Below are 144,179 nucleotides of genomic sequence, written 5' to 3' on the forward strand. Positions count from 1 at the left end.
AAGAACTTTAAATTCCTCCACAAGTGCTTCTATTCTACGCAGGATGACGGCCAGCCTCTCGTTACTTTGTGCATCACCTTTTCTACTTCTCCCACTGATGATAAATTTCGATTTTTTTTTTTTCTATTGTTTTTCAAATCGCTGTTTTATCAGTGAGGGCGCTGCCCACATTCAATATGGCCGTCACTGCCTCTGATGACGTCAGGACGAGGCCGTTCCTATTGGTAGAGGAATTATTGTGGCAGCGGACCTAATGGGTTACAGATGGCCTCAGATAATTGTTGCCATGGCAGCGAGCACAGCAGGCTTATGGAGGCTGTACAGACAGACTAGAGGCCTCCGAGGCGGCGACAACTCTCCGTAACCCTCCCGTGTGTATTCCTCTGTACCATGCTAGCTAGTGTGTGCCCCTCACCTGTATTTATTATCCCGACACCCTGCTAGCTACTGTGTGCCCCTCACCTCCCTGCATACACTCACCATTATCACCGAGCTCTCCCAGTCACCTCTACTGTATAGCAGTGCCACAGGCGGCGGCTCTCCTCCTCCCACCCCGGCTGCTGTGCGCTACCAGGCCCTGAGCCTATACTCTGCCTCCCCCACCCCCCGTCTGTCTAACAACATTACATATGGAGTAACTAACTCTCGTCCTTCTATGTTATACCTCATTCTTACCACTGTTTCTTTATTTGTCTCCACTTTTGCTCTGCTCCTGTCTCCTTGGTTACACCTCACTCTTGCCCCTGTCTCATTGGTTAAGTCTCACTTTTGCCCAGCCTCCTTGATTATGCCTCACTCTTGCCTGGGCCTCTTTGGTTATGTCTCACTCTTGCCCCTGCCTCCTTGGTTACATCTCTTGCACCTGCCTCTTTTAGTTACTCCTCACTCTTGCCTCTTTTAGTTATGCCTCACTCTTGCCCCTGCCTCCTTGATTATGCCTCACTCTTGCCTGGGCCTCTTTGGTTATGTCTCACTCTTGCCCCTGCCTCCTTGGTTACATCTCTTGCACCTGCCTCTTTTAGTTACTCCTCACTCTTGCCTCTTTTAGTTATGCCTCACTCTTGCCCCTGCCTCCTTGGTTACGCCTCACTCTTGCCCCTGCCTCCTTGGTTAACGCCTCACTCTTGCCCCTTGGTTACGCCTCACTCTTGCCCCTGCCTCCTTGGTTAACGCCTCACTCTTGCCCCTGCCTCCTTGGTTACGCCTCACTCTTGCTCCTGCCTCCTTGATTATGCCTCACTCTTGCCTGGGCCTCCTTGGTTATGTCTCACTCTTGCCCCTGCCTCCTTGGTTACATCTCTTGCCCCTGCCTCCTTGGTTACATCTCTTGCCCTTGCCTCCTTGGTTACATTTCTTGCCCCTGCCTCTTTTAGTTACGCCTCACTCTTCCCCCTGCCTCTTTTAGTTATGCCTCACTCTTGCCCCTGCCTTTTTGGCTATGCCTCACTTTTGCCCCTGCCTCTTTTTATCTACGCCTCACTCTTGCCCCTGCCTCTTTATAGGTACGCCTAACTCTTGCCCCTGCCTCTCTTTATCTATGCCTCACTCTTGCCCCTGCCTCTTTTTATCTATGCCTCACTCTTGCCCCTGCCTCTTTTTATCTGCGCCTCACTCTTGCCCCTGCCTCTTTATAGTACGCCTCACTCTTGCCCCTGCCTCTTTATAGCTATGCCTCACTCTTGCCCCTGCCTCTTTATAGCTATGCCTCACTCTTGCCCCTGCCTCTTTATAGCTACGCCTCACTCTTGCCCCTGCCTCTTTATAGCTACGCCTCTTGCCCCTGCCTCTTTATAGCTACGCCTCACTCTTGCCCCTGCCTCTTTATAGCTACGCCTCACTCTTGCCCCTGCCTCCTTGTTTATACCTCACTCTTGCCTGGGCCTCTTTGGTTACATCTCTTGCCCCTGCCTCTTTTAGTTACTCCTCACTCTTGCCCTTACCTCTTTTAGTTATGCCTCACTCTTGCCCCTGCCTCCTTGGTTACGCCTCACTCTTGCCCCTGCCTCCTTGGTTACGCCTCACTCTTGCCCCTGCCTCCTTGGTTATGCCTCACTCTTGCCCCTGCCTCCTTGGTTATGCCTCACTCTTGCCCCTACCTCCTTGATTATGCCTCACTCTTGCCTGGGCCTCTTTGGTTATGTCTCACTCTTGCCCCTGCCTCCTTGGTTACATCTCTTGCACCTGCCTCTTTTAGTTACTCCTCACTCTTGCCCTTGCCTCTTTTAGTTATGCCTCACTCTTGCCCCTACCTCCTTGGTTACGCCTCACTCTTGCCCCTGCCTCCTTGGTTAACGCCTCACTCTTGCCCCTGCCTCCTTGGTTAACGCCTCACTCTTGCCCCTGCCTCCTTGGTTAACGCCTCACTCTTGCCCCTGCCTCCTTGGTTACGCCTCACTCTTGCCCCTGCCTCCTTGATTATGCCTCACTCTTGCCTGGGCCTCCTTGGTTATGTCTCACTCTTGCCCCTGCCTCCTTGGTTACATCTCTTGCCCCTGCCTCCTTGGTTACATCTCTTGCCCCTGCCTCCTTGGTTACATCTCTTGCCCTTGCCTCCTTGGTTACATTTCTTGCCCCTGCCTCTTTTAGTTACGCCTCACTCTTGCCCCTGCCTCTTTTTATCTACGCCTCACTCTTGCCCCTGCCTCTTTATAGGTACGCCTCACTCTTGCCCCTGCATCTTTTTATCTACGCCTCACTCTTGCCCCTGCCTCTTTTTATCTATGCCTCACTCTTGCCCCTGCCTCTTTTTATCTGCGCCTCACTCTTGCCTCTTTATAGCTACACCTCACTCTTGCCCCTGCCTCTTTATAGTACGCCTCACTCTTGCCCCTGCCTCTTTATAGCTATGCCTCACTCTTGCCCCTGCCTCTTTATAGCTATGCCTCACTCTTGCCCCTGCCTCTTTATAGCTATGCCTCACTCTTGCCCCTGCCTCTTTATAGCTACGCCTCTTGCCCCTGCCTCTTTATAGCTACGCCTCACTCTTGCCCCTGCCTCTTTATAGCTACGCCTCACTCTTGCCCCTGCCTCCTTGATTATGCCTCACTCTTGCCTGGGCCTCTTTGGTTACATCTCTTGCCCCTGCCTCTCTCTTGCCCTTACCTCTTTTAGTTATGCCTCACTCTTGCCCCTGCCTCCTTGGTTACGCCTCACTCTTGCCCCTGCCTCCTTGGTTACGCCTCACTCTTGCCCCTGCCTCCTTGGTTACGCCCCACTCTTACCCCTGCCTCCTTGGTTATGCCTCACTCTTGCCCCTGCCTCCTTGATTATGCCTGGGCCTCTTTGGTTATGTCTCACTCTTGCCCCTGCCTCCTTGGTTACATTTCTTGCCCCTGCCTCTTTTAGTTACGCCTCACTCTTGCCCCTGCCTCTTTTAGTTATGCCTCACTCTTGCCCCTGCCTCTTTTAGTTAGTACGCCTCACTCTTGCCCCTGCCTCCTTGGTTACGCCTCACTCTTGCCCCTGCCTCCTTGGTTACGCCCCACTCTTGCCCCTGCCTACTTGATTATGCCTCACTCTTGCCCCTGCCTCCTTGATTATGCCTCACTCTTGCCCCTGCCTCCTTGATTATGCCTCACTCTTGCCCCTGCCTCCTTGATTATGCCTCACTCTTGCCTGGGCCTCCTTGGTTACATCTCTTGCCCCTGCCTCCTTGGTTACATCTCTTGCCCTTGCCTCCTTGGTTACATTTCTTGCCCCTGCCTCTTTTAGTTATGCCTCACTCTTGCCCCTGCCTCTTTTAGTTATGCCTCACTCTTGCCCCTGCCTCTTTTAGTTACGCCTCACTCTTGCCCCTGACTTTTTGGCTATGCCTCACTTTTGCCCCTGCCTCTTTTTATCTACGCCTCACTCTTGCCCCTGCCTCTTTATAGGTACGCCTCACTCTTGCCCCTGCCTCTTTTTATCTACGCCTCACTCTTGCCCCTGCCTCTTTTTATCTATGCCTCACTCTTGCCCCTGCCTCTTTTTATCTGCGCCTCACTCTTGCCTCTTTATAGCTACACCTCACTCTTGCCCCTGCCTCTTTATAGTATGCCTCACTCTTGCCCCTGCCTCTTTATAGCTACACCTCACTCTTGCCCCTGCCTCTTTATAGCTATGCCTCACTCTTGCCCCTGCCTCTTTATAGCTATGCCTCACTCTTGCCCCTGCCTCTTTATAGCTATGCCTCACTCTTGCCCCTGCCTCTTTATAGCTATGCCTCACTCTTGCCCCTGCCTCTTTATAGCTATGCCTCACTCTTGCCCCTGCCTCTTTATAGCTACGCCTCACTCTTGCCCCTGCCTCCTTGATTATGCCTCACTCTTGCCTGGGCCTCTTTGGTTACATCTCTTGCCCCTGCCTCTTTTAGTTACTCCTCACTCTTGCCCTTACCTCTTTTAGTTATGCCTCACTCTTGCCCCTGCCTCCTTGGTTACGCCTCACTCTTGCCCCTGCCTCCTTGGTTACACCTCACTCTTGCCCCTGCCTCCTTGGTTACGCCTCACTCTTGCCCCTACCTCCTTGGTTATGCCTCACTCTTGCCCCTGCCTCCTTGATTATGCCTCACTCTTGCCTGGGCCTCTTTGGTTATGTCTCACTCTTGCCCCTGCCTCCTTGGTTACATTTCTTGCCCCTGCCTCTTTTAGTTACGCCTACACTCTTGCCCCTGCCTCTTTTAGTTATGCCTCACTCTTGCCCCTGCCTCTTTTAGTTACGCCTCACTTTTGCCCCTGACTTTTTGGCTAAGCCTCACTTTTGCCCCTGCCTCTTTTTATCTACGCCTCACTTTTGCCTCTGCCTCTTTATAGGTACGCCTCACTCTTGCCCCTGCCTCTTTTTATCTACGCCTCACTCTTGCCCCTGCCTCTTTTTATCTACGCCTCACTCTTGCCCCTGCCTCTTTTAGTTACGCCTCACTCTTGCCCCTGACTTTTTGGCTATGCCTCACTTTTGCCCCTGCCTCTTTTTATCTACGCCTCACTCTTGCCCCTGCCTCTTTATAGGTACGCCTCACTCTTGCCCCTGCCTCTTTTTATCTACGCCTCACTCTTGCCCCTGCCTCTTTTTATCTGCGCCTCACTCTTGCCTCTTTATAGCTACACCTCACTCTTGCCCCTGCCTCTTTATAGTACGCCTCACTCTTGCCCCTGCCTCTTTATAGCTACGCCTCACTCTTGCCCCTGCCTCTTTATAGCTACGCCTCACTCTTGCCCCTGCCTCTTTATAGCTACGCCTCACTCTTGCCCCTGCCTCCTTGATTATGCCTCACTCTTGCCTGGGCCTCTTTGGTTACATCTCTTGCCCCTGCCTCTTTTAGTTACGCCTCACTCTTGCCCTTACCTCCTTGGTTACGCCTCACTCTTGCCCCTGCCTCCTTGGTTACGCCTCACTCTTGCCCCTGCCTCCTTGGTTATGCCTCACTCTTGCCCGGGCCTCCTTGGTTATGTCTCACTCTTGCCCCTGCCTCCTTGGTTATGTCTCACTCTTGCCCCTGCCTCCTTGGTTACATTTCTTGCCCCCGCCTCTTTTAGCTATGCCTCACTCTTGCCCCTGCCTCTTTTAGTTATGCCTCACTCTTGCCTCTGCCTCTTTTAGTTATGCCTCACTCTTGCCCCTGACCTTTTTTTTTTTTTTTTTTTTTCATAGCTACGCCTCACTCTTGCCTCTTTATAGTTACACCTCACTCTTGCCCCTGCCTCTTAATAGCTACGCCTCACTCTTGCCCCTGCCTCTTTATAGCTACGCCTCACTCTTGCCCCTGCCTCTTTATAGCTACGCCTCACTCTTGCCCCTGCCTCTTTATAGCTACGCCTCACTCTTGCCCCTGCCTCTTTATAGCTATGCCTCACTCTTGCCTCTGCCTCTATAGCTACGCCTCACTCTTGCCTCTGCCTCTTTATAGCTACGCCTCACTCTTGCCCCTGCCTCTTTTAGTTATGCCTCACTCTTGCACCTGCCTCTTTTAGTTATGCCTCACTCTTGCCCCTGCCTCCTTGGTTACGCCTCACTCTTGCCCCTGCCTCCTTGGTTACGCCTCACTCTTGCCCCTGCCTCCTTGGTTACGCCTCACTCTTGCCCCTGCCTCCTTGGTTATGCCTCACTCTTGCCCCTGCCTCCTTGGTTACGCCTCCCTCTTGCCCCTGCCTCCTTGGTTATGTCTCACTCTTGCCCCTGCCTCCTTGGTTACATTTCTTGCCCCCGCCTCTTTTAGCTATGCCTCACTCTTGCCCCCGCCTCTTTTAGCTATGCCTCACTCTTGCCCCTGCCTCTTTTAGTTATGCCTCAGTCTTGCCCCTGCCTCTGTTAGTTATGCCTCACTCTTGCCCCTGCCTCTGTTAGTTATGCCTCACTCTTGCCCCTGCCTCTGTTAGTTATGCCTCACTCTTGCCCCTGCCTCTTTTAGTTATGCCTCACTCTTGCCTCTGCCTCTTTTAGTTATGCCTCACTCTTGCCCCTGACCTTTTTTTTTTTTTTTTTTTCATAGCTATGCCTCACTCTTGCCTCTGACTTTTTGGCTATGCCTCACTTTTGCCCCTGCCTCTTTTTTTCTGCGCCTCACTCTTGCCTCTTTATAGCTACACCTCACTCTTGCCCCTGCCTCTTTATAGCTACACCTCACTCTTGCCCCTGCCTCTTTATAGCTACACCTCACTCTTGCCCCTGCCTCTTTATAGGTACGCCTCACTCTTGCCCCTGCCTCTTTATAGGTACGCCTCACTCTTGCCCCTGCCTCTTTATAGCTACGCCTCACTCTTGCCCCTGCCTCTTTATAGGTACGCCTCACTCTTGCCCCTGCCTCTTTATAGCTACGCCTCACTCTTGCCCCTGCCTCTTTATAGCTACGCCTCACTCTTGCCCCTGGCTCTTTATAGCTACGCCTCACTCTTGCCCCTGCCTCTTTATAGCTACGCCTCACTCTTGCCCCTGCCTCTTTATAGCTACGCCTCACTCACTTTTCCTGTCACCTGTTTTGCTTTTATTGCCTCATGTATAATGACCACTACAGTATGTATTTGTCTCCATCTGCAGGTCAGTATCAGTAGAGGATGCTGCAGCCTGGTAACTACAGCCTGGTGCTTTCTCTACAGTTCCTGCTGCTGATATATGACTTATTTGTGAATTCATTCTCTGAGCTGTTGCGATCAGCTCCAGTTATTCAGCTAGTGCTTTTCATGTAAGTAACTCTTCTTCACTCTTATCCATAAATGTCATTTTAAAATAATCTCTAGGGACACCTTGTTGCTGAGCAGATACATCTAAGCAGATCATTATCTTAGCAGGCTTTTATGTACTAGAATTCCCAGCATATTTTACTGACCATTGTGTAAATTCCATGTTTAGAATTGTAAAATATTCAATAAATATTAAATTCTAAATATCAGAGAATAATAATAGTGACATTTGCATTCAATATGTGGAAATATATTCCCATTTTGGTCATTGTAAATAAACAGGTATTACCAGATCCCTGGAAATCTGGCACAGCTGCTTATGTCAATGTGAATTTTCTTCATGAAAACAGTGTTTTTTCTTAACCACCATCAGTTAACGTATCACTACTAAAGATATTCCTAGTTCTTAGCTTTCCCCCTACAGATCATTATCTCCTTTTCAATACCTTTGTAGGGTACAAACAAATATGGCTGCCACAGCCTTTCTGCATGTCATGTGATGGCAAAGGAGTTAAGATGTCAGTGCACATACACAATACACATCATTGTCTGGCTGCCAGAGACAGGTAGAATTTCAGCATGTCATGTGAAGGTAGGGGAGGGAGGTTGTCACAGGGAAAATAGAGCTGAGAGGGATGTATCAAAGCCTCTCTGCTCATTACATCTTATGCCATGTGGTAGTGGTTGCTGTAGTAGTCACATAACTATGTAAAAAAAATAATCTGAGTTATCAATCATTAATAGCAGTCTTAAAAAATTAACCAAGGATAAAAGGCAAATGCTAACCTACTACTTATAGCCAGATATTTTCTTGTTTTCATTAATTGAAATAAATAAAACCCATATAGAAACAGACCTTTCTGTGTCTTCATTTGTTTGGCAATTTAGTACAGTGTGGCATAATAGTCCAGTGTTGAGTGTAAAAGATATTGGCCAATATTTAGCTTTAATAAAAATTTATTTAATGTACCTTGTTAATACCATTTTACACATGTTGCATATAATGAAAGCTGTATAGCACATGAACACATGAAAATACAGTAAGTAAGGGTCATGATCTATTCAAAGTCACATGGTAGACAGAGCAGTATCACTGGATCATAGATTTGGAGTGTCTGATAGTTTGCTAATATTCTCATTACATCTCATTGCCTCACGATACACTCTATCCTTCTCTAGTGTGAAGACAGATAATCATTCAGCAGTGTTTACTTCTGTTCCAGATTGCAGGATGTGGGCACGTTATTTGCAGCCATTGTCCTGTTCCTTATGCTGTTTAACACCTTCGTGTTCCAAGCCGGGCTCCTTGGCTTACTGTTCCATCGCTTTCAGGTCACCATTTTCCTCTGCGCTCTTCACTTGGCCCTCAGTGTGTCATTACATGTGTGGATCATGGTAAGACCATAGCCTGCAGTGTGTCATTACATATATGTATCATGCTAAGATCACTGCTGTTGCAGATCCCCTTCTATGTAATGACTCTCACATTGTTTCCCCCCCATAGAATCTTCGCTGGAAAAGTGGGAACGTTTTTATCTGGTCTGATGGATTGCAGGCATTGTTTGTCCTGCAGAGATTCGGTGAGTGTTTGCATGTACTGTAGGTGGTAGCAGCCTTGTATACATGTAAACTCTGATTGAATTAGCTTGCAGCATTGTAGGTGCTGGGAAAATATTCTCCCATCTATAGTAAGAAGTGACGTGACTTTTTTGCTCATTTCTTACATGAATAACTTATCAGTTTAGAAGTGCTTTTATTATTGTGCTATATGTAGTAACGTAAAACTAAACGTTTACTAAGCTATGGTTAATGCAAGAAGCCCTTTTTTTTTTTTTTCGGATTTGTATGTACTAATTAGTATTGATACCTGCTGGTCCACAGAAAAATGAATAAATAAATAAATAATCAAACTGCAAAGGTGGCTGGTGGCTTGTGTAGTGGAGCCCAGACCACTACACAAGCCACCAGCCACCTTTCATCAATAGAGCCAGAGGCCAGAAAGATTGCCGGAGGCACAGCGGAGATCGCTGTATGCTGAGCTGCAACCCCCGCTAACAGACTGGATACAGTCCTCTGACAGCAGAGTGGGAGCGAGTACAGCATCAAGCGGCACATGTTCACCAGCAACAAAGGACAACGCCGCTTTTAGGGTAAGATAGGGACAGTTACCCGTTTGCACTGCACCAAAGCAGCGGGCACCTATCATTCCCACAAAAGGAGTGTAAACATTTATGCTTAAATATCACTGGTACTTTATCAATTTCATTTAATTTTGCACTAGCCACATTTCGTTTTTGTTGTTTGATTTTATTTTTATTTTATTTCATCTTCATTTCTATTCAAAGTAACTCATCCTCTTTTCTTCTTTTTAATTTTATTTAAGTATTTACATACCTCCTTTTTATTTGTTCGTTTGGTTTGCAGTTTGATTATTTATTTATTTATTCATCTTTCTGTGGACCAGCAGGTATCAATAGTAATTAGTACATACAATTAAAAAAAAAAAAGCGCTTCTTGCATTAACCACTTTTTACACTTTTTTGAGTAGTGACAACAGAAGCAGCTATAAATTTCACAGGTGCGCTACTAGATTATCAACCAGGACAATTTATTAAGCTATGTTCATTCAATAGACACAACCACCTTTAATTGGCAACGTGCACCCTCAGTGTCATATACCTGATTTAAAGAGACAAGCTGATCTTCCTGGGACCTACAAAGCTAGCGGTATTGGTAGCATCAGACAGTGGATGTGCACTTTTCTCTCCTGTGCCCTGCAAATGGAGGGCTGTTGCCTCTGGCACCCAGGGAGGTGTAAAAGCAGACAGCATGAGTAATTCTGCAAGGGGCACGGAAACACGGCTTCTTCTGATCATGATGGTCAGGAGTCTTGGCAGCAGCTGGGAGTATATGGCTGAATACACAGCCGTAACTAGACTTTTGGGTGCCCTGTGCCAGAGAGAGCATTGGCGTGTCGTTACCCCCCCCCCCCCCATTTTTAAAAAAGGGACAGAGGGATAAGAGGGAAGAGACAGGAGGCCAGGAGATGCTGGGGATAAAAGAAGAGGAAACTACAAGTGAGAATGATAATAAACAGGAAAATTGACAGGCCCAAACACCGCCCTGTGCCATGGCACTGGTCACACTACCCTAGTTACGGCCCTGGCTGAACAGTGCATTCCAGCTCTCTGATGCCCTCTCTGGTTAGGTATGGGGTGTGTCCTGATGCTGTCAAGTCTTTTGACCAATCATAATACTTTTTTTTTTTTTTTTAATTCTCCCTGTGCTTCCTACTTAATCATCTTCATAGTGAGTCTGTTCTTTCTCTAACCCATATATATTCAGAAAAAAATGGTTATTGCAGACATTTACACCTACACATATTCCAGTGCTTTAACAGAAACTTCTAGCTTCGCCCTATTATCAAATCTCATCTTCAGCTTGTTCAGTAAATCTATGGACCCATTCAGTTTGTATATCATGGGTTTCAAACACCATTCACAAGTACTGGGGAATTTTGGTAAGTGGAATCCTAACATTACCTTTGTGACATTTGAAGGAAAAAGGTATAAATATGTCATATGCAGCTAGGTGCGTCAGCTCGATTGGATGCATGAACATACCAGTTTGTACATGTCACATATTGCTACTTAATTGTCAATTTCTAGTATATTAACCAGAGCCTGGAGAGTCTGCACCATGTAATTCTGCTCTTCTGTATACCAACAGTGGCTGTGTTGTATTTTTACTTCTACAAAAGGACCGCTCTAAATCTGGGAGATCCCTGCTACTACCGAGACTCTCTATGGCTACGCAATGAGTTTGCACGAGTACGAGGTTGACCTTTTAGGACACCTAGAAAAGAAACGTCTCTTAATACCACACACCATGGCTAAGACTCTAGGCACAGGTATTTAATTCTGCACCGTTATGGAGGAGACGTTACTTCTCTGTGGACGAAAGTGTCTCCTGAAGTCCTCAGCGAACGCAACAAACATTCCTGTTGTTGAACTGTTACATGAACTTGGTCAAGTCAGCAATTTTTCCTGAAGATTTTGCCTTAAAACCTCTCACGTTCCAAAGAACAGACCTCTAATTATTCAAAAATTCCAGTATTTTAAAAAAATATATATATATATATATATATATATATATATATTTGTAGATAATATTTTTAAAACTTTTAAATGGTAATTTAAATAACTGAAAATGTGCATTTGTCAATATTTGAATGTTTTGTGTGGTTTTTATTTTGTTTTTAGCATTTTACATTTGTAATTATTGCAGTTACATAGAATGTAGCTTTATTTGTTTTTGTTTATATAAAAAAAAAATGATAAAATAAAAATTTATTTACTAAATTAGAGAAATATGTGGTGTCAGTATTTTTTAATTTTAATAAGAACAGATTTTTTCTGTACAAACAAATGCCCACATGCAAATAATAAAATGTATCATCGTGTCTATTTTTCTTTTAATGTGTGCATTCAGCCCAGCACTGGGTGGGATAAAGGTATATGGAAGTTAGAAATCGGTCTCTGAATTCTCTCAGCCAGATATGATGAGGTACTCACTCACATTTTCTCCCTGAACTTAGAGCCTGATTCAGACCCGGACGCTAAGCTGTGCTCTCAGGCAGCCAAAAGGGGCCGGGTATGCAAATGCCGCGATCACACTGTCTGGTGTAAGGACGCCCTCTATGCCTTAGAGAGCGATGGTAGAGCGAACGTATGCTAGTATAAAGACGCCCACTTTTCTTAACACATGGCATCTCCAGGAAGTGTGTGATTAATCGCTGACATCGAGAGCCATCGGAGCTGCACGCAGCGCTTGAGGTAGACCCTACCCCACCGCAAGCACCGCGATCACTGCAGTCTAAAATATAACCAGGTGACATGTACATTGATGCTTCTTTGCTAATTATGCACACCCATAAAACGCAGTTTTGATGCGCCTGCGTTCGCAGCACCAATCCCTCCTTCACAAGCACCTTCCCCTGTTACCATCCACAAACGGCGCAATCTGTCATTCAAAATAGCGTCTAGTCTGTGTACTACGAGCGCACGATTCCCAGGCGCAGTGACTGGTTTGCGCATGCGTACTTTGAGGCATGTGCAAATGTGCGATACGCCCATAGCGTGCATACGCAGCATAACGGACGGGTCTGAATCGGGCCCTTAATTTTAGGGGTGAAGAAACTCTTTAAGCCCCTTTGTAGAGATACATCTTGTTACTGTCCTCATAATTGCCAGTTTTTAATTGGGAGAATAAGATTGTATTCCTATTGTTTGACCAAACAATTGCTAAACATGGGCTATGTCTGAATTATACCGGCTTGCAGAAGAGAAATACTTCTGTAACGTGGGACATTAAACCGTTTTTCCTTACTTTTTAAGGCAACACTGATCTAATCAGCCTAGTAAAACAAAACAAGTGACATATAACATAAGAAAGTCAGCTATAAGCTTGGAGGATAAGCTGAGTAATCATCAGGGCACGAGTCCTGACATATACCTAAACCACCCTGAGTCGTCATATACCCTTGTCTGGTTGCTCACCTCGAAGACTGTGTGGACAGTTTGGTTACATGTGTCCAGCCAGCTCCCATAAGACACATCGTGGTCATACTACGACTGCAGATGTGGTCATGGTCCCACTGAATAATACCAATGATTTTTATAGATGTCTATAAGATGTTGATTGGGCTCGGTAGTCTTTTGAGGAACTTATACCCCTTTTCCACCTAAATTCCGGGTCTGACCCGGAGTTGGAACAAAGTTCCTATCCGGATCAGACCCGGAATTTTGCCGGTGCCGACTCGGGATATTCCCGAGTCAGCGCCGCTCACACCGCAGTCGGGTCTGCATAGACCCGGCTTTTGCGGAGTGAAAGTGGTCGCTTGGAGATGACGTCATCTCCAAGCGCCACTGAAGCCGGACCAATCGGCCGGCTAGCAGCGCACTCCAGGTCATCGTGACCCGGAGTGCGCTGTTATCACAGCAGGGTTTCACGGGCTACGCCCGTGTTAAACCCTGCTAGTTACCTGGGTTGGATTGCTGGGTCACTCGACCCGGCGATCCAACTCTCTCCCCTTTTACACCAGGGAGCTGTCCGGGTTAACCCTTCAAAAACCCGGGTTTTAGCTCCGGTGTAAAAGGGGTATAAGTCTTCATTCTAGCACCCTGCACCTGTCAGAACCCGTGCAGTTCCTCTTTCCTGCCTGGAGTGTCGCTCTCTGCTCTGGTGCTTCTAGCACACTCAGCTGATGCAGCAAACTGCTGAGATACAGCAGTTTGTTTGCTAGAAGCACTAGAGCAGTGGTCTCCAACCTGTAGTTCCTATTGGTAGCTTGCAGTCTTAATTTTGGTAGCTCGTCTAGCTGCAGCACTGCTGTGTCAGGAGCCCACGCTGTGGGTGGAGCCACGGGGAAGCGGGTCAAGTGATTGCCATAGCCGCTACGATCACCTGACGTGCTTCTCTGTGGTTCCACCCACTGCGTCTACGCCACCGTGGAGTGGCACAATACGTGACAAACACCTCCAGTGACTCATGCCCAGCTCTCCCGCAAAATCACACAGCAGCCCTGCCTGTATCTTTTGCTCCTCTACTGCACTTACCTCCTTGGAGACGGTAATTAACAGTGAAATGTGCCTGTTCTTAAACTTTATTTACAAATTGCAACAATATCACTGTATTAATTAAATGCATTGTTGTTTTCTATGAAATTTCCATTAAATGACCTTCAATTGTTCGGTTATTAGCCAGATTTTTTTTTTCTATAATTTTAGTAGCTCTTCAGGAGGTATAATTTGTCTCGAGTAGCTCACACCCCAATTAAGGTTGGCGACCACTGCACTAGAGCAGAGAGCGACACCCCAGGCAGAAAAGAGGAACTGCACAGGTTGTAACAGGTGCAGGATGCTAGAATGAACGTTAGGAGCTGTACACCTTGCATTGCGTTTCACTTCCAATTATTTCTTATATGGTCTAATTCTTCTCCGAGCCTTATGCACTTTGACGCCATTAGTCCAAAACATAATTTAAGTGAATAAACTTGTAAACACACTTTATGGCAAATAGTTTTTTTGCTCTGTGTCAGTCACAAGTGGTAATGCTTTCTGAAGTGTAATAGGGTTTTATGGAAACATTTATTTAAGTACATAGTACACTATGATGCAGCAAAGCTTTGGGACTCATTACACTTTATGCTCTGTGAAAGCAATAACAAAATACAAGGTATTATCTACATGTTCTCAATTTTCCACCTTTGTGGGGTAGATTCAATTAGCGGTTTCTATCTCACGCGGTGTGCAACTGCGCATATTTGTGGTGGTTATGGCAGGAAAACCTTGATTATTTTCTGCTAGCACTTCTATGGGATACATGTACAACAAGCAGAGTTTTCTACCCCACGTAGTATTAGCTAATTGCATCTGCCCCTAGTGTAAGGGCGCTTAGCTTGCTGACACAGTATAGGTGGGTGATGTGATAATACAATAACAAAATGCAGGCTCTACCAACACCTACATATTGACATCTGTTTATATTTGTTACCAAATAGAGACCTCTAAACCCCTCACTGTCTCATGGCAACCTATGGGGCATATTCAATTGGGTGCGAGATTTTTGCGAGGAGAAATCCTCGCGCCCAATTTTGGATTATGTGCTCCCGATACCCACAGTATCCATGTTAAAAAAAAAGTCGCGGGGTTTTCAGCGCTGCGTAAAACTAAATTATACTTACCTGTCCGGTGGCCTCCCCTCCATATTCCTGGGGAGGAGCTGCAGGGAGGCACAAGGGCTGATGGGGGATGAAGTTCTCCCAGCGACCATTACGGGGGGCGGGGGAGGGACGACGACACTCACTCATAAACACACACACACTGACATACTCACCGCTGCTGCAGGAGACCGGGTCCTGACACTGGACGCAGAAGACAGCACTGACTAAGCTAATTGGAAACTTCCAATTGCTTAATTAGTCATTAGGATGGGAGCTACCGGGGTCCCAGAACACTTCCCGACTTTTTTTCCTAAAATTGTGGCTTTTAGGAAAAATTGGCTATGCTCTGGAGGTGCGCAAAAAAACCCTAAAATTAGGAAAAAACGCACACCTAATTGAATAGCAAAAATCCTGCACCTGAAGGAAAAACCTCACAGGTGCGAGATGTTTGCTATTCTCAGCCACAATTAAATATGCCCCTATGTGTGTCAGTCAGACGGTTTGGCAGGGAGGAGTGTGTGTTTGTTACCATTCGAGCACTTGTACAACTTTTGTTTTTGTTAAGGTTTTCAATTTGCCAAACAGAATTTTTTTTTTGGCTACATGAAAATAACTCACCCTGCTTCCCACCCCATTCTAAGTTCTCTATATAGTATTTTAAGTTAGGTGATTAAAAGTGCTTCTTTCTGTACCAAGCCAATGATTCTGCACCTTTATACGTCTGCCTGTGGCTTTGTGCGTGTCTCTATGGTACCAGAAATTTCTTATAATTTGTACCACGTTTATAATTTAGGGTGGGTACATACTAGACGACCGGAAACTTGGCCGATGGTCGGGGCGATTACCCTTTGCCCCAGATCATGCAAGATTGCTGGTACACACTAGGAAGATTTAAAGACCACGGAACGATCACTCATTCCGTCCTGCATTAAACTACCCGGCCCGCATGTGATATCGTGATTGGCTGTGCAGCATGGCTGATCACCAGGGGCCAGAGAGGGGGGGAGCGGGTACAAATTACCCGGACCCGGGCTTGCTGGAGGGGCCCGGGTATGGTACCGCTCCCCCCCGTCTTTCATCACAGCAGCCCAGCACACGCTGCTGTGTGCTGGGCTGCACTGGGAGACTGCTCGCGGCTGCTATGAAGTAGCCACAGCAGTCTCCTATGCCTGTGGCCTGGGGGAAGCGATCAAGCTGATCGCGCGCCCCCCCAAGCCAGCGCACAGCGCCGCTTTGTGGCCCTGCAAAACGTGGTTTGGTTTTTTTTCCTCGAAGGGGGTGTGGCCATGCCCCCTTGATTAGGCCACGCCCCACACAGCAACCCATGGGAGGGCGCAGTCGGGAATACACACTGCACCATATGCCTGATTTTCCCAATTCGGGCAAATAGCAGGCAAGTGTGTATCAGCCTCCTCATTCCTTATCTGCTGCCCCACTCTGTCAATCCATTCATTGGTTTCCTATAAACTTCAGAATCAAGTTGTTGATCCTCCTAATGTCTTAAGACAGACATCCCCTAGACGACAGGCAAAAGACTGCACGATTACGACATTGTAATTGTGCAGTCGTTTGTCTGTCTGTGATGTGCCTGCACTGTACGAGCAGTCATTCAGTGAAGACACATTAATCATCTGCAAACATGCTGAACCTGACAATATCGTCAGGTTGTACAGCATGTTTGCACGATGATAGATGTCTAAATGACCAGCGGGAGCGTGCATCGCTGGTCGTTTAAGACATTTTTGCAAACGATTTATGAACGATAACGTTATCATTCAATCGCTAAAATAAATCGTCTAGCGGATGTGCGCCTTTACCATTGTTAGGGAACTCTTATCTCTGCCTCTCATACTCCTCACCCTTCAAAATCTTTAAAAACTCCATGAATACTCACTGATCAATTTTACAAATCGAGCAAAGATAGAGGCTCTCTTTAATGAAAGAAACATATTCATCTTCCTATTCTCATCATTGTTCTCACTGTACACCAACTCTGCCTTCCAGATGCCACTCGCACTTTCCCCACCACCAGTTACAAATGTAATAACTTTACCTACCAACATTTAGACGTGCTATCAGGACTGTCCCTGATCTACCCAGATGCCATAAATGCCTACTTTTGGGGTAAGTCTCTTCCCTATTTGAAAGCTTTGAATCAGAACTGGCCTACAACAATTGGAACAGATGTGAGCAGAGTTGGCAAGACATTAGGCGGGCCCTGGTACTAGCGGGCATGCCCACATGTAAGGGGGTTATTTGTGCCATTTTGGCAGCGTGGGTACACCTCCTGGGCTTCCATAGGACAAGCCTAGGTACTTTTTAAATGACCCCCTGGTTGGGAGGTATGAGTATGGGTTCCCCATGTCCCTGGTTGAAGAATTGTAACAATCTGTGAAAACTCAGGGCCTGATTCAGAGCCGGACGCTCTGACCAGAGCGCTCGCTCTGAATCAGGGCCCTCCTCCATTAAAATGGAGCGTCGTCCTGGACGCTCGTATAGCTGTGGGTCACCACCCACAGCATATACGAGCGTCCAAAAAGATGGTCGCGATGGTCTTTCCCAGCCACAAGCCCTGGAGTGATTTTGGCTCTATCAGAGCCAAAATCACTCCCACTGACATCACTAGTGCCTCAGTCTCTTCTCTAGAGCCTTCCCTGCTCTCACCTATGCTACACCATTGCTGCTGCCGAATCTCTGTTCAGAGCCACACTCACTCTGCTATTTTGATACTGGATTATGCATCTCATAAGCAGGGCCCGTCTCAGCCTTTGTCTTCATGTCTGCAGTTATTTTATCTACATAGTATGTCCGTGTTTTATGTACGCATTGTTACTACTGTCCGGTGCTGTGCTGCCTCACAAATAAACCCCGATAACAACAGGCTCATTGGGCAGCGCTGTTTTCACCTGTTTCATGTCAGTATAGAAAACATACATATTTTATACATCTATAACGTACCTGCAAACCTGACTCCCTTTCCCAGTGATGTCATATACTATTCTGCTTTTCATACCAAAGTTGCAGTGTGGTTAACATGAAAACCAAGTGAGGTCATTGTGACTTTCTTCAGACTGGGGTTGTCCGTGTCTGAGCAGCTCTCCCTGTACATTAATATACCACTAATAATAGGGCTCAAATGCTGACTGATATATTAGCTATTAGAAGTGACATACAGCTGCACAGATACAGGCATAGGGAGGAATGGGTCGGCCCCCCTTGTTCTGACATGTAAAGAAACTGAAATTGATTAACTTTCTCTTCCCAGTCTCCACAACATTATGTCTCCTGCTCCCTGTGGCCTTGATGCAGCTTCCATGATTGCCACTCATACACAAATTAATGAATGTCTCCCAACATACATATCCTCTAAAACCTACAAAAAAGAAAACTTCCTCACCACCACTAAATCTCTCTCTCTCTATATATATATAACTTTGTCTCTGGGCCCTATGACCTTGTATACATATAAAGCGTATCCCTATACTTATGGTAAATTGCTGGTAAAATTGTGAGTTGCATTAGTTATCTTTTGTATTATTTTTTTTTTTTTGCTGTTTTTCCTCCAATGAGAAGCTACAATAACAGCCCCATACAGGGTGTACATCCCCCCCATACACACCTAAACCCTGGCAGTCTACTATTGTTCTGAATAGCTGAGGGGCGGGGCTACTGACTGTATCCAGGAAGTGACGTCACACGCGTCCTTAGAGCACCAAGATGGCGTCCAGAGGTGAGTAGCGGCGGAATAGCCGATGCATAACGTTATACCGTGATCGGAAAGCGACAGCATAGTAATAACGATCCGGTAACCGCTATCAGCCTCATACAGCACCCTGACACCTTATTATCCGTGTACTCCTCCCTGTAACCTCACCGTCTCACTGTGCTTTGTTTATCAGGGAGAAGACGCGGAGTTGTATCCTTCTCCATGACCTGCAGGGACGCGGAATATAGGCAGCCCGCACAGCATCACTGATCTGCAGCAGGCCGTACTGACAGGGCAAGCTGGGACTTGTGGTTACGCAGCAGAGGATGGGAAATGTATCAACCTTCTAAAGCGGACAAGTGGAGGTGTTGCCCATAGCAACCAATCAGAGTGTAGCTATCATTTGTCTAGCGCATGCTATAGAGTAGTAGTTAGGAGCTGATTAGTTGCTATGGGCAGCTCATCTTCTTATCCCCTTTTTTGATACACCTCCCCCATATGAGCCCGTTCATTATCGATCATGCATAATTAATGAGTGATTTTCTTTCATGGGATTACTGCTTTACCATGTACTAGGCGGTGTTGTTGACAGCTCTTAGCTATCTGTTTCAGTCTGCGATCCAGTACTGGTTTGTGTCCCACTAAACGGGTGCATGAATATGGGGGTTCATAAGGACAGTGAAGGTCTGTAGGTACCCCCCCCCTTTTAAAGATGTCAAGAACATGAATTTGAAATTATATGTGAACGTGAATGTATATATCTGAGACATATGATTTGTTTGGTTTTAGATATTATCGTGGTATGCGCAGTTTCAGTTACATTTCTTTTAATCTGTGTGTCTTAAAAAGGATTCGGGACAGTATACGTTTATGATGCCAGCGGTCACAATGCCGACCGCCAGCATCTAGACTACATAATCCCGGCGAGGGTTAACCAACCTACGCCGGGAGACCGGCGTCCGGCATCCCGATCGAAGGGATGCTGGGCAGATTAGCTGCCTTTTTTTAGATTAAAGCGAATTCTGATTACTCCTGTGAACATTGGTTACTCATGTTTATCTGCTATATATGTGGGAAATGCTAACTACAATTTAAAGGGATTTCCTTGACAAGATTAGCTCTCCTCTACCCCACTGGAAGTGCTCCTCTTCCTCAATGGCTGGTACTGCGCTTCCTACTTCCTCATCGAAACTCTCATATTTATATATAAAGGTGAGCAACAGTTATAGCTTCTTTATTGGTGTTGGGTATATTCGCATGTTAGATTTTAAGGTCATGTAATTGTGCAGCACAATTCTGAGTTATTTGCATGAGTGACTGCACTTTCCAATATCTGAATCAAGTTTTCACAGAAATTGGACAAAAGACATGACCTTACCTGATGTATAAAATCAGTGTTGCCCTGGACACTACTATTATAATAATAGTAAATACTGTATATATGCTATTCAAGGGACCTGGTCAAACCCGTTCCTGCTTAGGCCCGTCCCCATACTTACCCCATTCCTGGCTAGCAGTAGGAGCCATTGGATGGGTGGCGTGCCCCACAGCTCCCACTGTGCATGCATGTTGGAAATGGGACAGACCATAGCAAATTATTATATAGATCAATATGAGATCCTGTCCATGTAAAAAAAATCAATCCATTCACATTTCAACCATTTTAAACAATGAGCCATAATCTTACTTGGCAGAAACTCCATGGGCTGTATTTACAAAGCTGCCACGTCTCGGCGGGTTGGAGCTGAAAATTTAAAGCGGCAATAACTAGTGATCTGTAGAATTCCCTGGATGGCCCAATAAGGGTGTAGTAGTGTTTTAATTTTAAGGTGGTGCAAAATTATATATGTCAATGCTTAACTACAAAAGGAGTCTCCTAAACTGAAACATTTATACAATGTTTATTATATTGTTCTTATTTTGATGTTTTTCTATTGTTGCATTATATGTTCCATTTTGGGCTGTACAGCTGAATTGATCACCATCTGGTGTGATGGCTAATGCAGTACTATTTAGTAGAATCTTTCCTGCTTCACAATTGATTCTGTTTGCACTAGCGACAGACCATTAGATGTATATGACAATATGATAGCCATACATCACGGTGCAATTACTGGCACAGTATTACTGATTAACTTGCTTTTCCTCTGATGCTGTACATTTGTAAAGCAGAACAGGCACAATAATTGGATACATGTAAATGCAACAACCACACTAAAGGTACCCACACACACAGCGATATTTTACACGATTTGGCCGATTTCGACGAATCGTGACGACGAATCGGGTAAAAAAAGTACAAATCGTGAGTTTATACTCACGAGCACAATGCCGATGCGCGTCCCCGCGCGTCGTACATCGCATCTTCTGATCTGCCATGCTGTAGGGCAGATTAGCCAATCTGTGATACAATGCATTGGCTGCAAGATGGATCTTTAGTCAGATTGGACATTTTTAACTCCAAATCGTGATCACGACGGCAAGGGAGCTCCCGTGAAAGTTCATGAGGAAATTGGCCATAAAATCGTATCATGAGGACATCGTTATGTGTGGGCACCATAGAATATAAGTGAGACGTGTTGAGTTGATAAATCATCTTTTTTTGTTTCATGGTCATAGGTCTAATCTTACCTTACCCTACATCTAACATCATATTGGAAGCGGTGATGCTTTTCTTGTACCTTGGCATTGAAGTCACACGATTGTTTCTCGGTGAGTAGTTTGTGTAAATAGAGGGTTTCACCTTATTATATCTACATTGAGCAGTGCCAGAAAGTCCACAATGCTTTGAGTTTGCGTTGGGTCTTCAGAGCAGATTAGTTTATACACATTTTATACAATCATTGTCTTTTAATCGTACTTTATCAATAGAGTGTTATACAGTCTAAGATCACAGTTGCTGAACACTGACCGATGGAACTTTTTAAATACATTAGGTCATATATGAGGTTAATACTTGATGAGGCAGGGAAAGGTTACTATGCACTTGGCCGGGGCATTAACGAAGTGTGAACTGAACAACTTTCTGATGTGGACATTAAAAATGAATGTGTACTTATGTGACCTGATTCCACGATCAGTCCTACTAGATCTCTTCGTGAAAGTCTTAGCTCATCTCTAGTTAGGACACTGAAAGCCATTAATAATTTATTACACTTTCCACAGTGTCAGAAATACTATATTATGGCTTTGTTTGAGGATTCTTACTATGCTTATTTTCTACAACTCCTCATTACTAGTAAATGGATTAGATCCTCTTGGTGATGATAACCAGTTTATTTTTCTAAATGGAAAACTCCTAATATGTATGAACAATACCAATATAATGTTCATTACAGATAAATATACTAGTGCAGGCCTAGACAACTTGTGGCTCTCCAGCTGATTTTTTTTTAAACTACATTTCCCAGCATGCCCTGCCACAGTTTTAGCATTCCTTAATAGTACAACTGTGGCAGGGCATGCTGGAAGCTGTAGTTTCACACAGCTGGAGAGCCACAGGTTGGCCAGGCCTGTACTAGTGCATATGTTGGACTTCTCGCATGGAAATTTTAACAGTGTTTTACTGGCTGATTAGAGTAATTAAAGCACACAGACCGGGATGGGGCTAATGGTAGGAGGTTTGCAATAAACCCCTTATGAGGTGCTAATTACTTTGATGTTATTTCCTGTGCCCGATCAGCCAGTGCAATATTCTCTGGGAGTGCAATTCCCACGTAGGAGAACCTGCACAGTGTAGGCAGGCATTTTATGGCCTGAATCGACAATTATGAGAATACAGTCTATCCGTTCCCTAGGCAACAGTGACATCACACAGAAACTTTAATATGTAAGTCATGACTAGTCAGGCGATTTAAGAGCTGGGAGGCTCATGTGCAACCCCCCCCCCCCCCCAACACCATTACCACCATTCAGCGAGCCCCTTCCATACATGTTGCTGGTGCCGCCATCTTTCTGAGAATGTATTTAGAAGAGTGCCCAACGCGCAGAAGAGAGCAAAGACTGCACAGTGCCAGAGTCATTGCTAGCTCCTGTGCGTACCCATATTTCCAATCATGTCTCTAGAACACAGGTTCTCTAACTCGGTCCTCAGGACCCCACACAGGTCACGTTTTCCAGGTCACCCAGCAGGAGCACAGGTGTAATTATTTCTCACCGACACATTTTAAAAGATCCACAGGTGGAGCTAATTATTTCGCTTGTGATTCTGTGAGGAGACCTGAAAAACATGCACTGTTTGGGGTCCTGAGGACCGAGCTTGAGAACCCGTGCTCTAGAAAGATGGTGCAGCTGGGTGAGCAAAGAGGGGGGTGTGGGGGTGCTGCGCAGGAAGTGACAGTCTTCTGTCCTGGGTTGAGAGTGTGCAGCACGGTTCCCCACTGTACCCATTGGCCTGTGTGCAGCGCACACTCTGCTCTTATGATAAATATGCCCCTGTGACTAGTATTCATAAATACTGCCACTTGGAGAACGGATAAACTGCATTTTGATGAATATTAAATATAGTATACATTGGTTTAGTCAGCAACATTGCTGTTGCCCATTGTGTTGTTCAAACATATCTGCAGTGGTCAAGTTTATTTTTTTATCTCTGTTTGCTAGGATGCCGTGGTAACCAATGTGAGCGTAAGCTCCCTCTGGTGGTCAGTGTTGGTCTAACCATTCCATCTGCATTGCTTGCGCTTTACTTCCTGTTTCTTCAAACGTATGCATTACGGCTTGAGACCGTGTTGAGCTGCATCCTCCTTCTGTTCTACGGTTTGGAGACAATTCTGAGTTGTGCTGCTCTCATCACATTTTGCAGGTAATGCCTAATGCCATCTATTGAGTTTTTCTAGATGGGGTTTCTACGCCGTACCACCAGAAAGGACAGGATCCGCATGCATGGGACATAAATATAAGTTTAGCCATTGTTAGGTTGCTCTATGACCCATTCACATCCACTTCATAGAGACGGACAATTCCGCGTGCACCTCAGTTAGGTAAAGCAGCTCTCCCTTTATGAGCAGTATGTAGTGGGACATACACCTCAACTCTCTCAAAGTCCTGACAGTCGCCCAGAATCAGAACAGCTGGGAGACTATTGTGCTCTCTCCTCGCTCGCTTCTTGCAGCTTTCACTACCTGCTGCTGCTCCTGTTTTATGGATCCTGGGATGTTTCCTATTTGGAAAAAGAATAGGCACATGAAATATGGAAAGAATGGAAATTAATAAACCCTCTAGGCACCTCAAGACTCACCAACCAGCTCCGCTGTTAAAGCAATAGCACCCACATTTAATTATTATGCATTCCCCCTGCAGTCAGCCCTGTCACAAAAGAAATAGTAATCACATTTATTAAATAGACCTAGTTCTCCTCAAACAGGCCCATATTAAATAATTAGTATTTAAACTTAAGACCCCACTATTAATTTAATAGCCCCACAAATACATTATTACATCCCACTCACCATTAAATGATTAACCTCAGTCCATGCCCCAGTGGAGCTTACAATCTATATGCCCTACCACATGTACATACACACATCAGTCACTTCCCCAGTGGAGCTTACAATCTATATGCCCTACCACATGTACACACACACACATATCAGTCACTGCCCCAGTGGAGCTTACAATCTATATTAGATACCACATGTACATAAACACATCAGTCACTGCCCCAGTGGAGCTTACAATCTATATTAGATATCACATGTACACACACACACACATCAGTCACTGCCCCAGTGGAGCTTACAATCTATATTAGATATCACATGTACACACACACACACATCAGTCACTGCCCCAGTGGAGCTTACAATCTATATTAGATATCACATGTACACACACACACACACCAGTCACTGCCCCAGTGGAGCTTACAATCTATATTAGATATCACATGTACACACACACACCAGTCACTGCCCCAGTGGAGCTTACAATCTATATTAGATATCACATGTACACACACACACCAGTCACTGCCCCAGTGGAGCTTACAATCTATATTAGATATCACATGTACACACACACACACCAGTCACTGCCCCAGTGGAGCTTACAATCTATATTAGATACCACATGTACACACACACACACCAGTCACTGCCCCAGTGGAGCTTACAATCTATATTAGATATCACATGTACACACACACACACACATCAGTCACTGCCCCAGTGGAGCTTACAATCTATATTAGATATCACATGTACACACACACATCAGTCACTGCCCCAGTGGAGCTTACAATCTATATTAGATATCACATGTACACACACACACACACACACACAACAATCTATATGCCCTACCACATGTACACACACACAAACCAGTCACTGCCCCAGTGGAGCTTACAATCTATATTAGATATCACATGTACACACACACACATCAGTCACTGCCCCAGTGGAGCTTACAATCTATATGCCCTACCACATGTACACACACACACACACATCAGTCACTGCCCCAGTGGAGCTTACAATCTATATGCCCTACCACATGTACACACACACACATCAGTCACTGCCCCAGTGGAGCTTACAATCTATATGCCCTACCACGTGTATACACACGCACACACCAGTCACTGCCCCAGTGGAGCTTACAATCTATATTAGATATCACATGTCCACACACACACACACACACCAGTCACGCATGATTCCTTGCCCCAGTGGAGCTTACAATCGATATTCCCTACCACATGCTAACACACATACACACTAGGGTTCATTTTTTTTCTTGTTGGGAGCCAATTAACCTACCAGTATATATTTGGAGTGTGGTAGGAGGAGGAAACCCACGCAAACACAGGGAGAATATACAAACTCCACACAGTTAGGGCCTTAGTGGGAATCAAACCCACAACCTCAGTGCTGTTAGGTAGTAATGCTAACCATTACACCGTCTGTGCTGCCTTGCGAATATCTCTGCTAATTGAATACCCTCCATAGTGTTACCAGTCTCTAGTGTACAAGTCACCTGGATCTGATTGGCTGTAACACAGTGAGACTAAAGTTAAGTATATTATAATTATTCTTTAGTTGTGAATTTTCACCAATCAGCTGATATATTAGAAATAATGTTCTTCTATTTATTCCATGTATGCTGAAAATGTGGCCTCATGTAGGGTTGTGCAGATGGAGGCAGACATCAGCCCTAAGTGTATAACATTAACAACTGTACTTTCTTGTCCCTTTTTGTAGAGACCCAAGTTACTGAGTACTGCCAGACCCACACCAGGATGACTCCTACTTCCTGAATGTCCCATCTCTGTTTGCTGTGCAAATCGCAGGAGCGCTGGGCCTCTATCCAGGCTCTTATTCAGTGCTGTAAAGTGACTCCTCACTGCTGGAAAAAAACTTGATGCAATCACTGAATAGCAGCCTCTGTTCATGTGTGTTTGGGTGAGGTTGCGTGTGCGAGTGCGTGTGAATATTCTTTTGTGACTTAACAGGAATAAAAATTGATTTTTTTTAATTTTGTGAGCGTGATTGTTTAATCATATTAGACATATTTGTCACAGGTGTGGTATAAGAGATCAACAGGTATTAGGCAGACAACATATAGGGTGACACCAGCTGGTCAACAGGCAATACATCTACGGGGTCAAAAGGTTGATGATGACAAATGGTCAACACGCATACGGTCAACAAGAATGGTTGACACATTTTTATTTGTATTTCAAGCCTAATCCTAACCCCCCCCCCCCCCTTCCTTTTCACAGTGCCTAGTCCTAAACCCCCCCCTGGTGCCTAAACCTAACTGTAGGCTAAACCTATCCCTCACCCTAGTGCATAACCCTAACCGTCCCCTCCGGCAGCCTAACCCTAACCCTCCCCCAAGTGCCCAATCCTAAACTTAAAATGTTGAAAAAACAAAAAAGATCACATGTCGAGCATTTTTGTGTTGACCATTCATGTGTCCTCAATTTGTCCCTGTCGACATTTTGGCGTCGACCAATTCATCGTTGACCTGTTATCTAGATACCATTTGTGTACATGTACACAGTCAATAACAAAATTAATCTTTGTCAAGGATTTGTTTAACAGTTTAATTTCCAGCTACATGCATCATTGCAAAGGCCGAGTTCCTTTAAGTTGTCTTAATGTTTTCAGGTGAACTGAGAGTTCCTTAGTTGTTCTGGAGTTTATCACTTTTAGTGGCTCATTCCATATTTAGCCACTTAGCATTTTGTGTGTCTGCAGTAATGAGTTATCTAGGGGGGAAAAAAGGACATACATTTGGGTCATCAGCATAATTACCTGCAAGTACTTATCACAGGGTGTTTCAGGGGCTAAAGCATGTCCTAGAACAAAACAAACCCCAAAAACTAAACAGAACCCTTATAAATGAAAGACACTTTTCTAATTCTCCTGAAACGCCATACTTTTTATATAACATGTATGATACTGTACAAAATGAATACTACTTAAAGTGCAGGTACAGACCTCTGTAAATGGGCACACAGTGGCTAGGTGTATGGAGGCTTAGAGATAGCAACTTGTGCCTCTCCAGTTGTTGTGGAACTACAATTACCAGCAGGGAATGTTATAGGTTGCCTCTCCAGTTGTTGTGGAACTACAATTACCAGCAGGGAATGTTATAGGTTGCCTAAGTCTGACTTACAGTACAAAAAAATAAGAGCACTAAATACTTTTCAGGGCTAATGTGGACAGGATGCACTGATACTGGTTCCAGAGCTGCAGAGATTTACTAACTCTTCTCTATATTATTAGTATTATCTGGGCAGGGATTGAGTTGTTTACCCTGTATTGTCTCAGTCTTGTTGAGTTTCATGAGATGGTTCTAATGGTTTTATCCGCTGTGTAAAAAAATAACAAAGTGTAAGTAAAACAATCTGTCAGAATATACAACTAGTATGCATGAAATATACCTAATTGTAAGTGCTGGTGGTATTATAAAGTGTGTGTGTGTGTGTGTGTGTATATATATATATATATATATATATATATATATATTAGTATAGATATACACACACTATATATGAAAGCACATGAATTCCTAGGCGAATTACTAAATACCTGTTAAGGTGCGTACACACTAGACAATTAAAATGAGCGATTGAACAATTACAACATCGTTATCGTATCGTTCAATAATCGTGCATTATAATGTCAAAAACGACCAGCGATGCGCGCTCCTGCTGGTCGTTTTCATCAACAATAATCGTCTGAACATGCCGGTCAATCTGCCGATAACGACAGGTTGGGCATGTTCAGGGATGAGGGAGGTGCCTGCACTAAAGGACATATGGGAGTATGCGTTTATGATGCCGGCGGTCGCTATGCCGACCACCGGCATCTCCACTACAGAATCCCGGCGAGGGTTAATTAACCTACGCCGGGAGACCGGGGCCCGGCATCCCGATCGAAGGGACGCCGAGCGCGGACAGCCGCAGGGGGGAAGGTTAGGTTTTGGGTTCACGGGGGGGACTTAGTATTAGGCACCCCCCCCCACGGAGGTTAGGTTTAGGCTAGGGGGAGGGAGGGAGGGTTAGGGTTAGGCACCCCCCCGGGGGACTTAGGTTTAGGCGGCGGGGAAGGGTGGATTAGGTTTAGGCACTTAGAGGGGGGATTAGGGTTAGGCATGGGGGGAGGGGGGGTAGGGTTAGGCACCCCCCCAGGGGACTTAGGTTTAGGCGGCGGGGAAGGGTGGGTTAGGTTTAGGCACTTAGAGGGGGGATTAGGGTTAGGCACAGGGGGGGGGGGGGAGGTTAGGGTTAGGCACCCTAAAGGAGGGTTAGGGGGTAGATTAGGTTAGATAATACTTACCTTAAGCATGATCGGGATTTCCTTCCACGTCGGACTGGCGCTGCCGGCGGTGTAACATGTATTCCACATATCGTTCAGTATAGGCACATTATCCCACTGCACAGGAAGATGTACGATTACAATGTCGTAATCATACAGTCGTTCCTCTATCGTCTAGTGTGTACGCACCCTTAGATATAATAAGGACCAAGAGGTAGATTTACTAAGAAGCTGGATGTTAGATCATCACACAGCTTTGACTGATGGTTTTAAAACAGCAATAGAAAAAAAATGGTAAGCAGGCCTGATTCTGCATTTATTTCTATTGACGCTTTAAAACGATCGGTGGCTTTGACCTCCCGCCTCCTAGTACACTCACCCCCAAGAGCTTTTATACTGGTCATTTTTTATCCTTTCTACATTACAGTACATCATTCCATATAATACATAAACAGCATATAAAGTAAACCAAACCGCATATAAATGCATCTTCATGTGGCTGCCTTCACTGTTACCTAATGCTGTACTATACTTTAATGCTGCATGTTTAGTTGGCCAATAAAGTGAATCAGTCGTAAATACATAGCACCATATTGTCTTTAAAATATCGATTAGACCAGTTTATTGTATGGTAAATGCCCTCTCGGATACTAGAGTGCAGGCACAGTCTGGCTCCTCCCTCTCATTTACATAAAACACCACAGGCTTTATGGAGGGACTGCCTGCAAAGAGGATTAAGGCAGCAGATAAAATAGTAAATGATAAAGCACTTATATAGCAAAAATGACTTTATAGCTTTTGATATATTATTTATTACTGAAAACAAAATGGTGGCAGGTCCTTTTTTTTTTTTTTTTATTATAGCTAGGGGCTAAAAAAATCTGCTCACCATTAGCCTAACAAAGAGCTTCTCCCAGTTCCTGTAGTGTTGGGACTGAGCATCCCTTCTTACCTGAGGAGAGAAAAACAAGGTGATGTATCTGGAACATTGAATCTAAATTCTGCCTCTCAGGTCACTGCCCCCCTGTCTGATCATTACAGAGAAGCCCTGAAGATGTATAGGTTTGTACATAGTTTGCAGCCATAATTACCTGAGCCTCCAAATGTTGCACTCGGCGGAGAGACAAAGACAGGAGTCGATGGAGTCTGTTGGGGAATCACATGAAAACACATCTGGACAAGAAACACACGTACCCTGCAGCATTTGTCACAACTTACCAGCCCCATGCAATAGGTATACGTATCCTGCACACTATTACTTCTAGCTGACAATCTGCTGTTCAGGGCTACCTTGCGCCATGGATTTTTCTCCAGAGTGTCGCTTAGGCTTCCCTACCGTTTCCACTTGATATTTCTAATCATATTCACCATACAAAACCTCTGCACCCCACTTCCTGTCACCTTTCATGTTCTCCTTGAAGCTGTTCCAGAATTAGACGTTTCTGTTCCCACTGAGGTCCAAACAGACGGACCAAGCGTACAAGTTCTGTGCTGGGGACGTATAGATCCGTCAAGCTGAGGGACAATGGGTAAATGACAGAATTGCAAAAACAAATAAGATAATTAAATATGCATATTTGTGCAACACAAACACACAAGAATACTGTCCAACTGGTACTAGTCACCTTCTAAAAAGCCTTGAGGTGGAGAGAGAGAGCTGAGCCTGCACAGAGCTTGGCACATTCTGCAGAATCATCTCATCCTTCACATCCAGAACCTAGAGATGAGAAAATAACATGGCAGCTCCTGGACAGTAACTTCACACATGCCACTAATATTAACCTTCTGCACCTGTCTTACCATTAGGTGTTCTTACCTCAGATACACTGGTCTGTAGAAGGCATAGAGCTGACAGCATTCGCTCACAAAGACCCTCAAACACCTCTGGGTCCTGAAGGACAATAGGACCCCATTAGAATATGCAGTGTTTGCTGAGAGTTCTATTCTTTGTCTAAAACGAGGCAACTTACTTTAATTGCTGCTTCCGCAGGACTCTCAACTTCTAAGTAAGAGAACATATACAGTACATTATGGGCTGGAACATAACAGGCAAAACTAATCTGCTTCACAGTAAAATGACCATCAACCATAACACAATATGTTGTAATAACTTTCTAAGGTGTGTATGATTGCAATCAGAGAACCTTTATTGTTATCACTCTTCTTCTCCTGCTCCTCTGTATATCCCTGGTTATAGCCACTATGGGGCTAGGCTTATCATAAAAAATCACCATTGGTCATGAAAACCCTGATCCTACCAACAAGTGTCTGTGCTGGAGCATTTCTTGGATAGGATGTCACAATATTCACTGAGGACAATAATGAACCAGGCTTAGATAGTCATACTATCCTTAATACTGCTGCCTCGACACATGTCCTGCAGGATCCAAAACCAGTGCTCTCCAACATGTGCGTTCCTGATGGGCTCTGCTCTAGCCACTTTAAATGTGGCTTCCTTATTGCCTCCATTCACTTCCCCACATCATGACACCATCAAGGGGTGTAACTATAGAGGATGCAGGGGGTGCTGTTGCTATGGGGCCCATAAGCTTAGGAAGCCTGTCCACCCTGCACCCAGCACAGTGTCAAACGGCACTGTAAGAACAGGTGACACAGAGTTCAATACAGAAAAGAAGAGCTTACAAACTACTTGCCATGACACTAGCATGGTGAGTATTTTGTAGACTGTCCCTCTTTAGAAGCCCACTGCCTCACAGTAACTCACACGCAGCAGATTCAGCACAAGAGAAAGAAGAAAGGATATGATTTTGATGAGTGAGATAAGCAAGAACCCACTAATGTGTAGTGGAGGCACTACAATGCAGCAACATATGAACTGGGGGCACTACAATGCAGCAACATGTGAACTAGGGGCACTACAATGGATCAACATGTGACCTGGGGGCACTACAATGCATCAACATGTGACCTGGGGGCACTACAATGCATCAACATGTGAACTGGGGGCACTACAATGCAGCAACATGTGACCTGGGGGCACTATAAATGCAGCAACATGTGACCTGGAGGCACTACAATGCAGCAACATGTGAACTAGGGGCACTACAATGCAGCAACATGTGAACTATAGGGCACTACAATGCAGCAACATGTGAACTAGGGGAACTACAACGCAGCAACATGTGAACTAGGGGCACTACAATGTAGCAACATGTGAACTTGGGGCACTACAATGCAGCAACATGTGAACTTGGGGCACTACAATGCAGCAACATGTGAACTGGAGGCACTATAATGCAGCAACATGTGACCTTGGAGCACTACAATGCAGCAACATGTGAACTAGAGGCACTACAATGCAGCAACATGTGAACTAGAGGAACTACAATGCAGCAACATGTGAACTAGTGGTACTACAATGCAGCAACATGTGAACTGTGGGTACTACAATGCAGCAACATGGGAACTTAGGGCACTACAATGCAGCAACATGGGAACTTGGGGCACTACAATGCAGCAACATGTGCGCTGGGGGCACTACAATGCAGCAACATGCAAACTGGGGCACTACAATGCAGCAACATGCAAAATGGGGCACTACAATGCAGCAACATATGAACTGGGGGCTCTATAATGCAGCAACATGTGAACTAGGGACACTAAAATGCAGCAACGTAAACTGGAGGCACTATAATGCAGCAACATGTGAACTTTGGGGCACTACAATGCAGCAACACGTGAACTGGGGGCACTACAATGCTGCAATATGTGAACTGGGGGCATTAAATAAAGAGTGGTGCCCCTGGGGGCCCCTTCAAAATGCTATGGGTCTTCAAAGTTCTTGTTACACCCCATGTAGCTGTGCTTTTATTTTCCCAATCACACCAGTGATTAGGCCACTGCCTCCTACAAGATCATGTCTTCTGAAATGGTCTGGGGTGGTTTAAGAGAGGAGGGGGCCTACAAGAAGTCTGCACACAGGACTTGTTTTTGCTTCCATCACAGAGATGTGAGCCCAAAATAAAATAATCAAGTAACATTTCCCTACCGTAGTAATCCATTATATGCGCACATAATCGCAACCACGTACTTACCTGAGTCTGCCCCATGTGTAACCAGTTTTGGAGAATAAATATAAGAGGTTCTCTGGCCAAAAATAAACCATAATAAAATACTTATGATACTGTAAATGTCCACAACTATAGAATAAGAATAAAAAGCATGTTCAATATTTTTGGTAACTCTCAACCAATAATACATTAAACATAAATTCTGTCTGCTTTGTGGGCCTGATTCTGAGTTGAGAGCAAAGCAAGACAATGCAAGTAACTGTGCACCTAGTCAAACCACGTTGCATTGCAAGGGGTGCACATACATTTATTAGTTTTGCATGCAGGTTAAACAGTGGCTGAGTTTGCATGTACAGTAGCCCACAAATGCTGGACAGCTTCACTTTAAGCTGCAATTTTGATTTCAGTTTTGACAAAATCAGATTCTCTCTGCACGTTGTACATCTTACTTGCTTGTTTTTGCTGTGCCCCCAACTCAGAATTAGCCCCTATGAGGTGTATTATGTAAATGTGTATAACAAGCTCTCACCACAGACTTTAGACTGTAGTTGTCTTTTGTGATCAGAAACTGAAACTTTAACATTCCATACAAATGGAAATACACGTTGAATGCACCTGTGTTGCGTGTTCTGTCTCATTATTATATAATCATGATTATTTTTTCTAAAATATTATGACAAAGCATTATCTCATACCAGCATATTCTGGGATATATAGCTTTTCCTTTTTTACAAAGTTGACTTACTAATCGGTGCCACTTCCTAGCTCTAGGATATTACTGATCTAGCATTGTAGTATGTCCGCACAAAGGCGCTATGAGACTTTTCAATACAAAGGCGCCATGTGCCGCAGTGCTCTGTAACCCAGCAACCACTTTGTTTTGGTCATCTTCTATGTATCTTTTACAGGGGCGTATCTATAATGGGTGCTCACAGGTCCACACCCTGCTCCCATATTATGTAAAACTTACCTCTCCGAGGTCCCGCTTCAGGTGCCTCTGCGCTGCTGAAAACTGCAACCATTTTCTGGTGTTTTGCGCATGCCCAGTGAGGAAATCGCCATTTCCCCGGCAATCTGCGCATGCACACTCTAGTGCCCAGAGTCTACTGACGCTGCGATGGCCAGCCAGCCACGTCAGTCAGCTGCTGGAGAGAAAGCAGGGGGCCCCGGACGGGGAATGCACATGGGTCCTCTCCTAAGACAGAGCAAAATAGAAACTGCGCTCTAGAGTCTATGACGGGACATCAGTTCAACACATATAATGTAAAAAAACGTTTTATTGTATTAAGGCTAAAATGCCGAATTCAAGGAATTATGACATACACATATTACATACAAGAGAGTTGATCAGACTCTCAGTAATATAAAACAATAAATGTAAACACACAGATAACACAACTGAATATAATTAACCAATCTATATTGGATTGTAACAATATATAGAAACACTGATAGTAGTGATACTGGTGACCCTGGAGATCCTTGAAAAAGGATAATAATAATAATAAAGAGAGTCTCGTATAGATATAATGTGACCAGATAAGGTATATCCAACCTTCTGTAGAAAGTCTCGTGTAAAATTCAATATAGGGGGTATATCAAAATTGTAATAGAAATCCTTTCTCCTGAAGGCACCTTATCAGTAACTTAACGCTGCATATAATGACAGCTAATTAGGAACACACTTATAATTGAAATATCAACATTCAGCCTCCTCCAACATATGCGGCTGTGTCTCTGTAAGCACAGCAACAGCCGTGGGAATATAAAACTGGAGCCGTGGGCAACAGGAGTAGTTAATGTATAAAGCCAGGTATGTACCGTCAGCGTGAGGTGATGCCGGCTACCAGCCTACTCCAGAGTATACCAAATTAACTCGTTGCGGATTGTCAGTAGCCGGGGCACTGTAAGGTGAAAAACGTGAACGATGTTGTTCACCTGTGTATATTGGCCAGATGACAGCCGTCTCAGTGCGGCGGTGGTACAGACAATGCCAGACGGTGATGTCCCTCGGCTCTGGATAACAGCCAGGTGATAGTCGTGTCAGTGGAGTAGCGGTAATACAGTGAATACGGAGGTGAGCAGGAGGTGAGCGTCCCAGCGGCTCAATTAGTGGATATGATCTCCGCTACTTAGGCAGTAAGACTCCCGATGGACCGGAGGTTGGTCAGGGCAGCAGCCCTGCTACGAGGTAATTTGGTATACTCTGGAGTAGGCTGGTAGCCGGCACCACCTCACGCTGACGGTACATACCTGGCTTTATACATTAACTACTCCTGTTGCCCACGGCTCCAGTTTTATATTCCCACGGCTGTTGCTGTGCTTACAGAGATACAGCCGCATATGTTGGAGGAGGCTGAATGTTGATATTTCAATTATAAGTGTGTTCCTAATCAGCTGTCATTATATGCAGCGTTAAGTTACTGATAAGGTGCCTTCAGGAGAAAGGATTTCTATTACAATTTTGATATACCTCCTATATTGAATTTTACACAAGACTTTCTACAGAAGGTTGGATATACCTTATCTGGTCACATTATATCTATACGAGACTCTCTTTATTATTATTATTATCCTTTTTCAAGGATCTCCAGGGTCACCAGTATCACTACTATCAGTGTTTCTATATATTGTTACAATCCAATATAGATTGGTTAATTATATTCAGTTGTGTTATCTGTGTGTTTACATTTATTGTTTTATATTACTGAGAGTCTGATCAACTCTCTTGTATGTATTATGTGTATGTCATAATTCCTTGAATTCGGCATTTTAGCCTTAATACAATAAATTGTTTTTTTACATTATATGTGTTGAACTGATGTCCCGTCATAGACTCTAGAGCGCAGTTTCTATTTTGCTCTGTCCCATTTAATAAGGTTGACATAACCTTATCTGACTGCTGAACTATTGTCTGATTCCTGGTTTTTATTCTATTTTCCTCTCCTAAGACACCCCTGATCTTTTACATTTGGAAAATTGAAGTAAACGGATGGCTGGTATGTGCTTCAGTGCACATTGCACCATATAGTACATCCATACATTTTTCCCTTTTGTCCTTTAGTCCCTACGACAGGTCACAATGTGTAGAAGGACCTGAGATACAACAACAGGTACTTATCATCAGATCTGTTTCTCTCACCTGTTTGCTCTGTTTGGCTCTCAGTGTCTTCAACACATCTAAGGTCTTTCTTTATGGTCTTTTGCGTTTTTACTTTTTTGCCAGCACTCTTCATATCTCTGGTGCACTTGTCCCTGTACTACTGTACTGTATTTCTTAATCAACAAATCTGTTTCTAAGTAACAGGAAAAAAAATGTGTTACTGCCACCTGGTGTCCATAATGGGCACTGCAATTTATCATAATTCCTCATGTGAGAGAAGTGAAACAGGCAGAATTCAGTCGTTTTCAGGTTCTCAAGAAAGACATGTTTACTAAGGCAACACTTAGGCTACCAGAATGGCGGTAGGGCCACAGTTTCCAATTGCGCTTATAACAAGCGGAATTGGGCTTGTTATTCTTTAAAGTTACTATTTATTTGTTGGTAGCAGGGTTTTGGTCTTTTTCTTTTTTTTATAAGGTCGCAAGACGATTTGCGTGCCACTGGCGCCGGCCAGCGATGTTGATTAGTGATTCATGCATTCAACACAATTCACAACAATTAACTCTTCCAGCCAGCTCTGTAAGCACAAGACTTCTTAAAGGAACGAGGAGTCATTTATTAATTATGCCACTATCTTCTGATGCTGCCGAATGTGCACAGCTAATCCAATTTTAAAATGACAACATGCACGCCAGGCACCTCGCAGTGAAGCAGCCGGTATTGTGACTTTGTGATTGGTTCTCAAGTTCACAGACGTTTACTTATAAGGGGCCCATTTATCAATGATCACGTATTCAATGCCATCTGGGAGCGATTTTAGTGCCCATCATCGCACTGCAGTATGCAATCTTACGGCCAAATGTATTAAAGAGCACCCGCAGGGACAGGGGCTCAGAAGGGGGAATGTTCCTATGATCGGAGTTAAGTGACCCCTGTGCTGGGACTTCAGCGTACTTGCGATTTACAGACCACACATGAGCGGCGACCATTGCAGGGGGGGGGTGTTTCCTCTGGAGCCCTCTCTCTGTAATGTTTCTGATGTTTAGCCTATAGGCTACAACAGCACAATGTCATCTTTAGATAGCATTAGATTGCGGGGGCAAAGCTAGTAAATCTGACGGCATTGCACCCCTCATAAAAACCTATAGTTGTTGCGGCTGCCATTGGAAATGTAGGGACTACTGCGGTCCCTCCATAATACATATGTGGGATACTAAATATTTGCAGTTATGACCTGAACGGGTGTTTTTGGGGTATATGCCGCAAATAGTTAATGATAAATGGGCCCCTATGTGAGAAGCAACTTCAAGCCCGGTCACCAGCACTCTGTCATTTACTGTTAAGGCCGGTACCCACTAGACGATGTCTACTGTATACCAACCTCGTTACCGACGGGACCCGGCGGGGTGCAAGCATCGGCAAGTGCGTGCACACTTGCCAATGCCGGCAGCATGGCCCTCGTTAATGATGTCGCTTGACGGACCTGCATGGGCGATGGTGCTGACGACATGCGGTAGCGCTCACTGTCAGTGACATAACGGGTACACTAGACGATATGCCCGATATGTTGTCCCATCCGACAACATATGGTCTTGTGCAGGGGTCAGGGAACTTTTTTACCTTTTACCCCAAAATATATTTAGATACGCCGACATTACCCTCTTGATTTGAAAGGAAGGAAATCATATAGTAGTGTCCCCCTATAATGCCCCTGTAGTAGTGCTCCCATAGTTATGCCCCTGTAGTAGTGCCCCCATATAATGCCCCTTTAGTAGCGCCCCCATATAATGCCCCTGTAGTAGTGTCCCCCTATAATGCCCCTGTAGTGCCGCTTGTACAAAAAAAAAAACATAATCCCCGCTCCTGCATCCGCCGCCGTCCTGTCCGCCGGCTGCTCCTCGGAACTATGGGAGAGACGTTATGACGTCTCTCCCATAGTGCGCATGGAGAGAGGCGGAAGCTGGAGTTCAGAAGAGAACTCCAGCCTCCGGATAATGTGGCGCTGGAGGAAAGGAGCCGGGCGCCCGCTGGTAATAACATCTCAGCGAGCGTCCGGCTTACAGCTTCCCTGCTCTATAGAATGATTCATATGCATGCCCGGCTGTCCGTCCATTACCCCCAGGAATTTAATTTTTACCCCATGTGGGGTAATTTACCCCTGTTCCCTGACCACTGGTCTAGTGTGTACCCGGCGTTAGAATGCAGCACTACCACAAGAAATGGAGAGCCAGCCAGCATCAGAGATTACAGCGAGCAGCCAGCTACCAGTTACTTTATTTGGAGGTGTTTGTTTAAATTGCCCATCTGACTATTATATTCTAAAAATATTGAGAATGCCACCAACCAAATAGGCTAACTATGGCATAAAATACAACGCCAACTGGGAAAAGGGAAATGTCCTGAAGGATATGGTCAGGCCAGTGGTTATGATGATACAAAAGCAGCTGTTCGTGCCCATTATACGGACCCTGCGCAGCGTACAAACACCGACAAACCATGTATAAATATATACAGTGGGTAATGTTCATCTCCAATTCACACAACTTTGTCTAACAAATAAATGAGCTTGAAAATTCCAGTATACCTTAAAAGCCAATTTGTGCTAAGAGAGAGAATTCTAAGACAGATTGTAGAAATCTTTATTGGTATTTATTTAATGATAAACAATTAACTTTGTGGTTTTCATTACTATAACGCCCCCATCCCCACCACAACCCTAAATTGGGCTTTTTTGGCTTGGTTTAGGCATGAATTTCACTTATCGGTTGCTTGTCTTTCATTTCAGAGTTGGTACCCTGAAGAGTGTGCAATGCCAGATGGGAGCGGGAAATTCAAAAGTGAACAGCGTTGCAGTGTTGAGGGTGTGAAATGCAACAGTGCAGTAGAGACCCCTAAAGCCAGGTACACACTTTTGTGATCACTCGGCATTCTCGGGTAAACGCTCCTGATGTGCCGACCTAAGCGAATAGGAGGTCTGCAGAGCAGTCCATGCATGTGAGGCTATTTCCACCAACGGGGCTAGAAGGTGACCAAGGAACAGCAGAGAAAGGACCATCACGGTGCCAGGTAAGGCTCAGGTTTCAGGTGGGGAAAGCTGCCAAGTCAATCTCCGCAGGAACAGCAGCCCTGCAAGGCGCCAGAAGAGAGAAGGGGCCATGGGTAAGAGGTGCAGTCGGTCCCTGTGGAGGGCCATCTTAATGTATGGGCACACTGGGCAACTGCCTAGGGCTCCATGATTCTAGTGCCTTTGAGGATAGTCAGGCTTGGCCGGGGGGCATCTACTGGTAGTGTGCAGCAGCTCACTCTGTGCATAGAGCAGCCAGCTGAGGCAGACAGAGAAAGATGCTCCCCAGCCCCTCTGATTGTGAATTACATACAATCAGAGCAGCCAGATCGCATTCTCTACCTGCCTCCCAGCCTGCAGCCACAAAGCCATATTCGGGGAGCATACTTTAATTACAACTGCAGTGTAGAGCGGGAACTGCACTGTGAGCTGGAGAAGAGGGAGGCGGAGCCCATAATCATCACTTTATATATTTTTTCTCTGTTCAAACATTTTGTTGAAAGTACCAATAGATTGAAAGGTGTAATTTTATTGACTGTTCACATTTTTATTCCTGTGAACGAGTGGGTAGGAGCCCCCAATGCAGTGCTTTGCCAAGGACTTACAATGCTGTTAAGACGGCCCTGTCCCCGGGGATGGTGCAGTGGAAATCCAGTGCAGGGCTTCGAGGAGAGTGGCCATGCCCATCTCAATTCACGGATAGCAATGCGGCACAAGTGGTATTGGGAGCAAAGTGCTGTGGTGCCTCCACTCCATTTGCCAGATACTGTATGCCTGCCCACTGACACCAGCGCTGCAGACCCCGACTCTGTAATAGCCCTTGGGTGCTCCCTCAAGGTCTGGAGTCAGCTCAGAGCTCCGGGGGTCCAATGTGCGATGACCACTGAGGAATAAGGATCTGACACAGCGAATGCTGAGTCCTGGGTCCTAACTCCACTGCACCCAGGTCTGTAGCTGCTGCTGTTATATAGGGGGGGGGAGACTGTGCTCAGGCGTCTGTGTGTTGGGTGAGGCTGCACTCGGGGGTGAGTCTGTGTGTGTTGTGGAGGCTGCACTCAGGGGTCTGTCTGTTTGGAGGGGAAGCTGGACTCGGGTCTGTCTGTGTGTTGGGAGGGGAAGCTGCACTCAGGGGTGTATCTGTGTGTTGGGAGGGGAAGCTGCACTCGGGGGTCTGTCTGTGTGTTTGGAGGGGAAGCTGCACTTGGGGGTCTGTCTGTGTGTTGGGAGGGGAAGCTGCACTCAGAGGTGTATCTGTGTGTTGGGAGGGGAAGCTGCACTCGGGGGTCTGTCTGTGTGTTGGGAGGGGAAGCTGCACTCGGGGGTCTGTCTATGTGTTGGGAGGGGAAGCTGCACTCGGGGGTCTGTCTGTGTGTTGGGAGGGGAAGCTGCACTCGGGGGTCTGTCTATGTGTTGGGAGGGGAAGCTGCACTCAGGGGTGTATCTGTGTGTTGGGAGGGGAAGCTGCACTCAGGGGTGTATCTGTGTGTTGGGAGGGTAATCTGTACACGGGTCCGTGTGTTGGAAGGAGAAGCTGAACTCAGGGGTTTTTTTTTTGCTTCTCACTGTCACCCTCTCCCCATCACCCAACACCTCTACTTATCACCAACTGCCTCTCCGTCACCTTCTCCCCATCACCCTCTGCCTCTCCCTTTCACCCTCTGCATCTCTCCATCACCTGGGCAGTCTCTGGATGGGGGCTGCTGGCAGTGCTGTACCACCTGTCACTGGGTGTTGTGCTCCCTCCCCTTTCCTGCATCTAGCAGCAGTATGTCTACTCAGTGCCACCATCAGGGGGGACTGCCGGGCCTGGAGTCCCGCCCGCTCCGCCTGTCCACTACTTCCCATCTGCCAAACTAACATTCACTGATAGGCTTGGCTGGGGGTCCGCAGCAGCCCGCGCCCACTGCTATGTCCTCTAACTATCTCTCCAATCGCCCGCCGCTGCTGCCGTGTATATGGCTAGCTGTGGGAGGCAGGCAGAGTGGATGCTCCCAGCCTGCTCTGTGCTGCTAGCCTATAACAATCGAGCAGCCGGGAGCATCTTCTCTGCCTGCCTCCCACAGCCAGCCATATACACGGCAGCAGCGGCGGGCGATTGGAGAGATAGTTAGAGGACATAGCAGTGGGCGCGGGCGGCTGTGGACCCCCAGTCGTGCCTGTCAGTGAGAGGTAAGGAGGGGATATAGTATTGTGCGCGGGCATCTGCCCGCTGGTAGGAGCGGACCCCCGGGGCCAAGCCTGTCAGTGATTGTAAATTTGGCAGGGGGGAAGTAGTGGGCGGTGGGGGGGTTTGCTGTGAGGCTCTGTGTAATGGGGGCTGAGGGGCCCTGCCTATTTGGTCTGTCCCGGGCCCCAAAATTTCTGATGGCGGCCCTGTGTGGACCCCTGGATAGCTGCCTTCCCTTCGTCTGTGCCCAGTGGTGCCCCTGCGGTGTCCATCCCTCTGATGCTGGAGGAGGAAGAGGGCACTGCTAGATGAGCATGGATTCTGTGTGCTGCTGTTCAGGGGCTTTCTGTGAGTAGTGGCCCCCTGTCCGTATATTGTGACACTGCTCCTGTATATATCTCCCCATGTCTTACTGTCCGTAATGACCTGATCTATATAGCACTGGTGGGTATTTGATGATCTGAAGATTATACAGGGTCTGTTTATCACTGCCTCTCCCTGTCACCCTCTGCCTCTCCATGTCACCAACTGCATCTCCTTGTCACCAACTGCCTTTCCCTGTCACCAACTGCCTCTCCCTATCACCCTCTGCCTCTCCCTGTCACCAACTGCCTCTCCCTGTCACCCTCTGCCTCTCCATGTCACCAACTGCATCTCCTTGTCACCAACTGCCTTTCCCTGTCACCAACTGCCTCTCCCTGTCACCCTCTGCCTCTCCCTATCACCCTCTGCCTCTCCCTGTCACCAACTGCCTCTCCCTGTCACCCACTGCCTCTCCCTGTCACCAACTGCCTTTCCCTGTCACCCTCTGACTCTCCCTGTCACCAACTGCCTCTCCTTGTCACCCTCTGCCTCTCTATGTCACCCACTACCTCTCCCTGTCACACACTGCCTCTCCCTGTCACCCTCTGCCTCTCCGTCACCCTCTGCCTCTCCCTGTCACCCTCTGCCTCTCCCTGTCACACACTGCCTCTCCCTGTCACCCTCTACATCTCCTTGTCACCAACTGCCTCTCCCTGTCACCCTCTGCCTCTCCCTGTAACCTTTTCATCACCCACTGCCTCACCATCACCCTCTCCCCATCACTCTGTGCCTCTCCTTGTCACCAACTGCCTCTCCCATCACTCTCTCCCCGTTACCCTCTGCCTCTCCCTGTCACCCTCTCCCCAAAACCCTCGACCTCTACTTCACTATCTCCCCATCACCCTCTGCCTCTCCTTGTCACCAACTGCCTCTCCCCATCACTCTTTCCCCGTCATCCTCTGCCTCTCCCTGTCACCCTCTCCCCAAAACCCTCCACCTCAACTTCACTATCTCCCCATTACCCTCTGCCTCTCCATCACTCTCTCCCTGTCACCCTCTGCCTCTCCGTCACATTTTCCTCATCACCCTCTCCCTCTCCTTGTCACTAACTGCCTCTCCCCATCACTCTCTCCCCGTTACCCTCTGCCTCTCCCTGTAACCCTCTTCTTCTCCTCATAACCATCTACCTCTCCCACCACCCTCTTCTTGTCACTCTCTGCCTCCTTGTTACACACTGCTGTGTAACATATTATGAATTTGGGGTGGGGCAGAGGAGGGGGGGGGGGCACAAAACCAGAGCCATAAGGAGGGCAGTGACATCGAAACAGGCCATGTTCTTCCACTGTCAGCACCACCATAAAATCCATATTGCTGGCGCCTGCTGCAATGCATGTTACACATCGCTAATGATGCGCCGGCTCCTTCACTCCACCCCTGGCTCCTGCAATATGTTGGGTGACACGCCATGACATCTCCCTCAGTGCTGTGCGACGAACTGGGGGACCACATTCAGCCGCCCATTGCTTCCCCCGGCTCACGGGTCCTGTCAGACAGTCTAGCAATGTTAGTGGAGGCTGTAATACTGATTGGTCTGATTCTGGTTACACATGATAAATAAACAACACATATTTTAAATGAATAACGCAGTGGGCACCGCTGTGTATTTATCATGTGTAACCAGGATAGAAAGTAAAACGGGAAGATTCTGCACAGGGTAGAATAGTATAAGAGACTCTCCAGGGTGCTTAGGATTGAAATACATTTTTTCCACATCAGATAAACCCCAGATGTAACAATTAACCACAGATTCTGGCAACATTAGTGTACGCTCAGAAGGAGGTGAATGATTAATTCCTCATGCAATAATATAAGTGTGGGGGACTACATAAACAATATGTTCTCCTTATATAATATATAAAGAATTAGATGTATAAGTGAATTAGTACTCTTATACAACAAACAATATTGATTACGAATAAGAATTCATGTCAGCAAGCACTATAGGGAGATATACACTGCATGTATGTGTCCAAAGACAAAGAGTGACAAACAAATAAAGATATGGGTCTGAAAACGGTATATATAATTATTTAAAAAAAACAAGCATGTATCACTAATATATAAATAATAGTTGTATTATTGGGTCTTCAGATATAATGTAAGAACTGTATGCTAATTTACAATAGGGACAGCCAACTTGCTACTAAATTAAAACTTCTGCATTATGGGCCTGATCCAGAGCCGGACGCAATTAGCGCTCGCTCGTTCAGAAAAAGGAGGTGGCTATTCAAATGATCCGTTCGCTCTTTGCGGTCTGTTGACGCCTCCATGTCTGAACGAGCGAACAAAACTTGCGGAAGTTTATTTGAAAAATACGCCCCCTGGCCGCTCGCATCATACGTCATGTCTGCTATTTATTAGATTAATCGAGTACATCGAACAGCGTATGAACTGCTCGCTATTCTTGGGGTTGGTTTTTCCTACCACAATCTTGCGAGCAGTTTTGACTATAAAACAACCAGGTGACGTGGTCAATGACGCTGCTGTTGTAATTATGCACACCCATAAAACGCCCGTTTTGACCTTTAAGCACGCCTGCGTTCTTAATTCCACTCCCCGTTTTCAAGCACCTTCTCCTGTTACCACCCATATACGCCTCCTCCTGTCACTCAAAATAGCAGGCACTCGCTATATAGCGAACAAACGATTTTCGGCCGCACTGACAGGTTCGCGCATGTGTATTATAAACCGTACGCATGCGCAGAAGTGCGAACATCGCTCGGAATGAGCGTACTGCCGCTTACGAGAGGCTCTGAATCAGGCCCTATATTTTCTATGAATAAAAATGAATTGAAGTAACAACAAATAGTTCGTATATGGAAGATCTGTATACCCAGCCATTATATTCCATAAGAACTTATATGCCCAAATAAATGAGGTAAATAGGACATATAATAGTCAAATTTAGGGTCTGCAATATATTTGACCCAACAAGAATACATAAGAACCTACATACGACTCAGTTTGGTCTACAAATTCATCTTCTCAGAGAACGGTCTGTGCATATATTTCAGTGGAAATATCTACATATGAATAAATAGGACGACGGATTAGGCTAAATTGTAGCTAAACTCTCACGGAACGACATAGTGCATAATATATTTGACCCTCTCTACTACCACTATACTATGAAGTACATTTGACTATGATTTTTCACCAGTGGAGTATGTACTAACAGGTTACTTTATGAGAATAAATACATCATTATAAATAACCTTTATTATTGAGTAGATATAATACAGCTACATTAAGCAGACCCTGGCATGACACACTTTAGTGATATCATCCCATTGCTCTCACTCTTGAGCACTTTGGAAGAATACACACAAATGTAAATGAATCACAACGGGACACAGATTGGGTTTTAATTGCACTTTATTTTTATTTTTTTTTCTATTTAGTCACATATTTTATGTCATAATATTTTTGTATATTTTCTCTAATATTTTGCTTGTCCATTTTGTACATTTTATTGACATGTAAATAAAAGTGAAGTTTTAAATATTGCTGATTTTTTTGTGCGCCACAGAACAACATTTTTTTTAGCTTTCAAATAGTATCCAGGAAAAATTATTCAGTGCTCCAACGTGTTTCGTTTTAAGGGGGCATAAATACTGTATATATAAATGTGAGAGTCATTCATAGTGTAAGTAAGTATGCTTACTGTCCCACTCTAATTTCCACTATAAATATCTCCATGTTAAGATACTTTTATCCGCTGATTAAGTCTAATTAAGAAATAATGTGTCTCGTTGTTTTATTTTGTCTCAAGTCCCCTTCAGACAAAGGGCCTGATATGGAGATGGACGCAGTGCCGATAGTTACATAGCTGAGCGATGTGTTGGTACTGCGTGTGCACAAGCTCTAGAAAACCCTTACTGCGCACGTGTGAACCAATGTGTGCGATAATGGTCACAATTGCGTTCGGTACAGCTAACACTTGAGAAGGGGTTTGGGATCCCTGGGCCTATCAAGGTGGAGACTGGGAGGTGGCCTAAAGTGATTGCAGTAAGGGTCAGTTTACTCTATCGCAAATGCACAGACCACAGAGCCTCAAAAAGGGCGCCTCACCGCTCGTACACCCCATCGCACAGTGGAGCACAAAGAGAAGGCTGAGATTAGCATTTGCATATTCCCTCAAACACCTTTGCAAGAGCGGCTTCTTTAGGAACCATCTCTAAATAAGGCCCTAAGACCAGCCCTCCTGCTGGATTTAGTGCATAAAGCTGCCCCAATGTAGGCACTCTGAAGAGCAATATCTCTATTCTATCATTAATGATACTCTGAGTCCTGCAACATGAAGTTTCCTTTGCCCATAGAAGTAAATTAATTGCCCGAGACCTAATACACAAAAGTAATTCAAGGTACATAAGATATCTCAATGCTAGTTTAAGTAGCATGGCAGAATACATTTTGTAAGTTGCGCTTTTCAATGCAGCAGCATTTTTGGAAACTAGTTTTAATGAAGCAATGATATTAAATAGGAAACCAGGCTTGGTTTCTATTTTTATATTATTGTCCCTGTAGATCCAGAGGACAACACTGCCAAAGACACAGTGGCTTGAAAAGTGTCGCTTTGTAAATTTACCCCAGCTAGTTACAGATCACCAATGGAGATAAATGGGAGAAATGATCACTACAAATGTCCTGGAGACTCCCTCGGTAGCTGGCAGTTCTCTCAGAAGGGCACTTACATTGCTGCAAAGTGGGCGGGGATATGAGAGAATTATGTAAATTGTGTTTTATAGCACCATCCAGCTTATTAAACAGTGAGTGGGCAGGGGCAGAAGAATTGGTTAAAAGAGATACCCAAGGGCCAATTATTGCGCCTGAAAAGAAACTGTAGTGATAATAAAGAATTAATTGAATTAAGTGAGAAAATTAATAAAAAGATTTTGTATACAAGAATACGCTGAGACAGATCTGGATAAAGTAATAAGAGAAGCTTCAAATATGAAAAGAGGGGACCTTTTAAACCAAATGAAAAACAAGAATAATATAAACTATGATTTTGCCTTTATCTCTACATATAGTGCCAATCATAAAAAATTGGAATCTATAGTCACGAAACACTGGTATATCTTGAAAATGGATCCAGTGTTAAAGATTTGATTCCCCCTGTTGCAAAATGTATATATAGAAGGGCACCAAACTTAAAAACTCATCTGGTGAAGAGTGCCCTGTACCTTTTGACCATAACTATCCAGTAAGAACAGAAGGTTTCCATATGTGCGGCACATTCCATTTTTGTAAATTAGTACAGAGTAAAATATCTAAATTTAAAAATGTTGTTGTTAAAAATAAACAATATCAAATAAAAATGTTATCACCTGCCACACCAGCAACGTCATCTATCTGGTGGAATATTTTGTTGGACTTTTCTATGTAGGCCGCACAATTCGAGGGCCCTGAAAACCAGCATTATGGAACACGCAAATAATATAAAAAAGGGCCTAGAAACCCATAACTTAGCACTGCACTTTAAAACCACACATGGATGCAACAACAAAAATATCAAGCAATTTCTAGGTATCCAGACAGTTAAAGCCACATGCAAAGATAGAGATGTACTGTAGAGAGTATGTTGGCAAAAGCCGAGATGTCCTGGATCTTTAGATTGGACACGATTACACCATATGGTCTTAATAAAGACTTTGCGTTGAAGTGGTTTTTATAATTAATTTTCCTCTACTTACCAACTTCTTTGGATTACAAATTAGTTGTATATATATTTTTTTGTATTTTAGGTGTTTTGTTTCGGTCATAAAGTAAAGTACCTATATTAGATCTGTGTTCATGTTGTATCACTGTATAAAACAGAAATTAATTAAAATTGTAATATCTTGATAAACATTCTTCTAGTATACAGTGAAAATAGGGAGGACTATTAGAAAATAAGAAAACGTCTACTGAGTTTTAAATATGTATATTACTTTCATTGTTTTAGCTATTAGGGGTAAATTTACTAAAGTGAGAGTTTTTAGAAATGAGTTTTAAAAGTGATGTTGCCCATAGCAACCAATCAGATTCTAGCTATTATCTTCTAAAAGGTGCTAGTTAAATGTGAAGTAGAATCTGATTGGTTGCTATGGGCAACATCACTTTTAAAACTCACTTCTAAAAACTCTCACTTTAGTAAATTTACCCCTTATTCTTATATATGCAAGATTGGAACACACATTATTTATTATTCATGTTTTTAATATTGCAGCATTTTTGCAGTTTCTTTCATACAAAGTGTATTTTTATGTTAAAAGGATGTTTACATTTGTTTATTTCCGGTGGGGCTCCAGTTTATGTGCTTGTCTCATTGTAAATACTCATGGGGCATATGTTTATTGTAACACCTAATACTAAGATTGATAGTTCCCTTTTGGATAGACAATACACCTCCTCCTTCCGGTTTCAGATGGAGTCCGCCACGTCACCTCCGGACTGGACCGAATGTGGCATCCGGTCTGGCGGTAACTGTGCAGGACATGTAAGTCTGCACAGTAGTATTAATATGTTCCAATTTAAGTCCCCCAGCTACTAGGGAAAGTAGGCCATTGGTTTCACGCACAATGTAAATACGCGGGCATTAAAGGAGAAGTCCGTGATGCCACTTCCGCCGGAGGCCCAAATTTGCACAATTATATATAAGTAAATCTGAAATTATATACATATTGTTAGTTCATCAATTAACTCTCTGGGTTTGAACTTCCGGATCACAGGAACCTTAAATAGCAGACCAGCAGCAGATAAGCCCATATCACCCTGAGGAAGAGTTTTCTAACTCGAAACGCGTTGCTTTTATCTAATGGATTTATTGAACCTACTGTGGACATCCCCAGCAGCTTTCTGCCTGAAGGGAGGAGGGAAGTAATCCGCATACTTCCCAATATACTCTCTACGTGGCACCTGGCTATACACGGTACGGTTCCATCCTTATTGCATACCAGGATTATTATGAAAACTATACCACTTGTCTGCATTTCACTGTTATTTTATGTGTAAACAACTCAAATGACTTGGTTTTTATTATGAACCTATGAGTATTACACTAATTATAAATAAACGTTGATTTATCCATACGTATTGCACTATATATCTCTCCTTTATCTCTTTGACATTGATACAACTTGGAATATTGTGACATGATACATCTATACCCTTACCTATAATAAGAGACTGTTTTCTACACTGATCGCTAACCCCACTGGTTATGCGCTGGGCTGAGGGGACTCACTGCACCCCCCTTGTCAGTGCGCTTCAAAACTTTTTTTTTTACCTAAGGGGGGCATGGCCACGCAGCCGGCAATGAGACCACACCCCTTTTTACCCGGGCCCAGCGCGGCTCTTGGTGGGACTGCCCCTATACTGATACAACCAAAAGTCATCAGCCTTATATTTCACTAGATTTACTTATAAGTGGAAACCACAATGGCCACCATAACCTCAATTATTGCCTTCTTCTGCCCAGCAGGGTGGTCCTGGGGACCTGTCTTCTGTTGTGTTATCGTGGTGAATTAGTTACCATGCAGGTAACATAAACTAATGTACATTTTGACCTATGTTCCATTTCTGCTGTTATAAATAGATTTAAAAAAAACAACAACTTAGGAACATGTACATGGGATCATACATTAAAAAAACAATAATGTGAAAATGAACAAGTAATAAAGCAAGCTTCAGTAGATTACTGCTTTAACTCCTTGATTTTGAAACAATGTATCTCTGTAGTAAACACACTGAATCTAGGTTTACATAAACATTCTGTCTCGAATACACATCAAGGTATCTTTTCCTCAAATGGGTAGGAAACAAGAAGATATAAAAAATAGCAACACTTACATAAGCATTCTGTCCCGTATTCATATCTAGGTTTCTTTCATCTTGTTTGTTGTTATCACAGTCAGAGACAGATCCAAATGTAGGGAAAAGCTAATTTATTCACATAATATTGCATAAAAAAAAACAAAAGGCCGTATAGAGAATGAATACATAAAAAAGTAAAGGTCCTGAAACTACCGGAGGTGTTAAAACTTGTGCAGAGACCGCAAACAACACTTGCGCTGTGAAGCTGCAGTCCTCTAAGGGAGCAAGGAAAGGTCCGTGTAAGTTGAAACTAATACATACGCGATCTGCTTGTCAGCTTGTTACACGTGGGTCCCAGCCAATGAGCGGCTGCTACATGTAAAGCGGCCTCCAATTGGCTGGCGGGCCATTGGAATTCCCGAGGAGGCCCATCACCTGTCATTCGCGAAGTATTGCTATGTGTGACTACACACAAAGCAATACTTGTACTGGGATGCTACGGAGAGTAGCGCGAGGATAGAGGTGACTATAGGATCTTCTTTTCTGGTATCTATGGGACAAGGGGACAGAATATCTGGCAGCAGGTAAGTATGTGTGAATGGGATAGGTAGGTGTCCAATAAAGTTATTCTATATACGGTGTGTGTTCTGTCTTTTTTTTTCTATTTTACAGTGAGGGTACAGGTGTCAGACGCCTGCTGGCACTTGTAGTTCCACAAGTGTCAAAGAGCAGGCATGTTGGCACCGTAGTTCCACTGTAAAATACAATAGTTTACAAATATTTAACACATTATTACCCCCATACCCACCTCTCCAAGGGTACGGGGAAGAGCCCCAGGCTTCAGGCCAAGCCTGTGGTGCTCGGGAGGGAGGAGGGAACCCTTCTTGTGGGGGCCCCTACCTCCCCTGAGATCCCCGGCTTGGCCTGACTGGCTTGGGGTGTGAATGCTTTGGCCATGGAAACCCAGTAATAGGATCTCCTGGCTGTGGCATTACACACCGGTCGGTTTGGGTCTGATGCTGGTTTTAAATATAAGGGGACCCCTACGCATTTTTTTTCCCACTGTATTTAAAACCAGGACTGGCCCTGCAGGCAGGTGCTGGTTCCTAAATTATGATGGAACCCTACACATTTTGTTCCCCATAATTTTCGGAACCAGGACTGGCTGACCAGTCCGGGGCTGGTTATGCTTTTGTGGGGACATGGACAGGATTGATCAAATACACCATCAAACAAAACAATCTTGTCAAAAGCGTGAGCTTGGTAAATACCCCATTTTAAAAGTGAAAAAACATCCGTTGAAAAATGGGACACGTTGGGACCAAAACGAATCTTAGTAAACTTACCACAGATTGTTTATATAAAGGGGCCAATCCATTAGCAGATCCTTTCAAAAGATGAAAGACAAAAGATTTATCTTTTGAAAATTCCTTGGGCTGCTGTGACAGATATCTGTCATGTGTTTTCAAACGACGAACAACGAACGATATTGCATGACATCATTCTGGGAGTGGATTTTTTTTTATGTTTCTATTTGCATTAAAATATCGTTTGTCGTTTACCACGACAGATATTTCTAATATCTGTCAACAATAAACAATAATTGACCAACATGTTGGAGAGACAAAAGACCAAATTTGTCGGCCGCGGGAGTGCGCATTTTGATCATTCAGAGCCTATCCATTAGCAGATAAATTGAACGACTGAGCGATAAATCGTCCATCGTTCAAATTTATCTGCTAATGCATAGGCCCCTTAAGTCTCATTTCAGTGTTTACTACAGAGATACATTGTTCCAAACTCAAGGAGTCTCGTGTTAAAGCAGTAATCTACTAAAGCTTGCTTTATTAAGCGCTGGTTTTTTCATATTATTGTTTTTTTAATGTATGTATCAGTGGGGTAATTTAGGGTTTGCCCAGCTTACTTTTGAATTAACTAGCTGCTGCATAGAGGGCGCAGGTTTAACCATCTATTTTATTATATACATGGGATCAGCTTGAAATAATGCAAAAATAATGTGAAAATTACATTGACTTCATCTTCAAAGTACACTAAATAAAAGTTTATCCATCCACAAATTTCTCTACCCATCATACACAGATGGTCACTGATAGTATATACAGTATGTTACAGTGTTTATGAGAGAGCAGCAAGCTGGTCACATCACATGACTCCATGGCCTGACATCATGCACCTGTAGTCATGGCAACAGTTGTTTACTTTCATAGTTGTGAGCGGCAGTTAGATCCAATTGGACGTCTCTGCAGAAGATGGAGCCCATTGGGAAGAAGCAGCAGCCAGCGCAGAAGACTGAGACCATGGCCGGAAGGAAGAGGAGCAGGAAGATTCACCATAGAGAGACAACACCAGAGCGAGTAAAGAAGGGACCAACTGAGCCGGAAAAGAAGAAGCCACGCCCTGAAGACCATCAAGGGAAGAGGAGCAGGAAGAGGAGCAGGAAGACTCACCATAGAGAGACAACACCAGAGCGAGCAAAGAAGGGACCAATGGAGCCAAAAAAGAAGAAGTCGCGCCCTGAAGACCATCAAGGGAATAGGAGCAGGAAGAGGAGCAGAAGGACTCACCATAGTAGAGAGACAACACCAGAGCGAGCAAAGAAGGGACCAATGGAGCCGGAAAAGAAGAAGTCGCGCCCTGAACATCATCAAGGGAAGAGGAGCGGGAAAAGAAAATGGAGAGAAGAGGAATCCCAGGTGGAGAAGAAGAAGAAAGCGGAGAGCAATGTGAAAGAATCACACAGAGATCAGCAGAGACCAGGTAGAGAGGGGAAGGAGGTTACATCAGGCAAAACACACATTAGTATGGGGCAGGTGTAGGGCCCCAGCAGTATCAGAGGGACACACAATGTAGTTTACGTACACCCAATTTACTTCATCATTTTACATTGGCAAAGTTTTATGTTGAAAATGTTCCTATATATAGAGGATTTCTATAGTTATTCACATAAAGAGAGTTACAAAGAAAAAAAGAGAAAATCTTTCCCTAAATTTAAATGAAATACAGTTTGGAGTGTAATTAGGTTAGTGCGGAGCATGTGTACACACACACGTACACACATACATGTACGTACACACAGGCCCCTAGATTATTTTATTTTGTATTTAAGAATGAAGTAAAGAGTAAAAAGGCTTATAAAGACAAAATTTGGGAGCACTGTGTACATTGAAAGTACATTCATGAGCTGAAGGTTACTGTTATCATCATCTTACTGTGTCCTTATATCCTGTTAAAAAATGGTAAATAAATATTGCGCACCGGATAAAGGGTGATTGCTAGAGGTGAGCCGCACTTTCAGGATGGGTGCCTTTCCTCCTGAGTTAAATACAAAAACCTAATCTACAATAATAGATCAACAAAGTAGCGCTCAGAACCTGGCCACACATACCCACGGAGGAAGGAACCGAACACCGCAGCTATCCAGTACCCAACTACACGGCGCCCGACGAGGAATCCAGACGCGGCAGTACCTGACGAGAGAAACCTGAAGGAGAGAGGACGCGAATACAACACGCCGGCAAGGGGAAGAGCGGACTCTGCCGAGTCTCTGAGAGGTGAGTCCACAGTGGAGGCAGGGATTACGACGGTCGGCACACAGCACCAAAGCCGTTTCTCCCCCTCCTACTGCATACCAGGTTGCAGGCCGGCGGGACGCACCGTAGACCACCTAGCACTGGCGGGGGGTCTGCGGACGTATTCCGTGGTCACACACGGGTTTGGACACACACCTCTGTATACTTAGGCAAGGGTCCGTACTACTTACCCCGGGAACACGCAAGCAACAATATCAGCTGTCTACATCTATCAGCAGCCTTATCCACACTCTAAGTGCGGGACACCGCACCAACACTGACATTATTCAAAAGATCTGCCATTTAACTGCGAGCTTCATGGTCTCCGGTTCCTGCTTCCTCATCAATTAACTTTTAACCCTAGTGTTTGCTTTTATCTTTTTTCTTTTTCTAATGGTCACACACCAAATTCTATTTATATTTAGCAATTTTTAGCCCTTGATTACCTATTTCGGAAATAAAGCTTTAAAATACTAGATTCTCTTTGTACCTATCAGCTTTTATTACACCTACAAACAACGCATCCTATTTTTCAACAGGTTCTGAGCGCTACTTTGTTGATCTATTATTGTAGATTAGGTTTTTGTTTGCTTATATCCTGTTAAACAACAAATGAATAATCTGTGCCGTATCTTACTACACCAGGACCAAGCAGCACCGCACCAGCCTGCCCCGGGGACGCCTCTCATTACACAAAGAGGTTCAACATCAGACGTGAGATCGGCCGGGGCAGCTATGGAGTAGTAAGTTTCATAACTTTATTATGTGTATCTATTCTATCTTAATGCATACTGTAGAAAAATAATTCTGTATATCATAAAATGGCAAAATGGTAATGTTCTCCCAATCAGAAACCACCTGATCCTTCTACTAATATGTGATTATTGGACGGTTATGCCTTTAGTTGTACCATAAACAATAGTGCTCTATGGGCCTGATTCACAGTTGGAAATATAGAAAGAAATAGCTAGTAACTGTGTACCTGGACAAACCATGGTGCAATGCAAGGGGTGCAAATAAATCATTTTCTTTTGTATGTGGGGTAAATATTAGCTGCTTTTGCATGTAGCCCACAAATTCTGGGCAGCTTTATTTTTACACTGCAATACTGATGTCAGCTTGGACACACCCCTCCCAAATCTAATGCCGGCCATACACGGTGCGATTTTATGTTGGTAAGATGTGTTGTACGATTTCCCTTGAAATTCTCCATACGATGTGGTCAAATGGTGTACGATTGATCGTTACGATCATACGATAAGATGCATACATGTGTATCATATTGTACACAGTAGTTCGTAATCTTACGGATTTGTCCAAGATATCAGTTACTTGCTCTTTCTTACTCTATTCCTAACTCTGAATCAGGTCCTATGGCCGGTAATCAATTAGCAACGAAAATGTGAAATTTTTGCATGTGGAAACTTATCTAACTTCGCCCTAATATGTCACTTTTCGCATGTATGTGCGCTCCCGTTTATCGGGCTATCCTATTGCACAAGCGGAAAAGACGCATTTTTGTAGAGAAAATGGGGAAATCAGCCTGTACCCCATAAAAAGATAAACTAATATAGGCTAACATTATAAATGACAGCTATACTGCTTTTACACCTAAATCCTGGGTCTGACTCGAGATTTGGAACACAGGAGCTGATTCAGACTTGCTCGCACCATGCGTATGCAAATTCAGCCAAGTGACAGCAAGGCAGGCGATCGAACGGCAAGGCATAAGCACGCCCACTATGTCTTGGCGTGCGATCACTTTAGTATGCAGACGCCCCCCAGCCGGTCTTAAGACGCCCACTTGTGGACGTCATCTCCAGGAAGTGCATGAAACCATCGGTACATCAGGTACCATCGGATGCGATCGCATCGCTTGAGGTTGACTACATCCTACCGCAAGTACTACAATCACTTCAGTGTGAAATACAACCAGGTGACGTGTACTATGATGCTGCCTCTTAATTATGCATGCCTCTGAAACGGTGTTTAAACACTCAGGCACGCCTGCGTTCAGGGCCGGATTAACGGGGGGGCATTGGGGGCACATACCCCCGGGTCCCCCTCAGAGAGGGCCCCCCGCTACCAGCCGCAGATCAGATCCAATTTATCCCTCCGGGCCGCCACCGCGTTTAACAGCACAGGTGAAACGGCAGCCAGGCCAGCCCAGTAGCAGCCGGCCATTCACTGTTTAAACACCATCCTGACAGCCCCCGCCGGCGCCGCAGAGCAGCACTGGGTTGCCAGGCAGGAGATGGACCAATGACAAACTACGTTGTTGCAGCCTGTGCAGTAACTGGCTGGCGTCGCGCGTAGACTGCAGGGAAGAAGAGGGCAGGACTTGAAAGGGAGGTGCGGACGCTGTGCAGCTACAGCCGCATATGGATGCACAGGGGTGCGTGCAGGTGGAAAATGCAGCAGTTCAGCTGTTGAGGACAAGACCGGCTGTCAGCATCTCATCATAAAAGAAAAAAAGTAAGAGACAGTGTTGAACAGTTTTTTTTTTAAACCAAATAAAAATGAATTAAATAAAGGCACTGGGTCCATTGGTTTTAAATGTGTGTGTGTGTGTGTGTGTGTGTGTGTATGTATATATATATATATATATATATATATTAATAAATATATATATATATATATATTTATTTTATGTATGTGTATATGTAAATTTGGAATTCCGGCACTCACTGGTATGATGCAATGTATTATGTATACTTGCCAAGTGTGTGAGTGTGTGTGTGTATATATAAATATATATATATATATGTATGTGTGTGTATGTATATATATATATATATATATATATATATAGGTATATACAGTATAGAGATATATATATATATTATTAACATGCAAATGGTCCTGCACTCCAGGCAATAAGGATATTCCTGACCGGTGCCCTCATAGCAGAAAAGCGGCATATACGGATATAGGGTGCGGCACTCGGTACAATAATCAAGCAGAGACACAGTAATAGCAATCAACTTGTCCAACACTGAAACGTTGATTTCTATTACCGTGTCTCTGCTTGATTATTGTACTAAGTGCCGCACCCTATCTCCGTATATATATAATATATATATATATATAATATTAAATATCTATATATAAGCAGGTGAAAATAACGCATTATGCATCCATCTAGCCAATGTTTCAGGACACTCCGGTCCTTTTGTCAAGGGAATATATAAATAATTAAAAAAAAATATATATATATATATACATACATACATATTCTATCTGAGAAGGGGATGTTGTCAGGAAGCAAACGGTGTAAATGGCAACCGCCAGCTTCCTGACTCTCTAATCCCGGCAAGGTACTAAAGGCAGGCGTCGAAAACTCGACGCCTGTAATTAGACCTACGCCAGAAGACCGACGCTCGGCATACCGAATAGCCACGGAGGGGGAGGGTTAGGTTAGGGGCTCCCGGGGGGGGGACTTAGTGTTAGGCACACCCCCAGGAGGGTTAGGTTTAGGCTATGGGAAGGGGGAGTTAGGATTAGGCACCCCCGAGGGGAGGTTAGGGTTAGGCACCCCCCCGAGAGACTTAGGTTTAGGCTGTGGAGAAGGGGGGGTTAGGGTTAGGCACTTGGGGGGGGGGGTTAGGGTTAGGCACTTGGGGGGGGTTAGGGTTAGGCTTAGGGGGTAAAATTAGGTTAGTTAATACTTACCATTTGTAACGATCGGGATCTTCACCCCTGCCGGGTTGCCGTTGTCGGGAATTGAACCATCGGCCATGCGGCCGGCGGTAATACCTACTATACCCCTGACAAGAGACCACCTGTGCAATGTCAGCCACTACACATTGTGAGTCTCGAACAACATTTCAATAATTGCGGTACTGCCGCAATTATTATCGATCCAACTCGCAGGGGATATTTTAATTTTTAATTAAAATATCCTCGCTATGTACAACGGGGAACTCGCAGGGACAGCGTTGCACTAACCGCTATTCCTGCGAGTTATATCCCCGGCATTTAGGGGAAATCTGTCAAAGAAGGGAAAAAGATTGGGCAGTGTCAGCTTCGGTAGCCGGCCGGGGGCTGCAGGGGAGAGATAGAAAGATCTCTCTCCTGCCCCTGGAGGCTTACAGTAGTTTACACCATCTGAGAATGGTGTAAACTACTGGTGCTAAACTCCGAAAAGTTTTGCTTTTTGGAGTTTAGTACATACGGAGCAGGTTGTAGTTCCCATTGATAATAATGGAGACTACGATCTGAAGCGCTAATTAGCACATTGCTGGAGATTTCTGTGAAATCTCCTGCATTGTGCTTTTAGTACAAAGGTACACTACATAAAATTATGCTGAAACTAAGAAACTACAGTTTCTGCATAATTTTATGTAAAAAATGGCTTGATACTTAAGCCCCTATATATGTGAAGTTTGGCACTCTGGAAAAGAAACAGTATGCTGTAGTGCCCTCCTACTTTAGTAGAAGCAAATAGGTATCCTGTATAAAAAAAAGAAGCATCACTCCACAAACTTTTAAATTAGTGTAAATCTGTACCCTGAGGAAAAGACCCTTTGGGCTATTTCACACCTGCCAGTTTTGCCAGCTGTAAAATTTAATTAAACATGGAAGCGGGTGGGTACTTTCAGACAGCACGGTCGCCGTGTTACAACTGGGAATATCCACCGACAAGGACGGCTGCCGTGTCGTGTCCGTGCCATTCCTGCATGTAAGTAAGGCACAAATTACAATGTTGCCTTTCACACACACCGGCTTGTACCCGCCCACAACTCGATCTGCTGCTGCGCATGCCTACTGCATTAAAAAAACCAACCACACAGTAAAAATGGCTTAAAGCCCTTACATGTGAAAGGCACTGATTGCCTGAAAAAAAACGTCCAGCTTTGGACAGTTTTTTGTGCCGGCTGGGCAAAACCTGGTGAAATAGCCCTTAGAGGTCTTGAAATAACGTTAACTATTAATACAGATTTATACTATTTTATACAGACTAAAGTCTGTGGAGTGCAGCCTCTTCCTTTCTACAGGATACCTGTATGCTATATATAATATTTATGTTTGTGAGTGTAAATATAAATTATAGACGTGTGCTATGTTCAAAGTATGCTGATTCCTTGGTTACATACATTATATATTCCAAATCCAATATTCCAACCTCACATCCGGTATGGGACTGTATATGAGCACCAATGTCCTTCAGATACTGTATATGGTTTGAATCGTTTCCATGGAAAATAAGATAGTACTGTATAGTGGCAACGTGAATGTAATGTAAATGTGGGTGTACAGGAAAACTGTACAATATAGAAATTGAACTACAGTAGTTGTGTTAATGTTTATAGTACATTTCCAATATTAGTAGAGTTAGAATGTGGTCATTTGGCTTTTAATATAAGAATGAAATACTAAATAGGATTATTTTCCTTATAGCAGTTAATTATGGTCCTATATATCAGAATACATTTTAACTATCAACCTCTGAAAATATTTAAGTTTTGGAAGTGCAGAGAAGCCTTGTTTTACATGAAGGTGATGTGTTTAATTGTATTTTGACATATGTTACTGCTTTGTATATTAATGAGGTGCTAAGTAGTGACTGGTTGCTGGCGCCGATAAGAGATGGTGTACGTTATTCAAGCCAGCCCTCTTACAAAGCTCTTAAGGAAAAGCATTAGGGTGTGGCTTAGTGAAGTTGCGATTTTGCCCCGGATTTCTTCCCTGTACCTTTGATAAACATGGTCCTGGCATGCTGCAACTGTTACTGATAGTCAGCGCTGTGGTTTGTGTCCCTGGCTGGTGCAGGTGCAGCTATGTTGAGAGATCTCCAGTGTGGTATATTGAGCCATGTGGTATTAAGCTCACACTGTTCGTTTAATGGTACAAGCATAACTGTTAGCAGTCTGCTTTTTTAGAGATTTTATTATAAATAAAACTTGTATGCACTATGGAGCGCCCCCTGTGCTTCTTTTTGATCTCTCTCTCTCTCTCTCTCTCTCTCTCTCTCTCTCTCTCTCTCATATATCTATATCTCTCTCATATCTCTCTCTGGTCTCTAACTCTATCAGATTTCTCTCTCGCTCTCATATGTATCTATCTATCAATCTACAGTGCATCCGGAAAGTATTCACAGCGCATCACTTTTTTGTCCTCAAAATTCTACATACAATACCCCATAATGACAACGTGTAAAAAGTTTTTTTTAAGATTTTTGCAAATTTCATTTAAAACCCCCCCCACTAAGATATCACATTTACATAAGTATTCACGGCCTTTGTCATGAAGCTCAAAATTGAGCTCAGGTGCATCCTCTTTCCACTGATCATCTTTGAGATGTTCCTACAGCTTAATTGGAGTCCACCTATGGTAAATTCAGTCGATTGGACATGATTTTGAAAGGCTTACACCTGTCTATATAAGGTCCCACACTTGACAGTGCATGTCAGAGCACAAACCAAGCATGAAGTCCAAGGAATTGTCTGTAGACCTCCGAGACAGGATTGTCTCAAGGCACAAATCTGGTGAAGGTTACAGAAAAATATTTGCTGCTTAGAAGGTCCCAATGAGCACAGTGGCCTCCATCATCTGTAAATGGAAGACGTTCGGAACCACCAGGACTCTTCCTAGAGTTGGCCGTCCATCTAAACTGAGCGATCGGGGGAGAAGGGCCCTAGTCAGGGAGGTGACCAAGAACCCGATGGTCACTCTGTCAAAGCTACAGCATTCCTCTGTGGAGAGACGAGAACCTTCCAGAAGGACAACCATCTCTGCAGCAATCTACCAATCAGGCCTGTATGGTAGAGTGGCCAGATGGAAGCCACTCCTTAGTAAAAAGCACATGGCAGCCCACTTGGAATATGCCAAAATGCACCTGAAGGACTCTCAGACCATGAGAGGCAAAGATTGAACTCTTTGGCGTGAATGCCAGGCGTTCTAATTGGAGGAAACCAGGCATCGCTCATCACCAGGCCAATACCATCCCTACAGTGAAGCATGGTGGTGGCAGCATCATGCTGTGGGGATGTTTTTCAGCGGCAGGAACTGGGAGACAAGTCAGGATAGAGGGAAAGATGAATGCAGCAGTGTACAGAGACATCCTGGATGAAAACCTGCTCCAGAGCACTCTTGACCTCAGACTGGGCCGATGGTTAATCTTTTAGCAGGACAACGACCCTAAGCACACAGCCAGGATATCAAAGGAGTGGCTTCAGGACAACTCTGTGAATGTCCTTGAGTGGCTCAGCAAGAGCCCAGACTTGAATCCGATTGAACATCTCTGGAGAGATCTGAAAATGGCTGTGCACCGACGCTTCTCATCCAACCTGATGGACCTTGAGAGGTGCTGCAAAGAGGAATGGGCGAAACTGCCCAAATATAGGTGTACCAAGCTTGTGTCATCATATTCAAAAAGACTTGAGGCTGTAATTGCTGCCAAAAGTGCATCAACAAAGTATTGAGCAAAAGGCTGTGAATACTTATGTACATGTGATTTTTTTAAGTTGTTTTTTTTTTTAATTAAATTTGAACAAATCTCAAAAAAAACTTTTTACACGTTGTCATTATGGGGTATTTGGTGTAGAATTTTGAGGAGAAAAATGAATTTATTACATTTTGGAATAAGGCTGTAACATAACAAAATGTGGAAAAAGTTACGCGCTGTGAATACTTTCCGGATGCACTGTATATCTATCTATCTATCTATCTATCTATCTATCTATCTATCTATCTATCTATCTATCTAGCTATCGTTAATGCAGAAAAAGATATCGGCACTCCAAACATATTTGTTACATAAATTATTAGCAACATTTAGCCAGTGTTATACTGTAGTATATATGCATGTATAATAACTAGTATTTATTAGTCTTATAACTTTGTTATTCTTACACTAAAATGTAATTGTGTGAATGTTATAGAGTGTGGTTGTGTTTATACAGCAATACTTGTATGTAAATCCTTGAAGTTGTTGGTGCAAGGCAAATCTAGATATAATACATTAGACCCTGTCAGACACAATAATAGCACACAGTGTTTTAAAAAAGCAAAGGCCCTCATTCAGAGGCGCTCGCAAGAAGCGAGCGCTCGTTCTGAATGAGGGCGACCGCTTGTATTTTTTAGTGCGGCCTCCTGGTCGCTAGCTAAGCTGTGGGTTGCCACCCACAGCTTTAGCGACCGACCAGGATGATGTTCGCGATGGCCAAGACCATCGCGACCATCGGGGCTTGCGACGAGACCCTAAGGTTGGGTCTCGGCAACCGCAAGCTCCAGGGAGCTTCCTGCTCTGATCGAGCAGGAAGCTCCCCACTGACATCACTACTGATGTCAGTGCGGCCGCCCACAAAACGGCAGGCGTTCCGTCAGGAACGCCTCTGTGTGCGTAGCCACCCCCCCCGCCCCGCCCACAAAATGGGGCGAGCTGTCGATCAACATCGACAGCCGCCCCTTTTGTAGTGAGCTCCGGAGCGAGAGAATTTCTCTCTTGCTCCGGGGCTTGCGCACACGCAGTGCGGCCGCTGCGCGTGCGCAGGGCCTAAACATCGACCCAGTTGCGAGCGCTCAGCACTTGCGACCGGGTCTGAATGAGACCCAATATCTTTATTAGCAGAAATACATACCTAAAATAATATCAAGCTGCCTTGCTATATATCTATTTCTATCTATCTATCTATCTATCTATCTATCTAATTATTTTCCAGTTCTTCAAAATGCCAAAAAGACTTTTGGCATCAGGAGCTCAAAAGCGCAAACATGCAAAAGAGAAGAAACAAAGTACTAATGCAATCTTGGCAAAGATGCCTAAGTTAAATTATTTCTTCCAACCGAATATCTCTACTACCAGTCCAACCACATCAGAACTGCCCACCAGCCATTCAACAGAAATAACTGAACAACGTAATCTGAAGCGTACAGAGTCAAATATTTCAAAATCTGTTGAAGAAGGTGAAGACAGTGGACCTGAAAGTATTCACAGTACACATTCAACAGAAGCAAATGAACAATGTAATCAGAAAGGAACGGAGTCAATCCTTTCAAAATCTGTTGATGAAGAAGGTGAAGAAATAGAACCTAGTTCTTTTGAAGGCAATGATGATGAAAATCAGCAATTTACAGAACATGGTGTATCTTCAACGAGTAAAGGTAATGAAGACCAGAGTTATGCTCTAACTAGACTGAGTGAATGCCAATCAACAGATCCTGCAGAGTGGTTTCCAATCAACTCTGCAACAGTTGATTGTTGGCTAAAACAAGGATTAGAGACCTGTCAAAATAAATGTGAGTCTGACAAATATCACAAGTCCTCACGCTACTACAAACCTTCTCCGGCCAGACCAAAAGGACATTATCGTTTCTTTAAAAACACCATGTTTTATGGACGCCGGCCTAATGGTGTAGTCCATCACAGAAAATGGATGTCATATAGTTCTTCAAAGGGTTCAATTTACTGTACTTATTGTACACTGATGGAAAGTAGAAAAGACAAGTTCTCACTTGCTGATGGATTCTCTTACTGGAAAAAAGCACAAGAGAAAATAAAAATCCACGAAGATAGTGATGCACACCGAAACTGCATTTTGCAAGCCCGTGAACGTGGTGAAAAATCAAGTCATATTGACAGCTATATGGAACGACAGTTCATGGACAGAAAACAATACTGGTGTGAAGTACTACGCAGAGTTGTAGCAGTTGTAAAATTTTTAGCAGAGAGAGGGTTAGCGTTTCGAGGGAGTGATGAGACCATTGGTTCAAAATATAATGGTAATTTTCTAGGGATCATAGAATTGATAGCTCAATTTGACCCTTTTCTGGCAAAACATATCCAAGACTTTGGAAACAGTGGACGCGGTAATGCAGGCTATCTATCATCAACAATTGTTGAAGAGTTTATTGAAATTATAGCAAAGCAGGTGACAAATCATATTGTGAAGGAGATTTCACTTTCTAAATATTTCTCAGTGTCGGTTGATTCAACACCAGATGTAACCCATGCTGATCAGCTCAGTGTTACTGTACGATATGTGTTGAATGGCATACCAGTTGAGCGTTTTCTCACATTTTTAAGGATTCATAGTCATAAGGCTGCAGATCTCACAGAAGACTTGCTGGAATACTTGAAGTCCGAAAATATTGATATCATGGATTGCCGTGGACAGACCTAGGACAATGCAAGCAACATGGCTGGAAAATACTCTGGCATGCAAGCAAGGGTGAAGGAATCTAATCCTTTGGCTGTGTTTGTGCCATGCACGGCACATTCCTTAAACCTTGTTGGATCAAATGCTGTTGATTGCTGTGTAGAAGCTGTAAGCTTCTTTGGTTTTCTTTCAAATATTTACCAATTCTTTTCTGCCTCTACCCATCGTTGGTCTGTATTAATGAAACATCTGGGAAAGCAAGGACTCACAGTGAAGAATCTCTCAGAAACAAGATGGTCTGCTCGTGCAGATGCGACTGCTGCCTTAGCCAAAGGATACAAAAATATTCAAGATGCCCTTGATGAAATTGTTGATGATAAACAACAACCTGCTGCTACAAGACATGAAGCTGACACTTTGTCTCAGACGATGGATTTGCTAGAAATCGCATTCCTCTGTCACTTCTGGAACACTATTCTATCCAGATTTAATACAACAAGCAAAGCACTGCAATCCACAACTATTGATCTCAAGGTTGCTGTAGATTTACTAGAATCTCTTGGTTACTTTTTAGATTCACTACGTGAAAGTTTTGATACTTTGGAAAAGGAAGCACAAGCAGCATGTGGTATATCAGACTATAAAATAACTCGTACAAGAAGGAAAAAAAGGAATGTGGATTGCGTGGAGTCTGAAGAAACCGTATTTTCTGCAAGAGAGAAATTTCGTGTGGAGACATACTTGCACATACTTGATTGCCTCAAAATGGCATTGAATGATAGAATTGTTGCCTATTCTGTTATATACGATCGTTTCAAAGTTGTGCTAAGATCTTGCAACATGACAGATGGAGAAATAATTGTAGAGGCTACCAAATTGGCTGAACATTATCCACTAGATCTAGACAAAGAAGTGTATCCTCAAGAAATGGTCCAGTTTGTACAGTTTGCCAATGTTAGGAGCTGTCACACACCTTCATCTCAAGCAAAGTTGCTGTATGAACAAAAGATTGAGGATGTTTTTCCTAATGTAGCTGTCTCTCTGAGAATCTACCTTTGTTTAATGGTCACAAACTGCTCAGGAGAACGTTCATTTAGCAAATTAACACTTATAAAAAATAAACTGCGATCGACAATGCGGGATAAGCGCCTAAAAGCATTAACTCTTCTAAGCATTGAAAGTGAACTGATGCGAGGAATTTGCTTTGAAACCATTATTGAAAACTTTGCACATGTTAAAGCAAGAAAACATAAGTTTTAATCTAGTATTATCCTATGGTTGTTGCATTTGTGTTAAAATGCATTTCAATGTTATTCCCTACAAGCGTGAAGTAAAATACAGTACCAGGTCACTCATTTTATATCTGTTAACATTTTGCACATCCTTTTGACATGCTTTCTTATTTGCACTTTTTATTTATACTTTGTTTTGTTTAGCTGCTGTTATATAGTCAGCAACGTTTGAATTGTTACTTTTCAATACTATTAAAAAAAACTGATTAAAAAATTGTTTATATTTTTTGTGTGTAAAATATTAAATTGTAATAAAAATTCCTTTTAAGAAAGAATCTTTAATATTTACCACCTAATTGTGCTGTTTTTCTCACTCTAGTGATTGATGACTCTATGCTTTTAATTTTAGACTTTAGGGCCCCCCTGTCTTAAGTGCCCCGGGCCCTCCAAAGCCTTAATCCAGCTCTGCCTGCGTTCGCACCTCCACTCCCCCCGTTTCTACTGGCCTGCCCCTGTCACCACCCACAAACGGCCTCTCCGGTCACTCATTCAGCTGGGCTGTCTAAGACGGGCAAGCGAATGCTTCCCGATCTTTCGCAGTGGTTTGTGCATGCGCATTGCGATGCATACACATGCGTAGATTGAACATATCGGCCAGCTACAAGTGTTTGCATCCTAAAGAGTGGGTCTGAATCAGCTCCACAGTTCCAAAACGGGTCAGACCCAGGACAGACCTTTTCTACGGCTGCGCCGTTCCAGATTGTTCCCGGATCGGCGTCGTTCACACTGCACACGGGTGCTGTGGGACACTTCTCCCAGCGCTTGGAGAGGACATCATCTCCAAGAGCAGAGAAACCCAGAAGTCCCCATGCTGTAAACGGGAGCCGGGTCGAATGACACGGGGTACCCGTTTACACTGCAGGGTTTCACGGGTTGTTCCCATGTAAAGCCCTGCAAGTTACCTGGGTTGGATTGCCGGGTCACTCGATCCGGGAACCCAACCCTTGCCCCTTTTACACCGTAGGAGCTACCCGGGTTAACTCTGCAATAACCCGGGTTTTACCTCTGATGTAAAAGGGGTATTAGTGGCCATAATCAAGGGGTTTGGAGTTCTTAAACTGTGGTAAATGGCTGTTATATGAATTTTTCTTTAACAGTGAAAAAATTATACAGAGCAATAGTTTTTGCCCAAAATAAATTCTGTAATTAATTTAGGGGTACATAAAAATGGGTGTATGTATATTTTTGAGTCATTTTAGGGCACTTCCACAAAAAATTCAAAATACATCTGTCACTTGCACCTAATGTTCAAAACACCTGTCCCATCCATACAGCCCCCCAAATACCTGTAACACTACTCTAAACCCATTTTACAGCACTTTCTACTTTTTCACCCCAAAAATTATGTAATTATTGGCCCAAATAAGCTAATTAAAGATTATTTTTGCCTAATTAGTCATTAAGAGGAGTGTCCAAGGGGTTCTGGATCAAGTCCCAACATTTTTACCTTAAAATAGGGGTTTTGCACAACTTTTCACCTTTAATTACATACCATTTACACAACACAGTACTAATGTGCATTATAAAACAACTAGTCTACATTAGCAGGTGAATATCAGACACTTCCCTTCCCCAACTAGCAGAAACGTGGGGTCCCCTCCCCAGGACCACTGCCCTTTAGGAGATATTAGCCATCCGCTCAGTCCCCCTTGGTTGGTTGTTTTCCTCATAGGTAACAGTATGAATGTGGGCAGGGCTGAAAGCAGACTGTGTAACCAGCTCCCGTCACAACCTGCATTCACTTTTAGGAGCTCATTTTAATAACTAACTATATAGAATTATACATAGTGCAAATAATCCTTATTAATAATGTTCATAATTTTTCAATATATACATTACTAACAGCTAACATCTCCATTAAAGAGACAGTTCTTACAAGCAGCGCAGAGTCCGGCATCCGTCAGTGCGCAGGAACTTGTAAGAGGCCCTTTAAAGTAAAGAAAAACCAGAGTTAAATAGTTGCACTCACCAAATGAATCTAAAATGGAAGCATTAATAAAAAAAGGTTTTTAAGAACGTACAATGCCCTCACTTACTGGAACCAGGTGTGGAAAGACAGAGGGTGATATGCAGTTATTATTATTATTATTATTATTATTATTATTATTATTATTATTATTATCGTTTATTTATATGGCGCCACAAGTGTTCCGCAGCGCCTTACATAGTACATAAACAAATAGATTGATTTACAGTGACTTACAGTACAGTACAATATAATACATTACAGGACATGGATAATATACATTGCTACATTCACGACCATAACACCCAGATAAGCAACAATGCAAAGCAACCAAGTGTTAGAGAGTAAGAAGTAGATGAAGGTATAGTAAGGAGATGCACAAGAGGGTAGAGGGCCCTGCTCATAGGAGCTTACATTCTAAAGGGGAGGGACAGACAAACAGGGGTGAAACAGATGGGGTAGGCAGGCAGTTACTGAGGAACCGGTCTCCTGATGGGGAATGCACATGGTAGACCCCACTTATGAGCTCCACTGATGTCAGAAGCCGCTGTCACCCAGAGATATTATAACGTAATACAGCAAACGTTATTGGGAGGGATAACCAGGGTCCTGTATAAGAATAACATTTACAAGACAGCATATTAGCAAATCAGATTAGTGTCATAGTGCGTAGCGCTGATCCAGATTATTCCTTATGGCTCTTTCAGGATAGATTTCCTGACCCTATAACAGCTCTATGGGGAAATATAATAGCCTACGAGATGCAGGCATCACGAGATCCCAGCCAGTCTGCCATTTTTTGTTTTAAGCAGCAAAAATTTAAAGAGGCAAAACCAACCCGGTACTACATACATAGTGGCAGCCATTTGTGCTCCTGACCCTGTAACATCTCTGTATCACTGACACATACAGGTCCTGCTGGCGTACGATAACATCACCATGAACTAAGTAGCCATAAAGGTCCTGAACAACAGAGGGATGTCAGAGAGTGAGAAGGAGAAAGCTCTGGTGGAGAGGAGAGCTCTACAAGCCACATCTGGGAGCCCCTTCTTAGTACATAGTCTCCTGACATTCCAGACCCAGGTATGACCATGCATATTACACTCATCCTTGTGGTCCAGTGAATGCTCTGTACTGTTCTTATATTGTTGCATTAGGAAGGAGTCACATGTGTAATACTTCTATCCAGTAGCGGTTTTTACCTACGGGCTGCAGCCCCCTCCCAGTAACATCTGCCACCTTAGTGAGTGAGTTGCAGTCTGTGACTGACAGTGACTTCCCATTGGATGGGTTACCTGACAGTCACAAATAGGACAGGCAGTGCTAGGAGGAGGTGCTTTCTCCCTCTGGGACTGCCAGTCCGGGCTGCGATTAACAGGGAGCGTGATTCTAGTGGGAAGCTGCTACTCTGCATTTAGGGCAGTCCACCCCGGCATCCAGGGACTGCAGCCGATGCGATCCCTAGAATCCAGTGTTATGTGCACATGCGGCACCACCTGAGGGTCTAAATGGTCCAAAATTGATGAGGAAGTAAAGAAAGGTCAGCGCTATCTAGGCATACCAGCCAATTAATTGTATCTCTCTGGGATCGGTAACTGCAAGCTGTCAAAGTGAGGGAACATTCCCATTGACTTAAAGCGGGCCTGGTTGCTGCTAGGGCGCCCTTATTTGACTGTCCGTTTCTCCGCCACCTGAAGGTCTAAATGGAAAAGTCAGGGATATCCAGGCATTCCAGCCAATTAATTTTAGCCCCCTGGGATAGGTAACTGTTACTGCGCCTGCGTTACACAGAGTGTGAGTACAGAGACGCTGGTGAGATGGAGATGCCCAGTATTAGGAATGATGGGGAAAAGTGATGGGTGCTGGGGGAGGTGACTATAAAATAGGCTGCTCAGGGTGAGTACACAGCCGCAGGCATATGAGGCCATAGTCACATGGAGACACTGCACCTGCCATAAGGCTGATGGTGCCACCGATGGTGACGTATCAGGATACACCAATCGGTATTCCTGCTTCCCCAAGCGCTGTGAGTGGGTGTCTCAGTTCTTGCACATTCGGCCACATGGATGTACACCAGGGAAGGAGTCTGAATGCCATGTGCATAAACTCGCAGGCGGGCGACCGCCAATAGACGCTGCTGCGGGTACTATTGCGTGTGACTCAGAATCAGGCCCAGGTCTTGTATTGTATAATTACAATGGGGCCCATTTATCAAGGATCGTTTTTACAAAGCGATCAGGGCATGCCAGTAACACCCCTGATCGCTTTGCAAAAAGCGATCTCTTCGGCCGGATGCATCATCCAGGACATGCAGGGACACTGGCCCCGAAAGGAACCCGACCCTGCGATGTCTCCGGAGAGCGGCCGGCCACTGCAGGGGGTGGTGCGCATGTCCAGTCACATGGACTGCACATGCACATCCGCCATAGCCAGGGAGGGTTCCGACTGATCCCTCCGCTGGCTAATAGTGCGCGGTGTAGCCCATAGGCTACAGCGGCTAACGCCACCTGCAGATGGCGTTAGCTGCCGGGCCAATATCCGGAATGCATCGCATTCCGGATATTGGTACACTTGGCAGCATCGCTTCCCCCATAGATACCTATATGGGGAGGCGGCTCCCAGCAGCAATGCAGGGATTACAGCAGGTATCGAGATACCTACTGCGGCCCCTCCTTCAAACATAAGGGGGATACTTAGTACTTGAGGTAAACTCCTGGGATTGTACCTCAAATACACTTTGATAAATGGGCCCTTATAGGAGGTAACAAGCAGATTAGGAGGCTGCCATTGGGGAACAGTGATGTAATGAGGAGTGTGGGACATTAGCGGCTGTGCTTAGTCAGGACAGGCTTGTTTTATAGCTAACACATTCCAGGCCGGATCCGCAGAGACATCCCTCCCTCATATCATGTATTGTCCTGGCAAATGTCTGCAGTATGCGGGCTTACCCACATGTATGTGTACAGTGCACACGCAGGCCGGATCCGCAGAGACATGCCTCCCTCATATCATGTACTGTCTTGGCAAATGTCTGCAGTATGCGGGCTTACCCACATGTATGTGCACAGTGCACACGCAGGCCGGATGCGCAGAGACATCCCTCCATATATCATGTAATGTCCTGGGAAATGTATGCAGTATGCGGGCTTACCCACATGTATGTGCACAGTGCACACGCAGGCCGGATCCGCAGAGACATCCCTCCCTCATATCACGTGATATCCTGGGAAATATATGCAGTATGCGGGCTTACCCACATGTATGTGCACAGTGCACACGCAGGCAGGAGAGGAAACACATTCTGTGTTGTATTATTCATCATACATCACCCCCATTGTGTCCGTACACACAGTGTTATACTGTAGGACATGCGGATGACATGTACATTATCAGAGCTGGGTGTAAGATAAGTCACATATGTCAGCTCCGTCTATGTCACCAGGTTCCCCACAGTTACAATCAGATACAGTAACGGTCACTGTGTAACAGATGGTGGAGAGAGCGGTGCCTGCTGTAGGCTCTGAGCACCAGACCAGGTCACTGTAACAGTAAAGACTGTACTAATCTGTTCTGTCTGTGTCCTGTAACAGAACATCTGGGCCTTCGTCATGGGCTACGCCAGCGGTGGTGACCTATTCGATCTCCTTTCAAATACAGACCGTCTTGAGATCGAGGCTGCAATGTAAGATCTATCACTGAGCTGATGTATCACTCTGTGTAATTGTGTGTGATAGAGAATCTGAGACATAGGAGATTACAGTGTGGGGAATGAGGTACATTATAATCAGTGGCAGAACAGCTGTCACACCACTGCCTTCATTACACTTGTCCTACTGATTATACCAGTACCGGCCACCACTGGTTACAGAATATTATGTACACACCCTTATGCTGGGCATACACTATACAATTATCTGTCAGATATCTGTCCAATCTGGCTGGTTGGAATAAAGATCTGGTAATGTATTGGAGCAAATGATAATCGACCATTTGCTCATGAACACTGGAAAACAGACAAAAATGGTTGTTCAGACAAATTAGTTAAATCAAACATTTAACCAATTTGAACAATCGTTTTTGTCCATTTTCATGTGTTTGGGACCATATGGTAGAATGCAATTTGCTCTCATACATTACCAGGTTTTCATTCCAACCTGGACAGATAACTGACAGATAATTGTATAGTCAGTGTTCACTCTAGCTCCAGCGGCAGGCAGGGTGCCGAAGCTAGAGAGAAGGCGTGGCCATTGAAAAGGGGGCATGACCATAAGACACGTCCACTTTTCGTCACTCTTGGGGGCGCGCCCGGGACTTACGGACACGCCGGGGAGCCTCCAAGTGCTGCCGACAGGGAGAATAGATGCCGGGCGCATACGCCTGGCGTCTATTCTCCGGCTGTGACCGGGTCACCGCACATTTCCCCACCCGGGGGACACTGCGACCCGCAGGTGAAGACGGCACCCACAGGTTGTGAGGGTAGGGTGCCGCTCCCCGCTAAAACAGCCTAGCGGGAACGCTATATAGTGTATGCCAAGCATAAGGTGGATACAAAGAGGAAATAATTTCAGGCCACAAAACACACACAGCCAGACATATACACACATATACACACACAGTCAGACATATACACATATATATATATATACACAAACACATATACATGCACACAGCCAGACATATACACACACATATACATACACACAGCCAGACATTTACAGACATATACATACACACATCCAGACATATACACACATATACATACGTACAGCCAGACATATACACACATACACACAGCCAGACACACACATATACATACACACACAAACATATACATAAACACAGGCAGACATATACACACACATATACATACACAAAGCCAGACATATACACACACATATACATACACACAGCCAGACATTTACAGACATATACATACACACAGCCAGACATATACACACATAGCCAGACATATACACACTGTGATAGGATCACTGGTAAAGTGGTCTGTGGCAGGTACATTTGTCCCAGATTCCTGTCTTTTGTGTTTTAAACCCCCAGGAGAAAGTCTGCAGTGTAGCAGGCTTGAGTTTCGGCTTTTTGAAAAGCCGGTTTGGGACCTGGGGGTTGTGGGTGAGAGGAGAGGGAGGGCTCCACCCACGGCCACTCCAGGTTTTGGATCTCGCAGCCTGGTAACAGGATTGTTAGTTTTCCACCTGAGAGTGGTCAATATAAGCCTAGTTTGTTTAGGGCTGATTGTCTCACCTGGGAGAGCAGGCAGGGAGTTTGCTCAGAGACACTTGGAAAAATAACCGTGAGTGTTGTGCTGTGCTTTTGTTGCTGGCGAGGGCATTAGGCCCTGCCAGGTTCTGGTAGTGAGGGAACTACCTGTGAAGTTAGTGCCCCGACAGGGCTAGGATTTATATTTATGTTTTCTTTATGTTTCTGACATTGTACAATAAAGACTGGCGCCGACCAGCTTGTACTTGCATCCAGACTGGTGTGCTGCTTCCCTGCTGCTGTGTGTGTGTGTAAAGGAAGGAGTCCTCTACCCAGGAGAGGGACCCCCTAACCTAACTGTGTCACAATATGGTGGAGAATGCAGGCAACCACACACACTGAAGTTGCAGCAAGAGGAAAACTTTCCATTTAAAAATTAAAGGGACAGACACCCAATTTGTGAGTGTGGAAATAACACTGTGTCCTTGGAGTCCCATAGAGGAGGCGTCAGCCAATGCTCAGAGAGGCAAGGTTCAGCTTCCAACCTACACCCCAGGACAAAATGGAGGACATTATTAAGGCCTTGCTCCAAGCTACAGCAGCTCAGCAGGAATCTACCAGGGCTCAGCAGGAAGCTACCAGGGCTCAGCAGGAGACTAACAAACTTCAGCAGGAATCCGCCAGGCAACAACAGGTCGCCATTGAGGAAACCCGCCAGGCCTTAGCGGAAAACAGCCAGGCCATAAGAGAAGTTCCCCAGTCCTCCACCGGGTTTTCACCCTTCGACTTGTTGTATGGGAGACACCCAAGGGGGTTACTAGACATTGCCAAAGAGACATGGGAGGGGCAGTCTAGTCCTTACAAAACGGTGATTGAGTATGTTTCTCAAATGCAGGAGAGAATTGCTGCGGTAGTGCCGATAGTGAGAGAGCACCTGGAACAGGCTCAACAGAGGGTATACAACCGCAATGCTCGGTTACGCAACTTTGCTCCTGGGGACAGAGTGTTAGTATTGGTTCCCACTGTGGAAAATAAACTTTTGGCTAAATGGCAAGGGCCCTTTGAAATCTTAGAAAGAGTGGGGCAGGTCAATTACAAAGTTTACCAGCCGGGGAAAAGAAAGCCGGAACAGATATACCATATAAATCTGTTAAAGCCCTGGAAAGATAGAACGGTACTGTCGGCCGTCCGAGACCCTCCAGTAAGTCCAGGGCCCTTAGTTCCCGAAGTGACAGTGGCAAAAACCCTGTCGGCAATTCAACAACAAGAGGTCAAGGAGTTTCTGATTAGAAATATGGTGCTGCTCTCTGACGTACCTGGGAAAACCTCGGTCATTAAACATGACATCATCACTGACCCAGGGGTTAAAGTTAATCTAAAGCCCTATAGGTTACCAGAAGCACTAAGAGAATCGGTGTCGAAAGAAATTAAAAATATGCTAGAGTTAGGGGTTATTGAAGAATCACATAGTGAATGGTCAAGTCCCATTGTGTTGATTCCAAAGCCCGACGGGAGTGTGCGTTTCTGCAATGACTTCCGAAAGTTGAACAGTGTTTCAAAATTCGATGCCTACCCGATGCCAAGAGTGGATGAACTGATTGAGAGACTAGGGACGGCAAGGTATTTAACCACTCTTGACCTAACCAAAGGATATTGGCAAGTACCGTTAACCGAGAGCGCCAAACAAAAGACAGCTTTTTCAGCGCCAGAGGGCTTGTTTCAGTACAAGATGTTGCCCTTCGGGCTACATGGGGCACCTGCTACCTTCCAAAGAATGATGGACAGGATTCTAAGGCCCCATAGACGGTATGCGGCTGCTTATCTGGATGACGTGGTCGTTCATAATCCTGATTGGCAGTCTCACTTACCCAGGGTGCAAGCAGTGTTGGACTCCATCTATAAGGCAGGTTTGACAGCCAACCCAAAAAAGTGTTGTCTAGGCATGGAGGAAGTAAAATATCTGGGATACACCATTGGCAGAGGCCTGATAAAGCCTCAGCTCAATAAAGTTGATGCCATACAAAACTGGCCACGGCCTCTGAATAAGAAGCAGGTGAGGGCCTTCTTGGGAATTACGGGGCACTACAGGAGGTTTATACCCAACTTTGCCACCATGGCAGTCCCACTGACTGACCTGACCAAAGGCAAACAAAAAGTCATGGTAGAATGGAGTCCTGAGGCAGAGAAAGCTTTTCAGGAGTTGAAAGTAGCGTTGTGTTCCCAACCAGTCCTGATGACTCCTAATTTTGAAAGGGAATTCATAGTACAAACCGATGCATCAGAAGTAGGTATAGGAGCGGTCCTGTCCCAGAACAAGGAGGGTGAGGAACACCCTATTTTCTATCTTAGCAGAAAGTTGAATGTACGTGAGAGAAACTATGCCATAGTGGAGAAGGAGGCGTTGGCCATAAAGTGGGCGTTAGAGGCTCTCAGGTACTACTTGGTCGGAAGAAAGTTCAAATTGATCACTGACCATGCCCCTCTGAAGTGGATGTCTGAAAATAAGGACAGTAATGCGAGAATTACAAGATGGTTCTTGGCGTTACAAACTTTTAAATTTTCAGTGGAACACAGGCCAGGAAGCCAGCTGGCTAATGCTGACGCGTTGTCACGCGTTCATTGTTTGGGGGCTTCAGTTGCTCCGCCCCACAGGTCGAAACAAAGGGGGCGGATATGTGATAGGATCACTGGTAAAGTGGTCTGTGGCAGGTACATTTGTCCCAGATTCCTGTCTTTTGTGTTTTAAACCCCCAGGAGAAAGTCTGCAGTGTAGCAGGCTTGAGTTTCGGCTTTTTGAAAAGCCGGTTTGGGACCTGGGGGTTGTGGGTGAGAGGAGAGGGAGGGCTCCACCCACGGCCACTCCAGGTTTTGGTTCTCGCAGCCTGGTAACAGGATTGTTAGTTTTCCACCTGAGAGTGGTCAATATAAGCCTAGTTTGTTTAGGGCTGATTGTCTCACCTGGGAGAGCAGGCAGGGAGTTTGCTCAGAGACACTTGGAAACCTAACCGTGAGTGTTGTGCTGTGCTTTTGTTGCTGGTGAGGGCATTAGGCCCTGCCAGGTTCTGGTAGTGAGGGAACTACCTGTGAAGTTAGTGCCCCGACAGGGCTAGGATTTATATTTATGTTTTCTTTATGTTTCTGACATTGTACAATAAAGACTGGCGCCGACCAGCTTGTACTTGCATCCAGACTGGTGTGCTGCTTCCCTGCTGCTGTGTGTGTGTGTAAAGGAAGGAGTCCTCTACCCAGGAGAGGGACCCCCTAACCTAACTGTGTCACAATATGGTGGAGAATGCAGGCAACCACACACACTGAAGTTGCAGCAAGAGGAAAACTTTCCATTTAAAAATTAAAGGGACAGACACCCAATTTGTGAGTGTGGAAATAACACTGTGTCCTTGGAGTCCCATAGAGGAGGCGTCAGCCAATGCTCAGAGAGGCAAGGTTCAGCTTCCAACCTACACCCCAGGACAAAATGGAGGACATTATTAAGGCCTTGCTCCAAGCTACAGCAGCTCAGCAGGAATCTACCAGGGCTCAGCAGGAAGCTACCAGGGCTCAGCAGGAGACTAACAAACTTCAGCAGGAATCCGCCAGGCAACAACAGGTCGCCATTGAGGAAACCCGCCAGACCGTAGCGGAAAACAGCCAGGCCATAAGAGAAGTTCCCCAGTCCTCCACCGGGTTTTCACCCTTCGACTTGTTGTATGGGAGACACCCAAGGGGGTTACTAGACATTGCCAAAGAGACATGGGAGGGGCAGTCTAGTCCTTACAAAACGGTGATTGAGTATGTTTCTCAAATGCAGGAGAGAATTGCTGCGGTAGTGCCGATAGTGAGAGAGCACCTGGAACAGGCTCAACAGAGGGTATACAACCGCAATGCTCGGTTACGCAACTTTGCTCCTGGGGACAGAGTGTTAGTATTGGTTCCCACTGTGGAAAATAAACTTTTGGCTAAATGGCAAGGGCCCTTTGAAATCTTAGAAAGAGTGGGGCAGGTCAATTACAAAGTTTACCAGCCGGGGAAAAGAAAGCCGGAACAGATATACCATATAAATCTGTTAAAGCCCTGGAAAGATAGAACGGTACTGTCGGCCGTCCGAGACCCTCCAGTAAGTCCAGGGCCCTTAGTTCCCGAAGTGACAGTGGCAAAAACCCTGTCGGCAATTCAACAACAAGAGGTCAAGGAGTTTCTGATTAGAAATATGGTGCTGCTCTCTGACGTACCTGGGAAAACCTCGGTCATTAAACATGACATCATCACTGACCCAGGGGTTAAAGTTAATCTAAAGCCCTATAGGTTACCAGAAGCACTAAGAGAATCGGTGTCGAAAGAAATTAAAAATATGCTAGAGTTAGGGGTTATTGAAGAATCACATAGTGAATGGTCAAGTCCCATTGTGTTGATTCCAAAGCCCGACGGGAGTGTGCGTTTCTGCATTGACTTCCGAAAGTTGAACAGTGTTTCAAAATTCGATGCCTACCCGATGCCAAGAGTGGATGAACTGATTGAGAGACTAGGGACGGCAAGGTATTTAACCACTCTTGACCTAACCAAAGGATATTGGCAAGTACCGTTAACCGAGAGCGCCAAATAAAAGACAGCTTTTTCAGCGCCAGAGGGCTTGTTTCAGTACAAGATGTTGCCCTTCGGGCTACATGGGGCACCTGCTACCTTCCAAAGAATGATGGACAGGATTCTAAGGCCCCATAGACGGTATGCGGCTGCTTATCTGGATGACGTGGTCGTTCATAATCCTGATTGGCAGTCTCACTTACCCAGGGTGCAAGCAGTGTTGGACTCCATCTATAAGGCAGGTTTGACAGCCAACCCAAGAAAGTGTTGTCTAGGCATGGAGGAAGTAAAATATCTGGGATACACCATTGGCAGAGGCCTGATAAAGCCTCAGCTCAATAAAGTTGATGCCATACAAAACTGGCCACGGCCTCTGAATAAGAAGCAGGTGAGGGCCTTCTTGGGAATTACGGGGTACTACAGGAGGTTTATACCCAACTTTGCCACCATGGCAGTCCCACTGACTGACCTGACCAAAGGCAAACAAAAAGTCATGGTAGAATGGAGTCCTGAGGCAGAGAAAGCTTTTCAGGAGTTGAAAGTAGCGTTGTGTTCCCAACCAGTCCTGATGACTCCTAATTTTGAAAGGGAATTCATAGTACAAACCGATGCATCAGAAGTAGGTATAGGAGCGGTCCTGTCCCAGAACAAGGAGGGTGAGGAACACCCTATTTTCTATCTTAGCAGAAAGTTGAATGTACATGAGAGAAACTATGCCATAGTGGAGAAGGAGGCGTTGGCCATAAAGTGGGCGTTAGAGGCTCTCAGGTACTACTTGGTCGGAAGAAAGTTCAAATTGATCACTGACCATGCCCCTCTGAAGTGGATGTCTGAAAATAAGGACAGTAATGCGAGAATTACAAGATGGTTCTTGGCGTTACAAACTTTTAAATTTTCAGTGGAACACAGGCCAGGAAGCCAGCTGGCTAATGCTGACGCGTTGTCACGCGTTCATTGTTTGGGGGCTTCAGTTGTTCCGCCCCACAGGTCGAAACAAAGGGGGCGGATATGTGATAGGATCACTGGTAAAGTGGTCTGTGGCAGGTACATTTGTCCCAGATTCCTGTCTTTTGTGTTTTAAACCCCCAGGAGAAAGTCTGCAGTGTAGCAGGCTTGAGTTTCGGCTTTTTGAAAAGCCGGTTTGGGACCTGGGGGTTGTGGGTGAGAGGAGAGGGAGGGCTCCACCCACGGCCACTCCAGGTTTTGGTTCTCGCAGCCTGGTAACAGGATTGTTAGTTTTCCACCTGAGAGTGGTCAATATAAGCCTAGTTTGTTTAGGGCTGATTGTCTCACCTGGGAGAGCAGGCAGGGAGTTTGCTCAGAGACACTTGGAAACCTAACCGTGAGTGTTGTGCTGTGCTTTTGTTGCTGGCGAGGGCATTAGGCCCTGCCAGGTTCTGGTAGTGAGGGAACTACCTGTGAAGTTAGTGCCCCGACAGGGCTAGGATTTATATTTATGTTTTCTTTATGTTTCTGACATTGTACAATAAAGACTGGCGCCGACCAGCTTGTACTTGCATCCAGACTGGTGTGCTGCTTCCCTGCTGCTGTGTGTGTGTGTAAAGGAAGGAGTCCTCTACCCAGGAGAGGGACCCCCTAACCTAACTGTGTCACAATATGGTGGAGAATGCAGGCAACCACACACACTGAAGTTGCAGCAAGAGGAAAACTTTCCATTTAAAAATTAAAGGGACAGACACCCAATTTGTGAGTGTGGAAATAACACTGTGTCCTTGGAGTCCCATAGAGGAGGCGTCAGCCAATGCTCAGAGAGGCAAGGTTCAGCTTCCAACCTACACCCCAGGACAAAATGGAGGACATTATTAAGGCCTTGCTCCAAGCTACAGCAGCTCAGCAGGAATCTACCAGGGCTCAGCAGGAAGCTACCAGGGCTCAGCAGGAGACTAACAAACTTCAGCAGGAATCCGCCAGGCAACAACAGGTCGCCATTGAGGAAACCCGCCAGGCCTTAGCGGAAAACAGCCAGGCCATAAGAGAAGTTCCCCAGTCCTCCACCGGGTTTTCACCCTTCGACTTGTTGTATGGGAGACACCCAAGGGGGTTACTAGACATTGCCAAAGAGACATGGGAGGGGCAGTCTAGTCCTTACAAAACGGTGATTGAGTATGTTTCTCAAATGCAGGAGAGAATTGCTGCGGTAGTGCCGATAGTGAGAGAGCACCTGGAACAGGCTCAACAGGCACAGCAGAGGGTATACAACCGCAATGCTCGGTTACGCAACTTTGCTCCTGGGGACAGAGTGTTAGTATTGGTTCCCACTGTGGAAAATAAACTTTTGGCTAAATGGCAAGGGCCCTTTGAAATCTTAGAAAGAGTGGGGCAGGTCAATTACAAAGTTTACCAGCCAGGGAAAAGAAAGCCGGAACAGATATACCATATAAATCTGTTAAAGCCCTGGAAAGATAGAACGGTACTGTCGGCCGTCCGAGACCCTCCAGTAAGTCCAGGGCCCTTAGTTCCCGAAGTGACAGTGGCAAAAACCCTGTCGGCAATTCAACAACAAGAGGTCAAGGAGTTTCTGATTAGAAATATGGTGCTGCTCTCTGACGTACCTGGGAAAACCTCGGTCATTAAACATGACATCATCACTGACCTAGGGGTTAAAGTTAATCTAAAGCCCTATAGGTTACCAGAAGCACTAAGAGAATCGGTGTCGAAAGAAATTAAAAATATGCTAGAGTTAGGGGTTATTGAAGAATCACATAGTGAATGGTCAAGTCCCATTGTGTTGATTCCAAAGCCCGACGGGAGTGTGCGTTTCTGCAATGACTTCCGAAAGTTGAACAGTGTTTCAAAATTCGATGCCTACCCGATGCCAAGAGTGGATGAACTGATTGAGAGACTAGGGACGGCAAGGTATTTAACCACTCTTGACCTAACCAAAGGATATTGGCAAGTACCGTTAACCGAGAGCGCCAAACAAAAGACAGCTTTTTCAGCGCCAGAGGGCTTGTTTCAGTACAAGATGTTGCCCTTCGGGCTACATGGGGCACCTGCTACCTTCCAAAGAATGATGGACAGGATTCTAAGGCCCCATAGACGGGTATGCGGCTGCTTATCTGGATGACGTGGTCGTTCATAATCCTGATTGGCAGTCTCACTTACCCAGGGTGCAAGCAGTGTTGGACTCCATCTATAAGGCAGGTTTGACAGCCAACCCAAAAAAGTGTTGTCTAGGCATGGAGGAAGTAAAATATCTGGGATACACCATTGGCAGAGGCCTGATAAAGCCTCAGCTCAATAAAGTTGATGCCATACAAAACTGGCCACGGCCTCTGAATAAGAAGCAGGTGAGGGCCTTCTTGGGAATTACGGGGTACTACAGGAGGTTTATACCCAACTTTGCCACCATGGCAGTCCCACTGACTGACCAGACCAAAGGCAAACAAAAAGTCATGGTAGAATGGAGTCCTGAGGCAGAGAAAGCTTTTCAGGAGTTGAAAGTAGCGTTGTGTTCCCAACCAGTCCTGATGACTCCTAATTTTGAAAGGGAATTCATAGTACAAACCGATGCATCAGAAGTAGGTATAGGAGCGGTCCTGTCTCAGAACAAGGAGGGTGAGGAACACCCTATTTTCTATCTTAGCAGAAAGTTGAATGTACATGAGAGAAACTATGCCATAGTGGAGAAGGAGGCGTTGGCCATAAAGTGGACGTTAGAGGCTCTCAGGTACTACTTGGTCGGAAGAAAGTTCAAATTGATCACTGACCATGCCCCTCTGAAGTGGATGTCTGAAAATAAGGACAGTAATGCGAGAATTACAAGATGGTTCTTGGCGTTACAAACTTTTAAATTTTCAGTGGAACACAGGCCAGGAAGCCAGCTGGCTAATGCTGACGCGTTGTCACGCGTTCATTGTTTGGGGGCTTCAGTTGTTCCGCCCCACAGGTCGAAACAAAGGGGGCGGATATGTGATAGGATCACTGGTAAAGTGGTCTGTGGCAGGTACATTTGTCCCAGATTCCTGTCTTTTGTGTTTTAAACCCCCAGGAGAAAGTCTGCAGTGTAGCAGGCTTGAGTTTCGGCTTTTTGAAAAGCCGGTTTGGGACCTGGGGGTTGTGGGTGAGAGGAGAGGGAGGGCTCCACCCACGGCCACTCCAGGTTTTGGTTCTCGCAGCCTGGTAACAGGATTGTTAGTTTTCCACCTGAGAGTGGTCAATATAAGCCTAGTTTGTTTAGGGCTGATTGTCTCACCTGGGAGAGCAGGCAGGGAGTTTGCTCAGAGACACTTGGAAACCTAACCGTGAGTGTTGTGCTGTGCTTTTGTTGCTGGCGAGGGCATTAGGCCCTGCCAGGTTCTGGTAGTGAGGGAACTACCTGTGAAGTTAGTGCCCCGACAGGGCTAGGATTTATATTTATGTTTTCTTTATGTTTCTGACATTGTACAATAAAGACTGGCGCCGACCAGCTTGTACTTGCATCCAGACTGGTGTGCTGCTTCCCTGCTGCTGTGTGTGTGTGTAAGGAAGGAGTCTTCTACCCAGGAGAGGGACCCCCTCACCTAACTGTGTCACAACACACATATACATACATACACAGTCAGATATATACACACATATACATACGTACAGCCAGACATATACACACATACACACAGCCAGACACACACATATACATAAACGCACACACATATACATAAACACAGGCAGACATATACACACACACATATACAGAGATGCAGTATGTGGCCAGGGTGCCCGGAGCACGAGCTACCGCGACCCCCCCCCTAAAGAAAAAAGTGTGTGCTATATAATATAACCGCTATATATATATATATATATATATATACACATACATACATGCAAGTTCACACATACATACATACAAACATATACACATACAGGCACGGTAACATAACATAAAGGCAGGGTCACACATACATACATACATACAGGCAGACAGGGTCACACATACATATACATACACATATATATATACACACACACAGGCAGGGACATACATACATACATACAGGCAGGCTGGGACATACATACATACATTCAAACATACATACAGGGTCACATACATACATACATACAGGGTCACATACATACATACAGGCAGGGAAGGTCACACATTACACATACATACATATATACATACATTCATACATACATAAATACAGGTAAGGAAGGTCACACATACATACATACATACACATATCTCCCAACTGTCCCGCATGTAGCGGGACAGTCCCGTTTTTCTGGGACTGTTCCGCCCGCGGACCGCAGTGTCCCGCGGTGGGGGGGGGAGTTGAGAGAAGCATACACGCTGCTCTGCTATGCAGAGCAGCGTGTATGGAGAGCGAGAATAGATGCTGTGCGCATGCGCACAGCATCTATTCACAGTATAGATACGGGTATAGTATAGTACAGTACGGGTGATCTCGGAGATGCTGGGCACGCCCCATTAGTGATGTAAACGGGGGCATGTCATCAGGCCACGCCCCCTTTACAATCCGGCCACGCCCCCCTTTCGGGCGCACGTGCAGGTCCCGACTGACTCACTACAAATGTTGGGAGGTATGCATACATACAGGCAGGTAGGGAAGGTCACACATACATACATACATACAGGCAGGCAGGGAAGGTCACACATACATACATACATACATACAGGCAGGCAGGGAAGGTCACACATATATACATACATACAGGCAGGCAGGCAGGGAAGGTCACACATACATACAGGCAGGCAGGGAAGGTCACACATACATACATACATACATACAGGCAGGGAAGGTCACACATACATACATACATACATACATACAGGCAGGCAGGGAAGGTCACACATACATACATACATACAGGCAGGCAGGCAGGGAAGGTCACACATACATACATACAGGCAGGCAGGGAAGGTCACACATACATACATACATACATACAGGCAGGCAGGCAGGGAAGGTCACACATACATACATACATACATACAGGCAGGGAAGGTCACACATACATACATACATGCAGGCAGGCAGGGAAGGTCACACATACATACATACAGGCAGGGAAGGTCACACATACATACATACATACAGGCAAGCAGGGAAGGTCACACATACATACATACAGGCAGGGAAGGTCACACATACATACATACAGGCAGATGGGATGATGCAATGAGCAATGTGATGCAGTTACACACAGCATGTAATGATACATCGCACCGTCATACATCGGATCCTGCAGTGTGTACAGTGCGTGTGATATACCGTTACATCGCACAGGTGCTGGGTCGCACCATCGTATGGTATATACCCAGCTTACACACTTCTTATTGCTCTCTTACTATGTCCCTATCCCACATTGTATCTCTCTATCCCCCCATATATACACTATGGCTCTCATACATCCCCATGGAGGCAGTGTAATATGCTTATTATAATACCATGCATAGGCTGTGACTGGGTGCCCAGGGGTTGCTAGGAAGTGACATCACCTGAACAGCCAGTCCTAGCGGCAGATGGATATGACAGGCAGCTGAGGCATATTGCATTATACAGCGGCTGCTCACACCTTTATTCTTCCTCTGGACCAGATGCTCCGAGGACTTGTATCTGCTGCAGAGAAACCAACAGAAAGGAGGAAGGAAGCAGCCTGGTGCTATAATAACTATACAGCGTCTGCCTGGTGCTATAATAACTATACAGCGTCTGCCTGGTGCTATAATAACTATACAACGACTGCCTGGTGCTATAATATGAGATATGGTAAGAACTTACCCTTGTTATCTCTATTTCTACGAAGTCCATAGGGTTCCACAGGATACCTTGGGGTATAGGTGTGACGTCAGTCACAGGGCACCAAAGAGTTAAGCTTTCAGCCTCCCAGGATGCACTAGGTCCCCCTCCTATACCCCGCCCCCGGGCCAAGGCACCTCAGTTAGTTACCAAGCCATAGGCCGGAGGAGGAGAAGGAAGAGAGAGAACAAAGATCTGGACACATACAAGAATCACATTCTCACCAGAGGGAGACGGAAAACCGGTGACCAGAGCAAAGCCCATCTGCAGCACAGGTGCGACAGGGCGGGAGTCCTGTGGAACCCTATGGACTTCGTAGAAATAGAGATAACAAGGGTAAGTTCTTACCATATCTCATATTTTCTACTTCAGGGTCCATAGGGTATCCACAGGACACCTTGGGGATGTCCCAAAGCAGTATCCTTTAAGGGTGGGGACGCTCCTGTGCAGAAAGGAGAATCCGCCGCCCGAAGGAAGCATCCTGAGAGGCGAAGGTGTCAAACCTGTAATACCTCACGAAGGTATGGACAGAAGACCACGTAGCAGCCTTGCAGATCTGAACTGCCGAGGCACCACGTCGAGCTGCCCACGAAGGACCCACAGACCTAGTGGAATGAGCCTTCAGAGAAGGAGGGACCGGTAGGCCTTCATGAAGATAAGCTTCAGAAATAGCCATACGGATCCAGGCTGCCAAAGTTTGCTTTGAAGCAGGCCAACCCTTTTTACGGAAGCCATAGAGGACAAACAAAGCGTCCGACTTCCTAAACGAAGAAGTGCGGTCAACATAAGTCCTTAAGGCCCGCACAACATCCAAAGAGGCCTCACCCACGGAAAAACCCGGTGAGTTAAAGGCCGGAACAACGATTTCCTCGTTAACATGAAACTGGGAAACAACTTTGGGAAGAAACTCGGGCCGAGTGCGGAGCACTGCCCTGTTCCCATGAAAAACCAAGAAAGGGGGTCTACAAGAAAGAGCCCCTAACTCAGAAACACGTCTGGCCGAAGCAATGGCCAGAAGGAAAACAGTCTTAGCTGTTAGCCATTTAATATCCACTGAGCCCAGTGGTTCAAACGGCGGTCCTTGGAGAGCCCTCAGGACCACAGCCAAATCCCAAGGCGCCACAGGTGGAACAAAGGGCGGCTGAATACGGAGAACACCTTGCATAAAGGTGCGCACATCCGGGATTGTAGCAATCCTACGGTGAAACCAGACAGATAGGGCCGAAACCTGTACCTTCAAAGAAGCAAGGCGAAGCCCATGATCTAGTCCCGCTTGCAGGAAGGCGAGAATCCGAGACAGACGAAACTCCCGCGGTGCATAACCTCTCGGTCGACACCACTGGAAGAACGTATGCCACACGCGATGGTATATCCTCGCGGAAGACGGTTTCCGAGCTCGTAACATGGTACGCACCACAGAGCTGGAAAACCCCCGGGACCTCAGCATGGCCGTCTCAACAGCCACGCCGTCAAAGACAGCCGAGTCAGGTCCGGGTGAAGACAAGGACCCTGAGACAGAAGGTCCGGTCGTAGCGGCAACCGCAGAGGACTGTCCACGGACAGACCCTGAAGGTCTGAGAACCAGTGCCGTCTGGGCCACGCGGGAGCTATCAACAGGAGCGTCCCTCCTTCCTGTTTGAATTTCCGGATTACCCGTGGAAGAAGGGAGACCGGAGGGAACAGGTATGCGAACCTGAACGTCCACCGGACGGACAGAGCATCCACCAGAGACGCCCCTTCGTCTCTTGTGCGAGACCCGTACACCGGCAACTTGTTGTTGTGCCGGGACGCCATGAGGTCGATTTCTGGAAGACCCCACCTGTCCACCAGTAGTTGAAAAACGTCCGGGTGCAGGGACCATTCCCCTGGATGAACGTCCTGGCGTCTTAGAAAGTCCGCCTCCCAATTTAGCACTCCCGGGATGAAGACCGCTGATATGGCCGGAAGATTGCGCTCCGCCCAAACCAGGATCCAAGAGACCTCTACGAGAGCCGCCCGACTGCGAGTTCCTCCTTGCCTGTTTATGTAGGCCACGGTGGTAGCGTTGTCTGACTGGACCTGCACCGGGTGACCCTGGAGAAACCGCTGTGTCTGCAGGAGAGCATTGAAGACCGCACGGAGTTCCAAGATATTTATTGGAAGCTCCGCTTCTGTCGGCGTCCACCTGCCCTGGAACAAGTGTGGACCCGAAACTGCTCCCCAGCCCCGAAGACTGGCGTCCGTTGTCAACAGGACCCAATTTGGAACCCAGAACGGACGTCCCTTGTTGAGGTGGGTCGTCTTTAACCACCACGCAAGGGACAGGCGAACCTCCGGGGTGAGCACAATCGTCTGGAACTTCAGAGACTGAGGCAGCCCGTTCCACTTGGACAGGTGCTGCAGAGGTCTGGAGTGAAACTGGGCCGTATTCCACCATGTCGAACACCGACACCATGGAGCCCAGTAACCTCATCGCCGAGTGTAAGGACACCCGGCGGCTGTGTAGACAACTGCGCACCCTTGACTGTAAAGCAGAGATCTTGTCCTCCGTCACGAAGATCCTTTGCTGTCCCGAGTCCAATAAGGCTCCAAGATGCAGAATCCTCCGAGACGGGATTAGAGTGGACTTCTGCCAGTTGATTAGCCAGCCGTGCCGTTGCAGCAGTGCAATGGTCAGGTCCAAGTGGTGTAACAGGAGCTCTGGAGATCCTGCCACCAATAACAGGTCGTCCAAGTACGGCAACATGCGGACTCCCTGCAGCCGCAGAGAAGCCGCCATGACCGCCATCACCTTGGTGAAAACACGTGGTGCTGTCGCCAGGCCAAAAGGTAACGCCCGAAACTGGAAGTGGTCGCTGCGGATTGCAAACCGAAGGAACTCTTGATGGCGCAAAAGAATAGGGACATGCAGGTAAGCGTCCTGTATGTCCAATGACACCATGTAGTCCCCAGGTTCCAGCGCCAGAATGATGGACCGTAGGGTCTCCATCCGAAACTTCGGGACCCGCAAACACTTGTTGAGTGCTTTGAGGTTGAGAATCGGACGATATGACCCATTGGGTTTCTGTACCAAAAATAGATTTGAATAGAAACCCTGGCCCCTCTGGGAGAATGGAACAGACACTATAACTCCAACCTGGAGCATAGTGTGCAATACCTACCGCAGCTCCGTAGCCTTGTTCCGGTCTGATGGTAGACCCGTGGTGAAGAATCGAGCCGGGGGTCTGTGCCGGAAGGAGAGGGCGTACCCGTGGGAGACCACCTCCAGAACCCAAGTGTCAATCGTAGTAAACGACCAACACCGGGAGAACTGCAGCAGGCGGCCTCCCACCCTGGGATCCCCCAAGGGGAGACCCGGACCGTCAGGCCGCAGGCTTGTCATCTGGCTTGGGGGCCGGACGTCTGGTACTCCATGCCTGTTTCCGGGGCTTGACCGATTTCTTAGGGCCAGCCTGCCGAGGAAACGACTGTGGTTTGGGCCTGCCCTGGGCCCTAGATGACCGAAAGGACGATGGTCCAGAACCAGAAGGAGCAGCGGCCGACGGAAGACAAGCAGATTTGGCTGCCGTCAGCGTGGCCACAATCTTATCCAGATCCGGACCGAAGAGAACTTCTCCGGTAAACGGCAACGCTTCCAGACCTTTCTTGGAATCTGCATCCGCCTTCCAGGATCGCAGCCACAAGGTGCGACGAGCAGCTACCGCTGCTGAAGAAATTCTAGACACCAGAGTACTAATGTCTAGAGCCGCCTCGTTGATGTAGGTGGCCGAATCACGGAGATTGCCAATCAACTCCGCCTGTTCGGCCGGACAGTCGGATTCAAAAGAAGCCTCTAATGAATCCGCCCAGCGCTCCATCGCTCTGGAAACCCAGCAAATGGCCATAGCCGGCCGTGCTGCCCCCCCTGCAAGGGAATAAGCGGACTTCAGGCAGATTTCTACCTTGCGGTCCGTAGCATCCTTAAGGGAGGACATGGATGGCATCGGCAATGTGGCACTACGGACAAGACGGGTCACGTGAGAATCCACCTGTGGAGGGGATTCCCACTTAGCAAAATAATTATCCGCGAACGGATAAGCCACCGCCAGGCGTCTCTGCGGCTGGTATCTTTTGCCAGGTTGTTTCCACGCCTCCTCTAAATGGTCCACCAACTGACCCGAAAGAGGAAAGACTGTGGCATCGCCCTTCACATCTTTGAAAAAGGCATACTTAGATTTAGCCGCTGGGGGAACTTCGTCCTCAATCACCAAGGCTGTGCGGACCGCCCGAATAAGTCCAGGAATATATACTTTGGACTTAGCATCAGCGTCCTTAGTATGGAGAGGTTCCTGATCGTAAGGATCCAGAATCTCCCCATCATCAGACGTCCCTTCGTCATCCTCATAAGGAGCGGACAGAGACGCCACCGGCCTTTTATGAGGCCGCATCACAGACTCCCCTTGCAACACATCCGATAAGTGTTGTACAGAACTCGTCAGGGAGTTAACCCACGCTGGCTCCTGAGAACCCGGGAGCGGGGAAATAGGGAGACTGTGGGGTACCACCAATTGTCGTGGGAACCCCTGCATGGGTGACGACAGCACAGACTGCTGGGACAAACCCATCGGAGTAAACGCGGGCTGCGGAGCTAACTGGCCCACTAAAGCTGTTAACGCCTGAGCGAAACAAGCCCAGGGCGGCTCCTGTACCGGTGCTGTAACCGTAATAGGCCGTGCCATGGACAAACACTGCCGGCAAAGGCCCTCCGCGCTACCCTCCCCCTCCGCTAACGGTACTTTGCACGTGGTACACTGTAGCCGGAGGGGAAAATCACTTTCAGACATGATGGCACCACGTATGTGACCTCTCTCACCAATTAAGTATTAAATAGGCGAGAGACCACCCTGCAGCACCGCACCGCAAGGGCTTTAGCAGAAAGAACAGGGACAGTAATAAAGCTGACAGTTTAGAGAAGAAAAGTTACAGGCAGCGCTAGCACAGTCACATACAATGCAGAGAAATAACAATTCCTGCACTAACAGCGCTGATCACTCAACTACACAGACACAGGGCCTGGTAGGACACAGCGCTGCATACACAGACCTGAGCCACAGCGGAGGAGAGGTATGCGGGGGGACCCAGACCACGATGCTTCCTTCCAGACTTCCAGCAGCGTTCACCATGCGTTCTGGAGAAGATGGCCGCCGAGGAGCAGAGAGAAGCTGGCCTGGGGGAGGAGCGCTGACACAGGGCCAGTCAGCACAGTGCAGAGAGGGCTGTGTGCAGCGGGGGAGGCGCCGGCTGTGAGACAGGGAAGGCGCGCTCCCCTGGCATGCATTTAACCCCTGGGACGCCGCAGCGCTACCGCTCTGCTGCGGTCCGCTGTCCCAGGGGGTAGTGGAAAGCACAGGTTCAGTACCTGGCTCCACGCTGCAGCCAGTCCCCAGGGAGCCCCCTGCCTGGGGACTTAGGACCATGTGACCAGCGGGGACCCACCGCGGGACCCCGCTGCTTACCTTTGTCCCCCTTGGATCCGGCCATGGTCCGGAACATCTGGGGTCACCGCTAGCTGTGACCCCAGATGCTCACCAGCATCCCCGGATCGGTACCGGCGTTCTGGTACCGGCGGGGGTGTAGGGAAGACAGCATGGACGTCAGGACTGACTGTCCATGCTGTACATCCAGATGTGCAGCCACAGCTGCACTGAAGAAAGCTTCAGGGGCTCTTCTAGCCCCCACTCCGACAGGTGCACCCGACGTCGGCCGGGCACCAAACTAAACTGAGGTGCCTTGGCCCGGGGGCGGGGTATAGGAGGGGGACCTAGTGCATCCTGGGAGGCTGAAAGCTTAACTCTTTGGTGCCCTGCGACTGACGTCACACCTATACCCCAAGGTATCCAGTGGATACCCTATGGACCCTGAAGTAGAAAATAACTATACAGCGGCTGCCTGGTGCTATAATAACTATGCAGCGTCTGCCTGCTGCTATAATAACTATACAGCGGCTGCCTGGTGCTATAATAACTATGCAGCGTCTGCCTGGTGCTATAACAACTATACAGCGGCTGCCTGGTGCTATAATAACTATACAGCGGCTGTCTGGTGCTATAATAACTATACAGCGGCTGCCTGGTGCTATAATAACTATACAGCGGCTGCCTGGTGCTATAATAACTATGCAGCATCTGCCTGGTGCTATAACAACTATACAGCGGCTGCCTGGTGCTATAATAACTATAGAGCGTCTGCCTGGTGCTATAACAACTATACAGCGGCAGCCTGGTGCTATAATTACTATACAGCGGCTGCCTGGTGCTATAATAACTATGCAGCGTCTGCCTGGTGCTATAACAACTATACAGCGGCTGCCTGGTGCTACAATAACTATGCAGCGTCTGCCTGGTGCTATAACAACTATACAGCGTCTGCCTGGTGCTATAATAACTATACAGCGGCTGCCTGGTGCTATAACAACTATACAGCGGCAGCCTGGTGCTATAATAACTATACAGCGGCTGCCTGGTGCTATAACAACTATGCAGCGTCTGCCTGGTGCTATAACAACTATACAGCGGCTGCCTGGTGCTACAATAACTATGCAGCGTCTGCCTGGTGCTATAACAACTATACAGCGTCTGCCTGGTGCTATAATAACTATACAGCGGCTGCCTGGTGCTATAACAACTATACAGCGGCAGCCTGGTGCTATAATAACTATACAGCGGCTGCCTGGTGCTATAACAACTATGCAGCGTCTGCCTGGTGCTATAACAACTATACAGCGGCTGCCTGGTGCTATAATAACTATACAGCGGCTGCCTGGTGCTATAATAACTATACAGCGGCTGCCTGGTGCTATAATAACTATACAGCGGCTGCCTGGTGCTATAACAACTATGCAGCGTCTGCCTGGTGCTATAACAACTATACAGCGGCTGCCTGGTGCTATAATAACTATACAGCGGCTGCCTGGTGCTATAATAACTATACAGCGGCTGCCTGGTGCTATAATAACTAAATAGCGGCTGCCTGGTGCTATAATAACTATACAGCGTCTGCCTGATGCTATAACAACTATACAGCGGCTGCCTGGTGCTATAATAACTATACAGCGGCTGCCTGGTGCTATAATAACTATACAGCGGCTGCCTGGTGCTATAATAACTATATAGCGGCTGCCTGGTGCTATAATAACTATACAGCGGCTGCCTGGTGCTATAACAACTATACAGCGTCTGCCTGGTGCTATAATAACTATACAGCGGCTGCCTGGTGCTATAATAACTATACAGCGTCTGCCTGGTGCTATAATAACTATACAGCGGCTGCCTGGTGCTATAATAACTATACAGCGTCTGCCTGGTGCACTCACTCCATAACACACCAGCTCCTCTTACATCTGCATCTTATGCTCCTACAGATACGGCCCAGCCTGTGCTGCACTGATCACATTTTATACTATTACACATTTATATAACATCCCTCATACATTGTTCATCATTTCCTAAGTGTCCTATAAATTACATCTATATCCCATGTACATGATTATTTCTGTACCTAAAGAATCCTCATGCAGAACAGGATCTGGGACCTTACAATATCTTTATATTTCTTCTTTAACAGATTCTACGCTGCTGAAATGGTCTCCGGTCTCCAGTACCTGCATGTCATGGGCTTCATACATCGGTATCTACCTTTCTTTCCTCGCTTACATACACATAGAAGAAATGTCACTTTTGGGATTCATGGTCATCCCAGACGTAACTGTATTTACAATGGGGAATGAATGAAAGTAGTTACAATCAGTGCTAATTACTAGTATCATGATTATTTTGGTAATAGGGATCCTTTAAATCTAATATACAGGTCAGTACAAATATGTAGGAAAGGGACATCTGTGCTATTGGTATAGCTCCCAACACTGGATGTGGGCAAATTGGGACAGGGGTGTGGCCATGTAATGGAGGGGCGTGGCTGTATCTCAGAGGGGCATGGTCACACCCCCATAGTGTGCAGGGCTATGCTGACCCTTATGTGGCCCTCCCACCAACTGGTCACTGCCACATGGGCTAGGCTGACCCTTATGTGGCCCTCCTACCACCCGGTCACTGCCACATGGGCTAGGCTGACCCTTATGTGGCCCTCCTACCACCCGGTCACTGCCGCATGCACGGCTGCAGGGCATAGAAATACTTCCCAACTGCCCAGCGATTAGGATAACACAGTTCCTATAATTACATAATAACAGAATCAGCAAATAGAGATGAGGACTCGAGCTCCGAAAAAGATTGAACCAATAAATCTTTAAGGTGCAGGTCCTAACAATTGAAGAGTCTTATCTGTATATTTCACTTGAATGTATTAGGAATATTCTATACAGTAACATAGAAAGGGGGGTCATCATATCACATATGGCTAGTCATAAAAGGGTATGCAGAAGCTCTAGTAACGCGTGTCACAGGCACACTGCTGCCTTCTCAGAATGATTAAGCCAATATGTGACCCAAGTCCTTTTTATGGGCTCTGTAGCTCGCCAGAGTATTTCCTATATTCTGCCCACACGCAGGCTCCATATTTCCGAGGAATACTCTGGAAATATGGTGCCAACGCCAACGCAGTGAATGATGCTCACTAATAAGAGTGGGCAGCCCAGGGCCCCCCTTAGCTCAGAGCCATGTGTACAGCACACCCTGCACCCATGGTAGCTATACCATCACATTCCATGGTCCTTGGAACTGTCCACACAACAGCGGACCACCCTGATCTGGCCAGGTGTAATAGGCGTTTGTCCCTTGGGAGATGCAGGTTTACACATTGGTAAATTAGCCTTAGTCACCTACAATACTAATGATGTACAGTATATCATATATTGTCTATAAAAACAGGTGCTTAATGTAATACTAACAGCAAACTGTCTCTTTTACAGTGATATAAAACCTGAGAACATACTAACTGATGACTCCGGCCATATTAAAATCGCTGACTTTGGGCTGGCGGTAAACAAGATCCACGGAGCCAGGGGCCATGCAGGGACACGAGGCTACATTGCCCCAGAGGTGAGGCTATAACATAGAGGGGAGGTGTACAGTATATTAGCGCTATTTGTATATATGGGCTCTATGTAGTAAGGTAAATATGGAGGACAGAATGGCACATTTCCACTCTTACTTCTTGCCCAGGTTGTCACCATTACCATACTACAAACACTGCATAATGATCTAAGGGCCTGATATAGAGTTCTACGGAAACCCGATGGTATGCATACAACTCAGATGGTGGGAACTACTTATGTGTATGACCCATTCTGTGTATGTGCACAACGGGTCCTGCGTCATCGCACCATCCAGTGCATCCTAAGTATCACCCTAGCGTCAGGCAGCGTTCCTGAATATGGGGGGAGTTGCCCCCTTTTCTGGGAGTGCAGATGCCAGGGTCAATATCTTGGTCCCGGCAGGATAGTTCTGGCGCCCATTCTGAGTAAGCTTAGGTTTAGTAAGATGGCCGATGTTGATCCGATTCTATAACCTTCAGTGCAGCAACCAACTACAGAAGCCGTCAGGAGGTGTCTGTTTACACAAGATGCATCCTGCGGAATTAGCATATATTAGCATAGCTGAAGCGTCCTAAGACACAGCACCGATGCTAACAGTGTACAACTCTGAATAAGCCCTAAGTCACGTCCAATCAGGATTTCCCTTCACTGTCAGCCAATCACAGGTGTTTTCCCATGCTGGCGGCTTATGACTGATTGGCTGTGAAGAGGAGACAGGGTAATCACTCTTTGGTTATTTTGCAGGGGTTGTTCATAGAGAGCAGATGGCTCTTTATGGGGAATTTGTTTTAGGATTTACCTTTTCAACTTAGACTATGGTAGATCAGGAAGGAAGAAGATTTAGTATTTAATAAACAATAATTATTGGGTCTCGTCCTATAATTTTAATTAATCAATTATCCAACAACAAAGAAATAAAGACAACTATTTTCCCTGTGGGAAGGCAGTGCGGACTGGGGGTGGACAGAACCCTATAACAGCAGGTAAGCAGCAGGCCATCATGCACCCCCCCATCTGGCATCTTGCTTACTGTTTGGCGGGCATTGAGTAGGAAAGGGGCAGGCTGTGAGGCTGCAATGCTTGCCTTTATGCAGGATGGGCCAGGGTTGAGGTGATGAGGGCGGCCAGTATCCTCCTTCCACCGGAGGCACCACTGACAGGGTGGGTTAGGTGAAAGTAGAGGGGTTGTCTACCATCCTGCTTCCCGGCAGGGTGACTTTGAGCAGTGAGCTGCACTGTGACACGGTAAATAAGTCGCGCTGTGCTGACTTCTCTGTATGAACGCATCACAGTGCTGGACGACAGGGAAATTTTGACGGTCAGACCTTCCAAGAAATATAGGACGGGGAGAACACTGTGGATCAATGAGGCTAATACAACACGCAGCATACTTATTAATGCCATACAATTCAGAGGGCAACCTAGTTCAAGCCATATAAAAGAGAGCATTCTTATACATTTCATATGAGAGCAGCCTAGTAACTTCCAGCAATAGAGAGAACATCCTAGTGACTGATATACAATACAGAGAGCATATTTGTGACTGCCACATACTACAAAGACTCACAATGCAGAGAGCAATTTAGTGACCATCATACATGACAGAGCATTATTACACAATACAAATTTATTTATTAATTAAATTATTTATATATACATAGTCCACAGAGTGACTCTAGTCATTCCCTGCCCCAGTGGAGCTTACAATCTATATTCCCTATCACATGTACACACACACATATACCTAAGGCTGTTTGTCAGAAGACAAATAACCTAACATTATATTTTTTTTGGGGGGGGGTTGTGGGTGGAAACTGGAGTATCTAAAGGAAACACAAAAACACTGAGAGAGAATAAAACTCCACACAAATAGGGCCTTGATAGGAATCAAACCCAAGACCTCAGTAGTGTGAGACAGCAAGCTAACCATTGCACCACAGTGTTGCCCTACAGAGAGCATTCTTGCTACCGCCATACAATATGGAGACCACAATACAACACAGAGAATAACCTAGTGACTGCCATAGGATACAGTGAGCATCTCTGTGACCATAACAAAATACAGAGAATTATTTTAACCACAATACAAAACTGAGAGCAGACAAGTGATAATTAATATAGGGAGCACTATTGGGACTGATAAATTATATCCCCATCATTATTTATTATGCCCACCTTGAAACCACTAATGCCTTCAGTTTCAACATCATTATCACCATTATAATTATATACTCCCATTTCCCCGTAATTATTCCCCACATCAATTAATTCCATTTATATTAATTTGCCCCCATTAACTCCCCTAGTCTCATGAAAATACTGTAATGTGTCCAGTGTGTCCATCCCGGTAACCGTGTCCCCCAGCATGTCTATAAAGGGTATACATGATCTGAGTCTTCATACATCTCACATGTACGGTATCATTTATCCATCTGTCATCTGATGACACATTGTGCCCAGTTGTGCTTTCCAGTTTATATAACAGTGTAATTCAGCAACCTGTCACCTTTTATTGTCAGATTCTCTCAGGCCAACAGTACGATGCGGGAGTTGACTGGTACTCCTTCGGTGTAGTACTGTACGACATGACATCTGGACAATTCCCGCACGTATGTAAGATCTCGGCATTACCGGGCTGTCACCTGAGCCCAAATACGAGAGACATCATTGAAGAGGTGAGTGTGAGAAGTTACTTGGCATTTGGTACTAGGTACAAGGATGTTATGAACAGTGTATCGCATTGGCCATCCTCCATTATTTCTATAATAATCCTATTTTGTAGTATCTGTCATGTAGTTGCTATGAATGGTCAGGTAAATATATATGGGGAAAATATCTGTACTTACATATGTCAGATTACTTTTATTGGTTCCCCCTTTCTGACAATCATAAACAAGTGGTGGCAAGCCAGATCAATCATTGCTGCAGGACTCACTGTACCACTGACATACACTACCAGTCATACGTTTTAGAACAATCCCATTTTTTCACTTTCTGATAAAATATAAGCAAATCTAGTTCAGCGAATAACTAAAAATAATACAATATAAAGCGATAAACTGCTAGAGGCCAAAAAAAAAGTTAGGTCAGCAAAAACTGAAATATAGGTCAGCCAAACTTCAGTTATAAGAAAAGCACTTTTTCACGGAACAAGTAATGAGTTAAGAACTTACAGATGTTCTGCAGCAATGAGAAAGCCTTGCCTGGGCTATGAAGCACCACCACCGGACTACTGAAGACTGGATTTAAAAATATGACATCTTTTTTACATGAGGAAGGGCTTTTATATGCCGTCAAGAAACCAAAAGGATGGTGCCTCAGTGCTTGAGGTTTAATTACTATAAGCGGCCTCTTCCCAGCCTATTTAAGGCCAAAATGTAAAAAAGCTGCTTTAACAAACCAACACTTAGTAAATAAACCCGTGTGACATCACCTACCTGAACAATGGTTCATCCTACAGTAAGATAATGACTCAAAACATACCTCCAGGCTATGTCAGAACTACTTTTCGCAGAAAAGAACAAGACGTTAGGTTTCAAATCATATAATGGCCAGCACAGTCTCCAGACTTAAACCCCATTAAGCTTGTTTAGGATGAACTGGACAGAAGGGTAAAAGCAACCTACTAGTACAACACATTTGTGGAAACTTCTGCAACAGTGTTAACAATATTGATTTTCAATGTAAACAGATGCCACAAGTGTGTTCACCGTTTATATCTAAAAAAGATGACTACATTGAGAAGTCAAAATTGTAGATTAAATTTTGTTAAACAAAATTATTTTCTGATTTCTTTTTTAATCCCTATTTATTTGTTGTATGTTATAATTTCAGAGTACACTGAGACATTAAACTGCGTGAATTTTTAATTGGAAAAATTATAATGTTCTTTTGACCAGTAGTGTATACTATCCTACTTTTATCCTAAAATAGATGCACATCCTCTGATTACAGTAAAAGTATAATGCTTTTCTTGTTTGACACTGAAAACATGACTGACTTATATTGCACCCAAATATGTGGTATAAGGGATGAAACTGTAGCTGGACTGAGACTTTAGTTACGCTCATGTTGCTCTTTTCAGCTTCTGTGCGATGACCCCAAGATGCGTCTGGGTGTGAACAGAGAAATACGTCATCATCTGTTCTTTGAGCGTATTGATTGGGTGGAATTAGAAGATCTTCGAGTGCAGCCCCCATTCATACCCAGCAAAGTAAGTATATAGAACTGAAAGGTAACATATATGAATCTCATCATGTTCACCCCACTGCTTAACATACAGTAACACTCATATCATGGGAACCATGGTAGGTATGGGTTAAATCCTTTCACTAGTAAAGGAGCTGACGTTATGCTATGTAACCATACACTGGGCTTTTATTACCAGATATTCTTATTCATGTGTATCATAACAAGACAAACCCGGGCATGTGTGAAGTATATGTGAAAGGGTTAATTGAATAAAGTAACCAGGTCTGTTTTAAAATGACAAACCTTCATTATAATTATATCTCACACTCCCTATTAAATACCAATTTCTACCACCACTAAGATTTGGAACAAGAGCTAACTCAGTAGGAATCTCTGTTACTTTCTCATGTATCTCAAAACATAAAATCTACAAACAGCTTTTATCATTGGGAGTAATCAGGACCATAACAATGTGTAAAACAGCAATAATGTTGCTGCTGTTATTGGTCATGCTGCCGCTATAGACAAAATTAATTTGTTAAATAGGAAGAAAATAATTTGAGCCATTTTATGCATTTTTAGTTACAGATAGACCTTAGTTATCTTATGAGCCATGGAGATTTTTACTCACTTCTTTCATGTGAAATATGTCTGTCTTCTACCTGCAGCCACCAGTGAAACTACCACCACCTCCCCAGACGCTGGAGGAATAAATATCTTGCACAGGAGCGGGCTGCCCTCCATTCCATCAGTAGCTGCAGAATAACATCCAGCCTGCATAAGAACACCTGGCCCCTTCGTCAGCCCAAGTTGTATAAGCGGGAATAACAACGCCCATCATCAAACAAACACCTATAGTATGTTCTCTAATGCCCGACATGTACTGGAGATAGAGACAGATTCATCCGTAATAATTTTAGTTAGGTAAGTTAAGTAAGGTAAGTAGGGTAAGGTAAGGAAAAAAACTCTTTTATAGAAAAATTAAATAATTTATACATTAGAAATTTATTTTTCAACTTTAACATTTTCAAGTTTAACATTTTTTATCTTATTATATTAGGTATTAACATATTATTTTTACACATAAATATAATCTAATTTAATCTAATATTTAATCTTAAATTAATTAATTATATATTAAAAGTTTTTATAATAAATAACATCACAGGCGTGTGTTGGCCGGCTAGTGAGGGGAGGTTGGAGGCCGGAACTTAAATTAAAATTATATTTATACCAAAACTTTGTGATTTGATCTTTTTTCTATAAATATACATATAAATACAAATTGGCACATAAGTATCTAAGATAATGTAATATTTAATCTAAAATTGATTATTTATATATTGAAAAATTATACTATTAATTATGATAAATGTCTAATCTATTTTAATATTTAACGTTAAATTCATTATATATTGGAACCTTTTATAACATCAGAGGTGTGATTGGCCAGCTAGTGAGTGGAAGTGGAGGCCGTAACTTTAGTTAAAAATTTATATGTACAAGAAACACTTTGTGTTTTGATCATTTTTTTATAAATATACATATAAATTCACAAATAAATATCTAATTTAATATTTAATTTTCAATTAATCATTCATAGATTGAAAATGTACACTATTTATATTTTTATAATAAAAAGAACAATAATTTTTTTTTAAATATCTAATTTATTTTAATATGTAATGGTATTTGGATAATTTATATAATCAATAGTTTTTATAACATGTAACATCAGAGGTGTGTGATTGGCCATGAGGGGAGGTGGAGGCCGGAATTTGAATTAAAATATTTTATTTAGACCAATACTTTGTGTTTTGATAAAACAGTTTTTTTATAAATATACATATAAATATAAATTGACACATAATTATCAAGGCTAATTTAATGCAATATTTAATCTTAAATTAATAATTTATATAATGAAAATGTATACTTTTATAAAAAATGTGAACATATATACTTGACACAAATATCTAATCTATTTTAATAATTAATGTTAAGTTGATCTATATAGTGAACATTTTTATAATAAATAATATCTGAAGTGTGTGATTGACCAGCTAGTCAGAGGAGGTGGAGGCTGGAACTTTATACTAAATGCTAGATTTAGACAGCTACTCTCTGTTATGATGTGTTTTATAAATCTACAATGGTAACACATTGCTGCTGTGTCAGATGGCTGCTCTGTTATAAAGGAATGTTCATAGGAAAGATGCAACATTTCTAATTAGAAGGGGTGTCTATATACTTTTGGCCATGAAGTGAATATACAAATATAATATGAAAAAAAATATATATATTTTTGCACTATTATATTTGGCTACATGCTACATGTTAAATATTCCTTTTATGATATACTGCATCTTATTGCCTCTTTAATATTATCACCTACTTTTAAAGTTCTCTCTTCTTCATGACACAATGATTTTACAAATAGGCCATAGGGGGCCATCCATTCATAAGTGCCCTGGGACACCCCAAAGTTTTAATCCAGCTCACTCTCTGTCCCTTGTTGCCATCATTGAATCCACAGACACATTGTCACTCACATATAGAATAAATAGTGGGCACACAACATAGTTTTACACTATTGTTGGCCCTGAGCGCAGATAACTACCATACTCTGATCCCTACAACTCACGTGACCCCCAGAGATGCACTCATCAAACATCATCATATTGCCACAGAGATCTCCCCTATCACCTCCAGCATGCTTCCACAGGTGTGGAATTGAAAGCCCCAGCATAATAAATATCTCTACCCCCTCCCTACTGATCCCTAACATTAGATTAAAAGCATTCACATTTTAGAAATACACTTATTTCCCCCAACTAGCCCTAATATTAAATTAATATCAAATAAAAATGGCATGTTTTCCCTACAATAAATTAAAAATCAAACTTTTCATAAAGAGCCTCCTCAAAACTTTCACACCTCCAGTGTCCCCCCCCCCTTTTTTTCAATAACCCACTTTACAGAGTAACAAACTACTGTATATATATATAACATAATAGGAAATTATGTAATTAAAATGTTACTATATTATCTGCAATATTTGATGCTTCTCTAAGTAAGGCAGGACCTTAACTAAAATATATTTAGACCAATACTTTGTGCGTAATTATGTTGTATAAATGTACAATAATAAAACATTGCTGTGTCAGTTGGCAGCTCTGTTATACATGCAACATTACTTCCACACCAAATGGAGATGTGATAATATCCAGACAAGTATCCAGACATATCCTCCTCTATCACCAAACAGCTACCTCTGAGCTCATGGCCTCTACAAAAAACATAAAACTCTGTCCGGCATCGGCATCTTTCAAACCAGACACACTGTCACTTGCAGATGTAACAAATAGTAACTCCCTGATGCAGAGCCGTACCAAAGGGCTCTGAGCTCCCCATGCCGGCCTTGCTCCCTTTGCGCATGACTTCTTGACATTGCATACGGGGGCGGGGCTGCCAATACCTGGAAATGCAGCTGTGCCTAGAGAGTCTTGAAGACTCTCCGGACAGCTGTAAGTATGGCAGGGTGTCTGTCTATCATCCAAAGGACACTTCAGGTGGCAGTGCTGCAGCAATACTAGTTGCAGGGCGCCATTACAGGCACACTGCAGCCAAAAGCAAAGACTGTGGGGTAGCAACAGTGCCGCCAACAGAGCCCTGCGCAGCTGCATGGATTGCACCCCCCTAGTTACGGCCCTGTCCTGATGTCCACACAGACCCAATCTCACTCGATATCATATTGCCACATGATCCAGCAGTTGTGAAACTACAAGTTCCAGCACACAAACAGGTCTCATAGTTGCACAATTGTAGGGCAACTAGTTGCCTAATACTGACCTGATTAATCTAGCTACAAATTGCTCCCCTATCATTTCAAAATCTCGACTCAAAGGAAACTCTGTTGATCCTGAAGTGCTGGGAGCTGATTGCAGATAATGATGTTGATGCCCACTCAGTGAGCTCACTGTTAGTCAGTCAGCCACAATCACATCAGACTGATCACTAAAAGACTCTCAGCAGATCATATGTTTTTTAAGGGTGGTGAAAATCTTCACACACTAAAGATGTCAGGGTGGTGATGCCAAAGTATGGGCAGTGGTTTCTACAATTTCTCAAACACAGCACCCTGGGGTCACAGCAATTGTTTAATTGTAACCCTAGGGCAAAGGTTTCCAATAGAGACACTAAGCAAAAATTATTAAAATAAGAACATTGTGCTCACCTGTCATTCGCAGGTTCAGTTATGTGGAGGTGGGCACAGTTGTATTTCTGCTTGTCCATATAACTTCTGACGGGCAGCAACCAACACTTGTTTTTCCTATCACGTCAGCCAGAAGAGTAGGGAAGTAGATTATGAAGTGAGAAGTGGAAGATGAGGTGGTGGTGGTGGTGGGGGGGCGGTGGGGTTTGGTACAAGAGAAACATGTGTTATCCAAGTAGATGGGAGAAAAAGGAGGGGAACAGATGACATAGGGGGCAATGGGAGCCAAGTGCAAAGGTGGGAGGCGCACATACAGAGACAGCTACACATACAGAGAGACAGGTACACATAGAGGTTGGAGACAGAGAGACTAACACAAAGATGTTGACAGACACAGAGGGAGAGCACAAACAGAGTGTGGGACAAACACAGGAAGAAGAGGAATGGAGGTAGAATGCAGATAGCAGTGGGCAATTGAGAATAGAGGAACCCACTTACACTGATGTCTGCCTGGTCTCTGTGTGAGGGGAGCCACGTGGAGGAGAAAGGAGAGGAAGTGCAGGAGGGTGTGGGGACAAAGAGGAGCACACTATGGGGGGTCATTCAGACCCGCTCGCGAGCGGCAGTACGCTCGCAAGCGGGTCGATGTTCCCCACTGAAGATGCGCACGACGGAGGGAGCTCCGTCGTGCGCACGCGCGAGACCCGGACTGCGACAACCAAGCTGTCGCTCCGGGTCTTGCACCAAAGGGGGCGTGCTGTCGATGTTGATTGACAGCACGCCCCCTTTGGTGGGCGTGCCGGGGGCGTGGCGGCCAGACGGAGGCATTCCCATGGGAACGCCTACCGTCTGAAGCCGGCCCCACTGACATCACTAGTGATGTCAGTGGGAGTGATTTTGGCTCTGATAGAGCCAAAATCACTCCAGGGCTTGCGGCAAGGAGACCCTACTGCAGGGTCTCCGTCGCAAGCCCGATGGTCGCGATGGTCATCATCATGGACGCTCGCTATAGCTCTTGGCTCCCCTATCACAAGCAGAGTAACATGAAGTGGATCACACCTGACTGTGTCTGCAAGTTGGACAAAGTCCTCACACTGCAGGACAGTACCCCAAAGTTGTTACTGTCCCAACAGAATCTGACAGGTGGTAAACTGTGCTGCTCTCTGCTACCTGTTCTTGCAGCTTTCATTACCTGCAGATTTTGGGATCTTATGCTCTGTTGCTGCTTGGACAGGTCCTGGAATATTGGGACCTTTTTTTGATAATGTGATAGGTACTATTCACCCCCTGTGACACACAGCACAATGACCAATAAACCTCAATCCCCTCATCAGGACCCATCATTGAATTAAAAGGATCAATCTCCAATTTAATGACTTCCACTCACATTAATCAAATTAGCCTAGCACTAATATAATGATTATTATTGTCATCTTTTTTGTAAGGTGTAACAAAATGTAGTAATGGGTGAACAGAGAACACTTTTAACAATATTAAGCAATGCTAAAACAATAAATAATTCCACAGCACAAACTATTCAATGACCAATCAACAACAAATTGACAGAATATAAACAGAACACAGAATTGCAGATCCAGCTACTGACCAGTCAGTGACAAGCAGCAGCAGCCTAACATAGGCCAGTGCTCAAAAGATTGGGCTCAGGAAACAGTGAGACAGGGGTGAGTGTTAGGAAGGAAAACACAAGGGAACAGAGCCCTGCTTATGAGAGCTTACATATTAGAGGGGAAACACAAATAGGGTGGCACTGAGTGGGGAATATAATTGGTAGCAAGGGCAGAAGAGTTAGGAGGGCTCATAGGCTTGAATGAAGAGGTGACTTCTGAGGTCCTTGGAGACAAGTGGCTAATCTAATGGGACATGGGAGTGTGTCCCACAGCTTAGGAGCAGCATGTGCAAAAACATGGAAGAGGTAACCCATCTAGTATTGAGGCGGCAGGCATTGGGAGATGGGCAGGAGTGACGTCAGGGGTGTATCTATAATGGGTGCAGGGTGTGCGGGGCACACGGGCCCCTGGGTCCAGGGGGGGCCCGCACTGCACACCCTGCATCCATAGTATTACTTACCTCTCCGGAATCTCACATCGACGCAGGGATAATTCTCCCGACGTTTGCGCAAGTGCAGTACAAGGAAAATGGCCGCTGCTGTAATTTTCCCGGTGACATGCGCATACTTTATAGACTCTGGGCACACTCTAGTGCCCAGAGTCTATAACTCCGGTGCTGGCTGTGTACAGCTCAGTGCGCTGCTGGCCGCCGGACAGAGAGGAGGGGGCCCGTGTTGGAGACTTCACACGGGCCCCCTCCTCTCTAGAAACGCCTCTGAGTGACGTCACATGTAATTGAGGTTAGAGACATAAAGGGAGAGGAGTAGCTGATGGATCTGTAGGACAGGGTGAACTTTATTCTGTAGGAGATAGTGTAGGGAATGGCACAGACTGTAAACTGAGGTAGAGATGTGAGAAAGGAAAATATGGCAGGCAATGGCGGGTAGGAGAGATTGAAGAGGGAGAAGGAGAGACTTGGGAAAGTCAGAGATAAGGAGGTTACAGTAATAGAGGAGGGAGATAATAAGGGAGTGAATGAAATGAGAGGTTTAGATACTTCCACAGTGTGAAAGGGCCGGATCCTGGAGATGCTGCAGAGGTGGAACTGGCAGGAATGCGAGTGACACAATACAGGGAGGGAAGGAGCAGAGGAGGACTCCCAGGCAGCGGATTAGTTCTCCTCAACAAGCACAGTCACAAAAACAATAACATTTATATGTATTATATTTGATTTGCTTAAATAAACAGCAATCAAAATAAAAAAGTCACAATTATTATCTTCCACATGTAAAAATATTGCATTAAAAGCACCACAATATATTAATAGCCCTAACAATTTCACTACACATTAATAACCAAACTTTTAATAAAGAGCCAACACATAACATAAATAGTAGTAGCCTCACATTACACTTATACCCCCACTAGTGCCCACATAACATTAACAACATCATCTGGATTGCAGAAACAATTTGATAATTAAAGTGTTTGGAGAACACTGATTTGTTATTATAGTGCAACTGTCTCCCATCATGTCCTTCTAATAACCCACGTCACAGGGTGACCAACTGATGTTGTTATTAGAATGTTACTATATCTTTATATGCAATATTTGATGCTTTGCTAATAAAATATGACTGTAAATATTTACACAATATAACAGTTTTCTTACTTTTGTTCACTATAAAGCACAGGGTGATGATGCTGAAGAGAGGAGCGATTAAATATAGAAGATTATAATTTGATCAGATATTATAAATTTAGTTTAGAAATTCAAGTTCATTATTAATATGCTGCAAAGCAACGTAATAATGAATAATATAACAAGGAGTGTGATTGGCCTGCAATTAAGAGGAGGTGGAAGCTGGCCAATCTCCCCCGTACCCTGGTAGGCCTGGGGTCGCGGCCTTTGCTGTGCCAGTAGGCGGATCCGTGGCTGTGCAGCTTTCCGCTGGATCCGCCTCAGTGTTTGGGGATCAGTGGCAAGCAGCGGTCCCTGCCACCGCTGATCCGGATCACGCTAGGCCCCACCGTGCTCCGGACAGAGTCAGGCCTGTGGTCACAGCCATTGCGATGTCGGGAGGTGCAGCAGCAGCTGAGCAGCTTGCCGTTGGCTCCGTCTCCGTGTATGTTTCTCATGGTGACCTCTATTTGGGATCTGTACTCGCAAGGGCGCTCGCTCGCTGTGGTGTGGCGTATTTTAGAAGGCGTGTCATTTTTCTTTGCGTTATATAAAAGGCCCGACCCCTCCGGGTCCTTCATAATCTCGAGTGCTTTGTGGGGTGGTCCAGGATGACTCGCTTGTTGGCTGTGGTCCCTGCAGTTTGTTTTTAAAATTTTGAGAGCTTGTTTTTGCAGTTTTTTGCCATGGCGTTCCATGGAGCGTTTCGTGTCTGTGAATTAGTTGCCCCCTCTAAGAGAGCTGACCCACCAATCCATGTTGTGGATGTAATTGTACGCCCGGACGCGGTGCTATGCCTTATATGATGCTCCAAGACGGACCAGGCTTGTAGAGGCCGCTGACTTTCGCTGCAACCATGTCCCATTCTTGCGGCATGTCCAGTGGCGCTGTCACGCGTCTTCGAACAAGTGCGTGGCGAACAGGATGGGGCATGGTTGATACACGAGGTTACGAAATACCAGTTTTGTCATGTCTTGAAGCATTGCTTGGCATCTTTATGGCTCGAGACGAGCGAGTTCGGTGCTCACTTCTTTAGATTTGGAGCTGCTACAACTGCGGCTGCTGCTGGATTATCCGACGGGGATATACAATCCCTTGGTCAGTGGCGCTCTGCTGCGTTCCGTCGCTATATTCGTCCAGGTTTATCTGTTGTGTTCCAACGTAGCTCACCGGAGGCCTAACCGCTCGCCGACATACTGCGGGAGTCTATGAGGAATTTTTTATTTTTCCCCGGGGGCCCAATTGGCTTCTGAATTATATGATATGGCGTGATTAATAGTTTACTCTGGGGTTTTTTAGGTTTTTTGCCTCAAGTCCGGTTGGCTACGTTTTTCCCCTTCTATTATGTTTTTGTTACGCTTACATGTCTTGTCAGTGTGGTGTGTATGTAATTCAGCTGCTTTGTATGTTTTTTTCTTTCCATTTCACATGTTTTCAGGTGGATTCGATGTCGAGCCGATCTGGGTTTTAAGGCATTCCTATGTTTTCTGGGCTGCTCAATCCCCATTAGCATCTGATACTAGCAGTTTCACTCAGGCGCATTTAATTAGCTGGTTAGGTGTTCGAGGGATGTGCTGGGGCTCTCTTTTAGATAGGCTGATCTCTGCTGTGCAGGCTTATGGGTTACCTAAGGTGATAGTGCTGCATCTGGGTGGGAATGACTTAGGTCAGCGCACTGCTCTAGATTTGCACTCGGTTATCATTAGAGACTTTCATTTGATAGCGGAGGCCATGCCTTCCTGTAAGTTGGTGTGGTCCTTCATTGTCCCTAGGCGTGTGTGGAGGAATGCTGGGTCTGCTGCGCGGCTTGATGTGGCTAGGAGAAAAGTCAATACTGCTGTGGCTAGGTACATGCTGTAGGCTGGAGGTGGTGTGGTGGAGCATGTATTGATACAATTTCACGATGTTCATTTGTAACAGGGAGATGGTGTGCACCTTAGTCCTGCACTTGTGGCTATTTTTCTGGAAGGAATTTTCTGCTGGTTAAGGCGTTTCTATCTGGGGTTTGAGCTATGGTGGCGGTGCATCGGTTTAGGCCTCGCTTGGCGGAAAAGAGCGGCACTTGGTTAGTTATGTTTATAGTTAGGCTTAGTGGGTGCGCGCTCCTTAAAAGTGGAGTAAGGTGTCAGCCAATTGCCCTGGATGGGAAATGGCTATACCACCCGGATGGGTGCTTAAAAGAAAAGGAGAGTTGATCACCAATGCTTGGCTTGTGTGTGTGTGTGTGTGTGTGTGTGTTTGATCTGTTTGTTGTTATTGTCATGTCCGTTCTTTTTGTGCCGTCACCAATATTAGTTTAACTTATAGTCAAAAAAATCTATTGTTTATCAAAAATAAAATTGACAAAGATTTAAAACGCCAACACTGTTCTCTGTGTCTTTATTTTAGGAGTTAAGTTGGATAATTTATAAGGTATTATACACGAAAAATACATGTTAGTGAGTTTAATGTACATAGGAAACTCAGCTGTTGTTCATCTACATAGAGCAACATTACTTCCACACCAAATGGAGTTGTGATAATATCCAGGGTAAAGGTGCCCATACACGGTGCAATTCTTTTACCCGATATGGACAGTTTCGACGGGTTGTACAGACCAATCGTGTGAAAATAGGTGTTTTTTGTGTGTTCTGCGACCCCGATGCGTGTCCCCGCCGTCCTCTAGTTGGATCGCAGGTCAGATTGTTTTGCAGAGAGATCTACGATCTTTTGAGTACAATCTGATTCACTTCTATGCATCTTATCCTATGATCGTAACAATCAATCGTACACCATTTGACCACATCGTTTGAAGAATTTCAAGGGAAGAATTTCAAGGGCTACCGTACAACACATCTTACCAACTTTGAATCGCACCGTGTATGGGGGCCTTAAGTCCTCCTCTATATCATTGTATTGCAGCTCATCATGTATGTAACATGCACCACAGCAGGCAGAGCCAGATTGCGTATCTTCCCCTAGGTAATATCCTGGTTTGTGCATCTCCTCTGATCTGTCCAATTCAAATGCCTTTCCCATGGGATTCCGTGGCACCTTCCCACCATACACATTACTTACCCTGTACATGCCCAGACCATTATTTCTCCTTCTCCCATTACATATGTCACAGTATGGCACATGCCCTGGCACCTTCCCACCGTACACATTACTTACCCTGTACATGCCCGTACCGTTATTTCTCCTTCTCCCATTACATATGGCACACTATGGTACATACTGGGTGTGAGTCAGAGCTGTACGCTAATGCAAACGCATTTGTGAATTTTGCAGCTTAGCGATTGCTATAATATGCTAATGCATCAGCCGGCGGAATTTGTACTGAGACGCCCCCCGGAGCTTTCGCAGCTGCCCGCAAATGCAGCATTGGACGCAGATCCTATGGTCACTCAGAATGGCCACAGTAACTGAAACGCTGGAGCTTTGTTCGATGTGTGAGCAATCGCTGGTTAGTACATGCCCCAGCATTTGTGGAACTGCAAGTCCCAGCACACCAGAAATGTCTCATAGTTGCGCGGTTGTAGGGTGACCGGTTGCCTAATGCTAGTCTGATTAATTTGGTTACAAATTGCTCCCCCATCACTTCAAAATCTCTACCTCTACTCACAGGTGACCAATTACTGTATATATAATAACATAACAGGAACTGATGCTGTCATTACAGAGTAACTATATTCTTAGCTGTAATATGTGATGTTTATCTAAAGACTAAATATTTACACAAAATAACAGTTTTCTTCACTACACAGCACAGGGTGATGCAGAAAAGAGGAGCAATGATGTTCAGAAGAATAAACTGACATAATAATTTCATATATTTAATTAGATATTAAAGTTGATGTTGGAAGTTATATGATGAGTGATAGAATAGGAGTGTCATTGGCCGGGGCATTAAATAACATGTTTTATTTAGACCAATACGTTGTGTTTGATTATTTTGTACTAGCTGGGATACCCGCGTGTTGCCCGGGTTGAAGACTGGATCCTGAAGTGCACCTGCAGCCTTTTTTGTTAAATTGTCCTTGCCTGTAGCCCCGTTCCATTGCTCCTGAAAAGGACACCACTATTTGCTAACATGCATGCAAACAGTGGCGTAACAACCGTGGGTGGAAAGAGTGCAGCTGCTATGGTGCCCGAGCTGCCTCTGAGGCCCGCCGCTCCCCCTGCACCCAGTTATTCACACAAGGTAGGCCGGTCCAGTCAGGACCGTCGAGGGGGGCCCAGGTGTCAGCGGTGTTGATTTAGTGCCGGTCTGCCAGCTGATTACAGCTGAAGCACTGGCAGACAGTCATGGAGAGACAGCGATGCTGGTGGCGGACAGGCACCAGGTTCAAATTGCGCTGACACTGTCTCTCCATGTCTGCCGGTGCACCAGCTGTACAGAGAGTACTAGGATTGCTGCCATGGGAGGTCTGGCTGGAAGACCTGGGATCCAGCTGGTGTGTAAAGATCCGCCAAAGTCACCTCTGCGATCATACGTGTGAGTCCCATGTCTGTGCTCCTTACATAGATCTGATCACAAGCATGCACATAGGAGGCAAAATGTCTACATGGATGAAGACAGACAGGTACAAAAGGTCAACAGGTTTCAAAGGTCAACAATGAAATGGTCGACACAAAAATTATTGACACATTGGATTTTTTACCAAATGTACCAATCTTAAAACATTAATTAAAAGCAAACCGACAAGAGGAGAAGAACATATCACAGGCATTAATAGATCTACATACTTCGGAGATAAGATTGGTAAAAAAACACAACCAAGAATAGAAATCCCGACCACTCAGTTGGCACCCACCATAAACCCCTGACCTCATTCACACTAGACCACCCTCAGGGAGGACCTATTTACAAGAAACTCAATGTTGCCTCCAAAAGAAAGGGGTGTTTGAATATAGAGAAAAAGACAGCAAGTAGGAGAGGGACACAGACACACAATCTGTGAGACAACCCGAGCCCAGTCCCATCAGCAAAAGCCCAACCATAAAGATAAATCATATACAGATGAAGAAGTTATGAGGGAACCATTTTTAGGCCTGGGTGTAGGTCTCTGAACTAGCAGGGACATGACAACAACCCTAAACAGAAACAAAAGAAAATTAGAAGCATTATAGAAGGATGTAGGGAAAACCCACAACACAAGTAATTACATTACTACCATGGGGTGACGACCACTAGCTGGTCACAAGCTAAGTCACTGTGCTATATATCATCAATGACCATGACCAGGACCTTAAAAGCATTAACAAATTTAAGCTCAGACAGAACCATAAACTCCCCACGCAGAATCACTTCATACTTCTAGGAAAAGATCATTGATCTGGCTTGACTGGGAATACTATTTACAGAGAACAGGGACAGAGGTAGGGACCAGCTTTGCCCCTAGCTATACAAACATATTCATCAGTAGGTGGGAGGACACTAACGTCTGGACCGGGCATAGCTATGCAGCAAAGCTGATCCTATGGAAGAGGTACATATATAACCTATTCATCAGATGGATAGCCACAGAACACTCACTCACCCATGTTATTCTATACACCAACAGGAAACATCAAATTCACCAGTCACTACACCAAGACACTAATAGATTTCCTACACTCACAGGTATTCACTAAGGAAAATACCATCCACCCCAGGACGACAGTGGATGTATTGGTGCATAGTAATGCTACCTTACAATATAATAAAGAGTAAAATATAATAAAGATACCTGTTGTCTTGTCTTTGTGATCCTGAACGTTAAGGTAACCCCAGCTCACCTAGTCACCGCTGGCTCTGTAACCTGGGTACCTGGCAATCAGCATATCGGTAATAGGAGCATTTGCCTCAGCAAGTACTAAACAGATGACAATAATAATGCACAAAACAAATACAGCAACCACAAATTATGGGCAATATGCATTCATTACCATCCAGGGCCGTAACTAGGTGTGTGCGAGCGGTGCGGCAGCACAGAGCGCAGAGCCCTGTGGGCGGCAACACCGCTCACCAACGGCTCCTGTAACTGGCTAGCAGGGTACCTGGAACGGCATCCTGCAGCCATAATCTATGCAGCAGTGCCCCCTTGAGCGGCCCTAAGACGCTTCAAACGCGCACATCGCTGCCCTAACAGCTGCCTGGAGTATCCTGAGGATGCTCCGGGCACTGCTGTAATGCTCAGTGTCCGTAGCCCCGCCCCGGCCTGCACCAGTCGGCGCGAGCCATAGTTATGGCTGAGTTACCATCATAATAGGTATGACATGAACAAGAGCTGATAGTTACAAACAGAAGAGGTTATGCCCTGAGACAGTAGATGGCAGCGCAGTGGCAGATAAGATGTACAGTAACAGCTGAATATACAGTATTAGAATAGCTAAGGCCAATGGAGTCACATAGTAATAAATAATGATGTACTGATTTATATGTTTCTATGCATTAACATGTAAGGTGATGGCGATAATACTTTATGGGGCTGATTCTGAGCGGGTTGCTGCAGCGCCCGTGTAGCGTCTGTGTGCTCGTCATTTGTCGGCCTTGTATATGTGACTTTATGCTAATACCGCTACAAGCCCTTCCCTGGTGTACATCCGTGCGTCTGACTGTGTAAGGACTGAGACTCCCACTTTGTGCGTCTTTAGATGCTGATATACTGCTTGGTGCATCTTTACATGTAACCATCGGTCACTGGCATAACTAGGGCAGGGCCGCCGGGGCTTGTGTCCGGCGCGGGGGGGGCGTCCCTGGCCACAGTACAGGTCCCGGAGGTACACCCTAGTTAGTCAGTGTAATGCAGAATGCAGTGAGTGCGGTCCACACTACACAGTTACACACACATCGCCGCTGGCGCTGGGTAGTACACTCACACTACCCGGCGGCGATGTGTGTGTTTCAGTAGCCAATGAGAGACAGACTCTCATTGGCTGCTGCGCCCACTGCCAGAGTCGGGCTGCAGCTCACTCATGAGCTCCGCCTTCCGGATCCTGCAGTGGGTGATGGGAGAGACGTCATGACGTCTCTCCCATAGTACCGAGCAGGACCACGCGGGAGGAAGGAGGAGCAGACAGCGGTGGGCGCAGCAGGAGCGGGGATTCAGGTAAGTAATTGTTTTGTGTGTGTATGTATGCCTGTGTCACTGTGTGTGTTATGTATACTGGGGGCACTGAATAGGGAGGATCACTACGGGGGGCACTGTATAAGGGGCACTGCATAGGGGGATCACTACTGGAGGCCTGCATAAGGGGGACACTACTGGGGGTACTGTATAAAGGGCACTACTGGGGGCCTGCATAAGAGGGACCACTACTGGGGCAATGCGTACTGGGGGGTACTGTATAAGGAGCACTGTATAGGGGGAATCACTACTGGGGCCTGCATAAGGGGGACCACTACGGGGGGTACTATATAAGGGGCACTAATGGGGGCCTGTATAAGGGGGACCACTACTGGGGCACTGTATAAGGGGCACTACTGGGGGCCTGCATAAGGGGGACCACAACTGGGGGTACTGTATAAGTGGCACTACTGGGAGCTTGCATAAGGGGGACCACTACTGGGGCATTGCATACTGGGGGTACTGTATAAGGGGCACTGCATAGCGGGAATCACTACTGGGGCCTGCATAAGGGGGGCCACTACTGGGGGCACTGTATAATGGGCACTACTGGGGCCTGCATAAGGAGGAACACTACTGGGGGCACTGTATAAGGGGCACTACTGGGGGCCTGCATAAGGGGGACCACTACTGGCGGTACTGTATAAGGGGCACTACTGTGGGCCTGCATAAGAGGAACCACTACTGGGGGCATTGCATGCCGGGGACACTGTTTAAGGGGCACTACTGGGGGCCTGCATAAGGGGGACCACTACTGGGGGCACTGTATAAAGGGCATAAGCTACATGGGGCACTGCTACTGGGGACATTGCATAAGGGGCATTACTACAGTGGGCATTGCAAGAGGGGCACTACTATTGGGGGCATTAAGGTGCGTAAGGAAAGGAATGTTCCCAGAGTGACGAGAAAGGGGTGTGTCATGTTGACACGCCCATTTTTCAGTGGCCACGCCCCTTGTGATATGTGCCCACGCCCATTTTTTTGACACGCACATAGGTGGGGCTCCATTTTTGAACTTGTCCTGAGCTCCAAATACTCTAGTTACGCCACTGCCATCGGTCGCACCATAACAACTTGCGCCAGCCCCATGCTAGGTGCAGATTCTCTGTCAGCGTGTGGCCTCCATTGTGAGCGATTAAGCATCTGAGATCACAACCAGCTCAGCGACACTCCCATAAGACGGACCATCTACTGGTGTCTGATCAGCCACCTCCCAGTCACTGCCCAGGAACACCCAGCACATTTCCTATACACTCCGGATACCGAGCATCTCACTCACTACTGCGCCTCTGTGTGTACACACCGTGGGACGCATGCACGGTGCAAATGTTTAGCAACTTGTGCGCCATCGGCCATTTGCACAAACATCAGCATTGTGTGTAACTCAGAATCATGTGTCTAATCTCATAGCAGTTATTGGTTAGTAGTAAAACGCTTATACAATATATATTAGCTTAGCACAGCTGGGATGTGACGTGAGAGACTGTGACAATGCTGCGGGTACCCTGCTGCTGATGCTGGCACGTTTCCAACTGACAAGAGCCCATAGAAGACATGAAGAGCATCAGCACCAATGACACAAGTGTAAGATGAGGGTGTACACTATGGACCTGATTCAGAACTGGACGCTCATGCGATTGCAACTGCGATTTCATATGCAATGCAGCTGCAAAAATATGCTAATGGTGGCAAAGATCACCCGGGCATAGGGACACCCACTGCCAGTGTCAGACTGGGGCATGAAGGGCCCACCGGGAAATGCAGTGGTAGGGGCCAGTCACTACAGAGGCTTGGTCAACCATTAGAAAGGACAAAGCCTGCATGAATACTACAGTGCCTGGTCTAGGGCCCCTTTATAAATATATATAGTAAATACTGATAGCACTTACAGTATAATCTACCAGATCATGCACTGTACTAAATACACCATAGTCCTGGGAAAGCTGTAATAATGTAACATATGTATAATAATAAAGTACGCAATGGTGATCCTGTCTGTCTATATATACCACATTAACACACTCTATTTATTAAAGGGGACCCCCGTACACACCAGCCAGTGTCTAAATGAGAACTGCATTAATAAAGGCCAAATACATGTCACTATACAAACAAGGTTTAATTATCTAAATTATTACTACTGGGATGAACGTGTTGTTTTACAGGGTTGGGTATGATATCCCGGCTGTCGGGATGCCGCTAGTCAGAATATCGACACCCATAGCAGTCAATGGTGTGTATATAACTAACCCTAACCCTCCCCGCACCCTAACCCACCCTTCTCGGTGCCTAACCATAACCCTCCCCCCTAGTGCCTAAACCTAACCTCCCCCTCCCCGGTGCCTAAACCTAACCTCCCCCCAAGTGCATATACTTAACCTTCCCCTCCCCGTCCCTCACCGGTGCCTAACCCTCCCCCTAGTGCCTAACCCCGTTAGCTAACGCTTCTGTTATCTCTATCCTCAGCAATGTGGGGATACACAGGACCTCATTCAGAGTCGGTCGAAGCGGCCGCACGGTTGTACGCCACCGATGTTCGCTATACTGCGCATGCGTAAAGTTCGCAATGCGCGTGCGCAAACTAGCCGCTACGATCAGAAATTTCTCTCTCCTTGAACACAGCCAGGTCGGTGCCTAAACCAAACCTACCCCTCCCCGATGCCTAAACCTAACCTCCCCCCAAGTGCATATACTTAACCTTCCCCTCCCCGTACCCTTATCCTAACCGTCCCTCACCGGTGCCTAACCCTAACCCTCCCCCTAGTGCCTAACCCCGCTAGCTAACGCTACCCTCCCCCTGCACCCCTATACTTACTTTCACACCTACATAGATTACATAATTCCTCTTCTGTTATCTCTATCCTCAGCAATGTGGGGATACACAGGACCTTATTCAGAGTCAGTCGAAGCGGCCGCACAGTTGTACGCCACAGATGTTCGCTATACTGCGCATGCGTAAAGTTCGCAATGCGCGTGCGCAAACTAGCCGCTACGATCAGAAATTTCTCTCTCCTTGAACACAGCCAGGTCGGTAGTTTGAGTGGCAGATTGAGGCGTTTGTGGGTGGTAACAGGGGAAGGTGCTTGAAAACAGGAGAGTGGAGATCCGAACGCAGGCGTGCCTAATTATGCGAACTGCGTTTTATGGGAGTGCATACGGTTTATGGGAGTGCATAATTAACAAAGTAGCGTCATGGCACATGTGACATGGGAGGTTTTTACACTGACATGAACGTAGAGCTTAAGAGAGGGTATGGTCAACCTTAAGCTCTACGACCAGTTCCGATGGTTCCCGATGGTCTCGATTAATCCTTATATGCCCGGAGATGACGTGCAATGCGTACGAGAAGGGGGCGTATTTTTTTTAATTCCGACCGCTCCCTCCCCTTGGTCGGCCAGCTACCGATCCGAACTTAGGGCCGCAACTTGCGAGGGAATCATTTGCATATCCGGCCCCTTTTCCCGTACGACCGTGCGGCCGCTTCAACCGACTCTGAATGAGGTCCACAGTGTGCATGGGCACAATAGTGTATTGTCACAGCCAGGTCCCATAGCAATGGAAAATAAGCAAAGGTTGTGGGGGCTTTGGGGGTGGGCTTGGGGAAAGCGGCTTTTCCAGAGGCCTCTCAACTTCTAGGCACTGTAACGGTCCCGACACCTTCAGTTCCACTGATAGTGTGTATTCTGTAACCTGGCTGGTGCTGCATATATTTTACTACAGTTACAGTCAAGTTTCAGATGGCCCTTTATATTTTTAGAAAATCAACTAACTTCTTATCACAATCATCTATTTATTGTTATTAATGTGCACATAGAGCAGAGCTGTTTACCTACGATATCTACAGACGGTTTGGGAACAGGATGTCGACACTCAGGATTCCGGAGCTCAGAATCACAACACTGGCATCCTGACTGGGATACAATGCCGACACCAACCGGGGAGTAGGCCAACCCTACCTCTAAACCTACCCCCCCCCACAGCCTAGACCTAACCCCCCCCAGCAGCCTAAACCTAACCATCTCCCCCGCAGCCTACACCTAACCCTCTCCCCTGCAGCCTACACCTAACCCCCCCACGCAGCCTAAACCTAACCCTCCCCACGCTGCCTAAACCTAACCCTCCCCACAGCTTAACTCTCCCCATAGTGCCTAACCCTAACCCTCCTCTAACTGTCGGGATGCTTGCGCCAGGATTCTGACTGGTGTCGGGATTCCAGCGTCGGCATTCTGAGTGCCGGCATCCCAACCGCCGAGATCATAAGTACATCCACTATATACCAAGAGCCAGATTAAGAGGAGGACAAAGAGGGCACAGCCCCCATTCACCCTCCAAGAGCGCATTTACATAACACACTTTTAACAAGTTGTCCCTGCATCTCATTAACATGATACATACTGCGCTGTTCATATTTTATAGTGCTGTTGTAATGTATTTTTCACTAAGTGGGGGCAGCTGAGTGAGGAGTGGGAGCGGATGAGAGGGGGCAGGCTGGGTGAGAGGGGGCAGGCTGGGTGAGAGAGGGCAGGCTGGAAAGGCAGCCACTGCGTGTGGATTTTTTTTTTTATAACTATCCAAGTAAATTTAAAATCAAACAATTCATCATAAGTTCTCTCTTCATTCCAATTATTACTAACCTTATTGGCTTAAGGCCATTCAGTCTTCTGGGTGCGGATGAAGAGGCTCCATGGATCCACCTCTGTTGTTTTCTAGGCTCCTCTGTCTGTGCCTGGGCTCCTCCCCCCCCGCTGATGTCACTCTGGAATTAGGCCCCGATTCAGAGCCGCTCACAAGATGTGATCACTCGCATCTAGCGTATGCAAATTTTTCAAAGTGATGACATGGGAAGCGATCGCTCGCCAAGGTATAAGAACACCCACTTTGGATGTGCAAGCGATCACTCTGCGTATGCAGACACCCATAAGCATATGTTGAGACGCCCACTAGCGCACGTCATCTCCAGGAAGTGTATTAAAACACTGGTACATCGAGCACCGTCGGTAGCGAACGCAGCGCTTGTGGTTGCCTTACCCTGCCGCAAGCACTGCGAGGACTTCAGTGTAAAAAACAGGCATGTGACGTGTACTATGACGCTGTCTGTTAATTATGCACGCCTCAAAAACGGCATTGAAGCACCCAGGCACGCCTGCGTTTGCACCTCCACACCCCGTTATTAGTGTCCTGCCCATTACCACCCACAAACGGCGTCTTCTGTCACTCATTACACTGGGCTGTCTTTGCTGGGCGACGAGCGGGCTGCGATTGCACAGAGTAGTTCGCGCACGCGCAGAATGAAGCGCGCGCATGCGCAATCACAAACCATCGTGCGCTCGCAAGTAGGTCTGAATGAGGTCCTCAGTGTGGTGCAGCTGCTGCTGTCCATTACACGAGTTCAGCCTGCTTGTAGCCGCCCCGACCCCCACGCCGACGTCACCGCTGGATCCTCGTAGTGCAGCTGCTGCTGGCAAGTGTATTAATGCTAAGCCCACTGCCGGCCCAATCGCCCCCCCTTCTCATCTGCATATGACGTTGCTTACCTGCGTAAAAATCGTAACATTGACGCACATCGAGTGGCTATCTTGCCCTAATGGCAGGTCTGACCTGCTGCAGACTCGTCAGCTCTCCTGACATGCAGAGGGCTCTCATGCTGCGTAGGAGATAGCAAGGACTAATTTATGCACGCCCATGTAACGGCGTATAAACAGTCAGACGTCTGCGTTTTTTCTGACCACCCCCAAACGTTGTAACCTGTCACTCACTTTGCGATGGATTCCTCTGTGCGTCCGTAATCGCAAAGCAATCGCTGCATACGTGCAGTGCGGCTTATACGCATGCCCGATGGCAATTGCTCAATCTGCGCACGTAATCGCCATTGTGTCCGTCTCTGAATCAGACCCCATGTTCTGATAATCTGCTCTGACCCACATGGTACTCGGTACCCAGCAGATGTGAGTAACCAATGATCCCTCAGCATGCAGTAATGTCACTGATCTTTTCTTGCCGTGTATTCCTAACAAACAATGGGGAGAGAAAGTGCTTTGGAAACCTCATCTGTATCATTGATCAGACAAGTACTGTGGTCACTTGTAATCATGTCATCCTGGGACAGGTCACTCTTCCAGTAGATCACCACGGGTATCCATTCCTCAGTAAGAGGAATAGCCCCTCACACACACACCACAGTTACACAGAACTCATCACATACTGTATATCACATATAAATGGTTTCCTTATCTTTACACATAACTAACAGTGGGCCTGATTCAGCGTTGTACGCAAACACAACTCCGATGGCTGCTGATCAGGGCATGCCCAAGCTCTGTACTGCGCACGTGCTGATCAGTGTCTGCGAGCTGGCTCCATGTGCCGGGACACTGTATTGTGTCTTTTCTGTTCCCCAAACTGCTCAGAAATGAGATAGGAGAACTCAACATAAATGTAATTCAGGCCGGAGCTGTAGGGTCAGGTAACTGCTATATACACTGTACTGGACTTAAGGGTTTATGGGCTTGATTCAGCAATACACGCAAGTACACTGCTGAATGCAGATTCCCGATTATCAGGAATCTGCAACTACGCAGGACACATTCTGCGAGTGTGCACAATGGGCCCTGCTCAATCACACGCAAGCCCTTGTATGCCTCTGCCTGAGTGACAGGCAGAGACATTTAAGAGGCGGCCGGCATTCACGGAAAAAGGGGCGTGTCCAACCCGTTTTCCGGGAATGGCCAGTCCAGAGACTGTGTGGATGTACGCAGTCCACTGCACTTGCAAGCCAGCTAGCCTGAGTAAGCTGGGGCTTACAGTACTCAGCTGTCCGGCCGCCCGGCGCAATCCACCATCGTGATCATCGACCACCGATAGGTAGCGATGGTGATTCCAGCCTGCGGTGTCATACACCTCCTGCTGCATTTGCATTATTGCAAGGATCGCAATTGTAAAGCTGCCTGCGTGTAGCTTTGCAATTGCGATCCTTGCTGAATCAGGCCCTATGTAACAACACCATGCAGTATGTATCATTATGTGTCCCAGTGATACATAATAAGGTACTGCTGCTATTTAATAAGCTGGTACTGCTTGGGGGGGGGGGGGAATCCTAGACGATCTCTTTGGAAAGGTCTATTGGGGACGTTAACCCTTTGATAATTGGCACTAGGCAGTAAAGGAGCCTTTTTTCTTGCTGGATAATAGTCTTCTTCACTGCTTTATAATAGGGATGTGCAGGCTCGGATAGGTTCGAGTTTGCACGTTGACTCGAACCTATCCGAGCCTGCACATCCCTACTTTATAAATAGAGCCCTTATTAGTCTTTCATCATCAAACATACGGGAAGAGGAAAAGGGAGAATGATGGTTAGGAGGATTACAGCTAATGTATGTAATAGAGTAAAGGCCACATTCAATTAGAGGCGAAAAGCTTTTCGCCGATGTGCAGTTTTCACCTGTTTCCAAAGTATCACCCTATTCAATTCCATGCCGTTTAAACCCCATAGGCAAAAGCAGGCAAAAAAGTATCTCCACCAAAAGTCAGGCGAAATGAAGTGCAAAAAACGTATTTTGGGGTACAAATGTTGGGACTTGGGGCCTGATTCAGACCCGTACGCTAGGCTGCGTTCGCATGTAGCCTGCCGTTGTTTGCAATGTGTGCATGCATAAAAGATGCAGTGCGCATGCGCAAATCAGTCCATTTGATCGCAAAGCTATCGCCCCTTGTACATAGACGCCAGCTTGAGTGACAGGACGAGTCATTTCTGGGTGGTGACAGGGGTTGGTCGATGGAAATGGGGGAGTGGTGGTGTGAACGCAGGCATGTCTGAGCGTCTTAAAGCTGTTTCAGAGGAGTGCATAATTAAGACGCAGCGTCATAGTACACGTCACCTAGCTGAATTACACACTGAAGCACTCGCAGTGCTTGCGGTAGGGTATGGTTTGCCACAAGTGCTGCGTATGGGTCCGATGGTACTCGGTGTTACCGATTGTTGCATACACTTCCTGGAGATGACCCCCCATGCCTTTGGCTATGAACTTAAAAATGTATAGGCCGCATATCTGGGGCGTCAGCACAAATTCCACTCCATTTTACTATAATATATATATATATATCCCAAACTGCTAGCTGCCTTTACATACCCCCTCTCTACCACCAGCACAGTAATGCCTGCCCTCACCCCCTCCCTAGGACTGCCAGCAACCCCCTTTACTCCCGAACTGATCCCTGCCTCAATAATGATGGGACCCAGAAATGGTGAACTAGGAACCAATTATTTTTTAGTGAGTGGTCCCTGGGACCCATATTTTTTTTTGCTCTGCGCGATCACTGGGGGATGTAGTCAGCATCCCGGCATGTGGGATGCCAACGGTCTAAATACCGGTGCCGGAATCCCGACAGTGCCGGGAACCCGGCTCCACTATCCTGATCGCTGGCATCCCGAAGGTAAGTATTAGGGGTTACGGGAGGGTTAGGTTTAGGGGTTAGGCACTAGAGGGAGGGTTAGGAACTAAGGGGGGATGGTTAGGTTTAGGGTGCAGGGAGGGGGAGGTTTGGTTTAATCACTATGGGGGGAGGTTAGGGTTAGGCACTGGGGACAGAGGGTTAGGGTAGAGGTTAGTGGTAGTATACTTAGCTACCGCTGTTAGGATGCCACTATCGGTACTCTGACCAGCGTCATCCTCACCACAGGGAACTCATACCCAACTCATTTGAAGAATTATGAGAGAGGAGGTTATTTTATAAGAGAGAATAGGAGAAACCTTTCTTTCCTATCACTCCTAGAACAATTTTTTGACCTAATGCTGCTCATTATTAAATTCCTAATAACAGGACATTTTAAATCAATTTATCATTATCTGTTTCTCTTGTACTCTTTTAAGAATCATCCTTTGTGCACGTTAGATGTGCATTGTAACATAGGGGTGCAGGGTCAGAGTACTACAGTACTTCTCACACTTTAATAATTCATTCACAGCTTCTTCTAAGCTTTAATATCCTACTACTCTTATTAATTGGTGGGTCTCTGTACACTCATATCTACCCCACTCACCTTCTTAATTCCCCCTCCCCTATACTGATACAACCAAAAGTCAGCAGTCTTATATTTCACTATGTTTACTTATTAGTGGAAAACACAACGGCCTTAACCTCAATTATTGCCTTCTTCTGCCCAGCAGACTGGTCCTGGGGTCCTGTCTTCTGTTATGTTATCGTGGTGAATTAGTTACCATGCAGGTAACATAAACTAATGTACATTTTGACTTATGTTCTACTTCTGCTGTTATAAATAGATTTTAAAAAACAACAATTTAGGAACATGTACATGGGATCCGCTTGAAATAATACAAAAATAATGTGTAAATTACATTGACTTCATCTTCAAAGTACACAAAATAAAAGTTTGTCCATCCATACATTTCTCTACCCATCATATACTGATGGTCTCTGATAGTATATATGTTGCAGTGATTATGAGAAAGTAGCAAGCTGGTCACATGACATGACTCCATGGCCTGACATCATGCACTTGTAGTCATGGTAACAGAGTTGTTTACTTTGAAAGTTGTGAGCGGCAGTTAGTTCTAACTGACGTCTCTGCAGAAGATGGAGCCCAGTGGGAAGAAGCAGCAGCCAGCGCAGAAGACTGAGACCATGGACGGAAGGAAGAGGAGCAGGAAGACTCACCATAGAGAGACAACACCAGAGCGAGTAAAGAAGGGACCAACTGAGCCGGAAAAGAAGAAGCCACGCCCTGAAGACCATCAAGGGAAGAGGAGCAGGAAGAGGAGCAGGAAGACTCACCGTAGAGAGACAACACCAGAGCGAGTAAAGAAGGGACCAACTGAGCCGGAAAAGAAGAAGCCACGCCCTGAAGACCATCAAGGGAAGAGGAGCAGGAAGAGGAGCAGGAAGACTCACCGTAGAGAGACAACACCAGAGCGAGCAAAGAAGGGACCAATGGAGCCAAAAAAGAAGTCGCGCCCTGAAGACCATCAAGGGAATAGGAGCAGGAAGAGGAGCAGAAGGACTCACCATAGAGATACAAGACCAGAGCGAGCAAAGAAGGGACCAATGGAGCCGGAAAAGAAGAAGTCGCGCCCTGAACATCATCAAGGGAAGAGGAGCAGGAAAAGAAAATGGAGAGAAGAGGAATCCCAGGTGGAGAAGAAGAAGAAAACGGAGAGCAATGTGAAAGAATCACACAGAGATCAGCAGAGACCAGGTAGAGAGGGGAAGGAGGTTACATCAGGCAAAACACACATTAGTATGGGGCAGGTGTAGGGCCCCAGCAGTATCAGAGAGAAACACACAATGTAGTTGATGTCCATCCAATTTACTTCATCATTTTACATTTGCAAAGTTTTATGTTGAAAATGTTCCTATATAAACAATATTAGGGGGTGTCATGATGCTTCATGTAATGAGAGGATTTCTATAGCTATTCACATAAAGAGATTTACAAAGAAAAAAAAGAGAAAATCTTGCAGAGCAATTCTCATGTATGTGTGAGTCCATGTAGGGACTGGCCAGACACATTCCCTGAATGTATATGATATACAGTTTGGAGTGTAATTAGGTTAGTGCAGAGCATGTATGATAGATATACACATACACACACACACCCCTAGATTGTTTATTTTATTCTTAAATTAAAAATAAACAAAGAAACAAAAGGTATATAAAGGGATAATTGGGAGCACTGTGTACATTGAAGGTACATTTGTGAGCTGAAAGTTACTGTACAATGAGGCCAGTGTATTCCGCTTTAATGGGGCCCTACAATGCATTTATTTTGGGGTCCCAATTATCCCAGTTTAGTATCGTCATCATCTTACTGTGTCCTTATATCTTGTTAAACAACAAAAGAATAATCTGTGCCGTATCTTACTACACCAGGACCAAGCAGCACCTCACCAGCCTGCCCCCGGGACGCCTCTCATTACACCAAGAGGTTCAACATCAGACGTGAGATCGGCCGGGGCAGCTATGGAGTAGTAAGTTTCATGACTTTATTATGTGTATCTATTCTATCTTAATGCATACTGTAGAAAAATTATTCTGTATATCATAAAATGTCAAAACTGTAATTTTCTCCCAATCAGAGACCACCTGATCCTTCTGCTAATATGTGATTATTGGACGGTTATGGCTTTAGTTGTACCATAAACAATAGTGTTCTATGGGCCTGATTCACAGTTGGGAATAGAGTAAGAAATAGCTAGTAATTGTGTACCTGGACAAACCATGGTGCAATGCAAGGGGTGCAAATAAATCATTTTCTTTTGCATGCAGGGTAAATACTGTCTGCTTTTGCATGTAGCCCACAAATGCTGGGCAGCTTTATTTTTACACTGCAATACTGATGTCATCTTGGATACACCCCTCCCAAATCTAATCTCTCTGCACATAGTAAATCTGCCCCCCTACAGTGCAGCATGGTTTTGTCCAAGATGTGCAGTTACTTGCTTTCTTACTATATTCCTAACTCTGAATCAGGTCCTATGGCCGGTAATCAATTAGCAACGAATACGTTACATTTTTGCAGGTGGAAACTTATCGCACCATTCGCCCTAATAGGTCACTTTTCGCATGTATGTGCGCTCCCGTTTAACGGGCTATCCTATTGGAAAAGCGGCAAAGACACATTCGTGCGATAATTTTTGTAGACAAAATGGGGAAATCAGCCTGTACCCCATACAAAAGTAAACTAATATAGGCTAACATTATAAAGACAGTTAGTGGCCATAATCAAGGAGTTTGAAGTTCTTAAACTGTGGCAAATGGCTGTTATATGATTTTTTCTTTAACAGTGAAAAAATGATACAGAGCAAAATTGTATGTATATTTTAGGGCACTTTAAAAAAAAAATCAAAATACACCTGTCATTTGCACCCAATGTTAAAAACACCTCTCCCATCCATACAGCCCCCCAAATACCTGTAACACTACTTTAAACCCATTTTACAGCCCTTTCTACTTTTTCACCCCAAAAATGACATCATTATTGGCCCAATTAAGCTAATAATTTTTTTTTGCCTAATTAGTCATTAAGGGGAATGTCCAAGGGGTTCTGGATAAAGTCCCAATATTTTTAAATAGTTGCTCTCACCAAATTAATCTAAAAAAGGGAAGCATTAATAAAACAGGTTTTCAAGAACGTACAATGCCCTCACTTACTGGAACCAGGTGTGGAAAGAAATAGGGCGATATGGAATTACTGGGGAACCGGTCTCCTGATGGGGAATGCACATGGTAGACCTCACTTTTGAACTCCACTGTTGTCAGAAGCTGCTGTCACCCAGAGATAGTATAACGTTATACAGCAAACGTTATTGGGAGGGATAACCAGGGTCCTGTATAAGAATAACATTTAGAAGACAGCATACTAGCAAATCAGATTAGTGTCACAGTGAGTAACGCTGATCCAGATTATTCCTTATGGCTCTTTCAGGACAGATTTCCTGACCCTAAAACAGCTCTATGGGGAAATATAATAGCCTACGAGATGCAGGCATCACCGAGATCCCAGCCAGTCTGCCATTTTTTGTTTTAAGCGACAATAATTTAAAGAGGCAAAACCAACCCGGTACTACATACATAGTGGCAGCCATTTGTGCTCCTGACCCTGTAACATCTCTGTACCTATGACACATACAGGTCCTGCTGGCGTACGATAACAGCACCATGAAGGAAGTAGCCATAAAGGTCCTGAACAACAGAGGGATGTCAGATAGTGAGAAGGAGAAAGCTCTGGTGGAGAGGAGAGCTCTACAAGCCACATCTGGGAGCCCCTTCTTAGTACATAGTCTCCTGACATTCCAGACCCAGGTATGACCATGCATATTACACTCATCCTTGTGGTTCAGTGAATGCTCTGTACTGTTCTTATATTGCTCTATTATAATAGGGGTCATATGTGTAATACTTCTATCCAGTAGCGGTTTTTACCTAGGGGCTGCAGCCCCCTCCCAGTAACATCTGCCACCTTAGTGAGTGAGTTGCAGTCTGTGACAGACAGTGACTTCCCATTGGATGGGTTACCTGACAGTCACACACAGGACAGGCAGTGCTAGGAGGAGGTGCTTTCTCCCTCTGGGACTGCCAGTCCGGGCTGCGATTAGCAGGGAACGTGATTCTAGTGGGAAGCTGCTCCTCTGCCTTTCGGGCAGTCCTCCCCGTCATCTAGGGGCTGCAGCCGATGCGATCCCTAGAATCCGGAGTCATGTGCATGTGCGGCACCACCGCTGCTTTGCTCATGTGCTGTCAGATCCATTGCGCAGGCCCCGGGATGTCAGTGTCTCCCCCTCAGCAGTGGTAGCCCCCCTTATCCAAGAGGGTAGGAGCCGCTGCTGCTTATATCCTTCTGTTCTCTGTACCGAGGAGGACGTCCTGAGGAATTTGTACAATCAGAGTATACGTTACACACACACATATATATATATATATATATATATATAAAATATGAGATATGGTAAGAACTTACCCTTGTTATCTCTATTTCTACGAAGTCCATAGGGTTCCACAGGATACCTTGGGGTATAGGTGTGACGTCAGTCGCCGGGCACCATAGAGTTAAGCTTTTCAGCCTCCCAGGATGCACTAGGGTCCCCCTCCTATACCCCGCCCCCGAGCCAAGGCACCTCAGTTAGTTATCAAGCCATAGGCCGGAGGAGGAGAAGGAAGAGAGAGAAAAAAGATCTGGACACATACAAGAATCACATTCTCACCAGAGGGAGACGGAAAACCGGTGACCAGAGCAAAGCCCATCTGTAGCACAGGTGCGACAGGGCGGGAGTCCTGTGGAACCCTATGGACTTCGGAGAAATAGAGATAACAAGGGTAAATTCTTACCATATCTCATATTTTCTACTTCAGGGTCCATAGGGTATCCACAGGATACCTTGGGGATGTCCCAAAGCAGTATCCTTAAAGGGTGGGGACCCTCCTGTGCAGAATGGATAATCCGTCGCCCGAAGGAAGCATCCTGAGAGGCGAAGGTGTCAAACCTGTAATACTTCACGAAGGTATGGACAGAAGACCACGTAGCAGCCTTCCCAGATCTTGACTGCAGAGGCACCACGTCGAGCTGCCCACGAAGGACCAACAGACCTAGTGGAATGAGCCTTCACAGAAGGAGGAACCGGCAGGCCTTCATGAAGATAAGCTTCAGAAATAGCCATACGGATCCAGGCTGCTAACGTTTGCTTTGAAGCCATAGAGGACAAACAAAGCGTACGACTTCCTAAACGAAGTAGTGCGGTCAACATAAGTCCGTAAGGCCCGCACAACATCCAAAGAGGCCTCACCCACGGAAAGACCCGGTGAGTTAAAGGCCGGAACAACGATTTCCTCGTTAACATGAAACTGGGAAACAACTTTGGGAAGAAACTCGGGCCGAGTGCGGAGCACTGCCCTGTTCCCATGAAAAACCAAGAAAGGGGGTTTACAAGAAAGAGCCCCTAAATCAGAAACACGTCTGGCCGAAGCAATAGCCAGAAGGAAAACAGTCTTAGCTGTTAGCCATTTAAGATCCACTGAGCCCAGTGGTTCAAACGGCGGTCCTTGGAGAGCCCTCAGGACAGCCAAATCCCAAGGCGCCACAGGTGGAACAAAGGGCGGCTGAATGCGGAGAACACCTTGCATAAAGGTGCGCACATCCGGCATTGTAGCAATCCTACGGTGAAACCAGACAGATAGGGCCGAAACCTGTACCTTCAAAGAAGCAAGGCGAAGCCCATGATCTAGTCCCGCTTGCAGGAAGGCGAGAATCCGAGACAGACGAAACTCCCGCGGTGCATAACCTCTCGGTCGACACCACTGGAAGAATGTATGCCACAATCGTCTGGGACTTCAGAGACTGAGGCAGCCCGTTCCACTTGGACAGGATCAGGTGCTGCAGAGGTCTGGAGTGAAACTGGGCGAATTCCACCATGTCGAACACCGACACCATGGAGCCCAGTAACCTCATCGCCGAGTGTAGGGACACCCGGCGGCTGTGCAGACAACTGCGCACCCTTGACTGTAAAGCAGAGATCTTGTCCTCCGTCACGAAGATCCTCTGCTGTCCCGAGTCCAATAAGGCTCCCAGATGCAGAATCCTCCGAGACGGGATTAGAGTGGACTTCTGCCAGTTGATTAGCAAGCCGTGCCATTGCAGCAGTGCAATGGTCAGGTCCAAGTGGTGTAACAGGAGCTCTGGAGATCCTGCCACCAATAACAGGTCGTCCAAGTACGGCAACATGCGGTTTCCCTGCAGCCGTAGAGAAGCCGCCATGACCGCCATCACCTTGGCGAAAACACGTGGTGCTGTCGCCAGGCCAAAAGGTAATGCCCGAAACTGGAAGTGGTCGCTGCGGATTGCAAACCTGAGGAACTGTTGATGGCGCAAAAGAATAGGGACATGCAGGTAAGCGTCCTGTATGTCCAATGACACCATGTAGTCCCCAGGTTCCAGCTCCAGAATGATGGACCGTAGGTTCTCCATCCGAAACTTCGGAACCCGCAAAGACTTGTTGAGTGCTTTGAGGTTGAGAATCGGACGATACGACCCATTGGGTTTCTGTACCAGAAAAAGATTTGAATAGAAACCCTGGCCCCTCTGGGAGAATGGAACAGGCACTATAACTCCAGCCTGGAGCATAGTGTGCAATACCTTCCGCAGCTCCATAGCCTTATACCGGTCTGATGGTAGACCCGTGGTGAAGAATCGCGGGGGTCTGTCCCGGAAGGAGAGGGCGTACCCGTGAGAGACCACCTCGAGAACCCAAGTGTCTGTCGTAGTGGCCGACCAACACTGGGCGAACTGCAGCAGGCGGCCTCCCACCCTGGGATCCCCCAAAGGGAGGCCCGGACCGTCAGGCCGCAGGCTTGTCATCTGGCTTGGGGGCCGGACGTCTGGTACTCCATGCCTGCTTCCGGGGCTTGGCCGATTTCTTAGGGCCAGCCTGTCGAGGAAACGACTGTGGTTTGGGCCTGCCCTGGGCCCTAGATGACCGAAAGGACGATGGTCCAGAACCAGAAGGAGCAGCGGCCGACGGGAGACAAGCCGATTTGGCTGCCGCCAGCGTGGCCACAATCTTATCCAGATCCGGACCGAAGAGAACTTCTCCGGTAAACGGCCATGCCTCCAGACCCTTTTTGGAATCTGCGTCCGCCTTCCAGGATCGCAGCCACAAGGTGCGACGAGCAGCCACTGCTGCTGAAGAAATTCTAGACACCAGAGTACTAATGTCTAGGGCCGCCTCGTTGATATAAGTGGCCGAATCACGGAGATTGCCAATCAACTCCGCCTGTTCGGCCGGACAGTCGGAATCAAAAGAAGCCTCTAATGAATCCGCCCAGCGCTCCATCGCTCTGGCAACCCAGCAAATGGCCATAGCCGGCCGTGCTGCCCCCTCCCGCAAGGGAATAAGCGGACTTCAGGCAGATCTCCACCTTGCGGTCCGTAGCATCCTTAAGGGAGGACATGGATGGCATCGGCAATGTGGCACTACGGACAAGACGGGTCACGTGAGAATCCACCTGTGGAGGGGATTCCCACTTTGCAAAATAATTATCCGCGAACGGATAAGCCACCGCCAGGCGTCTCTGCGGCTGGTATCTTTTGCCAGGCTGTTTCCACGCCTCCTCTAAATGGTCCACTAACTGACCCGAAAGAGGAAAGACTGTGGCATCGCCCTTCACATCTTTGAAAAAGGCATACTTAGATTTAGCCGCTGGGGGAACTTCGTCCTCAATCACCAAGGCTGTGACGGACCGCCCGAATAAGTTCAGGAATATATACCTTGGACTTTGCATCAGCGTCCTTACTGTGGAGAGGTTCCTGATCGTAAGGATCCAGAATCACCCCATCATCAGACGTCCCCTCGTCATCCTCATAATGAGCCGACAGAGACGCCACCGGCCGTTTATGCGGCCGCATCACAGACTCCCCGTGCAACACATCCGACAAGTGCTGTACAGAACTCGTCAGGGAGTTAACCCACGCTGGCTCCTGAGAAACCGGGAGCGGGGAAATAGGGAGACTGTGGGGTACCACCAATTGTCGTGGGAAACCCTGCATGGGTGACGACACCACTGACTGCTGGGACAAACCCATCGGTGTAAACGCGGGCTGCGGAGCTAACTGGCCCACTAAGGCTGTAAGCGCCTGAGCGAAACAAGCCCAGGGCGGCTCCTGTACCGGTGCTGTAACCGTAAGCGGCCGCACCATGGACAAACACTACCGGCAAAGGCCCTCCGCGCTACCCTCCCCCTCCGCTAACGGTACTTTACATGTAGTACATTGTAGCAGGAGAGGAAAATCACTTTCAGACATGATGGCACCAAGTATGTGACCCCTCTCACCAATTATATAGTAAATAGGCGAGAGACCACCCTGCAGCACCGCACCGCAAGGGCTTAGCAGAAAGAACAGGGACAGAATAAAGCTGACAGTTTAGAAGAAAAGTTACAGGCAGCAGCGCTAGCACAGTCACATACAATGCAAAGAAAATCAATTCCTGCACTAACAGCGCTGATCACTCAACTACGCAGACACAGGGCCTGGTAGGACACAGCGCTGCATACACAGACCTGACCACAGTGGAGGAGAGGTATGCGGGGGAACCCAGACCACTATGCTTCCGACAAGCGCTTCCAGCAGCGTTCACCATGTGAGAAGAAGATGGCCGCCGAGGAGCAGAGAGGAGGCTGGCCTGGGGGAGGAGCGCTGCCACAGGACCAGTCGGCAGCGTGCAGAGAGGGCTGTGTGCAGCGGGGGAGGCGCTGGCTGTGAGACAGGGAAGGCGCGCTCCCCTGGCATGCATTTAACCCCTGGGAGCCCCCTGCCTGGGGACTCAGGACCATGTGATCAGCGGGGACCCACCGCGGGACCCCGCTGCTTACCTTTGTCCCCCTTAAATCCGGCCATGGTCCAGAACATCTGGGGTCACCGCTAGCTGTGACCCCAGATGCTCACCAGCATCCCCGGATCGGTACCGGCGTTCTGGTACCGGCGGGGGTGTAGGGAAGACAGCATGGACGTCAGGACTGACTGTCCATGCTGTACATCCAGATGTGCAGCCACAGCTGCATAGGAGAAAGCTTCAGGGGCTCTTCTAGCCCCCACTCCGACAGGTGCACCCGACTCCGGCCGGGCACCAAACTAAACTGAGGTGCCTTGGATCGGGGGCGGGGTATAGGAGGGGGACCCTAGTGCATCCTGGGAGGCTGAAAAGCTTAACTCTATGGTGCCCGGCGACTGACGTCACACCTATACCCCAAGGTATCCTGTGGATACCCTATGGACCCTGAAGTAGAAATATATATATAAACCATATGCAGAGGTCCGGCTCTCCCTTTACAGCATAAATAGACCGGGTGCCCGCAAGTAAATAAACAGCATACTACACCGGTTGCTGCAGCACTCCTGGCGCAGAAGTGATGGCACTTTCATCAGGTCCTGATGAAAAGTGGCACAAATATTAATAAAAGGGCACTGAAACGTTGTCTATTACGTTGAAGTACCTGTGATTATTCTGCGCCATGTGTGCTGCATCAACCGGTGTAGTATATATATAATATATATATATATATATATATATATATATATATATAGCACCACAATATTTTCACATCTAATACTAGAAGATAATGTAAACTGGAGAAAGCATATAAATGACTTGTGTGAGTGTGAGGAGCTGCATCCCTGTTACACCATGCGGGGGTCATACATGACGAGCAGACAGAGCACAGAGCACAGTCAGTGAGGATATGACAATATATGGGTATAACTTACACCAGACTTTGGGCCTGAGTCAGAGCAGCACAATATGTTACAACTGCGCGTGTGTAATAATTCCTAAAGCCTGTTACTGCGCCTACGTTACACAGAGTGTGCATATAGAGGCGCTGGTGAGATGGAGATGCCCGGTATTAGGAATGATGGGGGAAAGTGATGGGTGCTGGGGGAGGTGACTATAAAATAGGCCGCTCAGGGTGAGTACACAGCCGCAGGCATATGAGGCCATAGTCACATGGAGACACTGCACCTGCCATAAGGCCGATGGTGCCACCAATGGTGACGTATCAGGATGCACCAATCGTATTACTGAGACCCCGGGCGCTGTGAGTGGGCGTCTCAGTCCTTGCACATTCGGCCACATGGATGTACACCAGGGAAGGAGACTGTATGCCATGTGCATAAACTCACAGGCGGGCGGCCGCCAATAGACGCTGCTGCGGGCACTATAGCGTGTGACTCAGAATCAGGCCCAGGTCTTGTATTGTATAATTACACAAGGAGGTAACAAGCAGATTAGGAAGCAGCCATTGGGGAACAGTGATGTAATGAGGAGTGTGGGACATTAGCGGCTGTGCTTAGTCAGGACAGGCTTGTTTTATAGCTAACGCATTCCAGGCCGGATCCGCAGAGACATCCCTCCCTCATATCATGTAATGTCCTGGGAAATGTCTGCAGTATGCGGTCTTACCCACATGTATGTGCACAGTGAACACGCAGGCCGGATCCGCAAAGATAAGCCCCCCTCATATCATGTGATGTCCTGGGAAATGTATGCAGTATGTGGGCTTACCCACATGTATGTGCACAGTGCACACGCAGACAGGAGAGGAGACACATTCTGTGTTGTATTTATTCATTATACATCACCCCCATTGTGTCCGTACACACAGTGTTATACTGTAGGACATGCGGATGACATGTACATTATCAGAGCTGGGTGTAAGATAAGTCACATAATGTCACATATGTCACCTCTGTCTATGTCACCAGGTTCCCCACAGTTACAATCAGATACAGTAACGGTCACTGTGTAACAGATGGTGGAGAGCGCGGCGCCTGCTGTAGGCTCTGAGCACCAGACCAGGTCACTGTAACAGTAAAGACTGTACTAATCTGTTCTGTCTGTGTCCTGTAACAGAACACCTTGGCCTTCGTCATGGGCTACGCCAGTGGTGGTGACTTATTCGATCTCCTTTCAAATACAGACCATCTTGAGATCGAGGCTGCAACGTAAGATCCATCACTGAGCTGATGTAACGCTCTGTGTAATTGTGTGTGGTATAGAATCTGAGACATAGGAGATTACAGTGTGGGGAATGAGGTACATTATAATCAGTGGCAGAACAGCTGTCACACCACTGCCTTCATTACACTTGTCCTACTGATTATACCAGCATCGGCCACCACTGGTTACAGAATATTATGTACACACCCTTATGCTGGGCATACACTATACAATTATCTGTCAGATATCTGTCCAAAGAGGAAATAATTTTTTGGCCAGAAAACACACACAGCCAGACATATACACACATACATATACATACACACACATATACATACACACATATACACTCACACAGCCAGACATATACACACATACATATACATACACACACATATACATACACACATATACACTCACACAGCCAGATATATACACATATATTTATATGTACACACACACATATACATACACATAGCCGATCACCTGATGACCGGGCCCCAGTGCACTGTGGGAGACCAGCTGACCGGAGAGGAGCCATCACCGGAGGCCCGATCACCGGTCCCTGGATTCAGGTAAGTGAAAAAAAAAATGTTTAATTTTTTTTTTATTTTTTTTACAGCAATCAGCTTGCGGTCTCTTTAGACCACATAGCTGATTACTGGTACCGGCTCCCGCCTCTGCTCTCCCCGTTAGAGCAGAGTGGGAGCCCGGTAACCGGGGGAGACCCTGGATAACGCCACCTCCAGGTGGCGTTATTATCACAGGGCTTCCCCCGGTATTTTTTTACAATTTATTTTTAGTAACTTGCACACAGATCACATTTCCCATTACAATTATGGGAAATGCGATCTGCTTTACTAAAAATAAGTGATACTGGGGGTTGGAGTAGAATTTTACTAATTCTACTCCAATTGCCCTGTAATAAATACAGGTGAAACTAAAATAATGTGAAAAGGGTGTGAAAACACCCTTTTTTACTTTATTTTAGTAAAAATAATGTTAATAAATAGAGCCCTATGTCCCTATCCCACATTGTATCTCTCTATCCCCCCCATATATACACTATGACTCTCATACATCCCCATGGAGGCAGAGTAATATGCTTATTATAATACCATGCAGAGGCTGTGACTGGGTGCCCAGGGGTTGCTGGGAAGTGACATCACCTGAACAGCCAGTCCTAGCGGCAGATGGAAATGACAAGCAGCTGAGGCATATTGCATTATACAGCGGCTGCTCACACCTTTACTCTTCCTCTGGACCAGATGCTCAGAGGACTTGTGTCTGCTGCAGAGAAACCAACAGAGAGGAGGAAGGAAGCAGCCTGGTGCTATAATAACCATACAGCGTCTGCCTGGTGCTATAATAACTATACAGCGGCTGCCTGGTGCTATAATAACTATACAGCGGCTGCCTGGTGCTATAATAACTATACAGCGTCTGCCTGGTGCTATAATAACTATACAGCGACTGCCTGGTGCTATAATAACTATACAGCGGCTGCCTGGTGCTATAATAACTATGCAGCGTCTGCCTGCTGCTATAATAACTATACAGCGGCTGCCTGGTGCTATAATAACTATGCAGCGTCTGCATGCTGCTATAACAACTATACAGCGGCTGCCTGGTGCTATAATAACTATGCAGTGGCTGCCTGGTGCTATAACAACTATACAGCGGCTGCCTGGTGCTATAATAACTATACAGCGTCTGCCTGGTGCTATAATAACTATACAGCGGCTGCCTGGTGCTATAATAACTATACAGCGTCTGCCTGGTGCTATAATAACTATACAGAGGCTGCCTGGTGCTATAATAACTATGCAGCGGCTGCCTGGTGCTATAATAACTATGCAGCGTCTGCCTGGTGCTATAATTACTATACAACGTCTGCCTGGTGCTATAATTACTATACAACGTCTGCCTGGTGCTATAATAACTATACAGCGGTTGACTGGTGCTATAATAACTATGCAGCGGCTGCCTGGTGCTATAATTACTATACAACGTCTGCCTGGTGCACTCACTCCATAACACACCAGCTCCTCTTACATCTGCATCTTATGCTCCTACAGATACGACCCAGCCTGTGCTGCACTGATCACATTTTATACTATTACACATTTATATAACATCCCTCATTCATCATTATTTAAGTGTCCTATAAATTACATCTATATCCCATGTACATGATTATTTCTGTACCTAAGGAACCTCACACAGAACAGGATCTGGGACCTTACAATATCTTTATATTTCTTCTTTAACAGATTCTACGCTGCTGAAATGGTCTCCGGTCTCCAGTACCTGCATGTCATGGGCTTCATACATCGGTATCTACCTTTCTTTCCTCACTTTCATACACATAGAAGAAATGTGACTTTTGGGATTCATGGTCATCCCAGACGTAACTGTATTTACAATGGGAAATGAATGAAAGTAGTTACAATCAGTGCTAATTATTAGTAGGGATGTGCAGGCTCGGATAGGTTCGAGTTTGCACGTGGAGTTCGGATTTTTCCCTCCAAAAAAACGGAACTCAGAACGAGGCAAAACGTCATCTTACATGGACGAACATCATCATTCCTGGTCTTTTGTCCAGGAATGATGATGTTCGTCCATGTAAGATGACGTTTTGCCTCGTTCTGAGTTCCGTTTTTTTGGAGGGAAAAATCCGAACTCCACGTGCAAACTCGAACCTATCCGAGCCTGCACATCCCTAATTATTAGTATCATGATTATTTTGGTAATCGGGTTCCTTTAAATCTAATATACAGGTCAGTACAAATATGTAGGAAAGGGACATCTGTGCTATTGGTATAGCTCCCAACACTGGATGTGGGCAGTCTGGCACAGGGGTGTGGCCATGTAATGGAGGGGCGTGGCTGTATCTCAGAGGGGCATGATCACACCGCTACAGTGTGCAGGGCTAGGCTGAACCTTATTTGGCCCTCCCACCAACTGGTCACTGCCACATGGGCTATGCTGACCCTTATGTGGCCCTCCCACCAACCGGTCACTGCCACATGGGCTAGGCTGACCCTTATGTGGCACTCCCACCAACCGGTCACTGCCGCATTGCACGGCTGCAGGGCATAGAAATACTTCCCAACTGCCCAGCGATTAGGATAACACAGTCCCTATAATTACATAATAACAGAACCAGCAAATAAAGATGAGGACTCGAGCTCCGAAAGAAATTGAACCAATAAATCTTTAAGGCGCAGGTCCTAACAATTGAAGAGTCTTATCTGTGTATTTCACTTAAATGTATTAGGAATATTCTATACAGTAACATAGAAAGGGGGGTCATCATGTTGATCAGTGATCAGATTGGGGAGCCCGGGGCCCCCTTAGCTCAGGGCCATGTGTACAGCACACCCTGCACCCATGGTAGCTATGCCATCACATTCCATGGTCCTTGGAACTGTCCACACAACAGCGGACCACCCTGATCTGGCCAGGTGTAATAGGTGTTTGTTCCTTGGGAGATGCAGGTTTACACATTGGTAAAATATGAGATATGGTAAGAACTTACCCTTGTTATCTCTATTTCTACGAAGTCCATAGGGTTCCACAGAATACCTTGGGGTATAGGTGTGACGTCAGTCGCAGGGCACCAAAGAGTTAAGCTTTCAGCCTCCCAGGATGCACTAGGTCCCCCTCCTATACCCCGCCCCCGGGCCAAGGCACCTCAGTTAGTTACCAAGCCATAGCCCGGAGGAGGAGAAGGAAGAGAGAGAACAAAGATCTGGACACATACAAGAATCACATTCTCACCAGAGGGAGACGGAAAACCGGTGACCAGAGCAAAGCCCATCTGCAGCACAGGTGCGACAGGGCGGGAGTCCTGTGGAACCCTATGGACTTCGTAGAAATAGAGATAACAAGGGTAAGTTCTTACCATATCTCATATTTTCTACTTCAGGGTCCATAGGGTATCCACAGGATACCTTGGGGATGTCCAAAAGCAGTATCCTTTAAGGGTGGGGACGCTCCTGTGCAGAAAGGAGAATCCGCCGCCCGAAGGAAGCATCCTGAGAGGCGAAGGTGTCAAACCTGTAGTACCTCACGAAGGTATGGACAGAAGACCACGTAGCAGCCTTGCAGATCTGAACTGCCGAGGCACCACGTCGAGCTGCCCACGAAGGACCCACAGACCTAGTGGAATGAGCCTTCAGAGAAGGAGGGACCGGTAGGCCTTCATGAAGATAAGCTTCAGAAATAGCCATACGGATCCAGGCTGCCAAAGTTTGCTTTGAAGCAGGCCAACCCTTTTTACGGAAGCCATAGAGGACAAACAAAGCGTCCGACTTCCTAAACGAAGAAGTGCGGTCAACATAAGTCCTTAAGGCCCGCACAACATCCAAAGAGGCCTCACCCACGGAAAGACCCGGTGAGTTAAAGGCCGGAACAACTATTTCCTCGTTAACATGAAACTGGGAAACAACCTTGGGAAGAAACTCGGGCCGAGTGCGGAGTACTGCCCTGTTCCCATAAAAAACCAAGAAAGGGGGTCTACAAGAAAGAGCCCCTAACTCAGAAACACGTCTGGCCGAAGCAATGGCCAGAAGGAAAACAGTCTTAGCTGTTAGCCATTTAAGATCCACTGAGCCCAGTGGTTCAAACGGCGGTCCTTGGAGAGCCCTCAGGACCACAGCCAAATCCCAAGGCGCCACAGGTGGAACAAAGGGCGGCTGAATGCGGAGAACACCCTGCATAAAGGTGCGCACATCCGGGATTGTAGCAATCCTACGGTGAAACCAGACAGATAGGGCCGAAACCTGTACCTTCAAAGAAGCAAGGCGAAGCCCATGATCTAGTCCCGCTTGCAGGAAGGCGAGAATCCGAGACAGACGAAACTCCCGCGGTGCATAACCTCTCGGTCGACACCACTGGAAGAACGTATGCCACACGCGATGGTATATCCTCGCAGAAGACGGTTTCCGAGCTCGTAACATGGTACGCACCACAGAGCTGGAAAACCCCCATGACCTCAGCATGGCCGTCTCAACAGCCACGCCGTCAAAGACAGCCGAGTCAGGTCCGGGTGAAGGCAAGGACCCTGAGACAGAAGGTCTGGTCGTAGCGGCAACCGCAGAGGACTGTCCACGGACAGACCCTGAAGGTCTGAGAACCAGTGCCGTCTGGGCCACGCGGGAGCTATAAACAGGAGCGTCCCTCCGTCCTGTTTGAATTTCCGGATTACCCGTGGAAGAAGGGAGACCGGAGGGAACAGGTATGCGAACCGGAACGTCCACCGGACGGACAGAGCATCCACCAGAGACGCCCCTTTGTCTCTTGTGCGAGACCCGTACACCGGCAACTTGTTGTTGTGCCGGGACGCCATGAGGTCTGTCCACCAGTAGTTGAAAAACGTCCGGGTGCAGGGACCATTCCCCCGGATGAACGTCCTGGCGACTTAGAAAGTAATAAAGCTGACAGTTTAGAGAAGAAAAGTTACAGGCAGCGCTAGCACAGTCACATACAATGCAGAGAAATAACAATTCCTGCACTAACAGCGCTGATTACTCAACTACACAGACACAGGGCCTGGTAGGACACAGCGCTGCATACACAGACCTGAGCCACAACGGAGGAGAGGTATGCGGGGGGACCCAGATCACGATGCTTCCGTCCAGCGCTTCCAGCAGCGTTCACCATGCGTTCTGGAGAAGATGGCCGCCGAGGAGCAGAGAGGAGGCTGGCCTGGGGCAGGAGCGCTGCCACAGGACCAGTCGGCAGCATGCAGAGAGGGCTGTGTGCAGCGGGGGAGGCGCCGGCTGTGAGACAGGGAAGGCGCGCTCCCCTGGCATGCATTTAACCCCTGGGACGCCGCAGCGCTACCGCTCTGCTGCGGTCCGCTGTCCCAGGGGGTAGTGGAAGCGCAGGTTGGTCGCCTGGCTCCACGCTGCAGCCAGTCCCCAGGGAGCCCCCTGCCTGGGGACTTAGGACCATGTGATCAGCGGGGACCCACCGCGGGACCCCGCTGCTTACCTCTGTCCCCCTTGAATCCGGCCATGGTCCGGAGCATCTGGGGTCACCGCTAGCTATGACCCCAGACGCCCACCAGCATCCCCGGATCAGTACCGGCGTTCTGGTACCGGCGGGGTGTAGGGAAGACAGCATGGACGTCAGGACTGACTGTCCATGCTGTTCATCCAGATGTGCAGCCACAGCTGCATGAAGAAAAAGCTTCAGGGGCTCTTCTAGCCCCCACTCCAACAGGTGCACCCGACTCCAGCCGGGCACCAAACTAAACTGAGGTGCCTTGGCCCGGGGGCGGGGTATAGGAGGGGGACCTAGTGCATCCTGGGAGGCTGAAAGCTTAACTCTTTGGTGCCCTGCGACTGACGTCACACCTATACCCCAAGGTATCCTGTGGATACCCTATGGACCCTGAAGTAGAAATTAGCCTTAGTCACCTACAATACTTATGTATATCATATAAATGTCTATGCAAACAGGTACTTACTAAACTACTAAGTGCAAACTGTCTCTTTTACAGTGATATAAAACCTGAGAACATACTAATTGATGATTCCGGCCATATTAAAATCGCTGACTTTGGGCTGGCGGTAAACAAGATCCACGGAGCCAGGGGCCATGCAGGGACACGAGGCTACATTGCCCCAGAGGTGAGGCCATAACATAGAGGTGAGGTGTACAGTATATTAGCGCTCTTCGTATATATGGGCTCTATGTAGTAAGGTAAATATGGAGGACAGAATGGCACATTTCCACTCTTACCTCTTGCCCAGGTTGTCACCATTATCAGACTACAATCACTGCATAATGATCTAAGGGCCTGATACAGAGTTCTACGGAAACCCGATGGTATGCATACAACTCAGATGGTGGGAACTACTTATGTGTATGACCCATTCTGTGTATGTGCACAACGGGTCCTGCGTCATCGCACCATCCAGTGCATCCCAAGTCTCACCCTAGCGTTAGGCAGCGTTCCTGAATATGGGGGGAGTTGCCCCCTTTTCTGGGAGTGCAGATGCCAGGGTCAATATCCTGGCCCTGGCAGGGGAGTTCTGGCGGCCATTCTGAGTAAGCTTAGGCTTAGTGAGATGGCCGATGTTGATCCGATGATGAATCCTCTGTGCAGCAACCAACCACAGAAGCCGTCAGGAGGTGTCTGTTTACACAAGATGCATCCTGCGGAATTAGCATATATTAGCATAGCTGAAGCATCCTAAGACACAGCACCAATGCTAACAACTCTGTACAACTCTGAATAAGCCCTATGTCACGTCCAATCAGGATTTCCCTTCACTGTCAGCCAATCACAGGTGTTTTCCCATGCTGGCGGCTTATGACTGATTGGCTGTGAAGAGGAGACAGGGTAATCACTCTTTAGTTATTTTGCAGGGTTTGTTCATAGAGAGCAGATGGCTCTTTTTATGGGGAATTTGTTTTTGGGATTTATCTTTTCAACTTAGACTATGGTAGATCAGGAAGGAAGAAGATTTAGTATTTAATAAACAATAATAACTGTCCTATAATTTTAATTAATCAATTATCCAACAACAAAGAAATAAAGACAACTATTTTCCCTGTGGGAAGGCAGTGCGGACCGGGGGTGGACAGAACCCTATAACAGCAGGTAAGCAGCAGGCCATCATGCACCCCCCCATTTGGCATCTTGCTTACTGTTTGGCAAGCATTGGGTAGGAAAGGGGCAGGCTGTGAGGCTGCAATGCTTGGCTCTAGGCAGGGTGGGCTGGGGTTGAGGTGACGGGGGCGGCCAGTGTCCTCCTTCCACCTCCAACAGGGTGTGTTGGGTCAAAGTAGAGGGGGTGGCTGTCATTCTGCTTCCCGGCAAGGTGACTTTGAGCAGTGAGCTGCACTGTGACACGGCCTATAAGTCGCGCTGTGCTGACTTCTCTGTATGAACGCATCACAGTGCTGGACGACAGGGAAATTTTGCCGGTCAGACCTTCCAAGAAATAAAGCATGGGGAGAACACGGTTGATCAATGAGGCTAATGCAACACGCAGCATACTTATTAATGCCATACAATTCAGAGGGCAACCTAGTTAAAGCCATATAAAAGAGAGCATTCTTATACATTTCATACGAGAGCAGCCTAGTAACTTCCAGCAATAGAGAGAACATCCTAGTGCTGATATACAATACAGAGAGCATATTTGTGAATGCCACATAATACAAACAGTAATCTACTAACTGACACACAGCACAGAGAGCAATTTAGTGACCATCATACATGACAGAGCATTATTATGCAATGCAAATGTATTTATTTATTACATTATTTATATATACATATTCCACAGAGTGACTCTAGTCATTCCCTGCCCCAGTGGAGCTTACAATCTATATTCCCTATCACATGTACACACATATATACCGAAGGTTAAGTTGTTTGTCAGAAGACAAATAACCTAACATTATAGTTTTTGGGGGGTTGTGGGTGGAAACTGGAGTATCTAAAGGAAACACAAAAGAACTGAGAGAGAATAAAACTCCACACAAATAGGGCCTTGATAGGAATCAAACCCAAGACCTCAGTAGTGTGAGACAGCAAGCTAACCATTGCACCACAGTGTTGCCCTACAGAGAACATTCTTGCTACCGCCATACAATACGGAGACCACAATACAACACAGAGAATAACCTAGTGACTGCCATAGGATACAGTGAGCATCCCTGTAACAAAATACAGAGAATTATTTTAACCACAATACAAAACTGAGAGCAGACAAGTGATATTTAATACAAAGAGCACTATTGTGACCAATACATTATATCCCTATCATTATTTATTATGCCCACCTTGAAACCACTAATGCCTTCAGTTTCAACATCATTATCACCATTATAATTATATACTCCCATTTCCCCATAATTATTCCCTACATCAATTAATTCCATTATTCCATTTATATTCATTTGCCCCCATTAACTCCCCTAGTCTCATGAAAATACTGTAATATGTCCAGTGTGTCCATCCCGGTAACCGTGTCCCCCAGCATGCCTATAAAGGGTGTACATGATCTCAGTCTTCATACATCTCACATGTACGGTATCATTTATCCATCTGTCATCTGATGACACATTGTGCCCAGTTGTGCTTTCCAGTTTATATAACAGTGTAATTCAGCAACCTGTCACCTTTTATTGTCAGATTCTCTCAGGCCAACAGTACGATGCGGGAGTTGACTGGTACTCCTTCGGTGTAGTACTGTACGACATGACATCTGGACAATTCCCGCACGTATGTAAGATCTCTGCTTTACCGGGCTGTCACCTGAGCCCAAATACGAGAGACATCATTAAAGAGGTGAGTGTGAAAAGTTACTTGGCATTTGCTACTAGGTACAAGGATGTTATGAACAGTGTATCCCATTGGCCATCCTCCATTATTTCTATAATAATCCTATTTTGTAGTATATGTCATGTAGTTACTATGAATGGTCAGGTAAATATATATGGGGAAAATATCTGTACTTACATATGTCAGATTACTTTTATTGGTTTCCCCTTTTTGACAATCATAAACAAACCCCAAGCCAGATCAATCATTGCTGCAGGACTCACTGTACCACTGACATACACTACCAGTCATACGTTTTAGAACACCTCCAATTTTTCACTTTCTGATAAAATATAAGCAAATCAAGTCAAGCGAATAACTTAAACTAACACAATATAAAGCGATAAACTGCTAGAGGCTAAAAAAAAAGTTAGGTCAGCAAAAACTGAAATATAGGTTAGCCAGACTTCAGTTATAAGAAAAGCCCTTTTTCAGGGAACAAGTAATGAGTTAAGAACTTACAGATGTTCTGCAGCAATGAGAAAGCCTTGCCTGGGCTATGAAGCACCACCACTGGACTACTGAGGACTGGATTTAAAGATATGAAATATTTTTTACATGAGGAAGGGTTTTATATGCCGTCAAGAAACCAAAAGGATGGTGCCTCAGTGCATGAGGTTTAATTACTATAAGCGGCCTCTTCCCAGCCTATTTAAGGCCAAAATGTAAAAAAGCTGCTTTAACAAACCAACACTTAGCAAATAAACCCATGTGACATCATTTGCAAATGAAGGAGAGGAAGCGTTATGGTCTGGGGCATTTTACTGGAACCTGAATTGACGACTTGAACAGAGTGACTGGCACCATGAACCAATAAAAATCTACTGTACCACAACATCTTGCAGCACCATGCAATACCCTCTGGCCTACACCTACCTGAACATTGGTTCATCCTACAGCAAGATAATGACCCAAAACATACCTCCAGGCTATGTCAGAACTACTTTTCACAGAAAAGAACAAGACGGTAGGTTTCAAATCATACAATGGCCAGCACAGTCTCCAGACTTATAGCCCATTAAGCTTGTTTAGGATGAACTGGACAGAAGGGTGAAAGCAACCTACTAGTGCGACACATTTGTGGAAACTTCTGCAACAGTGTTAACAATATTGATTTCCAATGTAAACAGATGCCACAAGTGTGTTCAAAATGATTTTCAGATTTCTTTTTTAATCCCTATTTATTTGTTGTATGTTATAATTTCAGAGTACACTGAGACATTAAACTGCATGAATTTTTAATTGGAAAAATTATGATGTTCTTTTGACCAGTAGTGTATACTAACCTACTTTTATCCTAAAATAGATGCACATCCTCTGATTACAGTAAAAGTATAATGCTTTTCTTGTTTGACACTGAAAACATGACTGACTTATATTGCTCCCAAATATGTGGTATAAGGGATGAAACTGTAGCTGGACTGAGACTTTAGTTACCCTCATGTTGCTCTTTTTAGCTTCTGTGCGATGACCCCAAGATGCGTCTGGGTGTGAACAGAGAAATACGTCATCATCTGTTCTTTGAGGGTATTGATTGGGTGGAATTAGAAGATCTTCGAGTGCAGCCCCCATTCATACCCAGCAAAGTAAGTGTATAGAACTGAAAGGTTAACGTATAGGAATCTCATCATGTTCACCCCACTGCTTCACATACAGTAACACTCATATTATAGGAACCATGGTAGGCATGGGCTAAATCCTTTCACTGGTAAAGGAGCTGACGTTATGCTATGTGACCATACACTGGGCTTTTATTACCAGATATTCTTATTCATGTGTGTCATAACAAGACAAACCCGGGCATGTGAGAGGTGTACACAAAAGGGTTAATTGAATAAAGTAACCAGGTCTGTCTAAAAATGACAACCTTCATTATAATTATATCTCACACTCCCTATTAAATACCCATTTCTGCCACCACTAAGATTTGGAACAAGAGCTAACTCAGTAGGAATCTCTGTTACTTTCTCATGTATCCCAAAACATAAAATCTACAGAACAGCTTTTATCATTGGGAGTAATCAGGACCATAACAATGTGTAAAACAGCAATGATGTTGATGCTGTTATTGGTCATGCTGCCGCTATAGACAAAATTAATTTGTTAAATAGGAAGAAAATAATTTGAGCCTTTTTATGCATTTCTAGTTACAGATAGACCTTAGTTATCTTATGAGCCATGGAGATTTTTCCTCACTTCTTTCATGTGAAATATGTCTGTCTTCTACCTGCAGCCACCAGTGAAAGTACCACCACCTCCCCAGACGCTGGAGAAATAAATATCTTGCACAGGATCGGGCAGCCCTCCATTCCGTCAGTAGCCGCAGAATAACATCCAGCCTGCATAAGAACACCTGGCCCCTTCGTCAGCCCAAGTTGTATAAGCGGGAATAACAACGCCCATCATCAAACAAACACCTATAGTATGTTCTCTAATGCCCGACATGTACTGGAGATAGAGACAGATTCATCCTTAATAATTTTAGTTAGGTAAGTTAAGTAAGGTAAGGAAAAAACTCTTTTGTAGAAAAATTAAATAATTTATACATTAGACATTTATTTTTCAAGTTTAACATTTTCAAGTTTACCATTTTTTATCTTTATTATATTAGGTATTAACATTAAGTTTACACTTAAATATCATCTAATTTAATCTAATATTTAATCTTAAATTAATTAATTATATATTAAAAGTCTTTATAATAAATAACATCACAGGAGTGTGTTGGCCGGCTAGTGAGGGGAGGTTGGAGGCCGGAACTTAAATTAAAATTTTATATTTACGCCAAAACTTTGTGATTTGATCATTTTTTCTATAAATATACATATAAATACAAATTGGCACATAAGTATCTAAGATAATGTAATATTTAATCTAAAATTGATAATTTATATATTGAAAAATGATACTATTAATTATGATAAATGTCTAATCTATTTTAATATTTAACGTTAAATTCATAATTTATATATTGGAATTTTTTATAACATCAGAGGCATGTGATTGGCCGGCTAGTGAGGGGAGGTGGAGGCCGGGACTTTAGTTAAAAATTTGTATTTACAAGAAACACTTTGTGTTTTGATCATTTTTTTTATAAATATACATATTTACATATAAATTCACACATAAATATCTAATTTAATATTTAATTTTCAATTCGTCTTTCATATATTGAAAATGTATACTATTTATATTTTTATAATAAAAAAGAACAATTATTTTTTTTAAAAATATCTCACTTATTGTAGTATGTAATGGTAATTGGATACTTTATATAATCAAAATTTTTTATAACATGTAACATCAGAGGCGTGTGATTGGCCGGCTAGTGAGGGGAGGTGGAGGCCGGAACTTAAATTAAAATATTTTATTTAGACCAATACTTTGTGTTTTGATAAAAAAAAATTATAAATATACATATAAATATAAATTGACACATAAATATCAAAGCTAATTTAAGGCAATATGTAATCTTAAATTGATAATTTATATAATGAAAATGTATACTTATATAAAAAATTTAACATAATATAATTGACACAAATACCTAATCTATTTTAATAATTAATGTTAAGTTGATCAATTATATAGTGAGCATTTTTATAATAAATAATATCTGAAGTGTGGGATTGACCAGCTAGTCAAAGGAGGTGGAGGCTGGAACATTATAATAAATGCTAGTTTTAGACAGTTATGATGTTGTTTTTAAATCTACAATGGTAACACTTTGCTGCTGTGTCAGATGGCTGCTCTGTTATAAAGGAATGTTCATAGGAAAGAAACAACATTACTAATTAGAAGGGGTGTCTATATACTTTTGGCCATGAAGTGAATATACAAATATAATATGGAAAAAATATATATATATATTTGCACTATTATATTTGGCTACATGTTAAATATTCCTTTTATGATATACTGCGTCTTATTGCCTCTTTAATATTATAACCTACTTTAAAAGTTCTCTCTTCTGCATGACACAATGATTTTACAAATAGGCCATAGGGGGCCATGCGTCACCCCAAAGTTTTAATCCAGCTCACTCTCTGTCCCTTGTTGCCATCATTCAATCCACAGACACATTGTCACTCACAGATAGAATAAATACTGGGCACACAACATAGTTTTACACTATTGTCGGCCCTGGGTGCATATATCTGCCATACTCCGATCACTACAACTCATGTGAACCCCAGAGATGCACTCATCAGACATCATCATTTTGCCACAGAGATCTCCCCTCTCACTTCCAGCATGCTCCCACAGGTGTGGAACTGAAAGCCCCAGCATAATAAATATCTCTACCCCCTCCCTACTGATCCCTAACATTAGATTAAAAGCATTCACATTTTATAAATACACTTATTTCCACCAACTAGCCCTAATATTAAATTAATATAAAATAAAAATGGCATGTTTTCCCTACAATACCCCAACAATAAATAAAAAATCAAATTGTTCATATAGAGCTTCCTCAAAAGATTGATACCCCCAGTGTACCCCACATACATAAATACTCCTCACCAGTGACCACACAAAACTAACAACATCTAAACTGCTGCAACAAGTTGAATATTAAAGTGTTTGGAGGACACTAATGTGTCCCCTGAGTCCCCTCATTTTTTTTTCAATAACCCACTTTACAGAGTAACAAACTACTATATATATATAACACAATAGGAAATTATGTT

At 45.6% G+C, this 144,179-nt stretch overlaps 4 protein-coding genes across 7 annotated transcripts; 3 read left to right on the forward strand and 1 right to left on the reverse strand.

Moving 5' to 3' along the window:
• Positions 1-292: 292 nt before the first annotated feature.
• Positions 293-11,389, forward strand: TMEM138 (transmembrane protein 138). Its single transcript, XM_088454489.1, has 5 exons — positions 293-371; positions 7,012-7,156; positions 8,378-8,549; positions 8,659-8,734; positions 10,884-11,389. The coding sequence occupies exons 2-5, from the start codon at positions 7,029-7,031 to the stop codon at positions 10,994-10,996; spliced, it is 489 nt and encodes a 162-aa protein (XP_088310615.1). The 5' UTR covers positions 293-371; positions 7,012-7,028; the 3' UTR covers positions 10,997-11,389.
• Positions 11,390-18,536: 7,147 nt separating this feature from the next.
• On the forward strand, positions 18,537-26,059 carry TMEM216 (transmembrane protein 216). Its single transcript, XM_088454479.1, has 6 exons — positions 18,537-18,607; positions 18,777-18,793; positions 19,702-19,795; positions 21,203-21,295; positions 23,186-23,387; positions 25,786-26,059. Exons 1-6 carry the CDS (start codon positions 18,595-18,597, stop codon positions 25,799-25,801), a joined length of 435 nt encoding a protein of 144 aa, XP_088310605.1. The 5' UTR covers positions 18,537-18,594; the 3' UTR covers positions 25,802-26,059.
• A 609-nt stretch (positions 26,060-26,668) lies between these two features.
• Positions 26,669-35,636, reverse strand: LOC148479641 (uncharacterized). Its single transcript, XM_088454496.1, has 9 exons — positions 35,527-35,636; positions 30,324-30,355; positions 30,170-30,244; positions 29,979-30,070; positions 29,755-29,868; positions 29,445-29,499; positions 29,243-29,305; positions 27,349-27,404; positions 26,669-26,798 (listed from the first exon to the last, which is right to left on the reverse strand). The coding sequence occupies exons 1-8, from the start codon at positions 35,618-35,620 to the stop codon at positions 27,360-27,362; spliced, it is 570 nt and encodes a 189-aa protein (XP_088310622.1). The 5' UTR covers positions 35,621-35,636; the 3' UTR covers positions 26,669-26,798; positions 27,349-27,359.
• Positions 35,637-40,613: 4,977 nt separating this feature from the next.
• On the forward strand, positions 40,614-96,776 carry LOC148479642 (protein kinase C delta type-like). 4 transcript variants are annotated; one of them, XM_088454481.1, is made up of 9 exons: positions 40,614-40,720; positions 53,114-53,211; positions 66,739-66,909; positions 69,417-69,508; positions 89,967-90,029; positions 91,270-91,399; positions 93,915-94,070; positions 95,480-95,608; positions 96,255-96,776. In XM_088454481.1, the coding sequence occupies exons 3-9, from the start codon at positions 66,805-66,807 to the stop codon at positions 96,297-96,299; spliced, it is 720 nt and encodes a 239-aa protein (XP_088310607.1). In that variant the 5' UTR covers positions 40,614-40,720; positions 53,114-53,211; positions 66,739-66,804; the 3' UTR covers positions 96,300-96,776. The 4 variants fall into 4 exon arrangements, with proteins under 4 accessions (XP_088310607.1, XP_088310610.1, XP_088310609.1 ...); XM_088454483.1 differs by lacking the exon at positions 40,614-40,720 and adding an exon at positions 47,933-47,994; XM_088454482.1 differs by lacking the exon at positions 40,614-40,720 and adding an exon at positions 48,549-48,604.
• Positions 96,777-144,179: the final 47,403 nt, after the last annotated feature.

The sequence above is a fragment of the Taudactylus pleione genome, unplaced genomic scaffold (assembly GCF_031769625.1).
Source record: "Taudactylus pleione unplaced genomic scaffold, aTauple2 ptg000619l, whole genome shotgun sequence".
NCBI classification, from domain to species: Eukaryota; Metazoa; Chordata; class Amphibia; order Anura; family Myobatrachidae; genus Taudactylus; species Taudactylus pleione.

What these genes read in the sequence shown, in the direction of transcription:
- LOC148479641 (XM_088454496.1), bottom strand. Translation starts at nt 35,620, where the DNA reads ATGAAGAGTGCTGGCAAAAAAGTAAAAACGCAAAAGACCATAAAGAAA. An exon ending in TGCAACATTTGGAGGCTCAG is followed by an intron (nt 29,306 to 29,444) that starts GTAATTATGGCT and finishes TTCTCTCCTCAG; the next exon opens with GTAAGAAGGGATGCTCAGTC. An exon ending in AGCTCTTTGTTAGGCTAATG is followed by an intron (nt 27,405 to 29,242) that starts GTGAGCAGATTT and finishes TTTTTTACACAG; the next exon opens with CGGATAAAACCATTAGAACC.
- LOC148479642 (XM_088454481.1), top strand. Translation starts at nt 66,805, where the DNA reads ATGTCAGAGAGTGAGAAGGAGAAAGCTCTGGTGGAGAGGAGAGCTCTA. An exon ending in CTTGAGATCGAGGCTGCAAT is followed by an intron (nt 69,509 to 89,966) that starts GTAAGATCTATC and finishes CTTCTTTAACAG; the next exon opens with ATTCTACGCTGCTGAAATGG. An exon ending in CCCCATTCATACCCAGCAAA is followed by an intron (nt 95,609 to 96,254) that starts GTAAGTATATAG and finishes TTCTACCTGCAG; the next exon opens with CCACCAGTGAAACTACCACC.
- TMEM216 (XM_088454479.1), top strand. An exon ending in TCTCATATTTATATATAAAG is followed by an intron (nt 19,796 to 21,202) that starts GTGAGCAACAGT and finishes TCATGGTCATAG; the next exon opens with GTCTAATCTTACCTTACCCT. An exon ending in AGTCACACGATTGTTTCTCG is followed by an intron (nt 21,296 to 23,185) that starts GTGAGTAGTTTG and finishes TCTGTTTGCTAG; the next exon opens with GATGCCGTGGTAACCAATGT.
- TMEM138 (XM_088454489.1), top strand. Translation starts at nt 7,029, where the DNA reads ATGCTGCAGCCTGGTAACTACAGCCTGGTGCTTTCTCTACAGTTCCTG. An exon ending in ATTCAGCTAGTGCTTTTCAT is followed by an intron (nt 7,157 to 8,377) that starts GTAAGTAACTCT and finishes CTTCTGTTCCAG; the next exon opens with ATTGCAGGATGTGGGCACGT. An exon ending in CATTACATGTGTGGATCATG is followed by an intron (nt 8,550 to 8,658) that starts GTAAGACCATAG and finishes TCCCCCCCATAG; the next exon opens with AATCTTCGCTGGAAAAGTGG.